At 40.9% G+C, this 121,896-nt stretch overlaps 2 protein-coding genes across 4 annotated transcripts; one reads left to right on the forward strand and one right to left on the reverse strand.

Annotated features, from left to right (window-relative positions):
* Positions 1-6,894: 6,894 nt before the first annotated feature.
* VSIG10L2 (V-set and immunoglobulin domain containing 10 like 2) lies at positions 6,895-16,739 on the forward strand (the record flags this gene model as incomplete). Its single annotated transcript, XM_081037181.1, is given in 11 exon segments — positions 6,895-6,980; positions 8,493-8,514; positions 8,516-8,840; positions 9,093-9,368; positions 10,895-11,170; positions 11,712-11,960; positions 12,641-12,901; positions 14,217-14,507; positions 14,953-15,249; positions 15,916-16,038; positions 16,642-16,739. Coding segments are annotated over 11 exon segments (2,304 nt in total).
* Positions 16,740-17,774: 1,035 nt separating this feature from the next.
* Positions 17,775-112,668, reverse strand: CDON (cell adhesion associated, oncogene regulated). Of its 3 annotated transcripts, none has more exons than XM_081037765.1 (20): positions 112,502-112,668; positions 79,669-79,805; positions 77,891-78,163; positions 76,364-76,510; positions 75,380-75,523; positions 74,443-74,730; positions 72,899-73,168; positions 67,030-67,383; positions 60,281-60,570; positions 58,784-58,958; positions 56,892-57,017; positions 53,641-53,844; positions 51,972-52,153; positions 51,395-51,500; positions 46,323-46,445; positions 42,389-42,610; positions 39,537-39,817; positions 36,796-36,875; positions 22,611-22,786; positions 17,775-21,930 (listed from the first exon to the last, which is right to left on the reverse strand). In XM_081037765.1, the coding sequence occupies exons 2-20, from the start codon at positions 79,742-79,744 to the stop codon at positions 21,767-21,769; spliced, it is 3,681 nt and encodes a 1,226-aa protein (XP_080893891.1). In that variant the 5' UTR covers positions 79,745-79,805; positions 112,502-112,668; the 3' UTR covers positions 17,775-21,766. The 3 variants fall into 3 exon arrangements, with proteins under 3 accessions (XP_080893891.1, XP_080893890.1, XP_080893889.1); XM_081037764.1 differs by having other exon boundaries at positions 22,536-22,786; XM_081037763.1 differs by having other exon boundaries at positions 22,515-22,786.
* Between the last annotated feature and the right edge of the window lie 9,228 nt (positions 112,669-121,896).

The following is a 121,896-nucleotide window of genomic DNA, read 5'->3' on the forward strand; positions in this document are numbered from 1 at the left end:
GCTTTGCTCAGACCTGGGGAATGGTAACTGCTCCTGCAACTGCCACCTCCATGATGTCTACACATGCTCTTGTTACCCTCCATTACTTAATTAACAACTTTATCCCTAGTTATCATTCTTCATATTAAATTCCCTCTTTTCAATTAACTGGTGTGTTTTCTGTCTCCTCACCGGACCCCTACTGACATAGGTAATGAAGAATTGAAGTTTTCTGGGGGCTGAGTGCTGCTTCTCTTGGCTGCCTTGTAGAGAGCTCGCCTCCCTCCTCCATTCCCAGAATTATTTGGCTGCTGGTTGTCAAGGAGACGGCTGACAATTTCCAGTTGCCAAGCCTCCCTCTGGAGCTCTACGGAGACATTCTGGAAACCCTGCTCCTTCCTGCTCCTCAGCCAGGGAACTTGGAGAATCTGGCCAGGTTGCGGGGCAGGGCATTAGTGGGGCGAAGGTGGGGCGGGGGAGAGTGAAGCAGACAAGGCCTGAAGACTCAGGGAGAGGCAAAAGCTTTCCTTGGGCCCTGACTTCCTCCAAAGATCTCAGGTGCCTGCTTGGCTCCTGTCAGCCCTATGCAAACAGACACCACTGGGCCCAGCCAAGGCTGAGTTCTCCGACCAGACCCTCCACCACAGAAAACTGTCCTAACACTGTCACTCTGCACATGGTAGCAGGCCCCGTTGCCAGCTGGAGCAGGGAAGAGCCTGGAACATTTACTGAGGGAGGAACCTCACCCAGCCCCAAGCATTCCTCTCACTGACGCAGCATTCAACACACACTGAAAACTAGTGTGGTGGCTCAGGCTCCAGTCTGTTTCATAATAACAATAGCAGCATCGCTAATGATAACAATTGAGTGAGGTAGGTGTGACTCTTACTCCACAAACTTAGGTGTGTGTATCTGTTCCTTTATTTTCGTTTAAATCAAATTAAGTTTGTCTCCATTACTGGGGCCGCTGCCCTTCCCAGGGTCGCACCAGAATCCGTCCAGGAGGCTTATGAGGCGCCTCATACAGGGAGAAGCTTCTGACCACCGGGTCATCATGGGTGCTGCTGACATTCTCATCATTCCGGCCTTTGGGCGGCTCTCCTCTTCTCTGCCCCAGTGGGTCATGGGCCAGGCCTCTCGAGTTTTATCCTTTCCCAAGGACCCCGTCACCTCCGACGTGTCACCAAACTCAGGGAAATCTCTCCCTCTCCACTCTAACTGCCTCCAAAGGCACTCTCCTTTCTCCTCGCCACTTCCACTGAAAATACCTAACAACTTTTCAATGAATTCAGGCTTTTACAAATATAGGGAAGTGTTAACTTTGGTCAAGCAGGTTTTGCTTCCACCCTATAAAATCCTGAGGCAACGAGTAAGTAAAGACCTGGCTAAAGCTTCATCCATTTTATTTTTGCAGAAGTATTTTAAAGTAAACTAAAGACACCATTATATCTCAGCTCTGAATATTTTAGTGTTCATTTTCTGAAAATAAAAACATTGTCTTACAGAGTCACAAAACTATTATCACACATAAAATTAACAATTTTCTAGTGTTGTCTAATAAACAATTCATTTCAATTTACATGGGAAGAACTGAGACTTGGGTGGTAAGTAACTTGTTTGGTGTCACTCGCGCTGACCTGATCCTAAGGTATACTCTCCCCACAAGTACACTCACTGCTTTATACTTTACACGGTCTTCTCCTGCGCATCCACTCCTCCAGCTCTTACAACAACCCTGAGAAGCAGCTGGGCAGGCATTATCAAAACAATCACATTTTTAACCCATCAGGAAATGGAGGCCCATGGTGGCCTGGGAAGAGCTGGTTGTGAAAAGGCTCCCAGAACGGTAAAGCAGATGGAAGGGGAACAGTTACCAGGCAGAGCTGGTGTGGAAACCAGGCGTCCTCGCCTGCGGCCCCAAGGGAGGCTCTGGCCCCCATTGTCACATTTTGCCTCATCATCCCCCGCTTCCCCTTCCTTCCTCTCCTGATATTTGGTCTCCCTTTCTTCACCCCGCTATCTATGGCCTCCATTTCCTCTCTGGTTTCCAAGGAGCGGTTTACAAAGTGACTGAGCAATGACCCCTGCCAGGCCCTCTGACCCTCTTGCCCTCTTCCCTTCTCCCCTCAGAAAAAGCACAGCGGGAGCCATGTTGGCTGCCCGGCCTCGGGCCCATTTCCTCTCCAGCCCTTGACTCATCTCCTGCTGGGGTTCCCAAGGGCCTATGGTTGGCTTCCGACAGGGCCCACGTGGACACATGTGGAAAAGCCATTTCTTTCCAGGAGCGTCTGCTTCCTCTGCTCCAGCCCAGCTGACCCTATCCGTCCACCTCCAGAAGCCTTGGGTTTCAGAATCAGGACTCAAAATGGTCACAACAGGCTGGAGAGCTGGGTTAAACCCCACAGCAAGAAAGGAGAGCTACAGGTTGGCTCAGGGGAGTGGGAGTGTAAGGCAGGAAGAGGCCAGAGATGAGTCACCTGGCCCGAGCCTGACGACTATCAGTATCTGACCCACTGCTGCCCATAGCCAGGCAGACGGTTCCCAGAAACCTGGGCACTTGTCACAGCCACACCACTACCTGGTGAAAACACTGGAAGCTTCGGGGCCGCCATTTCCTCTCAGAACACTGAGGTCTGCCCAGCCTCCTCATGGGCCCCGCTGAGGGCCCTGGAAAGCAGCAGAGTGCCTATGCCCTGGTACCCAGTGGCCAAGAAATACAGGTTAACCAGTTGGATAAACAAAACTCTAACACAGCATGCAACAGAGCAATTTTGAGCCTTCTTGTCAGAAAGAAGGGACTTAGCCATTCTACAGGCCCCTAGCCAGCCTGGAGTGAACATAGCCTCACGTGGATGGGGAGAAACACGGGCATACGGGAATTTGAACCCGTTTGTAAAATGTGGATAGCAGGACTGTCTCACAGAGGGTTGAACACACCTCGCACACATAGCACATTCCTGGCAATAAATGGTAATGCATTATTATTTAGGCGGAGAATAGAAGGGCTGGACACGCTGCTGGAAATATGGGATGACTTCCGTGTGGAAAAGAGACGTAAATAATTTTGCAAAGCTTCCGTGGAAGAACTCAACCCCAAGAATAGGAGCGTCGGGGAAGCAGATTCCAGTTCAACCTAAACAGAAAGAGGTCAAGCACGCACGTTTGTTGAATGTGTAAATGTGCTAGGTGTCCACAACTTCTTGGTGTGTGTGGTTGCGTCTTATCTACCCAATAACCTGACGAGGGAGCTGTCATTTTAAAGACGAAGGTGATGAGACTCAGAGAGGCAAGCCGGCTTGCCCAGTCCATGCAGCTAGTGCAGTGCCCACCAATATGGGTCAGTGGGAGAGGCTGAAGGGCCATCTCTCCAGAAGGCGAGCAAGGGGCTGCCTGTGCTACAAGGACGCTCCACAGATGCACTCCGAGCCCATCACCTCATTCTCCACAATCTCAGCTCAAACTACTCAAGAGACTAGATCCTCAATTCCATCCTTATAACCCCCTCTTTTCTGAGTTTAGCTGAGAGACCACTCCAGGGTTGACCCTTTACTGTTCCTGACTCTGCACCATCTCTTCTCTCTCTTTCCAGGATCCTCAAAGCAATGAATGCAGGTGCTAATGTGAGCCCTCGGGACCCACGTAGGTGGTGGATGGAGGAGTACGTAGGGCCTGTGCCGGAGGGGAAGATGAGAAGCAGACATCAAAACCTGGGGAGTCTGCAGCTTCTCCTGCCCCAGGGCCTGGGCACTGAGCATGTGCAGAGCAAAGCGCAGCACCAGGTTCCTGATACTCCTTGGGAAAGAGGGGACGGGAGAAAGGGAGATGCCTGCCCTATACAGCACAGTGCCTCGGACTTAGCAGATAGTCAAGAAATGTTTGTTGCATTAAGTTGACATTCCAGGTCAAAGGGTATAAGTAATTTTAAGAGGCAGATTCTATCTATGCAAAACCTCATTTATTCTTCTCAAGAAAGCAATTATATAAATGAAGAAATTGAAGCTCAGAATAACATGCTATGATCACATGGTCACGAGGAGACTAAGCTGTGTTATGACCACTGTACTCTTATCGCTCAAAACTGAAGGAGGCTCTGCTTGTCTCTCCTGGTCCCTGAGCTCCCTCAGCAGCAGAGACAGAAGTCTAGGCCTGCACTCCCATGGCAGCCACACTTCCTCTTCCCTTCCAGACAGGGGCTGCTGCTCTGCCTGACACCCAGGTCTCAGGATCAGGGAAACACTCATCTCTGTGATGGTTAACTGATGTGTCGACTTCACTAGGCCACAGGTGCCCAAATATTTGGTCAAACATGATTCTGGATGTGTCTGTGAGGGTGTTTCTGGATGAGATTAACATCTGAATCAGTAGACTGAGTAAAGCAGATTGCCCCCCTCCATGTAGGGCCTCATCCAATCAGCTGAAGGCCTGCACAGAACAAAAGGGTCAACCTTCCCCCAAATAAGAGGGAATTCCTCCTGCCTGACTGCTCTGAGCTGGGACATTGGTATTCCCTTGCCTTTGGACTAGAATGGAAATATCAGCTCTTCTTGTGTCTTAAGCCTGCCAACAATCAAAATGGAGCCTCCACCATTAGCACTCCTGGGTCCCCAGCTTGCTAACTGCAGATTGTGGGACTTGTCGGACCCCATAATCACGTGAGCAACTCGTCATCGTGCATCTCTTTCTATATAGACACACATTGTGGGGACAAACCCAGGAGCGCAGTTTCCAGGCTCTTGGCCTCACGTGGAAAGGTGCTGGCTCAGGTAGTAAATGGCCATCAACTGTGATTGGATGGCCAGCAGCTGTGGCTAGTTGGCCATCAGCGGTAACCAGTGAGCCATTGGCCACTAATATAACTGTCGTGGCTATGCTAGCAAAAAAAAGGGGAGCTAGCAAGAAGATGGTGGCTGAGCTGGCAAGCAAGACTGGTGCAGGAGGACCCCTTGTTGGGGTGCTGGCAGATGTTTGCTCCCTGTGTCTCCAACCCAGCCACCAGCGAGAATATAGCGGTATGACTCCCCTATCGATGGCTCCGTGGGTGTTCCTTTTCGGCCTCGCCAAGCCCTGCGTTCCTATGTGGGGAGCGGAAGCAGAGGCCCCGCAGGCCGCCCCACAGGACACACATCCTATCCGTTCTGTTTCTCTGGAGCGTCCTGTCCAGTCCGCCTTCTTCCCTGACTCTTCCTTCCAAGGTTCCCCTTGCTAAGAAAAATGACAGTGGGCTGAGGAGCACCTCCCAAGTCTGCTGTGACCCTGGTGGCCCTGGGTAAGAAGAGGCCAGGGGTGCTAACTCCATAAGCAGCATGGATTAAGTTTAAGGCCAGCACAAACGCTCGCTGCACGCCGGAGAGTCCTGAGTCTCCTGATTCACCTGCCTGAATTCTCACAGGACAAGCTCTAGACACCCCGAGGTAGGCAGCAGCGCCAAATCCTCATTATTTTGCTTCCAAAGGAATGTCTAATAGAGTTCAGAAGACATTGCCAGTTTAGGGTCGGGGGATCAAAATGAGTGGGACATATGGACTGGTCAGTAAGTCAGTCAAACATGTATCAGCCCTACTTAGTGGGAGCCTGACTCCCAGGGACCATCTACCATTCTGCTCAAAGCTGAATTAGGAGTGAATGGGGGCTTAAGACCTGAAGGAGGCATGGAGGGGCCCTTGGAGCTTCAATGAGAGTGGACAGAGGTCTGTCCACAGTCTTAGGGCCAGTGAGAGGCCAAGAGTGTCATGATGAGCATCTCTGGGCCATGGAGGAGCATGCTGGCACTCAGCTCTGACATCAGTTGTCCCTGCCAAGCACCCATGGACCTGACACCAGACATCAGATCCCCTGTCTCACTGGGGTCCAGGATTCTCACCCTCCCACCAACCTGCTTCCAGAGGACGAAAAACTCTGACCTCATCTCTAGCTGCCATGCAAAGACAGCTAGGGCAGCAGGACATGTTGAAAGAGAGAGAGAGAGAGAGAGAGAGAGAGAGAGCACGCACTCCAGGATTGAGAGAGCCCTGGTCAGAAGGAAAGAGGAAAGCTGGTCTCCATTCCAGCTCTGAGGTCTCGACTTTGTAGGTCAGCTCTCTCCAGGAGCAGGCAAGATGGTGTTCTGCCTGCCTGCTGGTGGTGGTGGTGTGTGTGTGTGTGTGTGTGTGTGTGTGTGTGTGTGAATTTTATGAAGCATAGGTAAAAGTATATAAAAAAAATGAACGAGCTGCTTGATGAACTGTAATCCCTATTCAAGATATGACATAGGACATTACTAGTACCAAAGAAGCCCCCCCCCATACACTAATTTAAGTTTTTTCATTTAACATTCACAATAATCTTTACAAGAAAGTTGGGTTATTATCCCCACTTGTCTGTGAAGAAACTAAAGCTTGGAGAGGCTCAGAAATTGCACAGTTTCACAGTCTGTCAGTCAGACAGACTGTGTTCCTTCCACGGTTCCGTCAGCTTCTCCTAACAGATCGTTAGGAAAACAGAGGGAACGAAGGCCACTTAGAGGTGTGTTTGAACAAACCTCGGGGACCCTATAGTCTGGAGGGCTGCAGGCAGGGATCCTGCACTGGGGAGGTGTTTGCACATGATGAGGTTGGGGCCTTTTTCACTATATCTCAGTGACTCTCTAATTTTTATATCATAAAATAAAAATGCAGGGAGCTCTCCTAGGTCTGTCCCACCCAGGTCTTGCTCTCCCCAGCTCTGCATTATGGATGGAGTGAATCATCTGGTAAATAATTCATCCATAATCGGGGCAGTGAGGGTAACAGGAGAGCAGGGGGAGAGGTGTCAGAAGGGTTGAGGTTGGCAACCTGAGCCAGACCCCCATCCTTCCAAGGCTGGGCTTTGCTCTGGGGAGAGGGCGCCTGAGCGTCAGGCAGGCACCTCAGACGGGCAGCCACCCAGGGACATGGGGCCATGGTGGGTCAGAGGGCCCTGCACAGACCGCCAGGCCTCCTGCTGCTGACACCATTCTGCCTTCTGCACCTGGGGGCCTCAGGTGAGTGACACCTCAGGTGAGCCACCCCCCACGGTAGCCCATTCCCCACTCACTCCCCGTTGTTCTTCCTCAGGAGACTTCTTTTGCACTTGTGTAGCCACTCGGTGAATGAAGTAGCCACTTCATCTGCTAGACATTAGCCAGCGTGCCCTAAGTGACCACTGACATACCAGATGGGGGAGGCAGGGCCAGAACACAGCACTGTTTATTACCTTAAAAGCAGTGGTTTATCCCGAGGGCCACTGTTGCCTTGCAAGCATGGAAGTGACATGGTCAGATCTGGATTCAGAAAGTTTCCTCCAGGCCAGATGGTCTTCAGGGCCCTGAGAGCTGTTGAGACCGAAAAGCATCAGTTTCTGGGTTAAGTGGTTTTCTTCTCAGTCAATTGAACATCAGAATTTTCCTTTCGATCCCTTCCCTCCAACTCCATGTCTGTCTTCTCTTCTGTCTCTGGAGAAGCTGATAGCAGTGAGGAGAGTCTCAGATTGGGAGTTGGACGGGGCTCCAGCCACAGCTCCACAACCTACTGTGCTTTTGGACAAAATGATTTCATGCTCCAGTGTTTCCAGTGATGTTACTATTGTAACAATTAAGGGCAGTAGCGAGTGATATGTAGAGTCCGAGACTGGCCCTCGCCACAGGGGGCATTCAGCAACCGGAAGCTGGTGTGACCTATCCTGTGGCTTGGCTGTCCTCTGAGGCACTTATTTTCATCCCCATATGCTGAGGCTGTCGGCACTTTACAGTAACCTTGCCACGAGAACAGGAGAGCACGGTGCTTTGTCAGGCGCTGGGTTCTGTGCAAGGCTTTCCGCAGAAAAGAAGGCCTGTTGACAGCTTTACCCCATAATGACTGGGACGTCTGACTTCCTGATAAATCGAAAGCTTCATGAGAGCCACCATGGGGTGGCTCATTTTTCATTGTTACCCTGGAGCTTCGCATTAGGCAGGCACTTTATCATTTAAACAGTTGACAGAATGAATAAATGCTGGATGGGCTGATGGTAGCCTGGTGTCATCTTCCCTTTGCTGATGGGTCTACAATCCCTACACTGAGGTCTTCAGGGCCTAACTTGCCAGCAAATCTCCTGACTCTTGTGGTGTCATCTGGCTGATCATCAGATTAACCTCTGGATGTTTGTTTAAAAAAAACCACAGGTTTCTGGATGCTTGACCCACCTGGGGATTCTGACTCAGTAGTCTGGGATAAGGCCCAGGAATCTCTATTTCCATCAGACTTTCCAGACGGTCTGATGACCCGCGAGGGCGGGAACCTCTGCTCCACTCCACTCCCTGATCTCAGTCAAGGATTCCCCACCCTGCCCGCTCCTACGGCACAGCTGAGCGGGAGACTCTCTGCAGGCTGCCTTACAAACTCTCTCTGCCCCCCAACTCCAAAAGTGCTTATGCTGTGTAATCAAACCCTGCCACACCCTCTCAGACCGCAGAACTAGGTACAGAGGCTCTGGGCAAGGAGGGGGTGCAACATAACCCAGAACAGCTCAGATGTCCTTAGTTGCCACTCTGTCCCCAGGGCAGCCCGGTGAGGAGGCGGCGTCTGTCCAGGGAGTGAGGGGCAGCTCTGTGGAGCTTGCTTGTGGCTCCCAGCCTGCACCCCTGGTGGTCTTCTGGAGCTTCACCCCCCTGGGCTCGCTGATACCCCAGCCTGTGGCTGTCACCAATGGAGCAGAGTCCAAGGTGGAGGCCGGGGCCTCGGCTCTGGGAGGCGTGAGCCTGCGGAACAGCAGCCTGGTGCTGGGGGAGCTACGGGAGGGTGCCCGCGGCCACTTCCTGTGCCAGGCCCTGTACGAGGCTGGAGGCCAGCTGCGTACCACCTACTCCCACTTCAGTCTGACTGTGCTGGGTGAGGGCCCAACCAGGGACTTGGCCTGAGCTGCTTTGCATGCTGCTTTGTACCTATTTGCATGTGCTTCCAGGGATAATGTGCTGGGCCCAGGTTCTACAGGGCCTGCCTCCGGGGGAGAGGAAATACGGGATGTTCGGCAAACCAGTGGGCAGGCCAGCCTCCAGCTAGAAAGGGCTGGGCTGCCGCACACAGACGGGCACGGTCTGGGTCTGCAATAACAAACATTGGGCCTCTCCTTCCTCCGGCCAGTGCCTGTATCGAAGCCTCAGGTGCGGCTGAGTGAGCCGTCCCCAGTGGAGGGGACATTCGTGGTGGCCACATGCGCAGTGCGGGAGGGCACGGAGCCCGTGATCTTTGCTTGGCAGCATCAGGCACCCCGAGGCACTGGGGAGACCCTGGTGGGAGTGACGGAGCGACTATTCCAGCTGGAGCCAGTCACCCGGGTGCACTTGGGCTGGTACGTGTGCAGTGCCCACAACGCGGTCAACCTCCTGAGCAGCGATGAAGCTTTCCTGGACGTCATCTGTGAGTCAGACTGGCGGTAGGGAGAATGGTCAAGACTCCCACCCCCCTACCCACCCACACTCAGCCCCCTGACAAGCCTCAGGGCCCCCAGGAGTAACCCAGCCTCAGGGCACTGCACCCACTGGCGCCAAAGGTGGCTTCAGCACAAAGGGCTTTAAACCTTGTTAAGGTCATGGGCCCCTCTTCCCAGGAAAATGTGCATATACTCACAGTCACGATTTTACCCATAATTCAGGGGTGGCCCACAAAGTCTGCCTGAAGGACTCTCAGGAGTCAACAGAACCCGAGGAAACAGAGACCACTCCCTGGGCACAGTGGGAAGAGAGGGCAGCAAGTTGGTCCCAAGAGGGACGTCGGAGGGCCTGAAGGTAGAAAGCAGAAGCTTGTCTTTAAAACACATATAGTAAACAAAGGACTATTTTCAGAACATACAAAGAATTCCAAAACAGCCAGTGAGGAGGAAGTAGCGAGCTAATACAAAAGTGGACAAAAGACCATAATAGCTAGTTCAGTAAAGGCGAGAACAGAAAGCTAATGAACTTCTGAAAGAAATCAGAAGTTTGTGTGCAAGACGAAGTCTAGGATGGTCTAGAGCAGCACTGCCCAGTATGGAAGCCACTCGTGTGGCTTCGAGCACTCGAGACGTGACTGCACCAAACTGAGATGTGCTCCGAGTGTAAGATGGACGACTTAGTCTAAAGAAAGAATATAAAATAGCTCATCAATAATTTTTATATATATTAGACACTGAAATGACAATATTCTCGAAGTATTTGGTTAAATAAAAAATATCAAAATTATTAAAACCTATTGGTGTTTCTGCTTGGTTGGGTTCGGGTACTTTTACTTTTGAAGATCTGGCTACAGGAAATTTTAAACACCTGTGGTTGTTCCCATGTATCTGTTGGGCAGTGCTGGCCGAGAGGACTTAAGGAGCAGGGCCTAACGGGGCCCTGTCTGTCTGTTGGAGGCAGTTTGTGGGAATTATAAACTGAGGACTGTGCAGGAGAGAGTGAGCAAGTCTTGGGAAAGACATAGAAGCCGAATGGAAGGAGGCAGACAATCCAGTCTTCTCTGGAGTCAGGGAGAAAGGGGGCCCGGGAGAGAAGGGAAGGGAGTGACCCAAAGAAGTGAAAAGGGCTGGCTGCTGGCATCATCCCACCCTGTTCTCTTCTCTCTCCAGCCTAGAGGGACCATTCGTCCCAGTCCCAAGAAACTCCTCCATGCCAGCCTAGGTGGGAGGGTTGGGCACCTGTTCCCCGCCCTCAGCCCAACCCACAGTCTCTCAGGGAAGCGTCCCAGAGTCACAGATGACCTCCAGGGCTCCCAAAGCCTGGTGCCCACCTCTGCAGACACTGATCACCTATATTTGTCTGTGCCAGACTCTGGGTTCCTTGGGGGCCTAGCGTAGTGGTTCACACAGTTAGTGCATAATAATACATGGTTGTCAGATGATGAGCAATGATTACAGGAGTGAATGAAGGAATAAAGCTTGGGTAGGTGTGACAGGCCTTCCTTGCCTCCAGATGGTCCAGATGATCCTGTGATCACGGTGGAGCCACCACACTTCTCTGAGGAGGGGTTTTGGGCCAGTGAAAAGGAAGAAGTGACTCTGAGCTGCCTGGCTGCCTCCAACCCCCCAAGTCACTACGTGTGGCTCCGTGACCACACTCAGGTCCACACTGGGCCTACCTACACCATCACCAGCACCAGCCGTGCCCACACAGGCCTATACACCTGCCTGGCCCACAACAGCCGCCTGGACACCCGCACACAGACCACCGTCCAGCTTACCATCTACTGTGAGTGTATGGGGAGGGGCCCCTCCAGACCCTGCTCTGGGAGACTCCAGGCAACTGTGGAAAGTGGGGCAGAAGGTGGGGGAGGCAGGTCTTGGAACAAATAGGGTTCAGAGGAGGGAGAGAGGCTAAAAAAACATGGGAAGGGGCAGACAGAGGGGCACGCCCTGACCCTATATAGACATGCCCACCCCACGCCCACGCCCAAGTGATTATTCCTGCAGCCCCAGGGAATGAACTGAGGCACAGAGAAGGGTGGAGCGAGGACAGTGAGACAAAGTGCCCGGGATACAGATGGGAGATGGGCTCACTTCCCTGCTGGGGGCTTCCAGAGGGGATTCCCCTGGGACTCTGACCTCCTGTCCAACCCCCCAAGCCACTGCCCCTTGACCTGAGAGCTCAGCCTTTTGCTCACCGGAGGGATTCATCTTTCCCGGCTCACCCACTTCTCCCTACTTCCCCACCTTGACACCTCTGGCCCCCAGGGCCTCCCAGCTGTGCCTGGGGGCTGCTCCAGCCCCATCTGAACCTGCTTCTCTCCCAGACCCCCCTGAGGGGCAGCCCTCCTGTGCAGTGCTCCCCACCTTTGGCGCTGTGACTCTGGTCTGTACCTGGCCTGGGGGCCTTCCCGCTGCCCAGCTGCAGTGGGAAGGGCCCCAGGGAACTGGCCCTGCTGCCCTCAGCAACGTCACCTGGAGTCACGCAGCCACCCAGCTGGCCAACAGCAGTGTCTTCACCTGCACTGGCCAGCACCCAGCCCTGGCACTTCTCGCCCTCTGCAGAATCACCCTGTGTGAGTGGAGACAGGAAAGAGCAAGGCTCTGACCTCCTGGGCAGAGGAGTGGGTAGGGGTCAGGAGAGAGATGGGGGGCCCTGTGATCGGGGTGGAGCCCACACCACAAACTCCGAGACTCGGAGACTCGCGATGTAACAAGGAGATGGGCCGCTCTCAGCCAGACCCCACGTCTCACCTTCTCTCCACCCAGCCCTAGTCTCTCCCTACAACGTGACCTGTCTGCCTCAGTTTGGTCTTGGAGCCCTGTGACACTCCCTTAGCTGTCCCCCAGCCTCCAGGGTCAGCAGGCTCCTCACACTCTACTTCTACTCCTCTATTGCGTGCTGGTCTCCAATGCAGCTTGCTCTCCTCCTTTAAAACTCCAACCCACCTACCAAGACCAAGTTCAAATGTTATCTTGTTTTCAAAGTCCTCCTTCCCGAAGCCCCAGAGAGCTTGTCTTTCTACCTGTACTCCAGCACTCATCAAATTATACTCTAATTGTTTGCTTAGTAGTGTCTGTTCCCACTGTTTCCCTGGTACATGCTCAGCTCTCAATAGATGATGAACAAATAAATGAGTGACTGAGTAAATGGAGGAATGGGGGAGGGAAGCAATAAATGAAGGAGGGATGCGGTAGGCCTGCTGAGCCCCTCCTGCCCCTGCAGGGCCATGCTGAGCCATTTATTCCTGAGCAGGGGAACCCCTCCGGAGGCCCACGTGCCGGACCATGGCCACGACCAGAGACCAGTTCATCATGCTGAGCTGCGAGTGGCCTGGCGGTGAGCCCCCTGCCCTGCTGAGCTGGCTGGATGGCCAGCAGCAGCCCCTGGGCAGCAGCAGCTCCTCGCTGGCAGTCCACGTCCTGCAAGCCCAGGAAGATCTGGCTGGCACAGAGTTCATCTGCAGGGGCACTCACCCACTCAGGGTCCCTGACCCCCACTGCCGGCTGCAGCTGGGTGAGTGGGGGCGAGTGACTGACCGGGTCCTGGGGCTGGGGTGGGGGGAGCAGCCCTTTGGCATCGGAGTGAAGGGCTCTGCGGGGCTGGCTGTGCTGGAATGCAAAGTGAGTCAAGAGACTGAGTCACCTCTCCTCCCAGGGACTCAAGGTTTTTGGATCCATAAAATAAGGGGGTTTGGTCTGTGTTGTCCAATGAAAATATCATGTGAGCCATTTTAAATGTTCCAGTAGCCACGTTTTTCAAAAGCAAAAAGTAAAAGGTGAAACGTTTTGTTCAACTTGCTATGTCCAATATATGATCATTTCAATGTGTACGGGTAATGGGAAATGAATGAGACATTTTACACTGGTTTTCTCCTACTGTCTTCAAAATCTGGTGTGTATATTTACAATTGTAGCGCATCTCAGGGTAGACGAGCCACATTTCAAGTGCTCAGCAGTCCCATGTGTGGGGGACACCCACTAGCCACTGTCTGTCGGCTTCACCTGCATCGACGTGCATAAGAGGCACCTGATTATATTCCTGACTTGAATTAACATTTCAGGTGTCAGAGGTCTGTCTCTACCTCTCTCACTCCCTCTAGTTGTTTTTGGTCTGGTTTCTTTCTTTGTCTTCACCTGGCCCTGTCAGGCCCCTTTAATTGACAATTCAAGAAAATGAATTAGATATTGAAGTAAAAATGTGAGAAAAGTAGAGGAGCCATCACATATAACAATTCTCACCAAATGAGTCATATCTTGGTCTCCAAGGCTTGGTGACCAGCACGTTTTCAGGGGTTCTAAGAAGGTCCTCCACCTGAAACTCTTCCCGTCCTTATTACTCAGCCTCAGAGCTGGAAATCCCACCGCAAGATGTTCAATTGATACCTGAAACTGGGTCTTTAGGAGTCAGTCCATAAAAACCAAGTACCTGCTGTGGGCCCAGCCCTGGGCGGGGAGGGAGGTGGTAGCCACAGGGGAAGGAGGCCCTGTGCCATGTGCTGGGAGGGAGGAGGATAACACTGAGACGAATAAGGCGGGGGCCCCACCGGTGGGGACCCCACCAGCAGGAGCTGAGCCTGGAGTTTTGTGGAGAAGAGCATGGAGGAATACATTATCACTAAGCTTTGGAGCACATTGTGATAGGAATCGGGCATAGAATGGAAACCTGAAAGAGAAGGCAGACTGGCCCAAGACAAACTTCATTGTCAACTCCACAGCCCCCATCTATTCTTTCTCCTTCCCTCCACCGATGCCAGAACCTTGTTCTCGAGCCTCCCCACTAGCCCAGGTGCAGGGGACATCTCCCAACCTTACTGTCTCTGTCTCCACAGAAGCCCCACAGCTGGCAGTGGCTGAGCCCTGGGTGTCAGTGCTGGAGGGGGGAGAGGCCTGGCTGGCGTGTACCCTCCTAGGAGGCATGCCGCCTGCCCAGCTCCTCTGGCTGGGACCCCAGCACTTGCCGGTGGAACCAGGTCCTTCTGGATTCATGCTGCACCATGAGGGCACCCAGCTCCGCCTTGGTATCCAGGCTGCTGACCCAGCTCACCACGGGGGCACCTACCATTGTGTGGCTCACAACACCTTGGGCAGCAGCAGTCAGAGCATCCAGCTGGAGGTCCTGAGTGAGTGGGGTGGGGGCGTGCGTGCATTTGTGTGGCCAGGGGGGAAACCTGCGGACACAGCCCTGTAGGTACAAGGCATTGGAATTTCTGCTCCAGAACTTGGACTTGTGAGTTCCCTCAGGCACAGTCAGGCCCTCGAAGGCATGATTCTAGATTGGCTAGTGAACGGGAATCGCAGGTACTCTTCAATACAGGCAAACAGAACTCCATGGGTCAGAATAATCTTTTCCTCAGTTTATAGATGAGGAAACTGAGGCCTAGAAGTGGAAGTCTAGGGTAACACAGACCCAAACTACACAGAACTGGTCAAGTCCACACACCCCAGTCGAGGGCCTTTTCCCAGCTCTTTCTCAACATAACTGGAACAAACTTGAACGCACAAGCACACACGCACCCGTGGCGCTGGGTGTGCACGTGCTGCATGTGTCCTCACCCTCACCTCCAGGGTATCCAGCTCCTCCCAACGTCACCATCAGCAGCCTGACCTATGGCAGACACCGGAGGGAGGTGCAGCTGCAATGGGCCATCCGAGGCCCCGGGAACTTGACAGGATTCCTGGTGCAGCGGAGGGCCAGTGTCCCAGGCCCAGGAGCTGGGGCTTGGGAGACAGCAGCTGGTGACATCGAGCCAGAGAGCAGGACCCGGCGGCTGGGGGGCTTGGACCCAGGGGTCCTTTACGCCTTCCGAGTCCTGGCTCTGAATCACCACACAACTGGCCATCCCTCTGAGGTGAAGATACCAGGTGCTGGGGCTAGCGCCATGCGATGTTCTCCTCTTTCTCCACAAAACTGAGCCCGGGTTCATCTTCCCCAGACAGGGCATTCTCTACTCCATTCCTTTGCTTCCTTCTTACTGATTCCTCCATTCCTCATCTTGGTCCTCTCCTCCAACTTCTCCTCAGGGACTCTCCACTCCTCTTTCCCATCCTCCCTCGGAGGCCTCAGGTCTAGGTGGAGGAGCCATAGTTGAACTTGAATCAGGAGCCATAGGGAAGGTGGAGATTAAATAAGGATAGAGGCCCAGCTCTGTGCCTCAGTCTCATGCTCCTGGGGCACAGGTGGGCTCTCAGCTTCCTGAGGCGCTATCTCTCCTGGGAATTCCTCATTTTATGGTATCCGTCCCTTCAGCCCTGAGCTGCCCAGAGAACTGGCCTGCTGCCTGTGCCAGAAATAGGGGACTGGCTGGGGACTCAGATCTCAAGAGCACCAGGCACAAAAAGCACCTCTTTCCTTGGGAGAGACCTGGTCTCCAGGTTCTCTGGGTCCAGCCCTGCTCTTGATCCCTCACGTCAGGTGGAGAGGGACTGGAAGAACAGGGCATTGCCTGCTTGCTGCCTTACAAGCCACTGCTGCCAAGTTCGGCTGTGGCTCTAAACCTATCCCATGCAACCAGAGCTCTCCCTTCCTAGCGGATCCCCCCTTCAGCGCTTACCCAGCAGTGCTGGGTGCAGCAGGCACAGGAATGGTGGTGGCAACGGTGGCCTCTTTGCTAGTGTTCCAGTACGCTGCCCGGCACCCGGAGACTTTCCCCTGTGAGTGGGAAACTGAAGGTGGGGTTGCTCGACCCCACAAGGTGGTCACATCACCACCTATCCCAAAGAGGTGCACACACTGACCCCCAGCCCCCAGCCCTGGGCAGGAAATTTGGGCTCTTCTGTGACATATCCCCAATGCAGGACATCGGGTGGGGCTCCAATCCCGACCTCGGGCGTCTGGGGCCATCCCCGTCTGGATTCCTAGTCTCTCGTATGGAGCCGAAGAGGAAGGGCAGGCTCTTCTTTGACCTCGGCTGGGTTGTTCACGTAATGCACCTTTTCCTTTTCTTTCTACAGGCCTTGGTCAACTGCTTGCTCCCATGTGAGTACAGAACCCGTCATTCTGGGGGGGTCACGATTTTCCCCTAACTGGAAGGGAATTGTGGTCACTAACTTTACTCTCCCACTTCGCCCTCGGGGAGCAAAGGCACCCACATAGGGATTCTATGGAAGGCCCTGAGGCACAGGCAGGTAAGCACAATTTTTTCCCAAAGGTTACTCATGGTTCATCCATGATGCTCGCTCTCTTTTGTCCTCTGAGAACAATCTGGTACACCTGCAAAGCATCTCTCTCTCCTTTGTTCATGTCTCTTCTTTTAGGCATCGGAACACCATCCACCATCCCAGGTTCAGACCCCACACAAGAATCCATGGATATACCAGTAAATGTCACCATCACAGTGACTGCAACACCGTGAGGGCGCTGAGGAAGGTGCAAATATGCTCAGGGAGACAGGTGGGGGGGGAAGATCCCCTCTGTCATACTTGGTCTTAAAACCAAGGTAGCTGCACCAGCTAGCCTTCCCCACTCACTACCCAGCCTTTACAGAGCTGCAAGGCTCAGCAGCAGTGCATCGAGACTTGGTTACAAGAAACGTCCAAGCCCAGCTTGTGGGAGATTGAGGTGGAAGGACGAGGAAGACACACATTTGGAGAAAAGACCAGCGGGGAGGCCGCGGGCCAGTGAGAATGATGGTTCTGGGTACAGTCCCTAGTGCTATGTGAGCAAGTTAGCTGCTTCCGAAGTCTGTGAACTGAGTAATTCCTAAATAAATCATACCTGATGCTTTCACTAGTAGGTCTTTTCAATTGCAACTCCCCCAGGGAGAGGCTGATCACAGGTTCAGGTGGGTCCCAGGTTTTCCTACTGCGAGGAAGCAAGATATGTAGGCATGTGTTCCCTTTGTTCCACAGTAGCAAGAGATGTGGTCTGGCAGTTCTTTACTTTCCTCGTCTCAAATTCCTTCCCCAAGGACACAAGCCTCTATCACAGGACCGGCTTAATCAGAGCTGGTAGCAGAGCCAGGTGCCAATCCCAGGCCTTTGTCGCCTACCTTTGGCGTAGGAGTATCCCCGAGTCCGCAGTGGTGACACGGGTGCAGTCGCTAGACTCCAGGAGTCCGTGACAAGAGAGTGCAGAGGAACTGCAGATGCAGCTTGCCACCAGGCCTGGGGGGGCCGGCTGACAGGGGACCTGGGCTGTTCCCAAGTCACAGTCTGTCAGCTGCCAGCATGACTCACTGGCTCCGAGAGTGTGTGTGTGTGTGTCTGAAATTTGGGTGACACACAAACGAATGCTTGTTCGACTGACTAGAAGAGGCAAGTCTCAGAGCTGGCTCCACAGGGGACTCGGAGGAGAAACAGCAAGAGAGCCAAGGGATGGCCTTGCCAGGAATAAGGAAAGTGGCGCCTTGAAAGGAGACAGAAAACTGACAGAAACTGAAGTTGCTTCTTAGGTTCTCACAGATTTAGACTTTATTCGAAAAGGGATTTCGAGTTCCCTCAGAGCTCTCAGGACTGGGGCTAAGCCTTATGGAAGCCTCATTTAAATATGGAGAATAAAATATAACAAGGCTCCACCCCCATGCAAAAGACCCCATTGGCTTTCTAGTCAGAGTAGCCCAGACATTTTTTTATTTTTTCTTGTTTAGAGCAGTGAAACAAAGCTGCTTCTTGAAGAGGCTACATTCTACCCTGGAGCTCATACAGATGTTGCTCTAGGTTGATGGTAAAAATAGGAGACATGGGAGGAGGGACCACACCTCCACATTTTCCTTATGCTCCTTTCCCTCCCTGCTTTATCCTTCCAAAGGATAGGATAATGCCCCCCAGGGGGTTTGCCTGTTGACACAGCTCAGCTCCAGGCTCAGGTATTCTCCCAACATCCCCCTAAAACATTTGTTCTAGATCCTGCTCCTGCAGGGGCTCCATCCCTGCAGTCAGAAGGGATTGACTCGCTTGGCTCTTAGATGCACACGGGGGTCTTCAGGGGTGGAGGTTCCAAAGAATTTCAGAGTGAGATACACACTCACCCAATCACAAGCTATAAGCAGCTTTATACAAACAGCGAGTATCTGAGCACCCCATCTTCACTGCCACTCTACATGACAGCAGCATTCTTTTAATATAAAATCCTATCAACCAAATAAAACCTGTCAAAGCTACAGCACTTAAAATATGTACAATTTCAAACACACTATTACAACTTCAAGGAAAATAAAACACACTTTTCAATATGATACAAGAACATGTGTCTCAAAGTCATTGCTTTAAAGAGAGTGACACAGGTGCAATCCCACATAAAACGAACTTCTCGGCAGGACTGTAGCCGGAATGAGAGTTGCCACATGATTGGCTTAACATGGATGTGTAGGTCTTCAGACTCATTCAACAAAAACGAAACCCGGGAAGAAACGCTTTTTTAAAAGACCACTTCAAAAGGTTTAAAACATTGCAATTTAACTTACATCCTATACGCCACCAGACTATCACCTGTCACCAGACCACCAGTGCATAACCGAAAGAAGGAAAACAGGAGATAGTGAAATGACAGGAGTCGGGGGAGTTTAATGCTAAAACAAAGAATCACAGGGACTTCTACGATAAGAAGGAACAGGAAGAGGCCTGGCCAACTACAGATCACTAAGCCAAGTGAAGATCAGATTCTGGGGTTGGGGGCGCTCACAGGGAGAAATGTGGACTCCAGGAAGACCCCGGAACAAGCCCAGAGCTCTGCCCATGGAGGACAAAGGGCAGCTTCTCGAGCTGTAAAGAGCGTCAGAGAAACCTCACAGCAGGGGTGGACTGGAGCATGGCGAACTGGACTGGTTCCATTAAAAGAGTGACCCACAATGCTTTTGGAAAGCAGCATGGAAAAATGGAAGGAGTTCAGATTCCGGCTCCACATCAGCTGGGTTCAAATGCAGGCTCTGCAGCTGTGAGATGTGGGGGCTTGAACACCTACCCTGCTGGTTTGTTGTGAGGGTTAACGAGACAGCAGTAACAAGCTCCAAGCGGTGCCTGGCCCACAGCAGCTACTCCGCAAATGGTGGTGACATCTCCCGCCCTGTACTATGTCCCCTGGCTTCCTGGTGAAGTGCCATTTAGGCAGAACTGATTTTGGTGACTGTGCAGGGCATCAAAGTTCAGAACAACTCATGGTTAGGGAGAACTCATAACTCCTAAACATAAAGGCAACTATATATATAGTTATATTTATATTTATATATCTCAATATATAAAGGCATTTTTATAAATAAAATACAATAAAAGGGATAACACTTAAAACAGCGTTACTAATAATATAAATAAAGCAGTCCACGATGAGATTGCCCTAAAGGTAAAGCATTTTCTCTTCCTGGTGGACAAATCCCATATTGAAACTCAATCTTTAAAAGCAGTTTATGACCTAAGGCTCATGCTAATACACCTGTTTCCTGAATCAAAATGCCTACAAACATTTACTCCCCAGTTTTCTAAAACTTGCTTTGTGACAGCATTGCTGTAACTTGACTGGCAAGCATGGGGTATGTTTTCATATTCTGTGTATGAGGACTTTGTCCTTTGCTAGTCACAGAAGTCAGGGATGCAGCCATCCCCCTCCAAAACTAATTGCATCTACGCAACGTGAAGAATATATCCAGTATAGGCATGGACACCTGGAATGGAGAACGTGAATTCTATAGCACCCCTCATACCTGACCACGAAATCATTTTCATTACATTCTACTTGCAGGAACCCTTGCATAGTGACTCAGCTTCAACAGCACATTTCACTAACAGTTCTATTTATAACATATATAGACATATGGAAGGGAATATTGATGCACTTATATAGAAGGTTGATTAACATAGTATTCTAGTCTATTTCACTGCAATTTCTGGGAAACTAAATTTTTTTCATTTATGCTGGAACTGCTGGACTCTTTTAAAGAGTACCATTTTCAGGTTCTTTCCCCAAAGGGACGCACAATCTCAAAAGGAGCAGTGATCCACTGAAGCTGGACTCCAGCTGTTAGGCATACTTACAATGTATTTGTGGGGTGTTTTTGGTTTTGTTGTTGTTGTTGTTGTTGTTGTTGTTTTTCAGATGTGGAGAAAGAAAAGCCTTCCAGAGACAGTTGCAAATAAGTGCCTGTCACTCAGAGGCAGCAGAAACTGTGAGTTATGAGCTCTGCTAACCAAAGCTTTAGTTAAATTTAAGACCTAGTGGGACAATCAGCTCTAATGCATCTTTTGGAGCAAAAATTAATATAAGACCGGGTCTTATATATATAATATTATATAAGACCCGGTCTTATATTATAGTGACCTGGTCTTATAGTAAAATAATACCGGGTCTTATATTAATTTTTGCTCCAAAAGATGCATTAGAGCTGATTGTCTGGCTAGGTCTTACTTTCAGGGAAACATGGTATTTACGGTGATGACATTCTGAAAGAATGTCAGGAAATTTCAAACCATAACCCCCTTTCCCTCCTAATTAAGTCTTTCCTGACACTCACATTTTCCAGGTATTGCCCATGTTGGAAGTTAGAAAATGATGATTTTCAGGTGGTGTGGTACCATGAGCAAAACAGTAATGGCAGAGCTTCTGCCACGATGGGCTCCCTTGAAACCCTCCCCTTTCTTTTAAAAACACGAATCTCTTTTCAAGTCACCACTTTAAAGTCTTATTTTGTTCCTACTCTCAGACACAGTCAAAATAGGTCCACCGTGACCCTTTTATATAAACACATGCAATTTTAAAGCAGTTTGACTTGAAGGCCTTCGTCTTCTCCCTGGCCTTGGCTCCCTTTCTGCAGACTGCAATAACCCAACTAGACCTTGATCTCAACCATGTCCAGGACACTGTGTGTGATCAGCGCCGGGAAAACCGAACATAACTCGTACCCATGTGCAGATAGAGAGGAGCGTGAGTCAACAGGTCAGCTATCACTTTTGTGGAAGGCACTAATAAAATTCAGAAGAGATCTGCTATTATGAACAGCAGGTTACAACCGTGGTTGATTTCAAAATGTTCTCAGAAAGTCTGATAATACAATATTGAAGATAGCTTTCCATCTGAAAACCTCAAATGGCCTGCGCAATTCCCTTTTAGCTGAATCAGCCAATAGGCTGGGTCCTTGCAGGAGGAGCTCTTATTGTCACTGAGATTCTTGGAAGACATGGAATGATCCCAACTGTTCTCAGGTGATTGAAAACTATGTAAAACTAGGTTTTCCTACTGGGGGGGGGGGGCAAGGGATAGGGAGGGAAAATTTTAAGGCATAAATAATATAAAAGGGCACACATTTTAAGATACATTCACATGACATAACTACTACAAAAATAAATAATGATTCTTCTCTGATTTGAATTAACGTCTTTCACACAGTCCATCCCCAGGCCTGTTCTGTGCAGTTACTGGCTTGAAGTGGGAATGTGACTAGTCACGTGCACATCCTCAGCTTTCCTGGGGTTGTTGAAGGACCCCTGAAGGGCTGTCTAACGGAATAACGGGAGGAGACCATGTTGTCTTTTCAGTACAGTCCTTTGAAACAGATGGCAAAATAAGAGGATTCCAACTTAAAATTTTGTTCTCTGTTTCTGAATGGACACAGCTGTCTCCTGAAAAACAAAAAGGTTTGGGAGCATTATGAAATGATAAAGGCTGATTTTTTATACAGCAGTCTAAACACATTACTTTGAGCAACAAAGAAAGAATAATGAGTAAAAGTGGAGCCCAGTTATATTTAGTTTGAATCTGAGGGAGACAATAGGTATAAAACGTTTAAAATAAAGTTGAGCTCTCATGAATAGTTATACAATTCATCTGAGGATTAAAGCAAACTCCTTAAAAACCCCAAAATAACCACCTTAAAGAAAGGCTACAACTCCAGGAAACGAGGCCCATGACCACAAAATGCATTCTTTCAGCAAGTGCACTATCCAGGTAGAAACTAAATCAAAGCCTATTTGGATTTATTTTCCAAAATGTAATGGGATTAACAGCCTGAGGTGAAAGAGGTGGATAATAACAAAATTTCAAAGAATCCTTAACTTAGTCGACTTTTATTGAAGTATCCAACACTCTCACCCAGTCTCTGAAGAAATATGTGAATTAATCACAGAAGGAACACATCTGCATCCTCTTCCCTCATCTTTAGCTAACTGAGGACTGTCTGCAACTTAAATTTTATGTCTCCCTGTACCTCTGCTGAATGCTGCAGCACCTGTGGAATCAGAGCTGATCTCATTCCTACTGCCCTGACAGCAAGTATGTTGAGCAGGCCTTGGTGCCACGTGACCTGTGATGCTCTCCTCAGGTAACTGGCCGCAGTCGGGGGTTGTGGAAGCCAGACATACAGGCATCTTCATGTGACTGAGGGGCTTCATTTCCAAACCATCCTGAGGATAAGGTGCTACCACTGGAACCACAGGAAGAGGGCTACTGCTGAAAGTGCCATTAGTTTTGGTGAAACACCTACAAAGTGTAAACCAAAAGAAACAGAATGTTGTCTAGAGGGATCAGTAATACACCTATTTTGAAATATCATTTGGTATTTTGTATTCACAGATTCTTAAGAGAGACTAGTGCTTAAAAATAACTAAATGCTTCACTATGATTTGATATATCAAGAACTAAAAAATTACAATTAAAGTGGAATACAACAAGAGAATACATCAAAAGGCAAGCCACGTAAGAATGGAACCTTATATGATGACCCATTCCACATGCTTCCTTTGCCTTAGTCTACTGTCAAAAGTTGTCTTCTATTTTATAATTACCTGGTTCCTGAATACGGCACACAGAAGGAATAGGCCATTGCCATGGGCAAGAATGAGGGAAAAAAGAGGAAGAAGACGACATAAAACTAAGAAACTGATGTCCACATAAGAGAAATGACCTTACAAAAACCAAGATAAACACACTATGTACTTTGAAATCAAATAATAGGTTCCCTCTCACCCTTGAAGAAACACTGCAAAGATCAGATATTCAAAATCCAGGTTTTGGTGTTTTGTTGTGTTTTTCTTTGCAGAATTAATTGCTAGTATGAGCACTGGGCATTCACTTCAATTCTGTCATACTTTTATTTCCTGCCTTCACCTAAGATATGTGTTATCTTTTAATTGTTTTTCTCTCCGTTCTTCAGATTGGATAATTCCTATTGATCTTCTAGTTCAATGACTTTCTTCTGTTGTCTTCAAATATAACGTTAATCCCCTTCAGTAAATTTTCCAGTCCAGTATTGTACTTTTTCAGCTTTGGAATTTCCATTTGGTCATTTTTTAGTTTCTATCGCTTAGCTGAAATTCCCCATATGTGAATTCATTGTGTGCATATCTTCCTTAAAGTCCTTGAACATATTTTTAACAGATGCTTTAGTCACTGTGCTAATTGTGACATCTGGGTCATCTCAGGGTCTGTTCATATTGACTTTATTTTTCTCCTTGAAGAAGTATGACATTTTCCTATTTCTTCACATGTACAGTAATTTTTTTAACTGGATTTTTCCCTCTAATTTTCTAGTTGTTCTGTTGGCCTTGAACTCCATCCTCTGACACCTTCTGTTTGGGTCCTTGACAAGACTAGAAAATGCACTCAGATAAAATCCATAAACAAATGTCATTCATTGTCTTTCCAGGTTAGGCTTATTCAGTTTCTGCTTACTTTTGGTTATTCTCCAGTACTTTCAAATTGTCCACATTTCATCATTATTGCCTATAGATGATCAAGCTATTCCATCATTAACAGAACCTGGAATCTCAGAAATATATTTTCTATTTCTAAAATTGGGAGTAAGAAAAGTTTGAAGAAGATATTTCATTTGGCTTTGATTTGGGCATGTTAGGTAGGAAACACATAGAACTGAGCAGTAGTATGCTGCAGTTAATGTTAACATAGGCAATGTTAGGGAATAAAGACAATAATTCTTTGGATTTCCATCATTTAAACATGGGGTGGTATAATTCTGGGGCATATGAAAATCAGTAAAGGGAAGTCCATGCAACTATTACTAACAGCTCTTGGTTGGTTCAAGTTATTGGAAATACCAAATGCTAAGCATGAAGAAAGATCTGAACCTGAAAGAGAGTGAGATATCTGTCAGTAAATCAAATTCTTAATTTAAATAAGTCCAACTTTAATTTCAAATAGAGAAATATACTCACTACACGTTTAGTGGAATTCAGATGTCAGTCATCTGGAATGAAAGCAAAGTAGGTCAGGTAGTCATTTGTACGGATAATCTGGTACAGTATTATCTAATATGACTATAATTTTAACTTTTAATAATATAGCAAAAAACATAAACCTGATTCAAACAAAACCTAAGTGTCCTCAGGCATGTCTTAAGCCAATAAAAAGTGAAGGAATCACTGGTATAGAAGGAAGTTGGTTGGAGCCAGAACCAGCGCACGGGGCTGGATGAATCAGGATTCCAGGAGAGTATTGCATTCCTTACTCGTTCTGTTGTACATTTTATACAGCTCTGAACTTAAATTCAGAGATGGATACTGGCAAAGATGAGCACTAATCCCCTGACAGCCATTTAAAAATGTCCATGCTATCCGGTCTCTCCCCATCTTACACTGTATCATTAGTCTCTTCCACTGTCTCAATACCCAGAGAACCCAAAAGTCCCCCTAAGTACATTCAATTTATGGGAATCTGCAGACTTTAAATAGGGTACTCATCTAAAAGGTGGGCAAAATCAGGGCAGAAAAATAATGTTTCTGAATTTAAACTACTGCTAATGAGAATTTAAAGGGTATTATCCATCTACATAAATAACCGTATTAACCTTATCTAGAACCCTTTATTCTGAAAGCATTTGCTGAGTACTTTCTAAATGTTAGATACTGTGGTAGACAATGAAAATATAAAGGTATATACAGCAGAGTTCCAGCCCCCAGTCCAACAGAAGAGATGGAGAAGTAAACAAATAGTTACATTATAATATAGTATTATACAAGAAGATATAAAAAACACTGGAGATGGGTTATAGACATGTGGCTTCCCACATTACCAACTAGAGACTGGTATATATTCTTCTATTTCAGACTCAATTGTCTCATAATCGAGGAAATTACACTGGATAGCAATTGTGGAATTAGAGAATAAGAAGGATTCTGATTTTCAACAACCAGAAATATCTATAGTCAGGAGAATCTATATGAATACCATGATTTCTTGGAAATAATTCTAAAAAATTAAATTCCTGACTGATTAGTTTGTATGGGAACAACTCTCCTGCCAAGAAGAGCTAAAAAAGAAAAATCTTATTTTAAATCTGTTGAAGTCATCAGAGAGCTACCAAAACATTTGAGTGGCTCAGATTCCAGAGAGAAGGTAAATGTGACTCTGAGTTTCAGCATTATTATTCTTTTAGAGGCCTATGCCAATTCAGTGTAGGATGAAACACTGAGATGTCAAGTAGAAAGTGGTAGGGAAGAAGCTGAGGAGAACTTTGGCAGTTCCGTGAGGCTGGCAAGAAAAAAATTTGAATTCAGAGCCCGCCAAAGAGAGAAGGCCCAATAAACACCCAAGGGTTTTAACTGGAACCCCTGAAGGGTTATGTCATAAAGATAATGGTGAAACAGGAATAGAGAGGCTTTTATAAAGACTGAAACTCAGCATTAAATTAACTCAATCCCTGATTTTATTAAAGTGATCTGCCCCTTACCTAAGTACCTACCAAAAGAAAAAGTAAATCCTTTATGGAGGAAGAAAACATCTTCGAGAGCCCCTGTGAGTTTTTCTATACAAAGTCCAGAATTCAATAAAAAATTACCAGGCATATCAGGTTACAGGAAAAAGAGAAAAACTAGTGATATAGATATTGAGTTAGAAGACACAGACTTTTTAAAAAAATAGAAAACAGATGGCAAGAGGGAGAATTTTAACAGAGAACTAGAATCTAATAATAATAATTTAGAATTTCTACACTAAAAAGTAGGATAACTGAAATTAAGAACTTAGTACATGGGGTTAAGAGCAAATTGGGCACAGAAGGACAGAGGTTTGCTGAACATTAAGCATGTCATTACACAGTATTTACACTAAAGCACAGACATAAAAGGATGGAAAATATAGAAAGAAGCTAAGAGGCATATGAAGCATAGTGAAAAGCTCAACACTATGTATACTTGGAGTCTCTCTGAGAAGAGAGAAGAGAATAGGACAGAAGCCATATTGGGAGCGATAAAAGCTAAGAATTTTCTAAAACTGATGAAAACTGAAGCCACAGATTCAAAAAGTTCCATGAACACCAAGTAGAATACAAAGAAAATTACACTTATAAATAAAATTAATCTGCTAGAAACAAAATACAAAGTGAAGATCATAAAAAGCAGCCAGAAGAAAAAGACATTGTTCCTTAAACGGGAATAATAATCATACAGATAATTTGTCAACAGAAATGATGGAAGCAATAAAATAATAGAACAACATTTTTAGAGTACGAAAAGGCAGTAACTGCCAACCGAGGATTCAATAAACAGTAATAAATATCCTTCAAAAAGGAAGATGAATTGAAGACATTTTCAGACCAAAACCTGCAAGAACTTGTCACCCTAAGAGCTACGCTACAAAAAAACACTAACGAGAATTCAGGTTGAAGGAAAATAAGTAGCAGTGGACAGAAGAAAGGAAACACAGAAAGAAATGAGGAGCAACAAAAACCAGTAATGTCAGGAATCCTGAATAAATGCTGACTGCAAAAAACAATCATTGCAATGTCTTAGAGGATTTTACATATCCGTAGAATTAAAACATGTGACGAAAATAACACAAAACACTGGAGTAAAAAAAACAGAGTTAATATGTTCCAAAGTATTTTATTGTCTAGGAAGTAGTAAAAGTACTAACATAGACTCTAATTAAAGGTATAATGTCTAGCACCATGCACACAGTAAACGGCACACAGTAGGACCTCAAAAATGCTTCATAAATATTAGAAAATCTGATATTTTATATCCTTTTTCATAAGCAAGTAAATTTATTATTAGAGAGCAACAATTAAGCTAACTATTCAAAATAACTTGTAACAACAGACCCCAGCCAATACTAAGATAAGACATGTATATTAAAGTGAGAATGAACTAATACACGTACCCTTTTGATTTTTGTATCACAATGGTAGGTATTTCTGTCATTGGTCAATATGGATTCTGGTGTCTGGTTTTTCTTTTATCGATTGACTTCATAGTTGTCTGACTTGAACTTCAATCTCCCTGAGGCAATGACAGTCCTCAGTGTCAGAGAAAACTCTTAAAACAGCAAAGCGTACAGCACAGGCAGGCACTTAGTAAACTCCCCATGGTGACGCTGTACAACAGACTAAGTGAGCTTCTGGCTTCGTGTCCCATTTCTCTGCAGGAACCTGGAAGCCATACAAAGGCATTTGAAACTTCAAAGCAAAATGTATCAGGTCAGAAAAAAAAGTTTTCATTTAAAAGAAGTAAAGTTAATCTGTAGGAAAAAAAATACTTGCCAGAATTTGAAAAACCAGGGCAATTCCCTAAAAACAAAATAGTATAAATTAATAATTTATTTCTATAAAACTCACATGAATGAAATGTCACAATACTGACATAAAATAATGAAGACTCACCAGATAATAAATGCCTTAAGTTCTTCTGTTTCTTCCCCTGTTTTTCCTTTTTTTCTGCTCATTTCTTCAATTTAAAGCAAGGAATGAGATTTTTAAATGAAGTCTAAGGGCAGTCTAACAGTTTGAGTGTAAAACACTTCTTTGAGACTGTAGTGAAGATGGATTATTTGGATGGGGCAGGACTGAAGGAATGGTCGAGATGGAAGGGCCAACCACATGGATAACGAGTGTGCTGATGTCACCTGCTTTTATGTGCTGAGAGTAAACAAGCAGATTAAATACACATATGCTTGAAAAGAATTACAGGTATTTAGCAAGAGAAAAGTACAATTTCCTACTGCCTATTCTTTAGCATTTATTAATATTTTTCTGATAAGTGAAAGGGAAAAAAATCACAGCAGTGTTCATTTAAACATTATTTTAAAACAAATAATGTTTTAAACAAATAAATGTTTAAAAACATCTTGCCACTTTCATTCTCAACTGTGACTCTCAAAGAACAGAGTGATCCTGATGGTAGGATCATAATCTGAATTAATTACAACCCAAATTTCAACATGATAAACCAAAATGATGTACAATTTTCTACTACACCAAATCCTAACTCATAATCATCAGTAATTAACCACTTAGATAAACAAATGTAAATAATAGTCACATTACTTTCAGTTCAATTCCAGATGTCAGCATAAAAATGGCTTTAACTTGAGGGTTATACGCTGAGAAATGAGCATAGAGGACTAGTCTATAGAAAAGGAATATAGAAGGAATATAGAAAAAATATAGAAAAGGAACCTGTTCTGAATTAGGTATACGAGTCTGACAATTAAGTTCACGAACTCATCCTAGAAAAACTGCTACATACCTCATTGCTGACTATCACCACAATCACCTTCGAAGTCCTCCCCTTGGGAAGCTATGCAGCGATGCCAGTGCCTAGTCCATCCTTCAAAGCAATTTTGGAACTCTTTTTCTGGAATGGCCATCAGAGCTGTCGTTGTATTACCCTTGATGTCCTGAATGTCATCAAAATGTCTTCCTTTCAATATTTCCTTTATCTTCAGGTACAGAAAGAAGTCTTTGAGGGCCAGATCAGGTGAGTAAGGAGGGTGTTCCAACACCGTTATTTGTTTACTGGCTAAAAACTCCCTCACAGACAGTGCCATGTGAGCTGGTGCATTGTCGTGATGCAAGAGCCTTGAATTGTTGGTGAAACGTTCAGGTCGTCTAACTTTTTCACGCAGCCTTTTCAGCTCTTCCAAATAGTAAATCTGTTTAACTGTTTGTCCAGTTGGTACAAATTCATAATGAATAATCCCTCTGATATCAAAAAAGGTTAGCAACATCGTTGCAAACGTTCATGAACTTAATTGTCAGGGCTCGTATAGTATGTAAAACCAATTTTATTGATAATGCTTTCATTAAAATTTCTAAAGCAATCAGATAATCACAAAAATAATATCTGTATATATGTAAACTTAAGAGACCCACATCTATGGGTAGTGAAAGAGAGAATAGGACAAATGTCTATGTCTACAAATATATGACATTAAGATGTTCTGACAATGCACATTGTTCAGTTTATTCAATACAAAGGGTTTATAATTTCACTATTTTAGGCTTTCAAACAGTCTTTCGATTACAGTTATTAGTGGCCTAAACTGGAGTGACAGTTTTCACTGAGTTCTCTCTGGCTCAACAAAACTACTCTACTTCAGTTTAAAAACATTGTGTATCTTGCAACAGACAAAAATCTACACTGTTTTGCAAGAATTCAGGCGGTCTGGGACCTGTTAGTTTACGTTTAGTGACTAACTTACTTTTAGTTAGACAGCTTTTAGTGAACAGGTGAGGCTTGTCTGACCAACCTATAAGATAGGAAAATGACTATTACAGTGTCATAAAAATAATAAAATATTCTTTAACCACCAATCTGAATAGCACAGACTGGAAGAGAAGCACCGGACTGAGTTTGGAAGAATATGTTGCTTTTGTATTTGACTAAACGTATTTTTGACATTCCACTGAAACTACACAGCACCTCTGAAATATTTTCTGGAGAAGCATTCAATTTCTGATTACACAGTTGAATATTTGTTAAACATGATTATGTACAGAATTGCTCTGATTAGATGATTATATGAATTTTACATTGTTTCCTCTTTTGATTATCCCTGGAGGGCCAGGACTAACCTTAAGAATCTCTTGGTGTCTGATACTTATTTTCATGAATATGTTGCTGAGATTTCTGAGACAGTCACATCGTGGTAGTAGTTTGATATTCAGCTCACCTCTGACATTTCCTCCTGCCATGGTGCCTCTGTCATTTTGCTGACCTAGCCTGTATTTTGGGGAGATCATCAGTTACTGTGCACCAGAACTCTGATGACATTGCTCTGGGGCCATGGCTGTTCCCCATTCTCACTGTACAATCTTTGTTGGATGCGGCAATGACCCCAGCCTTTGAGTGGGGGTTTCCTTTGGGGAATTAGTTTATTGGTGATTGCCATATATTACGTGATAATAAATGTTAGGTGACAATAAATGATTTAAGTACATTACTGAACATGGCAAACTCAGACAATCTTACAAGTAAAAGACCAAGACTACAATCCCAAGCACCTGACTTCCTGACAACAGGCCCTCCGTCTCCATATTAGAAGTAGGAGGTACTTAACGTCCTCCAAAGGAAGGTACTGATCAATTTTTAAAAGTTAGACACCATGCTTTGAATTTTTGTTCTTAGCGAATTCGGTAGATTACCATAGATAGAAGAGAAAGGAAATCTTGGGTTTTTTGTGTTTTCTTCTTTTGGTTTTATGGCCGGTTGTGGCGTAGCTAAGTGGTTGGGAATAGGAGAAGGACTGACTCATAACAAATTAGAAGCTGGAGAAAAGTGTTCAGGAGCAGTGGACACAGAGTTGTTTTCATACTCAACAAAGTAACCGGAGAGAGCAAACCCAAGTGCTGAGACCACTACCATCATGAAATGTTTTCATATTCATCTCTATACACTCTTTTTATCAGAGTATATCTGACATCAGTGGATGGTTCACCTTCGTGGAAATGCATCCCCAAACCCAACAACACACAGACTTTAAGATCATCATTACACAAAAACCTGGAGATCATTTGTATTATCTGTGTGTTCTAAAGCACAATTCCCAGTAGTTTATTTCTCCTTTGACTAACAGCCATATATAGCTTGTGTGTTTTCCCCAGATGGATTACGTACAGTTTTCCAACCTGATTTTTACTTAGCTACTTCCTGCCCATTTCCAATCTCTCTAGGTCTCTTCAAGTTAATTTCTTGTTCCTTCCTGATGGGACCACTCAGTCTGTTCACCTGTGAATTTCATCAGTGTCATCTCTATTCTTTTACAAATTATCAAGGCTGATGGTAAACAGACCAGATTTAACGTCAATCCCTTCCCATTGAACTAGCCAAGCAACTAAAAAATCCCATTTGATTACATATCCAGAACTGTACTGCTGCCTTTTGAGTTGAGGAGAAGAGGAAAGAAGAAGGATAGAAACATTTTGATTTATTCAATTAAAGTCTGTTTAACTCTTGAAATGCTCAAATTACACAAGGATTTCTCAATTAAGCCTTTCGTGTAAGGAGCTGGACCCCTGAAAAGCTGCATTAAGCATGCTTCTTTCTAGTTGTTCACAGTGAGCTGTTCCATATTAGTCTTAAAACCTGAAAAGGATTCACATTAACTGAACACAGTGAGGCAGTCATTTCTGACATGCCACAAAAGCCCAGGAATCAAAGAAAACTCCACAGATTGCCTCAGTACACATTCCCCTCTTACCTATTCGCAAATTTTCACGTCAATACTCCAGTTCAGACAATAAAGGCAAAGTTTTCTCTTCAGACAGTTTATTACCAAAATAGAGGGATGATAAAGGGGTCTAAAATTGGCAGTGACGTTTCGTAAAAGCCCCCTCCAAGAAATACATTCAAGTTTTAACCTAAGGAGGCAGAGTAAGAAAAATGTGAGGGGCAAGACCCAGTGCAGGTAAGATTCCACATGGAAAAGGACCTTAGCAAACTTCTTCAGCTCTTAGATAGCTGTGGTCTAGGAGAGCGACCCTGGGTAAAGGTGAGTGGAATGAGGAACCACAGGGGTCTAACAGGATGACTCCCAAAGGTATGCTAAGGGGTAAACAGTCTCTCTTCATCTCCTGCAGGTTTCCAATCTCCTGCAGGGTTTCCTAGCTCAGTGACGGCTCCGTTCCCTGAACACCATCCTTCATACCTCCCCGTCAGCCTACCTCCTCGACCAATGACTTGTGTCTTTTTTTTTTAAATCTCTCCAACCCATCTACTTCTCTCCATATCTACTGCGACTATTGTAGTGCACGATTTCTCATCTGGACTACGGCAAAAGCCATCTCACTGGTGCCCTGTATCCTCTCCCTTGGCCCATCCATCTGCTTCTCCAAATTCTACCCAAAGTGTTCTGTCACAGTGTTGTCCTACTTAAAATCTTTCACTGACTCGCTGGGATTCTGTATGATCTGATTTGACTTTTACCTCTAACCCCTTCACTTACTAGGTTCCTGACACATTAACCTTCCTTACGTTCTGTGAGGATTGCATTCTGCTTCAGAGATTTTGCCTAAGTGGTGCCTTACTTTTGCCTGGAAAGCTTTAAGCCTATCCATTGTTCTTTTCTCCAAGTTTTACAAATTCTTCAGAGCTTCAGAGCAAAATGTCATTTGCTTGAGAAAGTCTTTCCTTTCTTAGATATTCTTTACTTTTCCTTTAAAGCATGCAGTTTTAATTACATACTCATTTTATGATTTATTGATGTCCTTTTAAAAAAAGATATGTCTCCCCATCAAATGATAAGTTCAGTGAAGCAGGGACAATGCCTGTTTCACTCACTACTGTATCCACAGGACCTGGCTTCTAGCCTGATGCTTAGCCTTCTCCAGACCTTCAACAAAGGTTTGTTGAATGAATAAATCTATCAATGAATCCTCTTTTTCCTTTTCACTCTTCTTATTTTATCATACCCCTTTCCTCATCTCTGAAGACCTATCAAGGCAGTAAGCAAAAAATAAAAAAAGACAGGCTGTCTTAAGAAAAGAATATCTAATCACTTTAAATACTTAAGCAATAAAGCAAATAAATGCCTTAAACACATAAAAGTAATCAGCCAAACCTATTGTCTCTCCTGGTGATCCCATCCATTTTTAAGTTTTAGCACTTTGATACAAATGACTCTTAAATATATATCGTAGTCCCAATCTACTCCCTGAACCCCAGACCAGTTTCCATCTGTCTCCTTAACTGAGATATCCAACTGGCACTTGAAACTCTAAATGCTCAAACCAAGTTCATCACCTTTCCTCAATATATCACTGTATTAAGTTTCCTATTTCTATGACTATCACCATGGCAATTATCAGGTCATCCATGTTTGAAACTTTCTGTTCATTTTGAACCTTCCTTTTTTTCCACATCCCTATCAGTCAATGGCCAAGTCCCAAAGATTACAGCTCTAGGATCACTCATCCTTCCTTTTTATGTCCATTCCTTGCATGAAGGCTAAGACCTTCATTATAGAAATATTGGTCTCCTCCCACCTCTGCACGGCGATCATTAATCATATCTAAACACATCTCTGAATGGATCGCTCCCCTTCTCGAAAGCCTTCAAAAACATTATGAAGCTCTTAACACAGTGTTTCTCAACATGTAACCCACATCCCCCCTTTAGATTCATGTAAAATTCTCATATCCCTTCTGTACTTTATATTACAGAAACAATAGAGATTATTTCCTTTCCTTAAAGATAAAACTACAAGATTCAATGTGTTTCTTCAAACTCTACTCATTAGATTTCAAGGCTCTGTCTATGAATCACTATTAGACTGAGCTGTCTGGAGTACCTGATAGACACTTAATAAATGTTTATTAAACAAACTACTAAACCCTGACATTTAGGGTCCCCCCTGATAACCGGATATAAACTCAGCAGGTTTTCCATTTTATATCCTGCTACCCGCTACTTGCACTTTAGCAGCCAAATTACTCCAGGAGTCCCAGGACCAGCAGCAGCCAACTGGGAACTCATTAAGATGCAAATATTCAGGCCCCGCCCTAGACCTACTGAATCAGAAACTCTAAGAACAGAGCCTCATAATTTGCATTTTTAAAAGCACTTCAACAGAAGGTAAGGGGGCTGAGGGGTGGAAGATGAGGGTAAGGGGGATCAAATATATGGTGATGGAAGGAGAACTGACTCTGGGTGGTGAACACACAATGGGATTTATAGATGATGTAATACAGAATTGTACACCTGAAATCTATGTAATTTCACTAACAATTGTCACCCCGATAAATTTAAAAAATAAATAAATAAATAAATAAATATAAAAGCACTTCAAGTGATTCTAGTGCACTCTCAAGTTTGAGAACCACGGAATTAGACTATTTACCCTTATGTAAACATTACCCTTCCTCCTTCCATGACTTGCAATTCCTTCTGCCTGGAAACACCTCAGAACCCATTCCAGTATCTAGTGAGTGCTCAGTATTTTTTTTTTTTTACTTAATAGCCAAAAACTCTAAAATGCCCATTTTGACAGACCTTAACTGAAATTATGCCTCTTTTTGTGTTCACACTTTTCAGTTGGCATAAGAAAACACATATGTACTCTTACTAATGATGTCGATATTCTAAAAATGTAAATTGATTAAAATTGAGCACATTTGGAAGTAAATCATATATAATCTACCTCTCAGCATTCGAAATTTATTACAAAACTTTCCATTTTGGGAGATCTTGAGAGGAAATACCTGTTTCAATTTCAAAGTTTAAAGAGTTAGACACTTTGAATTTAATGATTCCAATTTTCCAGAGTTGAATGTAGACATTTATTGATATTTACCTGGCCAGCTATTAAGTGTCAAATCATATAATGGCTCTTGGGAGCCAGGTGAGACACTGGCTAACCTTGGAGGCAATGCAGGTAAGGCAATGCAGGTAAGCAGATGTGCCCTAACCCCTCATGTAGGAAGAAGATACAAACCGGGGAGAAACAGAAGCTAATTTTCCCAGGCTGAAGAGAATTCCAGATAAAAGTAAAATCCCCAAACATGAAATGTAAAAAATTAACTTGAAAATTAATAGAAATATAACTAACCAATGTCTGAAAGGAAAAAAACACGTATAAAACCCTAAGTACTATACACACACACACACACACAAACACACACACACACATAAGTGGCCATGTATGCAAGACGGTAGAGGTCATTTAAATTCTATTAAGGAAACGAGATGTATTGTTGGTACTAGGATGATACCTCAACTTAAAAACATGATTAGCAGCAAATCACCAAAATCCATAAATAGAGTATGTTGCGGGAGATTTTATATTACCTAGGAAAATCTTCCATTTTTCAGAGAAGGAAATGGCCTCCGATCGATTGTGTAACTTTCCCGAGATCACAGATTTAAGCAGTGGCAAAGCCCATGTCTGCTTTTTCCTAGACTAGAGGTCCTCTCATAACATCACTCTAAGGTCTACATTGACTCAAGTTCTGCTAATGGCCACAAGAACCACAAAGGAAAACATGGTATGTATAATATTTAGGCAATACCATTTGTTTTAATTAAATCCATCTGACTACTTACCAGGTGTATGAAACATCTTTACCAATTCTTTCGCATGTTCCTAAGAAACTGTGTTAAAACCTAAGGTAAGCTCAAGACAAAAACGTGGCTTCAAGTGTTACAGCCATCTAAACATTTAGCTAGGGGCACATAGAATTTAAAAAGGTAACAAGCAAATCTTAGTACATAAAAAAAGAAGATGGTTCTTGCTAATATAGAAACCGTAAGATGGGTTAAGTAAATGATAAAGAAATATTTCCATGAAGCTCTATCGCTTTTGTTCTGCAACTCTCAAAACACACGCTGAAACAATATACTTTTAATTCTGTGGTTGACTAGATCCTTCTTCAACTTCTGGTATTAGTAACTCCCAGACGCAACACTTAACCTTATCATTCATTTAAAAAAAATGGGTAAAATCCCATTTCAGTAACAAAATATCCGAATTCCAGTTCATACTCGTTATTTTATGGACTACCTATGAGATAATTTTTAAATTGTAGTTTTAGAGCTTGGAGGCACTTTTGAGCCCATGTAAACCAATACTATCATTACATAAAAGAAAGAACTAAGGTTTCTGACAGACACAACTTGAATACAAAAAAAATTTTTGATGAGCCTTTGCAATTTAAGAGGTAGAATAAAAAGTTTCTGAATATTCTGTCAAAATTTAAAAGCAGGTGTTACATACACTACCTATTTCTATCTGGTTTGAAATACCATGATACGTATTACTTTTAATTTTTTTTAAAATAGAAAATTAAAAGAAAGCAAGATTTTGTTATTTCATTATCTTTTCGGTATTTAAGACTTTTCAAAATAACATTGAATAATGTAACCATGAAAAAACATTACTATATACCCAGGTTTTTTCCCCTAACATTCAAACATGGAATAGAAAACATTCCATAACGTAGAGTAGAAAGTAACAGGTGAGGAAAGATAAAGTCTCTATACAGAGAATGACTACAATTCAAAGATTACAAAAACTCAAACCTTTTAATAATATGTCAGAAACAAAGTCTTTAATACTGTCAATATTACTAAAGAAACCAAAGCACAGAAAGATAAAAATTGTAAAGCAGAGGTAAAAAATTAGTAAAAGTCTTAAATGTAAGGCCCCACGTGCTGAGATTTATATCTTAGGTAAAATCTGAAGAACTTCCTTTGCTGAGGGAAAAAAATGAAAGGAGTCATCCTTCTTATTAACAACAACTGTGCAAATCTGTATCAACATACCTATTGTTGTTCCGACAATTTCGACAGGTAACGCACTCCATTGGGTCAGTCTGAGGTACTGCTGTGTACATTCCACCACCCTAGTCAGGAAGGAAGTGAAGGGAAAAAGAAAAGAAAGTAATGAAGCTGCCATACAGCAGCAACCACATGCTCTCAAACATAAACCCGTGTCAATAATAAATGCATACACAATGTATTTTCACCAACTCCCTAAGCAATATTATGCTTATCATTATTTACCTATATTCACAAACGAGTCCTGCACAATATTAAAACTGTACTCCAAAAACTTACCTGCCATGTTTTCCATGTACTTTTATACTGGAAAGAGGCAAATAAATGGCAAAGTTTATTCACTTCCCTTCAGTGTTTGAAATCTAATGGGCCCAAAACACACTATACATTATAACCTCCTATTCATTTCTACTTTTCTAGTAGTCATGGAAGTTATGTGATGCCAGTTGGAGAAACAGGGTGGAAATCTGTCTGAATGATGTCATAAGATAAACTCATCTTCACTTTCCTGTAATTATTTCGATTAGGTCTGTTCACTTGACTACACTAAGTTTTAAAACATGTGATATTTTTCCAGATGGAGTAGATTCTCAGCCAGCAATGACTTGGAGGGGAGTATTAATATTTTGATGTTGCTTTTGGCGGAAACTGCCCGGCAATTAAGAAAAATGCCCAGATTAACACATACCTCAGTGTAAAATGTACACTGGACATATACAATGGCAAGAATTCTTCAGAACTGAAGTGACAAACTGAACCAGCCTTATGGTCAGAGTCAAAATTCTGCTTTCAGATAAAAAAAAAAACCCACAGCAGAACTGAATTTGATAAAGGTGGGAGAGGTTGTCACACTGCACCCAAACCCAGAGCAAGCCTTCAAGGTTAGGAAAAGTTCAGGCCATTGTTTTTCCCAGAACACTTTCCATTTCCATTCATCTCACACTAACAGCCAGAATCTAAGCAAACCAAACGTACTGAAAATTTCTCTCAACATTCTTGATCCAACTAGCAACAGGAATTTTTAAGAAAACATTGAGAGAAAGAATATTCTAAGGCTATATTCAACCCATGAGGGTAAACTTCAAAGCTTCAGAAAATGAAGCTAACAACCTACAGGGTAATGTACTTAATTTGAGTCACTAACCATATTAAAGTTAATTAATGATTTTATGATGACCACCATTTTTTAAATTTCCCTATTTCCTCCCACCCAGAAGAGAATAAGAAAACTAATGAGTTAACATCACAGGTGATAACCTCTAAAATTGTACACCTAATGGCTCGACTATTAATTAAATAGCAATTCATTGTGCAAAAAAAATCAAAGTACTGTGTTCAAATACTAAAACAAACATCAGACTTATTTTTTCTTCTTATGGAAACAGCATGAGCTATTCAAACTTTAATGCTCTCTGCTTCAGTTTCTTGGACAATGTTAGTAGTTTGGACTAGGAATGGTGACAAAAAAAGTTTAGAAAGTCTGAATATAAGCCATGTCTTTCCACACAAAATAATGAAATCATTATTCTCTTTTGGTAATGAGATGCAGTAAAGCCAATTAAATATTTTTTTTCTACAACATACTAAAGCTAAGTCACACGAAAGCCATTCGATTTCAGGCTTTAAGATACAAATATATATTATAGTTTTGTTCTCTAGGTATAATATTTAATAAACTTTTATTAAAGTTGAAGATGAAAGAAACTTAACTTCTTCCAATTTTAGCACACTGTGGGTTATGGGAAATTTTCTGTAATCACAATGACAAAAAACTCAAATTTGGTCAAGTAAACAAATTACCTATTTGGTTGAAAACTAATGTGGCTGTCTATCCATGCCATGTAATAAATCAAACTTCCTGCTGCAGAGAACCTCTGGAACCAGCATAAACCTACAATACACTAGTCATTCTGTTCCCGTTTCAAAAATTAAACTGTATCAGCTAGTTATCCCCGAATTACAGTGGTTTTAAAGGTTTATCACTACTTGTGGCTGAAGAATAATAATATTATAAAATGCAGAAATCCTACAGGCGACGACAACAACACACTCTGGGCAACACGAACAAAAGGAACTCACAATGCGTTAGAAGTCAGTCTGGCGGCCTGTAGACATGTTCTGCATGGTTTATGAGATTATTTCAAAAACTGGAATGATTTCCAACATAAAAAATCTGGCACTTTCACCTATGCTTTGAAAAAGCAGAAAACCTGGCCACACAGGGCCATCGGTCCTGCACGACAACCTCGGGAACTGAATTACTGCTGTTTCTTTCAGGGAACACATGCGCTCTCTGATTTGCTACGGCCGCCACCGCTTCTCTCATTCCCAAAGCGCTTCTCTCGGTGTCACGATCAGCCTGACTCGTCTAGGCATCTGAGTTTTCAGACTTTGCTCTAAATAAATCCAATGTAAAGTATTTGGTTCAGTCTCCACCCACTGGCATTTCGGTTTCATCTCCAAAATAACTTCCAGCCTGTTTGCTACTAGTGTTCTACTTTCAGTGCTAAACCAATTGAAAATATAAACCAAAGTGATGAATGTAACTATTACCAGATCATCGAAGGCTTACAAAGATTACTCTGGATCAAGGGGTTGCCAAAAATACACACTAATTCCATCCCAGTGAACCAGTGAGGTTTCCATATTGAAAACAGCCACAGTGCCCACCCTGCTCTTGTCCCTTAGCACCGTGGGATGCTTTAATTTATATTTAGGTCTCTTACATTCACTAGATGACGAGGATGTTCAAACTCCACATGTGTCCTGGTTAGAGAGCTTGTGTGCCCAGAGTAAAGCCCTCCATTTAAGCTGCCATTCACGATTCCACTGACTCCATTTGGGACCTTATGGTGAAGATGGGAGCAGCCATTGCTGAAATTTCCATTGCTTATGAAGCTCCCGTGAACGTTTCCATTTATCCGGTTTGTTCCAGGCAGAGTGGTGTATTCCACCATCTGCCCATTAATATCTGAACCTTGGTAGAGATATCCTGGCGGGTCATATTCTGTTAATAGAGAACAAAAAAGAAAGAAAAAGATGCTGAAAAGGACAATCTTGCTTAGGAAGTTTTATTAATAAAAGCCCTAAGAAACTACAAATACACTAAAATAAAACACTCTAAAAGTGTACAGTTAAAGCCTCCTTGTGAGATATACTTTAATAAAGTTATTGCTGTGATTTCCTTTACCTTGTGGAGGCAGCTAGGAACTTTGAGTTCATTATGACTGTTAATGGGAAGAGAACTTAACCAGAGACTAATTACTCAAAAGAGAATTAATAAATTGTGCAAGCTGAAACTATCAACATACTGGCAACACTAAGTGTTGAAACTGCCATATACTTCTAAGTGCTGGCAGCAATTGTATAAAGTAACAACAAAAGGCTGACTATAGGGAGCATATTTCAAATAGCAACAAATATTAGGTTGGTGCAAAAGTAACTGCAGTTTAAAAGGTTAAAAATAATTGCAAAAAACATATTACTTTTGCACCAACCTAATAACACTTCCAAGGAAAAGGAAGGAGTTATGTCTACATTCACTGACTATTCATATAGTTCCTTGGTTATTATAGCCAATTTGGAAGTGTGGGGTACTAAAGGCAAAAGGCTAATTATTCCATTTCCTAATAATAAAAGCACTTAAACAGCTACCTCAAAATTCTGATTTCCAGAGGCACACCTACCAGATAGTATTTAGAAAAAATGAAATACCCTTAAGAAAGCACAGTATCTAAACTGTAGACGATGTGTTGTCAGTTTTGATAAATTCTTCAAATGTATTAGAGCACACTAAGACTGGATTAGGTGTCCTCTTATTGAACTTCTTGCACAGGAGTGTTGTCAGTATACCTGCTTATCTTCTCCACAAAACTACAAACTGGGAAGGCAGAGGCCACGTTTACTTTATTTACCCTTCTAGCTCCATTGTCTACAACAGTGCCAGGCACACCGGAGATAGTCAATGAGCACCTTTTGAATGCATGACTGAAAGAATATTACTACTGTAAATTTCCATCGTTAAACACATTATCAAGTCACCAGAAAAAATGACTTTCACCAGGTTACTCTGCTCTGGCTACCAGATAAATACTTTTAATGATTCAGCAGACATACAATTAAAGTCAATGACATTAAAACCATTTAGGAAAAAACCCAATTAAACGATCTCTAACCCATGCAGCCTGGCACCACCACAACCACCACTACCACCTCTCTCCCTAACTATCTCCTGGAAGGCAGCAAGTCAAAAATAAATCACGTTTTCCTCTCTGAGTTATTAACTACAAAGGGACCATACGTGGGAACTGAATGACAGATGCTGGCAGTGCCTGTCATTGCTGGTGTCTTCCTTTGCTTTTCTTTTGTTCTCTTATTTTGGGGCCAAAGGGGAAACCAAAAAACTTCCTCCCACCAAAGGTGAAAGTCTCTGCTTGATCTGATGATCCTATTTTATAATAGCTGGAGGAACAGGACAGATAGGACTGTGAGCGGGTAGAGAACTTGGGAAACAAGAGGGAAAAAGGTTCTAAATCACATTTTAATAGTGCCATCATTGACTGTCCAAGCACTCCTATTACTAGATACATTTAGGGGCAGGGGATGCCACTCAAGCAGTTTTGGTTCCTCAGGTACTGAGATAGGAGGAGACAGGAGGATAATGTTATCTTTTTTCTTTTTTTAAAGATTTTTATTGGGGAAAGGGAACAGGACTTTATTGGGGAACAGTGTGTACTTCCAGGACGTTTTTCCAAGTCAAATTGTTGTCCTTTCAATCTTAGTTGTGGAGGGTGCCGTTCAGCTTCAAGTTGTTGTCCTTTCAGTCTTAGTTGTGGAGGGTGCAGCTCAGCTCCAGGTCCAGTTGTCACTGCTAGTTGCAGGGGGCACAGCCCACCATCCCTTGCAGGAGTCGAACCGGCAACCTTGTGGTTGAGAGGACGTGCTCCAACCAACTGAGCCATTGGGGAGCTCAGCGGCAGCTCAGCTCAAGGTGCCGTGTTCAATCTTAGTTGCAGGAGGCGGAGCCCACCATCCCTTGAGAGACTCGAGGAATCGAACCGGCAGCCTTCGGAGTTAGGAGCATGGAGCTCTAACCGCCTAAGCAACCGGGCCGGCTCAGGACGATGTTATCTTAATTTGTGTAATTCAGAGACAGTAACTTAAAATAAGTCTTTGCTACCTTCCTTTCCATCATGCCTTTTCTTCGCTGTTGACAAGATTTGTACAGTATGAAGGTGTTCCTGAAGCAACTGCAAGGCTCATGCTTCAAGTACTTAACCTCTTTGGTGGTCGCACAAAGCCAAAGTTTCCCAGCACCAAGTCAGCTATTTACTTAAGAGACCGGCTTAGCATTGGCTTTCTTGTTTGTTTCTCCTGGGCAATTTAATCTGATGCTCCACTTACTTTGGTTGACAAGCTAAAACTGCTGTAAAGTCATCTCCCCTGAATAAATAGTAGCTAATGTGTTTTATGCCATGACACTAATACACAGAAGTGTGAGAAATTAATATTTATTTTGACAATATTTTTCTACGCATCTGTTTGGAAAAAGCGAAGGAAGTATGTAGGAGTGACTTACTCTGTATGGTATTCTGCTGGCGGTTCTTCCATAGGCACATGGCAATGAAAACCATGAGAATGAGGACCATGACGCCCAGCACACAGCCGACGATCAGGTACAACATATCACTGCTCCTGGCAGGACTGGTTGCAGGCCCAACATTTCCTCCCCCTCCTGAAGAATTTGGAGGGGTACTCAGGTCTTTGACAGGATACTCAGAAGCTCCAGGAACACGTTTCACTAGTTGAAATATAAAGGAAAACGTGATGTCGGAGTGAATACAGACTCTGTGAAATGGTTTACTCTCTGAAAGAGGTCTCGTTAAGAACCTAAGCCAGTCTGTTTACACTTATTACTCAGATGATCTGACCACCAATGAGTCACAAAGAGGGCTCAAAAGTTTCAAAATCTGATGTGCCAAAGTTTTAGTGCACAAGTTCTGGAGAAAACGTAAGATCAGCGAAGTACATGCACTTGTTCTAACCCAAACGGCTTTATGGTTATCCTCTCAACTGTGCTTAGAGAAGACTCCCAATGAATTAAAATACAAGTATTTCAAAGTTGAAATAAAAGTATTTCAACTTATGAATGGGACCAAAAATCCTTTCTGTCTTATATACTTTAAGCTGAATAAGACTCAGAATTATATATTTTATGCCTCTACCATGTGCTTAATATGAGAACATACAACTTTGGACTATTAGAACAATTACATACAAGTCCAAATACGTCACACATAAATATTAAGCATGCCAAACCCCGAAAACTTTTGGAGTTCACCTAAATGTAGTCCTTTCCCCTAGTTCACTGGTATAATGATGATAACAAAAGGTAATAACAGATAAGACTCAAACCCCATTTTTTTCTGTCCCCACACAACATTTAAATGTCATAGAAAAGCAGTGGGGCACAGTAATTGAAATCTAGTCTCTGGAAGCAGAATGCCTAGGTTTATATCCTGTTCTGCCACGTATCCTTAGCTGTGTGGCTTTAACCTGCATGAACCAGTTTCTGCATGTGGAAAATGGGGATAATAGGAACAGCTCCATCACAAGATTGTAATGAAGAGTAAACAAGTTAATCCACGTAAAGCACTTGGAATGGAGCCTGGCACCTGGCAGTGTTCAATCAATTTTCTTATGATTATTACTTATTATACTGTATTTCACGTATTATACTATGTAATTATACTATATACTATATACTATATTATGGCACCTAGCAACCCATAGGAGCACAGTGGGCTTTAAAAAAATCTACTTCAACAAACATTATATTGGGTTTCATTTTTCTAGCAACTTTACTCAGAACAGAGCTGGGAATCCGTAAAGGAGAGGCCACCTTTCAAAGGAAAGAGCTCTCCATCACTGAAAGCTGGATTTATACTTGGCAGAGACTCTAAAGGAAATTTCTACTTCGGGTGGTACGTTGGATTAAACAATTCTCAGTTCCCTGCCAACTCTAAAGAAAACAAACAAGTTTCTGAGGCAAAATGGATGTTACACGTCATACATCAAAAATCATGATTACTCACAGGGGAGTCCTTCAGGTTTATTCACTCTTTATTCACTCTTAATTTATTCATCAATCTACCAAGCTTGATGATCTGGTTGCCAACCTCTTACTAACGTTAAAAGCCCTTGAGGTGAAGGGTGAGTGAGACAGACTCATTCTGTCAACGAGAAGAGACAGCTCAGAGTACGAAACAAAAACGGTGACATGAAAACCATTAAGAAGGCAAAGAACTAAGGAAAAATCCTGACAGTCTATGATTTCTGAGGGCAGTGGGAATAGCAGGCCTCAGCACCTCTGTCATTCCTGAAAACCTTCCTGAATTACTAAAGATAAGACAGTCACTGTTCACAAAAACCTTGAGTCATTTCAAAAAATGGTATTTAATACGTTGTATGTACACAGGCAAGGAATCGTATAATACATTTTAGAAGGTCATTCAAGGTGAACAGTTAACATTTTAAAGAAGTTTCTTTGTTTTGCGCTGATCTGAAAGTCTGTAGGTAGAACCTTTTATTCCCCAGCAAAGTCAATGAATGAAGAATACTATTACAGACACAGCTAGACCATAATACTACTTAAACAACACAGTTACAACATTGCTGTTTGTGTTTTAGGTTTTGCTTGGCTAGATTCTTAAATGTCTTGGGGACAGAGAGAATAAATTTCATTTTTATTTAATTTTTCTCTGAGTATCACAGCCTTCTAGAGGCAAGTAAGAAATGCCCATTAATACACCACAGTGTCTGGTACAAAAGACACTTAAATATGTGCTAACCAAATGAAATTCAAGGTAAGTCTACAGGTCTATGTATAAGGTCTGATAGTTAAGTTTGCAAAGTTGTTGCACTGATGTTGCTAACCTTTTTTGGTATCAGAGGGATTGTTCATTATGAATTTGTACCAACTGGACAAACAGTTAACCAAGTTTACTATCTGGAAGTGAACTTTTCGCCAACAATCCATGGCTCTTGCATGACGACAATGCACCAGCTCACAGGGCGCTGTCTATGAGGTTGTTTTTAGCCAGTAAACAAATAACTGTATTGGAACATCCTCCCTATTCACATGTTCTGGCCTCCAATGACTTCTTTCTTTACCAGAAGATAAAGGAAATATTGAAAGGAAGACATTTTAATGACATTCAGGACATCAAAGATAATACGACAACCTTGATGGCTCTGATGGCCATTCCAGAAAAAGAGTTCCAAAATTGCTTTGAAGGATGGACTAGGCACTGGCATCAGTGCATAGCTTCCCATTGGAGTACTTCGAAGGTGACCGTAGTGATATTCAGCAATAAGGTATGTAGCACTTTTTCTAGGATGAGTTTGCAGACTTAATTGTATGACCTTGTATGTGTTTAAATGTTGATTTAATATGTGGATTTTGCAGAAGATAGACACATTATATAGAGTTAAAAGATGGGACTAAGTCTTGGCTTTATAATTCTATCTTCCTGAGTCTCAGTTTCCTCATTTTAAATCGGGATAATAAAATCACCTGTAGCAGAGACCAGTGACAGTGTAGCCCATTCAACAGCCTTCTTCTCTCATGCTAGCAGAGCCACAGTTTTGTTTAGGCATCCACTGAACCACACAGAATGCTGGAGTAGACCCTGGTCCATCACCCCATCCCAGGGAGTGACTACAACACATGTGACCGAGTTCTGGCCAATGAGACATGGGGGTGGGGGAATCTACTAGGACTGGGAAGTTTTCCAGGTTCTTAAAAATAGACACAAGGAAAAAAGTCTCTTTTCTGTCAGATTAACTGAGACTGGACACGAGTGCTTTTGCTTTGTAAATACCCACATTAGCTGTTTCCATTATTCACTTGTGGTATCTTCTGTTTTTAAAGATGGTAATATTAGGTTGGTGCAAAAGTAATTGTGGTTTAAAGGGTTAAAAAAATTGCTAAAACTGCAATTACTTTTGCACCAACCAATATTTCAGTTAATCTATATATGTAGGCAGAATTGAGAACTTCAATTTAGAATTAGCAACTACAAATGCTGAACTTAACTACTATATTTAATTAAACACGTAGTGTTATACATATTTGTCATTCAAGAAACCATTTTAAACATGTTGCACTTGTCCTTAAAATTCTTATACTTGTTTAGTATTTTATTTCTCATGACATTCTCAGAAACTAGTCAGCAAATATTTCTATTCTCTTGATGGAGAAAAAGAGAAGGGGAGTGACACAAAAATGAATGAATATGATTGATGCTTATGTAAATTAGTTTTTAGACAAATGCTCTAATGAACATATTGTACTTTCTGTTGGGACACTCTAAATGTATGCACCTAGAAAATGGTCCAAAGCAGGATACTGACCATTTAAAGGTAAATATACCAATAGTCAGGAGGAATGATCCAGTTTAGAATTCTAGCACTGTTCAGGAAAAAAGCACAAATTCTCACCCCTTTCCTACCTTTCGTTTCACAGATCATCACATTACTAAACTCGCTTTCTCCTCCTTCGTTGAAGCACTGCATTTTAATGTCATAGGAGGTTTCTGGCTGCAGATGCCCAATCATGTGCCACTGCTTTGAACCTAGAAAGGAAAATAAAAGATAAGGTTCACATACCGTACAACCTAAATGGTACTGTCAATATACTTACTTAATAATTCCAAAATAAGGTTTGAGCAGTCTCCATTACCATATAGTTTGCGCAATAAAAATGTACTTAATATTCAGTATGTAATTAATGTTTATCTGCACCACAGATAAATAGCACTTCTATTATATGGCATGAAAAAAATGATAGAGATAAATTGAATTAAAGCTATTCCTGTGTGTTGGTAGTAATACTTTGTTTCATTACAAATAATTAGTGGTGAATCTTACATGTTAATTTTATCCATAGGTTAAAAAAACACAAAAACCCTCAGGTCTTTCGATCCTCTATTTCAGTGCAGCAAGCCAATCCACTCTGTACACCCACCAGAAAGCAATACTGTATGTGAGATTAGCAAATGGTGCCTTTCCCGGAACAAGTGACCGTTTATAAGACAAGCCTCAGTGAAACTCTCAGTTCTGTTGTAATGAACGTGACATGAACGGACATGGAAATAAATGCCTGAATAAATGGTCGAGAATAATCGAAAAGCAAAATCCACTACAGAAAACTCTTGGCTACTTGCTCCCACTATTTCTTTTCTTTTGGTCAGGGTCTCTAAACCACACAAGTATCTCTAATAGAATTATTCTGTTATCCAAGGCACGCAGCCAACATTTCATTTAGAAACACTCCTAAACTGAACACTCAAGTATAAATCACTCTCCATTTTTACTTCCATGGACCTGTGACAAACTTTAATAAACAGGACACTTCTGCCAGATTTAATTAACTCTTCAAGCACCTTTAATCCCTCTTAGAAAATACCTCTTCAAACTGTTTCCACTGTTTCTTAGAAACTCAACTATACCACCAACTGACTTAAGAATTAATTAAAGGTGGAAATAAAACAAAATAAAACTACACATACAAGTCAGATCTATTTGGCTGACGAGACCGATAGCACCAGGTTCTTTTCTAATTCAACACAGACAAAAATATTTCAGTCCGGAAGCACAGCCTCTTTTCCAGGTCACCAATACAAAACCCCTCATTCATAAAGACCCATATTTTATAAGATAGAGATTTTATAAGATAGAGAACCTGATTGTTTTAGGATCAAGGGTCTCTGAAAGGCTCAATAAATGAGGAAATCTATGCCTCATTTATAAATGTAAAGAGAACCTTAAAAGAAACTTCACTCAAAATCTTGTTGAGACTAGAATAGACCTATTTCTAAATTCCAAAATCTTTCTTAAAAACTTCCATTTTTTTGTGTATCCTTAGGTCTTTTCTGGCCCAGACCCACACTTACCTAACTATAAACATTCTCTTGAATAATTACTATACTAGATTTGAAGTTTTCCTTTCATAGCAATAGTAAAAATGGAATTAAACTAAGTTTCTGATATGTTACTAACAAGAGAAAATAGTTAAAATAGTACATATCTTGCTAGATTAATATTCCATTGTTATGGTAATTATTCCAATGGTTAAAATTACAGGAAATATTAGCAGAAATAAAGCGTTACTACTGATCATTGATGAATAAGACAACTAAGTGCATTATTAGGTTAAAAGTCAACCAAAATGTATCCTTTGCTTAACAGACAATCCCTGCCCCCCCACACAAAGGATATTTTAGAGAAGGTAAGAAGCCAAAGCACAAACTTAAACCATCAGATGACTGATTACTGTGATTTATTTGGAATTCAACTAAACTTTACAAGACAAAAATATTCAGCACAAGAGTATTGGTATGCTAGAAACACTTTACAGTTTATCTAAATGTGGAACTTAATTCAGAAATAGGATAAGTTAATATAATTGACCTTCTTTTATTGTATCCTTTAACAATGTAATTAAGTTTCAAATTTTTTTTCAAAAGCTTAAACAATTTTGAGTCAATATACATAAGTAACCTACAACTTTAAGGACAGCTTTACATACAAAAGATAAATACTTTTGTTCGTTGGTTTGGGAGAACAGGCCAATAGTTTCCAACTGCCACAAAAAGAATTTCAACGCATAAACTTGAAAATAAGGAATAAGCAAATTACACAGCACAGTGAAACCCACTTAAACATCTAACTGCTCCATCTATTACGTTTATAAACAAGTTCTCTGTGAACCATCAGGCAAAACTCACATTCACAGACCTTTACTGCTGGATACAAAAGCTCCTTTAAAGTAATTTCCCAGTTCCACACTCAATATTCACATCACACAAGCTCATAAAAGTTCAAAACTTTAACTAGAGAACATAATTTAAAAATGTTTACCAGTGGATATTTCTAGAGAGGAGAACTAGGAAGGGCAGGGGAGAATGAGTGAGTGAGTGAGTGAGGTGGGGGGAAGGGAGAGAGAAAAAGAGAGGGATGCTCGTTTTATTTACATTTGACCTTTTAAAAACTATCTCATCACATATGTTTAACCGTTGTCAAAAGATTTTAAGGGGGCTGGCCTGGTGGCAGTTGGAGCTCCATGCTCCTAACTCTGAAGGCTGCTGGTTCGATTCCCACATGGACCAGTGGGCTCTCAACCACAAGGCTGCCAGTTCGATTCCTCGAGTCCCGCAAGGGATGGTGGGCAGCTCCCCTGCAACTAAGATTGAACAGGGCACCTTGAGCTGAGCTGCTGCTGAGCTCCCAGATGGCTCAGTTGGTTGGAATGTGTCCTCTCAACCACAAGGTTGCCGGTTCGACTCCCGCAAGGGATGGTGGGCTGTGCCCCCTGCAACTAACAACGGCAACTGGACCTGGAGCTGAGCTGCGCCCTCCACAACTAAGACTGAAAGGACAACTTGACTTGGAAAAAAGGCCTGGAAGTACACACTGTTCCCCAATAAAGTCCTGTTCCCATTCCCCAATAAAATCTTTAAAAAAAAAAAAAGATTTTAAAAATAAAAATCTGACAGCCCCACTCTCCTAACCCAGCTAAACTAAAACAAAGGCCTAGATAGAAGTAAAATGTCTAACTGTCACAACAATTCTTTCTATTTCTTTTTTTAAATAGCCTTTTTATGAAGTAAAATATGCAAATGGTAAAGTACCCATAACTGTACCACTCACTGAATGTTCACAAACTGAACGTGGTACCAACACGTTCAAGGTCAAGAAACAGATTATTACTGGGACCCAAAGGTCCCCCTGATGCTTCTTCCAGTGATTTCTTTAAGACAGCTATTATCTGGACTTCAGAGAATCGTTTTGCCATTAATAATTATCTTCCCACATTTCCACAATTCCTATGTTTAAAGAGGATTTTAGGGACTAATTTCTTTTCTACTTTTCCACATTAAGAAAAGAGAAAGAACCATTCTTTCATTCAACAAATATGTACTAAACACCTAACATGTGCCAGGTATTAAAACTCAGATGATACATTTTTCCATTATATTACAAAAGTAATTCCACTGGATAAACATTAAAAGGAATGCTACACTATTTAAAGAAACATGATATGTATAGCATACTTAAAGTACTTCATTGTAGGACCACTTACAACAAAAACTATGTGCAGTATTTGATGTCAAGAAGTCATATGAAAATAACCTTGGCCTAGGGCAATTTTCAGACGTGGTCCATTAGCACATTAATATTTCAAAGACTCAGAACCTTGGAGTGAAAAAAGACCTTGGAAGAAGCCTTCCTCACAAGGCATGAATCCATTCCGAGATATTGCTGACAGCACCTCCAAAACTAGGGAGTTTATTATTTTGTGAGAGAACTTGCTAGAAATGCTGCGTTAGAGGGTTCTTCCTTCACACTATTTCCTTTGAACTGCCTCTTCTCCAACTGACTGAGTTCCTCTTCCACATAACAGTCCTTAAATACCTAAAGACAGCGGTCATGTTGCTTGTTAGTCGTCTTTTTTCCAGCCTGATCATCCGCAGACATTCCATTGGTCTTTTTGGACTTCATTCATTCATTCATCCATTCATTCAATAAATACTAAGCACCTCACCATTGTATGGACTGGGGATATAGCAGTGGGAAAAAAGGCCCCTTGCCCATAGGAGGCTAACATTTAGTGGGAGGACAAACTTTAAGCAAACAATTTCATTCATACACACACATTTAAACTATGATAAATGTCTATGAAATAAACATGAAGGGCACAATTAGAAATCATAACAACGGTTTCTCAGGTAAGTGGGAGGAGGTTATCTAAGGAGAAAACATTTAAGCACACAACAGAGAAAAGTGGAGTACCTAGATAAAGCCTTGGGAGAGGAGCTCAATAGGTAGCAGGTATTGTCATGTGCCAAGATCCTGAGACAAGAAAGCTCTTGGTGTACACATGGAAACTGAAAGAAGGCCAGTGTGTGACACAAGACACAGTGAGAAAGGAAGAGGGGCATGAGACATGGCTGAAGGTATCGGCAGGGGCCAGCCAAATCATGGCGGGGCCTTCAGACCATATGCACAGTTCTGCATTATATTTTAAATGCAGTAGAAAGGGAGTTTCCACACCCTTCACCATCTTGGCTGTTTTTTCTTCTCTATATATTCCAACTTCTCAGCGTCTCTAAAAGTGGATAACATGTTCAAGATATGATCATTCTAGTACACACTTCAGTGGGACTACGGATTGAGTCATTATGTTTAAAAATATAGCTAGAAGTTGCAGTTAATTTTTATACCCAAGTCACTATTCATTTAAACAAAACAGAAAACAAAATTTTCTTTTTTATATGAACTACTGATAAATTCTTTTTCCCCATACTTTTGTAACGGAGATCCTGAGAACCAAAATGTAAGCTACTATATATATATATTAAGTTGAAAAAATTATCTTTCTTTGGGAAAAATTCAAAGTAATAGTAAATATTCCACTTCATTTTTCACTCTATCCTAACCTGGGATGATCTTTTTCATAATATTTATAAACCCTCTCCCTCCAAAATTCCTTTATTGGGACCCACTTGCCAATGGGACTTACCTTCTACAATATCCCTCTTGTAATCACTGTCATTGTCACTATCTGTTGGCCGGTAATAAATATAAAATCCTTGAATGGGAGTGTTATTGTTACTTGATGGAATGTACTAAAAAATAGAAGCAAAGACTTGTCAAAGACAAAAATAAATTTAACCTTCAAATGTATTAAGATTAATTTATCTGTGTGGTAATATTTCTCCAGATTCATTTTGTAAACATCCTTGATGGCCATTTTTAATTTAATTCAAAGGTATTTAAGAACATTTAGCTTACTGCAGGACTAAACAAAAATAAAGCAATATATGTGCAATATATTTTAGTCACAAAGTTCAAAGGCATAAAAGTACATTTAGTACAAAATGAATAAATCCCAAAATGGCAATTAAGTGAACACTTGGATGAGAACTGAGGCGACAGTTATCATGTGTTCTTTTAGACAAATATCTGTGCCCTTCAGTTTCCCCTCACTTAAAAGTTTAAAAATTTGCTATTCATCACATTATATCACGAGAACACATTAAATTGATTAACATGGCCAACCCAGAAAATCTTCTCATTAGAGAAGACGTTTTACTCACCGTCCACTTCAGCATGATCTGAGTATCGCTGACAGCTTCTGTGTATGCAATGTGAGGTCCAGTTATTGGACGGTTAGAAAAACGATTGGGGAACCCAGCCACCTGGTAAGGACGAGATGCTGAACTCCGAAAACTCTCACCGTAATGGTTGATAGCAATGACCCTAAATTTATATGTTGAACCTTTTGAGGAAAGAGAAAAAACCCAGAGTTTTAAAAAAGCTGTCATCAGACAACTGAATGTACAATATTCAAAATATGACAATTGTGCCATAGCAATACATACTCTAAAGCTGATACGGTAAATGGACTTCAGCCCACTTGCCAATTTCTATCAACTAGTAGTAGCTGCTCAATGCACTGTACTCAAGATTCCAAGATCTAAATACCATGAGATATTAATGACATCTCTCACAGAAGGGGGCAGGCAGAGAACAGGAAAAAGCACATCTGCTCTTTTTCCCATCTTGTTCTAACGTCGCACCCACCAAATATAGTATTAGTTGAAGTCTCTGTGCTCAAAACCTGGTTCTTTTCCCTTTGAAAGAAACAACTGAAGTGGTTTAACCTGGTGAATACATTTATGAAGAGGTGCCATGTAGGTGATGTCACTGTGATTCCTCCAGGAAGAGAATACAGAGAGGGAGCAGAAAGTATTTATTTGCATTAGATTTAAGAACTTAATAAAAAATCCAAAACACAAAGAGTTGTGAGTTTCTGAAAATCTGAATCTAAAGAATTAGTCAGACTCCTACAGCAAGTTTTCTAATAGCTCAAAAATAACCACTAGGCTTCTAAAGACAATGTTTTCCGTCTGTAAAATGTCACTTAGCTTCACCCACATTTAAAACTGCCACCTTCTACCAACTACACCTAGCTCACGTTCCTAGACAAACACAGGCATTTGCCACTAATGTACACTTTAGAATTCATAAACAAAACTGGTCATGAAACCTAAACAAGTAAAAGAAAGTGTTATTTGTGGTCACTGCCATTTCTCTCCTATGGTTTAATGTTTCCATATATAGAGGGGTGGGGCCGAGTTCCTCTGCTGAACAAAATTTACAGAACAAAGTGTTAGTGTCGTCCCTGGAAGTCTAAGCACTGAGTATAGTAAGTACGCTGAGATGCATCGTCGGCAAACAACTGTAGTCAAATAACAAGCAATTTTCCTCTTAAAATATTCATTCGTAGCAAATCACATACACACACATACACGCCAAGATGTCACCACGACATTGTTTCTACTCATTTGCTGTTAGAAATAAGCTAAAACCCAGAAATAAAGAGTGGGTTAAGTAAAGTGCGCTATATTTATATGGAAGATACACAGTTATTAAAAGTTGAGTTTTTGAAGAATTTTTAATGATACGGGAAAATGCATGATATAGTCTGAGGAAAACGGGGTCACAAAACAATTTATGGCACGATCCCTGTTTGTATTAAAAAGAGAAAAAAGGTTAGAAAGAGATATACCAAAATGTAAACAACGGTTATCTCTGGATGGGTGGGTTTCAGGTGACTTAATGTCTTCTTTATATTTTCTTTATTTTCAAATTTTTATGCAATAAGCTTGCATTACTTTGACAATTAGAAGACTACACGATTATTAAAAATATGCATCTAAAGTCAGCAAGGATGGTAAAAAAGGGAAGTTCGAATATTACTACCTGGCTCTAAATTACGAACTTCCACAGAAAGTTTGGAAGGAGGGATATCTTCAGCTGCCACAAGCCAATCACTAGTCCTCATCCGTTTATATTCGACCTTGAAGGCAGTGATTGGAGAACCCCCATTGGCCCGAGGGATCCAAGTGACGTAGACGGATGTCTCTGACGCAGTGGAGATGGTAGGCCGATCAGGGGCCTCTGGAACTAAAAACAGAAAAATTCACATCAATAACCCATCGTGTCAGAGACAAGAATAATTCAAACTAAAAGGGATAAGTTCCCAAACATCATTTTATTAAAGGTTCCTCCAACTTTCTCAGAATTGATAATATTATGACTATCTTCCTGTCTGTTAAAAGACAATGAAATGGCCAAATACAGGAAATAAAAGGAAGGAAAGTAAAAATAATCTATAAACTTGACAATTATCTCTGAAAAACTGAAAGTCAGTGAGTACAATAATTGTGATCATGCTATTTTGGATTCATGGCTAAAATGTGTGTAAGTAATTATTATTTGGTGCTTCAAGTCTGACTGCATTTATAATTTATAGTAAATTTTCAAAATTGTGTTCTTATTTAAATGTTTTTCTTTATCAATCCAAGCTACATAAAACACATTCAGCAGACAATCTACAGGTTATTATATTAGCTATTACTATCCTATCTTAACACATCTCAAAGCTTTAGGAATACTACTCCAAAAAAAACAGACTGCAAGTGGTAAATAGAGACAAACTTTGATTAACAAATTCAATACTGATACTAATGGGAAGAGGGGATGCTGCTCAGGAGGAAAGCAGGAAGTCAGTATATGCAGTTCAAGAAAGACATGCGGTCAGGAAGTAGACGGTCCACATGAACACGGAGAAAAAGGGGGTCAGAGAGCTAATGTCTAGCAGTTTTCAGTTCGCACTGAAAGGGGAGGGCACGTCCTAACCCACAGATTAGACGGTCTAGACTCTGTGGCAGGTGGAAACATCAGCCATTGAAACCACGCATCTAACTCTTTTTGCTGACCAAGCAATCGTGTGGTTCTAACTGGCTTCCCATGGGGTTCCTACAGGGACAGAATGCTACAGACTCAACCTGCTCTGTATGACAGTTACATCACAAATTAGCATGCTGCCATTCTGGTTTGACATTAATCAACTTTTTGTAAAAAAAAAACGTAAATTTTGTAAAAGTGAGCTGGCTCTCAAGAGACCAACGACTCTCTTTTGGCATGCTGATCTGATTCAAGTTTCGAGAGCCAAACCAGGGAGGACCCGCTCTGGGCCATGGTTATACTGCTTTGGCGAAGTCACCAAGGGAGCCCTGTCTCTATCTAGCCTGTGCCACACTCCACAAGCAACACCCTCTGGCCCAACACATCTTCAACCTGCAGGAGAAAAAACAAAATGATGCTCCATTTGGTATGGAGAACACTGGCATTTTTCAAAACAAATTGCTTAATGGATAAAAGAGGAATATATTCAAAGCAGGCAACTTTGAGTGGTACTTACTGTATTCCTTTCAAGTTAGAAAGCAGTGGAAACAGAATGAATAAAACTGTTAGTGAATCTCTTTTTTAATACCGGATAACCAAACAATTTCCTTGTGTTGATTCACATGAGGTTAAAACTCATCAAAGAACACCACAGACCAACAGGAAAAGAAAGTTATCAGGGGAAAAAATCTCTACAGAGAAGAATATCTGCAATATCTAAAGGAACCAGCATGTGACAGTTAAGGGATAAAAGAAAGAACGCTACATGTAGAGCTAAAAAGTCTGAATTCGCATAGCAGTCCCTCCACTTTCTGGATGATTTTCATAACCGTCTTGAGTCTCAGTTTCCTAATTTATAAAACAGATAAGCTACCTTCCTCATAAATCACTTCTTACGGTTATCTTTGCTTGGCTAACTCCAAACTCATGATTTCCAGAACTGAATCCATAATCTCCACCTAAAAATTCTTACCACCTAGCTTGAGAGATGGGCCCAGTTGCCCAAGCCCAGGTCACCATTTCTCCCTCTCATTCAATGTATCAGTTCCCTTAATCTGTCCTCCTCCTCCATTCATACCATCACTATCCTCATCATGTCTCTGGCCTCATCTTTTGCCATACCTTCTTTCCTCCTTTTAAAAATCCTTTAGGGTGCTTTCTAGCTTTCAGAGACGGATTAAATGTTTAAGTGCATTATACAAGGCACCCCCCCACCCCGCCACTTTCCTCACTCTTGTGTCATTTCCCACAGCAACCAATCACATTAAATAAAATCTCCAATCTCAGAATCTCTAAATGAAATACAACGTGTCATTCATCTGTCTCTTTGCACAAAAGCTGTCTTTCCCGAAAATCTCTTTTCCTAGTTCTTCCTCCAGCTGTAGCATTCTTGTCTTGGAGACTAAGCTCAGGGAGCCTGTTTTTCTACCACTTGGCCTCCTCTCTATCAAATGGGTGATTCAGATAGTTCTCTTGTGATCTCACAATACCACGGGTAAAATCTCAGGCATAATGAATCAAAATCATTGTTAAAGGTTCACTTGTCCATATTACCCTCTATCTTGTTCATTGTGATGGGTTAATTTGCCCATATTACCCACTAGATTGTTACTGGCTTAGCTGTATCTGTCATCCACTAGACAGTAAACTTCTTGAAGGCAAGATTTATTTTCTCTCTGCTGTGCCAGTGTTTAGTACAGTGTCTATTACTGTAACTACAGAATTGATAAATGTGAAATTTAAATACTAAAAAAAAGTCTTTTGGAGATTTCACTGCTACAGCATCTAAAAACCATAAGACTGATAAGCTATAGCAATGAAACTGAGTATGACTTATAATCATTCAACTAAAGAAAAACAAACAAAAAAAATCTAAATCTTACTATAGGTACCACCATATATGTTGATAAGTCACACAGACAAAATAAGCTAGACTTTCAAGAGTTCGAAATACAAATTTGGTTTCCTTGCCAAAGAAGAAACAGAAAAATCCTTTTTGTGAGTTATAAAAACTTAGCAGCGGAACATTTTGAATCTGAGTGTATTATCTTAAATACCAATCATGATACTGGGTTACCAAGATTTGAACATTACAGGATATTAAAAAAAAAAAAAAAGTTGAAATAGGACCTAAAAGAGCTACATGGTAGGCTATAATTGGAATAAACAAATCCCCATCCCACTCCACTCCCCAAATAATCTGAACCGCGTCAGTTCCATTTGTAAACAAACAAAATGAATAACATGAAGCTTCTTCTCTTTACCTCCACTGTGCCTGGAGTCTGTCAGCACCACTCCAAAGTGGTCTGCAGTCTCTGAAATGACAGGGCGCTTCGGAACACCCACAGGTGGAGAGGATGCCTGGGCGTTTTTCAAGGACGTTGTTTTCTCTAGAAAGGTTAAAAAACATATGCTGTGACATAAACTCCCGTGTAAAGATACTATGAACTCAACTGGCACATAAATATAAACATATGAACTTATCTGCCACAGGGTCTAAATTTAGGACCTACATTGTAAATACTTAGCTACTCTGAGGAACTGACTTGAAAAATTACTTTGTCTAGGACCTTAAAGGGAAAACTAGAATGTGTCTTTTTTTATCAGGTTAACTTTAATTTACATACAGAAAACAACACATGTGAAAAAGTCAAATGACTAGAGTAAAGGTTTTCAAACTATTCGTCCACTTTTCTTTTTACTGTACATTTTAATTCTAAACCACAATTCATAATTAAAGAACTTCTGCTAAGTTTCTTCACTGGAAAACTGTCAAGCTAAGTTTTAAAATTTCAAGAGGCAAAAATTATTTTTAAACTGAAATACATGCTTATTATTCAGTATTTATAGATCAGATTCTATAAACACCTAAGGACTAATTATGAAAATTAACTCAAAACACATTTCAAATAAGAGATACTCATTATTTTGCTGGCCAGTCTCAGTAACTAGATGAAAGGGTATTTTTCAAAAGCCAATTGATAATCTCTTCTGAATCATCACATCTCCTTTGATTATAATGCCATATCTGCTCACTGAAGTGTTCTTGTTCGTTTATAGTCAAGCTGTGATGGCATCTTTTCCATCAAGCCTACCCTCACAAGCCAACCACTGAAAAAATATCTTTTCTCTGTACACCTCTGTCATTTTCTCTGTTAAGTCTTTCCCAGTACTTGTCACATTCTGGTCTCTGCCTACACCCTTGCCCTCCCCACAGCCAAAACTGTCCATTGAAACATACAGCAGGTCATGTCATAGCTCTGCTCAAATTCCTCTAATACTTCCAATTCACTCAGAGTCAAAATCAACATCGATAAGGCGCTGTGTGATTTGGCCACTCTGTCACCTTCCTCCCTGAATATTCTCCTCACTTTTTTGGTCCATCACAGTAACCCCCCTCAGTGTTCCGAGGGTACACCAGCACACTCCACCCCAGGGCCTTTGCCCTTGCTATTCTCTCTCCTGAGATGTTCTTTCCCCAGAAAGCCAGCTGGCTTTCCACTTCGCCTCCTTAATGTTCTGCTCTGCTGTCTATTGCTCACTGAGGACTCCTCCGGCCACTTCCGTAAACTGTGACAACTGCCACCCCATGTACTTCCTGTATCTATCCCCTAATTGATTTCTCTGGTTAACACTCACCACCCTCTAATGTATTTCTAACTTAGGTGTAAGTCTCTCGCAACTGGAATGTCAGCTCCAGGAGGTCAAGGAGTTTTGTCTATTTTGTTTATTGCCCGGAATATAGAAGGCATTCAATAAACATCAGCTGACCTGTACTTTTGCCTTATAGGTGGATTATGTATGTCTTACCTTTCTTAGCAAAGCAGAAGCTCCATTCGGACACATCTTATCTTGATCATCTTTGTTTTCCCTGCGTCACCTATCCTAAGACCTTATGTATCATAAGCTCTCAAAAATATCTATGCAATGTTGGGTGGAACGGAATACTATAACCATCCAAATGTGGCCCCAAAAGGTATTATCATAGGCTGCTTTAATGAATTTATAGTAGAATTAGTAAAATATAGTAGAATTAGTAGACTAGTAGATTAGTAGAATTATAAAATTAAGAATCTCTACTACCCAAAAGGATACTTACTAATGAAGTGACATCAAGACAGCCAATTATTCCTCTTCGGGGGGGAATCACACTCACCTTTGCTAGTTCGGAAAGTGAGCATGGCAGGCTGGCCTTCACCTGCCGCATTTCTCGCTACCATCAAAACTTCATAGAGACTAGATGGCTCTAGTTCCGTTAAGTGGAGCTCGTGTTCACTTCCTGGGACGCGAACTGTGTGCCAGCTTCCCATCAAACCAACACCGTCGTCCAGCTACTCAAGGGAAAACAGGCCATCAAGGAAAGGAGAAAAAGGGCAGAAAAAGCTTCCACTCACATTAGATAAACACTCCAAGTCATTCAATTTCTGGTGAATTTGGGGAAGTGATATACCATTTGAAATAAAAGAGACACAATAAGAAATGTAAGATTTGTAGCAGAAATGTAGGGTTTCTCACTGTAAAGAGTCCTGGATCCGCTACTTCACCACTAACTTATGGCCTCTGGCATTTTATTTGATATCCCAGAGTTTGTTCCCTTCACTTGTAATGGAAACAATACTCTTTTCTTACTGGGCTAATGGGAGACTAAAATAAGTATATAACAGTATGTATTAATGATAATACCTAATATACATAAAATATACATAATATATGATAAATTAGAATATATTTGTATGTATATGGATTATGTAATTATGTATTATATATTTCCAGGATCCTTGCTTCATGTCTTGACACTGTTCACTATGTGTTGGATGAAATAAATTAAAAAGAGATACAACCCATTCTGTCTTCATTAATGAAAACAAAAGACAACATTGCATGGAAGTTTTCATGTGGATAAAGAACTCTAGTGAAACTTTCTTCACCTACAATCATGGGGTTAGAAAAAATGAATAAGCTTTCAAATATTAATTTTTCCAGATATTAAAAATATTACTATTAAATGATGGACACCAAAATGTCTTGAACAGAGAAAATGATTTGAAATATGAATGCATCTCTTCCCATTTCATTCATTCACTAGTCTCATTAAACACAGAGAGGAGATTTTTTTCATTTTGCTTTAACACAAGCCTCTGGAGGGAAAACATCTAAAAATCAAGTGAAAGGACCAAGGTTTACCATAATAAATGATCAAACAATGTAAGATTCTAATACAATTAAGAAGACGATTTGAAATGCAATTGTCAGAGATTATTCCAGAGGACTTTGTTCTAAAAGTTGTTTCTAGTAAGAGACTGCTTTCTTTGGTTTATAAACTGTATACTACTATCTTAGAGAAAGAATGGGGTAACTTTTTAAAAAGTGATTTATAGAGCTTTACACCCAAGAGGTTAAAATGTTTGGTAAAACAAAAATGTTAAGATGTTACTGGGTTCTTAGAATCCCAATTTGGGGGGAAATTATTATACTTCATTTTTTCTGTTTTTATAAGCTGGTCAATCCAGCTGGGATTTCTCTTTCTCAAACTCGTCCTCCTGGAACGTCTTGTTCTGGTTCCTGCCACTCCACAAAAGTAGAAGATAATAAGTGTATCCCATCCACCCGGTGTTAAGGTATGAGAAAAAGATGATAAATGAGGAGACATTACCTTTCGATACTTCACAAAATAGGCATTGATGGGCAGGCCGCCATCCTTCCCTGTCCTCCAGACCAGGCTGTACGTATCTGGTGTGTGGGTCTGTGGAGGGCTCAGAATGATGGGTGCATCAGGGACAAAGGCACCACTAGCATTTTTCTCTGATGGTGATTCCACTGCTCTGAAATGTTCCTTGATTGGAAATGGGCTCAATAATCCAGTTTCTGAACCAGCTCTTATATCTTTCTGAGGGGCATCAGAAGGTGCGACTATTCCTGCTTTTGTATTTGTTTCAAAAGGAACTGCAGAGAAAGGGAGAAAAAGAGAGAGGAGACAGCTTGAAACAATCCATTACTTCAGTGTCTTCTGTAGAGTGATCTAACTGCCCACGCTGGTATTGTTAGCACAATTTGAGCCTTAGAAGTTGAAACAGGTAACATTTCAATTTATAATTCAGGGGAACACATAACCTCCAGTACAGACCTTTGATTCATGAATGATCGAATTCATTGTTTGAAAAATCAATATGATGCAGTAGTTTAGTGGTTTAAAGGATGTTATTTTTTCCTTGTTCTACTTCAGCATTTCCTCTTTTGCAACAACAATTTGTTAGCTTAACCTCAGAAGGTGTTAAGTTAGAGAACATTAAGCTTTAACTCTAGCTGGTAAATGAAACACAAGGGGCAATGCCTTCCCTTGGGAACAAGGTGACATAAATTATAAAGACATGATCAGGAGTTAGCTATGACCTACTAGGTGGCTAGTCTCCAAAGATACCTCTCAGTGTTCACACCCTTATGCAGTCCCCTCCCTCGCTGACTGTGGGCTGGCCCTGTGACAGGCTCTCACCACTGGAGGGGACAAGTGAGGCTGTGATCTTCCAGCCTTAAGCCTTCAGAAGGCCTGGCACATCCAGTTTTGTGCTGCCACATACAGATATCCCAGCCAGCCCATGGAGAGACAGAGAGAGAAGTGGGGCGTGGTTCCGGTCCTCAGAAGGTGGCACATAGGTGAGTGAAGCCACTTTGGATGTTCTAGCCCCAGTGCCATCTGATTACAATGCCACAGGAAACCTCAAAGCCAGAAAAGACCCAGTTACATCTAGTTAGCCCAGAGAATTGTAAGAGATAATAAAGGGGCTGTTGTTCTGAGCCATTAATCTTTTGGGGTAAGTTACCCAGCAACAGATAACTAAAATACGTACCATACATATGAGAAACAATCTATTGTCTGTGTCTATGAGTTTTTGTTTCTCATTTGTTTGTCTTGTTCTTTTGTTGTTTTTGGTTTATATACCACATGCCAGTGAAATGTCATATGGTTCTCTGCTTTTTCTGTCTGACTTATTTCACTTAGCATTATACTCTCAAGATCAATAGTTTAGTGGTTACCAGAGGGTAAAGGGGGTCGGGGCTGGGAGATGAGGGTAAGGGGGATCAAATATATGGTGATGGAAGGAGCACTGACTCTGGGCGGTGAACACACAGTGGGATTTACAGATGATGTAATACAGAATTGTACACCTGAAATCTATGTAATTTCACTAACAATTGTCACCCCAATAAATAAATAAATAAATAAATAAATAAATAAATAAATAAATAAGAAACAATCTATATTCAAGAGAAGGGAAGACATGAAACAAGACTAGCAGCGATAAGGGAAGAATTTACTTATTTGCAAACAAGCCCTGTTATCTGGACAGAACTAAAGGAGGATTAAGAAGCTGCCAATCTAGGGGGCAGCCGGTTAGTTCAGTTGGTTAGAGAGCAGTGCTCTTAACAACAAGGTTGCCGGTTTGATCCCCACATGGGCCACTGTGAGCTGCGCCCTCCACAACTGAACTGAAACAACCACTTGACTTGGAACTGACAGGTCCTGGAAAAACACACTTAAAATAAATAAAAGTTAGAAAAAAACGCTTTCTTCAAAAAAAAAAACAAAACCCAAAACTGCCAATCTAAAGAAAGATAAAATGGCAGACAGCCTTAATACTCAGTACTAGAAACATGCAGAATACACAGAGGAAGGTAAAAATAATTTATTTGCACTGAAATAATAGGTTGCATATATCAAAAAAATTACTGAGCACATATTATGTGCCAAGCATTGCTCTAGCCATTTAATAAACATAATCTCATTTAATTCTCAAAACAACATTCTTAGGCAGTAACACTCCCACTGTACAGATGAAGAAATTAGGGTTCTGGGAGATCCGTGACAACCGCTGGCAGAAGAATGTTAGTGGTGCCGCTGTGGAAAAATGAGAGAGCGATGTATGAACTCAAACATACCGCCAGCATAAAGCCTAGGGATTGACATCCTGGGTTCTCTGAAGTGTTGCTAATACTGGTAACAAAAAAGGCTCCTTTTTTGACTACTTTTGCGGAGGAAAGGAGCACAGGAAACAATGTGAGAGTTTCTTTTCCACAATGAAGTCAGATTTCTGGTAAAAGGTGGGTGTGTTTTTAGGAGAAGACTGCAATTTAGTAGAGAACCAAGAGAAAACAGGACTGACAGTGTAAGGTCAGTTCTTTGTTTGTTTAACAGAGAGAAAAGGTGTCCCAGAAGCATCCTCAATCAAAGAAAACAAGCTAGTGAGAAAATAATATAGAAGAAAACTAATTAAGTTCACTGAGACAACTTCAAAATATTGCTCCTGGAACAGCCATGTTTATCTAGTGAGTCAGAGCGTGGGCTGATGTGAAGGGTGGACCTGGTGCCTGCTAACGCGGAGATGTCCTCTAGCAAGTGGGGGTGATTAGCTGTGGCTTAGGCTAGTGGGAAAGGACCCCCTTTATTAAAATTTACATATTTACTAATTATATTTTATTTACAATTTTATTGTCAAGCACCATGTCTTTTTATCAGCTCCAAGGCAAGTAGTTGTTTCAATCTAGTTGTGGAGGGCGCAGCTCACAGTGGCCCATGTGGGGATTGAACCGGCAACCTTGTTAATTAAGAGCATGGCGCTCTAACCAACTGAGCTGTCCGGCTGCCTCCATAACTATTTTCAAAAGGGGGATTCAATTAATCTTCCTCTGCTATTGCCAATAATATCATTTGAGCACTGACAAGATAGTAGATACAATTTATAAGGCCTTAACAGTGCTTTCAAAAGTTTTTTTTCACATACATTATTTTAATTTAGCTTCAAAAAAGCTCAGGGAAATGGTCAGAACTGACATCTAGCATTTTGTAAGGTAGAATGTTTTTTGAGTTGGAAAAGAGATTGATAAAACTCTGGTTTTCTAAGTCCTATAACTATGGCAGTGAATTTAATGACTCTGAATTGAAACTAATCAAACAGGGGATATAACCGGATCTGTCCAAGTTATTCCCGCTGTGACCACTCATACGAGCAACCTCTGCCTCAAACTATTTAGGAAACCCGGACCAAACTCCCATTATGGTTTCAAAGAGTTAGAACTCACTCTACAAATATTTGTACATCGAGGACCTCCAAACCCAAGGTCTCTGGAAAGGAAAAAATAGGGGTTGGGGGAGGGTCAGTCACCTTTCTTTCTGATTGTGCCTACTCCCCACGTCACAATAAACAAAGTAAGTGGCTGTCAATACGCTGGAATTTAACAAGACTCCGATTCCCGTGAAAAGAAGCGGGTTGTTATGGACTGTTCTGAGCGTTAATAAACCCAGCTGGATCTTAATAATTATTAGCTAGCATGTAAAGGAGGCAACGCAGGACCACTTAGGTAGGATGTAGGTGACGGGGTTACCATGCATAACAATGGTATTTCTCAAGACAGGAAAAATTCTGAAGGGAGCATCTTAAAGATCTAAGATCTAATGTACACAAGGTAGCTTATATATCTTCTAACACAGGGGTGTCCAAACCGCGGCCCGCGGGCCAACTGCGGCCCGCAATCCATTTTTCATTGGCCCGCAGCAAATTCCAAAAATATATTTAGTTTACTTAAATAAACCACGTGAGGCAATACGTACTTCACCTCGAGTGAGTGGCCTGGCTGTTTGTGTATTTTACCGCATTTGGCCCTTGGTGAAAAACGTGGAAAAAAGTTTGGACAGCCCTGTTCTAAAGGCTTCGAATCACATGTAAAGTGAGCGTTTCCTCAGTTATGACTGTGCCCTCCACAGCTCCCTCTACCCTACACTTACATAAAATAATCACTTCAGCTACATGCCACCCAAACGGCACCTGCACTACACCTGTCTTACAGTAAACCATTTGCTGTCGAACAACTCTTACTTTTCCTTGGCAGATATAAACACACACACACAAACACACACACATGCATATTCATATATATGTATAAGTTCATACAACACTCAGTTATCTTCTTTACTTGAGGATTCTTAGGGTTACTAAACTCAGTCACTATTTCTTCCTTCCTTAACCACTACATGGGATAATTACAATTCAATAATAACTAGACAATAATAATTATAACCTAATACTTAGTATTTATTGAAGGGTTTCTGTTGCCAGATACCATTCTAAGCACTTCACATATATCAACTCCTTGAATTCTCACATCAACCCTATGAAAAGGGCACCTACGAAGTGCGATCAAATAATACAGTGAATGTTTAAATAAAACATTTATTACCGTAAAAGACACATTGCCATTAATCCCCCTCAGAATACTTCCCCTTGCTTCAAACACCCTTATCCCATCGTTCTTTACACTTCCTGAGGCAGTTCTGGAAGTCCTCCTTCGTGAGTGTCTTTAGTTGCCCTGTCATGGCTGCCTCCACGTCCTGAATTGATTCAAAACATGTACCTTTCTTGATCATTTTGACTTTGGGGAAGAGCCAGCAGTCGCATGGTACCAGATCCGGTGAATAAAGTGAATGAGGACACACTGTACTGTTTCTATTTGTGAGAAATTGCTGTACCAGAACTGATGTGTGACACAGAGCGTTGCCATGGTGGAGGATGATTTACGGCACACTTTAAAACACACCTTCTCTCAACTGTAGCTCACACCCAACTGACTGCACCGAACAAGTTGAACTTGTCACACACTTACTAAGGTTCAATGCACCACTTCACATATTGAATATCCCTGCCTTTCCATTGGATGGCACCTGGCGTAGCAGTCACCATATTTTTGTGATCACAGTGGAAAGGCTCCGTGTCACACATCGCTTCTGATATATGGCAACTTCTGTCAAGTAACCTTACAGTGTGTCCTCACCCACCTTATTCACCGGATTTGGCACTGTGCAACTGCTGGCTCTTCCCCCAAATCAAATGATCATGAAAGGAAAACATTTTAAATCGGTTCAGGACATCAAGGCAGCCATGACAGCACAACTAAAGACACTCATGAAACAGGACTTCCAGAACTGCTTCAGAAAGAGGCGAGAATGATGGGATAAGTGTGCTCAAAGCAAGGGAGAGTATTTTGAGGGGGATTAATGGCTTTGTGTCTTTTACTGTAATTATTTTTCTTAAGCATTCACTGTATTTTTTGATCACACCATGTACACTACACCTGTTACAGATGAGGAAACATGCACAGACCAAGTACAGTAAGTCGCCCCTGGGTACAAAACTCCTAGGTGGCAGAGCCAGGATTCTAACACAGCCTAGTGTTTAACCTCCACCTCTGGCATTCATGGAGTAGCACAGACTATAAAAAGAGTTCCTGGCCTTCCCGTCTTCTCTTCCCATCTCCAGCCTCATCCAGAGCTAGGGTCCTTGCGTGCATGCAAATGGAAAGACCAGTGCACACATCAACCCTCTCGGTACTTCACCACCACTTCTCTGCAAAGGACCATCCCTTGGCCACTGCTCTGGTTTAAGGGCACCTGCACACTTGGGGGGCCACACTCAGGGAAAAAAGCTGTGTGGAACCAGACTGTAAACTAACTAAAGCAGGGACTTCCGAAGCCCTGGACCTGTTATATAGAAGGAGGCACGTGGGCTCCAGGCTCCAGGTAAACACATAGACCCCATGGACTCTGACCTGTGGTACCTAAACACCCTCACAGAAGAGAGCCCCATGAAGCTCTCCAAAGCAGAGGCCCAGGGCAGGGACCTCAGTTACCAAAACTAAGGGTGGCACGGCTCTGTGACACTGACTCTCACATGACAAATATGGTGACAATCTCCACTCAACTGACTACTTGACGGGAACACTGCTCTAAATGCCCACTGATGTAAGGTTTGAATTTGAATTAAGTCAAAATTGAATTAATTTTAATAATATTGCTATTGTATTGCCAGTACTTCAAAAATTATATAAAGTTTTTGTCATCATCACCGAAAATTAATAAAATGTACAAGATTAATATTATTCATCCCATTAAAAAAATAATTGAGTAAGATGGAGAAATGCACACACAGGTATTGTTCGATGGTACCATGACTCTTACTTCCTCAATGAAAGCCAACCCTGTACCCTGTGGATACTGTACCTATCAAGGGCTCACCTGAAAAATCTCTGCAACAATATTTTCAGTAGCTTAGAAAACCAAACGCATTAACTACAAAAAGGGGCCAGACCTTGCGCTTCCTCCCAAATGAGAGCTTTTTTATGACAAATGCAAGCTTAGCAAATCCATCAGAAACGGAGACCAAGGTTTGTTCCCTTCGTACTAAAGCCAAATACCAAAACCTACAGTTCTACATGTCACTGCATTAGGGAAAAAATATCTTTAGAGATTGCTGGATTCATTAAAATAATACTTCAAAGCACTGTGGCCCCTATTATCAAAGAAAACTAATTCATCTAAAAAAAAAAACCAAACAGAAACAATGAAAGGCAACTCACCAACGGTGAGGACTGCCTCGGACTTCGTGCTACCATGCTCACTAGCAGCTTCGCAGGTGTACTTCCCAGCATGCTCCAGAGTGACAGCCTGGATGTACAGAGAGCTGGAGCCAGCTCGGGACACAACAAAGTAGACAGGCTCCAGGTCAAAGCCCCCAGGTCTTGGTGAGTGTGATTTTCGGGATTTAGATCTAAGGAGTTGGGATGGATGGCTGGTTATCAATCCACGTCTGTCATACCAACGGATGACTGGAACTGGTACTCCAGTGGCATTGCAGGACAAAGTAACAAAGTCTCCTTCTACCACCTTGGTACTTGCTGGCGCTGTAACTATAACTGGCTTGAGTCCACCGTCTGTTAAAAAAGTAATTCACATACAGAAAATTAAGAACATTGGTTTCTACAAGGCAAAATGATTTCATCCCATTGTGTAAATGTTCTCCATGTCATGTGCAAGTAGCAGTCTTAGAAACATCTTTTATACGTGCGTTTCTAAGCAACGCTTTACATGCAGCACTGTGGAGAACACATTCATACACTGAGATAGCAGTGTTGGCAATGTCACATGCAAGTAGTGATACGGTCATGATAGTAACGATTAGAACAAAGACAACTCCCTTCTTGTTAGTGCCCTTCTCACCTCACACCAAGGAAAACTGTCAATAAAAAGTAGAATTGTTCATAGCTGTGGGCTCCTAACCTTTCCTACACAGACTTTCTGTCCTCCAGAAAGGAATGTATATAATCTGTTGAAAGCTCTCCAATAGGTGTCCTATACACATTTGACCACTGTAAATATAGAACATGTGAAGCCAAAATCTCAGACTTTAACATGAAAAAGGTGTAAAGGAGTAAAAAACTAAATAATATTCCTTCATGAAAATAGTAAATTCTAGGGTGGAGGAGGTGGGGGCCGGGGTGGGGGGGAATCTGACTATAAAAATTCCTGGGCGAAAAACCTGTCCTGAACAAAAGTTGATAAACCTATTTCCTACAATATACATGAACAACATTTTTGTTTCTGAACTAACTCTTTGCTTTTGATCCCAGGTATTCTCTGGGGCTATTTTTTTAAGTATGCCCACAATGGAATATTGATGACAAATAACATTTTCTCCAACATATTTTTCTTTCTCCAGTCCTACTTCCTACGTTTGATAAAACAAACCAACACTTGGTGTTATCAGATTTCTGAATTTTGCCAATCTCTTAAGTGTTAAATGCTATTTCACTGGTCATAACCTACATTTATTTCCCTGAGTACTAATAAGGTTGAACATCTTTTCACATGTTTATGTGTCACTCATATTTTTCCTCCTTTGTGAAACGCCTTTTGTCCATTTTTCTATTGGATCATTTATCTTTTTTGTAATGGTTCAGAGTTCTTTGTATACCTGTATACCAGATACTGTTCTTTTGTTACTTATATGTGTTACTAGTATTTCTCCCTGTTTATTGTTTTTCTTTTCATTTTAATGGTATCTTTTAATAATGAGAATGTTTTAATTTCAGTGTAGTCATATCAATCTTTTTTAAAATTAGCCTACACTGTCTTACTAAAAAATGTTACCCAGATCATACAGATATTCTCCTGTATTTCCTTCAAAACTTTGCCATTTTGCTTTTCTGTGTAGGTCTTTAATCCACTAGGAATTTGTCTTTGTATACACTGAGTTAGAGATTTACTTTCTTCTTCTTCTCCACTTGATATCACTTGATATCTCACATTAAACTTGCCATGGATATCCTTCCCTAGGTGATTTGCAATGCCACTTAGTCAAGTCGTTCAGTACAACTGTCCTTTAAGCAGTCTCTGTCTTGTTCCAAGACTCTATTTGTTCTTGCACCAACACAAAACTGCCTTAATGATTACAAATTTTTGTATATGTTCTAATATCTGGTAAAGTATGTCCCTGTTGCGTACCACACGACGAGAGTTGTGGGGAGCGAGGAGGGCAGCACAGGGTTAAGAAAAGACAGTAGCCATGAATAGATTATAAACAGGGCCAAGGGACCCCCCAGTCTCAAGGACTGTAGACCCCAAATCGGGCCTATGCGTTAGCTGTTGTTAGGTGGGGAAGCAAAGGAGATAAAGCTTGTCAATCTCAAGATCTGTGAATCCCACACATCATAATAGGAAACTGATTCAAGCCAGTCACCCTTGCCTGCAGGCAGCAGAACCCTTAGTCTCAGGATGTTTGTACTTCCCCAAGGGACAAAACCTATATGCATATGAACAGATGGAGAGCACATCATTGAATCACTTCCCTTGCAGGTTTTGGGAAGGAATGCAGCCATAAAGGCAGGTTTTCCTTAGCCTGGGGAAGGTGGGGGGCTGTGCCCACCTATAGGAACCCCGAGGATTCTCCTGTTGGTCCCCACTCGACTGCACCTGGCTTGAGTTGTCCCCTCCATAGGGAATCTTACTTGTCATTGGCTGACCAGCCATCTTTTGGGGGCCAAACAGGGAGACACGAGGTGCAAACACAAAGGTGAAGCAAGGTCCCTGAAAGAATCTGCTCACAGACTCTCCTTTCTTTGGGGGCAGGTACAAGGAGACAGACGGGTAGACTGCTGTGTGGCCACATGTCCCCCACATGCTTTTTCTTCTTTTAGAGTGTCTTATCTATTTTCAGGCCTTTGCTCATTCATATGAATTTTAGAATCAGTCTGTCTCATTCATAAAAATTTTAGAATCAGTCTGTCAAGGTCCTCAAAATATTTTTAATAGAATTTTAATCGAAATTACATGAATCTAGAGAAAGATTTTCAAAAGATCTGACAACAGCATATTAACAAATTTTGGTATCCATGAACTAGTATATTTTTCTATGTACGTGGGTTTTTTTAATGTTGCTAATATAAAGGTGACTTTTAAATTCTACTTTGTTGCTGGTTGTAATGGTTAAATTTATGCGTCAACCTGACTAGGTAAAGTGATGCCCAGGTAACTGGGTGTGTCTGTGAGGGTGCTCCTGGAAAAGATTAGCATTTAAATTGGCGAATTGCATATAGCAATGGCCCGCCCCAAAGTGGGTGGGCACCATCCAATCTCTTGAGGGCCCAGTAGAACAAAATAGAGGAGGAAGGGCAAATTTTATCTTTGCTTGAACTGAGCCATCCGTCTTCTCCTGTCCTTGGACATTGAACATTAGCGCTCCTGGTTCTCGGGTTTTTGGACTTAGGTCCAAACTTACACCATTAGCACACCCTTCCCCCAACTGAATTACACCATCGGCTTTCCTCCTCCAGTTTACAGAGGACAGACCATGGAACTTCATGACCACCATAACTGAGCCAATTCCTATACCAAATTTCCCTTATGTATATTTTATATATTCTGTTGGTTTTGTTTCTCTGGAGAAACCTGGCTAATACATAGGTATACAGAAAGGCAACAAATTTTTGGGTTTTGGTCTTCATCCAGCCATTTGCTAAATGCTCTTATTATTTCTGATAATTTGCTAGCAAACGATTGAAGATTATCCATGTCGACAATCATAGTAGCTGTAAATTAATAACAATTTGGTATTTTTTTTTCTTATCCTTACATTATTTTATTTCTTTCTCTTGTTGTTCTGTGCTGGTTTAGAATCTCCAGTATGATGATAAATGAAAAGTTTTAAAGGGAATGCTTCTAACATTTCACCGTTAAAAGTGATGTCTCCTATAAGTTTTTGTTAGACACTCTTTATCAAGTTAAGAAAGTTCCCCTCTATTTCTATTTTTCTAAGTGTCTAACATGGATACTGAATTATGACAAATGTTTTCCTGCTTCTATTGAGATATTTATTGTTTTTCTTCTTTATTCAAGAAATAGAATGAATGACACTTTAAATTTTCTGATTGATTCCTGGGATAACTCCTTAGTCAAGATGTATTTCCTCTTCAATATATTGATTGCTTGTTAATAGTTTACCTAGGATTTTTGCATCTATGTTCATAAAAGAGACTGGTTTTCGATTTTCCTTTCTCATACCATTTTTTGGTGATTTTGGAATCAAAATTATACCAACTAGAGTTTCCATTGTTTTTCTTTTCACTGGAAGAGTCTGTGTCATATTTGGAATGGTCTGTTACTTTTTATTTCTTTAAGTCAGCCTTACTAAGTTACAGTTCTCTAACAATTTGTCCATTTCTGTCTACATATGTAAACTACTGGCATTAAGTTTATCACAGTCTTACTATTTTTAATCTCTACAAGACTTGGACTTTTTACTCCTAATGTTGTTTATTAGTATTTTGCCAAAGATTTTTCCATTTTATTAGACTTGACAAAGAACCAACTTGTATCTTTACAGGCATGCCTCGGAGGTACTGTGGGCTCGGTCACAGATCACCACAATAAAGCAAGTCGTGATCTTTTCCTGGTGGAGGGTCTTACCTTCAATTTGTGGGAAAAACACAACATTTGTTCAGTAAAGCGAAGTGCAATAAAACGAGACACGCCTGTACTGAGCCTCTCTATTTTATCTTCATTTTCTATTTATTTGATCTCTGCCCTGATCTTATTATCTCCTTTCTTCTGCTTTCTTAAAATCTATTCTATTGTTTTACTTAGATCACTAATTTTCAGTCTTATTAATTTTCTTTTATAAGCATTTAGGCTATAAATTGCCTCGTAAGTTCCATTTTTGCTATATTCCACACAATTTGATCTGTGGCAATTTCATTATCATTCAAAGTATTTTAAATTTCCATTATGACATTTTTGATCCAGCTATTGAGAAGCATAATTTTAAATTTCCAAATACATGCTGATTAAAAAATATTTTTGTAATTAACTTCTAAATGAATTGCACCAAGGTCAGAGAACTGATTTGTATCATACTGATTCTTTGAAATTTGAAGTATTTATAACTTGTAGACAAAAGATTACCTTTCCTACTATATAAAGAACTATCAATCAATAAGAAAACAACAAACCTAATTTTTAAAATGGACAAGACAATGAACAATGAATACACAGGAGATCAAGTTCAAATGGCTCCTAGACACATGAAAAGAGTCCCAACTTCACTCATAATAAAATATAGATCAAAAGGTACTTTTTTTTTAACCTATCAGACTAGCAGATATTTAAAAAAAAATTGACAATACTCCGCCTTGGTGAGGATATGAGGAAACGGGCAGTGACACATTGCTGGTGGGAATGTAAACTGGTAACAGTTTTGGAGAGCAACTCAGTGATCAAAATTACCAATGCATATATGCTTTTATTGAGCAAGTTCATTTCTAGGGACTTATTTTACAGATATTCACACACGTGCCAAATAATCTATGTAGAAGGACATCATTGTGGAGCTCCTTATAAAAGCAAAACATTAGAAACAGCCATCACTAAGGTACTGGTCAAATCATTACAACTCTATAATGGAATATTAATAAGCAGCCATTTTTATAAAGGAATGAAAATACTCTTTAATGTGCCATAGGTAAAGGTATCCAAGAGATATGTTAAGTGAAAAATTCAAGGTAAAAAAATGGTACCACTATGTAAAAAAAAAGACATTGTTATTAAACACATACACACATATGTTGTGTGTAACTGTATGTACATACAAGAATATTCAAAACATTGATACAACTCATTAGTTCTAGAGAAATCTGCTGGCTAGGGAACAGAAGTGAGAGCCTTTTACCACGTACCTTTTAAACTATATTGTATTTATTGAAAAATATTTTTCAAAATGATTTAAAGAGCTTGATTAAATAAAGCTGCCTCTTCATGGAAATCCCTACCTGCAACTAGAAAGGACCATGAAACATGAACACAGTTCTGTTATGGTGAGAGGATCATTCCCTTTAAATTTTAACCTCAACAAAAGCCTATCTATTAACTAAAATTTACTATAATTGCATGGCCTACCTTTTTCAATTTCAAGTCTCCCAGTAGACTGCATAAATCCAATCCCATTATCTGCTACACACTGATACAGCCCAGAGTCTTCTATGGTAACACCAGTGATTTTCAATCCAGTTCCTGCAGTTAGATGTCGTGGGGAAGGGTAAACAGGCTGTGCATTATGAAACCAGGTACAGTTGGGGGCTGGGTTCCCATGAACCTCGCAAGTAAATTGTACTGTGGCACCCAGAGACACTGTCTGATCCTGCAGTCCTTTAGAAATTGAAGCATGTTCTGAAAACAAAACATATATTATCACATGAGTCATGTAAAATCTTCTCTCTGCCAGTAACTAGTTAAAACCAAATTGTATTGTTTACTCACATTCTCCCATCTGCTATGGTCAAGAAAAAATTAGAAATGCATTTTAACTTTCCTCTAATAGGGTAAACCATATGTTACTAATATGTTATAATCTCTTTTTAATAGATCTCCCAACCTACTTGACTCCCTCAACGCACACACAAATACATACATGCACACACACACACACACACACACACACACAGAGTTTTTAATCTTGGGCTTCTCTTAGCATTAGTTTCAGGTTACTTGTTTGAAATAAAGTAATAGTTTCCCGGATTTCACACTAAACAAGAGCCAAAACAGAAGAATGCTTATTCAGAAGTTAAATTCTTTTTATGGTCAGTTTTGAGGTTACGTGTATACTGGGCAAACTTCCTTTAATATCCATCAAGTGAGCTTTTCCCAAGACAAAGCACATCATTTATCGACGTTTATAACATATGCCCAAATTAAATGATTATGCATATTAATCTAGTCCTAATGATCATTAAACTTTAAAGCCCACTTGCCATACACTTACATTAATTCTAGTGTAACCTACATCAGGCCCTTATTGCAATTAACATAAGCAGGCTTACAAAAACTGTTAACAATGAAACCACTTACTACCTATTTTTTTCTGGTTTTCATGAAAACCTGGTTTGAGAAAGGAAAACACTTTCTGGCGCTGCACATGATACTGAGATAGGTAGCTGGAAGAAAAGAAAGGAACAGCTTAGAGCTAGAGAGTATACAGAGAAATGTGAAAATAATGCAGATTTTGTGCGCCAGGTATAGTGAAAGCATTCCAAAAGGAAAAAAATAAAATAAAATAGATTTCTTTCTGAGGTGATATTTTCTAGTCAGTACTCTGCCTTAGTTACTACTTACTACTGGATACTACACCTGATACAGCTCGGAATCTTCTATCCTACCGAATTCCAGTCTTTCCTCCGTGTCATTTAAGGAAGAGCAAGCAAGCTCTGCACTACATAACCAGGTTGGGGTGAGGGTCCCAAGAACGTCCAGATGAAATGCTCCGTGACACCTAGAAATACTGCCTAATTCAGCAGTCCTTTAGGAAAATGAAGCTTGCTCTGTCTACTGGTGTAGATATTCCTAGTCTATTTCATTCACACTTCACAAACAGATCTTCCATTCAAACATCAGTTAGACCAGAAAAATAGCCTGACCTTAAAACAATGTGATAAGTGCCATCTTACCAAGTACATTAACCATGTAAGTGACGTGTTTTATGTCTCCAGACTTGCTTCCCACCATACACGAGTAGTTCCCAGAGTCCACTGGCTCGATGCTATCTGTGGCAAGATGAGAATACAGCCTCCTCCAATTGCTTCCCGCCATGGCGTCCTGACCATCCTTCAGCCAGTGCACTTGAGAAGCTGGGACCCCGCTCACTACACACTCCAGGGTTACAGGGCTCTGAGAAAGCACAGCTAATGCCTGTGAAAGGGTGGGGTGGAGAATGTGAAAATCATCTGAAGAAGGGGCTGGGGAAAAAAAGAAAACAAACAATTACCATTAAGTTTTCAAGACCAAGCGCTTCCTTAGCAAATTTGTGAGCTTGTCCACCTTCCCATTTATTCTTCTTTACACTACAAGGTCCTATGGGGCAGCTAAATCATTTTTAGTTGAGAATTAAAATTAAATGAGTTGGTGATCCTTTAGGCTACATCCGAATTAGCAGTTTAGAAATGGAGAATTCTCAACAAGACCAGGAACTACCACTTGATTGAGCTTTGGCGATTGGTGCCACCTCGACTCAACTACCATAATCTAAAACTCAGCTTATAATTTATCAATCTGAAAGAGAACAGATACATGTTTTTTTCATAATTCAGTTAGCCACCCACTTGGTCACCACTGATATAAAGTTCTATTTTCTCTATAATTTCTTTTTATTTGAGCAAAGGGCAATTTTCCATATGTATTCCAATATGTGATCTTAACCAAAATTCTCCGCTAAAGAATCATTACATTTTTAAAACCTGTACAGTACTATTCTATAGTACATGTATTTAATTTTTATAATACTAATTTCTTATGCTAAAAAGGATCTAGAAAAAAACTCAACTCTCAACTTTCTATGAGGAATGCTTGTGAGGACGCCTCGTTACCATTATCCTCCCAAATACTTACGACTCACAAGGAGCTTTCGGCCAATGGGTTCGACTTTTAATTCATGTGTGACAGGATTAAAGGCTGCACATTTATATGACCCCTTGTCCTCTAAGGATACATTCAAAATCTGAAGATTTCCTGATGGAAGGATTAAGTAATTCTCTGAGGAAGGAAGAGAACACAGTTAGGCCTCTCTCTTTATGAAAGACACCCATTAAAACTAATCAAGGTTGATAGTTATGCTTTAAAGTTAGACATAAGACCAGCAGCTAATGAACAATTGGAGAAAATTCATTAAACGAAGGAAAGGGAAAGTCAAGGCAAAAAACGTCAATTGTACTAGATTAACAAAATCAAGCCCTTCAGAAACAATTGACAACAGATACACTGGCTGGGTACACTGAAAGCTGGAGAAGCACATTTAGACGAAGGTACAATAACCAGAGCTTCCACCTGGGACAAACCCACACCTATAGCACTGGTCATCCAGCATTCAGTTATGTCTGTTCATTCATTTTTTTTTTCTTCTCAACAAGAGATAAGCAATGAAGACAGCAGAAAAAAGCCCTGCACTCATGCAGCTGACATTCCAGTGCGGAGAGTAGGGGTGGCAGACAAAGGGGTAAATAACAAACCAAACAAAAATATTTGTAACACAATGCTATAGGGGGAGAAAAGAAAAAACAAGAAACTGAATACAGGGGACAGACAGTAATAGGGCGTATTATTTTAGAAAGGGCCCTAAGGTCAGTCTTCTCAGAAGAAGGTCCATCTGAGTAGAGACCTGAATGAGTCCAGGGGGTGAGCCCCGGGAGTATGAAATATAATCATTTCTACAGTGTAACCATTTGTTCTAGTATTTTCCACTTGACTTCTGTGAGTGGAGACAATGCATCTTATGTATTTTTGTATCCACAGTCCCCAGCACACAGAGCTTAATAGTTGACTGTTTAATGAACATTTGACCTGTGGGTGCCAATGGCTTTTCATAAAAACTCTCACCTGTGGAATGTCTCAGCCACTTTCCTCGGATTTTATAGCGCACCTCAGCTTTAGGGTTACTATCTGGTACCTTGCAGCCAATAAAACCAGTACTTTTTTCTTCTGCTGTAATAACATGCTTTGTTGATGAACCAAAATCACCAAGAACTAAAATAAATAAATAAATAGATAAGTAAATAAATGTAAATTCGAACTCTCTTTCCCAAAGGAAATTTAAAAACTAGAAACAGCATCTGCAACACGGCCCTTTGTGGCAGCCAATCCCAGTTCATAGCGGAGCACGATCTTTTTATCTCAGAAAGGAGTGGGGGTTGAGGTGCATGGTAGAGGGCTGGAGCTAAGTCATGACACCCCTTTCCAGAAGACTACAAAAAAGGAAACTGCTCTTGAAGCATTAGGGAGAACTACCGCGTTTCCCCGAAAATAAGACCTAACTGGAAAATAAGCCCTAGCAAGATTTTTCAGGATGACATCCCCTGAACATAAGTCCTAATGCATCTTTTGGAGCAAAAATTAATATAAGACCCAGTCTTATTTTGGGGGAAACACGGTATAAAGCATAATTGCTCCCATTTTGTGGAGATCAATCCTTTTCAATCCAGCTCCTCATCAAAACTGACTTTCCCTATGTATCATCATTCTGTGTGTAGCTACTCATATTGCAATAAAATGGTTTATAGGCGTGAACCAAAGACATCGAAAAACAAAGCCATATATCGTTTGAATTATCTGAATAGACTAACTTAGTTCCTCTCAGGTTAAGTTTACTACAGATGGAGCCTGCGTGGAAAGGCTCTATTATCTCCAAAGCTGAAAGCATTCAGCCTGCCGCTAGGAATTCAGCCCTCCAGTTGTGTGTTTTGGAGCTGTCCATGGGTCACAGCTGTACAAAAACATTTACTCTTCTCAGTTATGACAAACTCACTACTGCTGGGGAATACAGATTTGTTCTGTAAATAGGGGTGCCCTTGCAAAGACGTTTTCCATTACTGGAAGCCATCACCATTTGAAAGGCAGATGGCTCAAACATACTAAGAACACCACGCATTCCAGATTTTCCCTAAATTCAATACTCCACATTCCTTTCTTTACAGTCAGTTATTATTTTCCTGTTTCTTTAGCCTGGTTTCAATTAAATAAATTAATATCACTCAGTAATCAAGGCAAATAAAACAATTAGACATGAAAGATAAAGAACTGCATAAAATAACTGAGTGTTACAGTAGACAATAGCTTTTTTGTTGCTGCTCATATTAAGGACTTTCAAATACTCACAAAGAAATTCAGAATTCACATTAGAAAACTGTCCTAACTGTGAAAAAAATCACTTCCATACCCTCATTAGAGATGAAGGCACTTGGCTAGGCACACAGAGGTTCAAGTACATTTCCCCAAGTTAAACACATAGCAAGAGTCAAGGCTGGGATGTCTTCCTCCAAAACCCATGCTCTTTCCACTATTCAAAAATGCAAGTACCAACAGTGATTTCAGGGAAAACCATAAACAACAGAACAAAATTAAACTCACCTGCAGTGGATATTGTTGCAGGGCTACTCACAATTGCACCGATGCTATTGTTGGCAATGCATTGGTAGTAACCCGAAAGGGAGGGGGTAAGAGAAAGAATAGTCAAAGTCCCCCGATGAATCTTAATCTGTTCCAAGTTTCTATCCAATCGTTGTCCATTGTGCAGCCATGTGATATGAGCGGTCACGGGTTTAGCAGAACAATGGAGGACTACAGGCCCACCAAGTTTCTGGACAGCAGACAGTGGCTCAGAAATAAAATAAGGTGCCAAGTCTACAAAGGAACATTTCCCATGTACCAAGGGCGGGAAGAATGGGAGAGAAGAGGAAAGACAAAGGAGAGTACATTAAATACATTTCATCTGAATCTATATGACTAAATGCAATCCCTTCATCTATGAATGTTATGGTTCTTACGGCTTGCAAAAGTTCTAGGAGGTCTTATAAGCCCATTTTTGGAAGAAAAAGGCAGCAACATGTTAACCTGGGCCTTGACAATTAGGATAGAATAGATGAGAATCCTTATGATATAACTCAAACAAATGAGAAATGGCAAACTGCTCTTTTAACGAAGCAGCTTTTAAGAAATGGAAGTTAAAAATCTGAAAAAGTAGAGATGACTTTCAAAATAAAAAATATTCTCTCCCATATTACCAACAGGATTTGCCTTTAAGAGCAAGTTATTTTACAAATAAGGCTATGGTATTTCTACTTCCCTTTAATATAAAATAATGTTCAACTTTTAAGAAAGCAGAAGTAGAAAGTTAGAAAGCCACACAGAACTACAAAGTCTGTCCTTTTGTGTATATTAGGCTAAATAGAGTATCACTCTTACTATTTTATTTGGTTTTTGGAATAGTTTCATTTCTTATGTCGAGTCCTCCAGGAACTTGGGAAGGAGGGTTCTTGCACTTAAGTATCAAAACAGAGCCCTCACTTCCATCCAAAAAAGAGGGCGGAGAACAGGAATGCTGTTAATATGCCAGAATAAAATACTTTTTTAGAAAAACCAATAAATTATTAAATCTATTTTTACAGGTATTTTATTAGGAATGAAGATTAAGGGAAATGCTTGACTAAATCTGACAAAAAGAGAAATAAAGCCATTAAATCAATTCTTCCCTTACTGAGTATAATATAGTTATACTGTATTTTCAACAGAGAAAATAAATACATATTACTTAACGAATAAACATCACTGGACTTGTATATACTTATATATAAATTTTTACCCAAATCTAAAATAAAAAGAAATGCATGTGGGCCATGGATTAGGGTCAGGCTTATATACACATTTAACAATAAACACATTTAAGCTTTTCAGTAGCACAAAGAGTTAGATGATAAATTAGGCAAGGTCATGAGAGACCTGGGATTTGAACCAAGTTCTCGCACTCCAAGTTGAGTGCTGTCACATGCTGACTCTAAAATGTCTCTTTGGTGGTATGTAGTCAGCATTTTATTCCTGTTATAATTTCCAAATTCAGAAATTTGAAACACATCATCTTACTGAAAAAAGCACAATCAGAAAATATTTATTTTTAAGGCAACAAAAGGAATACATTACAAGGACAACGATGGGAAAGCCTGCTAATGCACAAGAGGCACTACTAAGATATCCCAAATTAATCAGTTTCAAAATCATTCAGCTGGTCAAACAATCTTACACGTCTTCAGAAACCATAACCACCCGCAAAATATTGAAGTCTAAGTTTGTTTCTTATAAGACTAAGATGAGGGAAAGCTTCAGCGGAAACACTACTATTCTTCGCCTCTTACCTGAACTCACAGAAGAGCACAGAATCCAAAGAGTCACAAACAGCAGTGTCTGTAAGGGTCCAGAATGTGGCTGCATAGCGCCAGATTACAGAAGAGGGCAGGACAGACTTCCAGAGCAAAACCCAGGCCTCGGCTCACTAAAAGATATTCAAAGAAAAGAAAACCTAAATCACAAAAACAGTGGAACTCTTTCATCTGAGTGGCCAGTAGAGCTGTGAGCGTGATGGCTGCCATCTATGCTGAAAACTCTGGACAGAGTGCGTCAAATACAAGGCACTTAATGATCCATATTTTCCCAATTCACAAACTAATCTCTAGACACTAAGTTACAGTTAGAAGTTTTGCTCCTTCTTCCAAGGTATGAGAATGCCTCTTATAACCAAATCCATCATTCCAAATGAATACATTTAACAGACTGTAGTGCATTTGTTTGTACAGCCCACAAGCATCTGCGACACAACACAAAATGCATTCTTTCTCTACATTCCTTAAAACAGAAACAGTAACAAAAACAACAAAATAATAGCTAATTTATAGTGCTTAGTATGTGCCAGACACCATTTCAGCGCTTTTAATATATTAACTTCATCTTCACAACAATCCCATGAGATAGGGACTACTGGTTTTCTTCCCTTTTTTCAGATGGGGGATGCAGGCTCATGGATTGGTCAAACAGCGAGTACCAAATGCAGGCCTGTGTTGGGACGGAGCTTGTGGGCTCCGCATGTGGGCAGAACATCCAAAGACCACTGTGTGGTGAGAGAGGGATGTACCAGAAAAAGAGCACAGAGGAAAGCTGGGCCAGATGCTACCCAGCTTCGAAAGCCATGCTAAAGATTTTGGAATTGGGTGAAAAGGTGAAAGGAAGTACAACTTGCTAGTTATGAAAATAGTCATGGGGATGTAAAGTACAGCACAGACAATATAGTCAATAATAGCGTAATAACTATATATGGTATCAGATGGGTCCTAGACTTAATGGCGTGATCACTTCATAAGGTATATAAATGTCTAATCGCTATGTTATACACCTAATACTGTATGTCCAATACTGTATGTCCACTCTAATTAAAAAAATAAATTTAAAAAAAGATTTTGGAATTTATTCTCAATGTAATAGCAAGTCCTTAGAGGACTTAGAGAAAGCGAGTGATGGAATGTCATTTGTGCTTTAAAAAGATTACTGGCTGGTGGGGACTGTACTGAAGTACAGTGGGAATAGAAGGGGTGGGGTGGGAATGGAAGAGGGAGACCAAGTCGAGGTAGTGTAATCACTCAGGAGACAGAGGAGCACATGCTGGCTTAGACCAGGGAGTCAACAGTGGAGGTGGTGAAAATAAACTGAATTCAGACCATATTCTAAAGTGAGAACCAACAAAATTTGCCGAAGGCTGGAATATAGATTGTGAGATAAAGAGATGTGTTAAGGATAACTTAAGTTTTGGTGGAGCAGGATAAATGATACCTGTGTTTACCGAAACAGGGAAGACTGAAGAGAGGGAGACACTAAAGAGGAGGTAAACTGCTGTTTTGGCCAAGGTAAATCTGAAATACCAATGAGGCATCCAAGTACTACTGCCAAGGCAACAACTGCATGTAGGTGTCTGGAACTGTGGGGAGAAGTCGGAGCTGGAAGTGCAGATGCTAGACTAGTAAAGCCATGGCATTGTATGAGCTCTCTAAGGAAAACGAGAGAGAAGAGAGACCAGGTAGGAACTCTGGACCCTCCAACCTTCAGAGACTGAATAGGGAAGGAGGAAGGAGCAATGGAGACTGACAAGAAGTCATCAACGAAATTGGAAGAAATCCAGGAACATGTTGTATTCCAGGGAGAAAAATGGAAAATATTTCTAGAAGTGTCATTAACTCTCTCGAACACTGCTGAGAAGTAGAGTAAGATGAGACACCATCAGAAAAGCATAATGAAGTTCACTGGTGATATTGAGAAGAGTGGTTTCAATGGAGAAGAAACAGACTGAAGATCGGTGTATGATAGAACCTCCGGAGGGAGGATGCGAAGAAAGCAGCGTGTTGCTATATAAAGGCAGCAGAGAAACAGGGAAAGCTACTAGAGACGGATGGCAGTCAAGGGAAGGTTTGTTTTTGTGGGTTTTTAAAAAATATATAAAGAGAGTATAACAATTTAGCAAAGCTAAAAATATTTCACAAACGTCAGCAGTGGTAAGGATGTGAGTAAAAATCACTATGATACATTGTTGGTCGAAATATAATTGGTAAATGCCTTTTGGAAGGAGACAGACAATATATATTTATTATATAACAGACTATATATATGTATATATATATAAAACAGACAATAAATATTTATTTAATGCTTATTATATGCTAGGTATTATTCTACGAGCTGGGGATATACAGCAATTTAAAAATATATAAATAAAAAATAACAAAAAAATGTATACCTTACATACTAGTGGAAGAGAGGGATGATGAACAAGATGAAAAAGCAAAACTAGCATCCATGCCATCCTCCAGATAAGGTTTCTTCTCTGTGCTCCCTCTAGACCTTGGACACCTATCTACCACTGCACTCATTATTCTGTTCCGCAGTGGATCTGGTTATATAACCATGTCCTCTTTGAAGACAAGAGTGACATATTCAACTTTGTAAATTCTAACATCTAGCGAAAAATAGGTACCTAATAGATGTTTCTTAACATGAAAGGAAGACCTCAGCATAATGAAATTCCCAGAAGTACCTTAAAGAGTAGTATTTAATGAGAACTGTCTGGGGCAGCCTGATGGCTCAGTTGGTTAGAGTGCGAGCTCTGAAACAACAAGGTTGCCGGTTCAATTCCCGCATGTGATGGCGGGCTGTGCCATCTGCAGCAACTGGATTTGGAGCTGAGCTGCGCTCTCCACAACCAGATTGAAGGACGATAACTTGGAGCTGATGGGGCCTAGAGAAACGCACTATTCCCCATTAAAATTTATTTTTAAAAAATGAGAACTGTCATCTCATCTGGATTCAGTATAATCTAGCTATTTTTTTTTATTCATTCATATGTATGATTTTAAGAATCACCAAAAATACAATATAGTAGGTGCCTATTATATGCCAGGCACTATGCTAGGCTCAGGATCTAAAGAGTGGTCATTATGTCTGCAAATTCTCCCCACATTCCTGCTTGGCCAGGGCTGGACACAGAAATCTGTGACTACGGAATACAACAAAATGTAATGACAGAGCCACAGTAATAACATTTCAGAAGTGAGAATTTCATGTGCATATTCATGTATGCAAAGAAAGGTTAATTCTAACCACTGACAGAGGTGGGTAGTAATACAAAGCAAGGCACTATGTATGGCTCTGAATAAATCAAATAATTACCTCCCAGTATCTGCTTACTTCTCTATGCCAAGTACTCCAAAATCTACACAGAGCAAATTCAACTTTATCTCAATCACAGACTTATCAGATCACGGGCTGCCTTTCACACTTTTTCTGCTGATCTCTTTTTAAAAACTGGAGAGGATATTTTGGGACCACTCATTGGAAGAAGGGGCCAGCTGTGTGAAAACTTTTTTTTTGGTTTATTTGAATTCTCACTTGGTTCAAGGGTAAGAACTGACACACCACCGCTAAGCAGTCAAAGCAAAGTAAACATTCAAATAACTTGTTAACAGGAGCCACTTGCCTGAGAGAATGAGGACAAGAAGGAGTTTCTTCCTTTTGCCAAATCTTTCCTCAACTATTTATTTATTGAAAAGCAGTGAAACAAATTCCTGAGTCAACTTTAACCCTAGCACATGATCTACTGACTTACTTTACAGCTGTCCTTTCAATTTTCACAGCTCATTATTGCTACCTAAATATTAGCACACAAGGATATCTCTTCTTAATTCTATCTTTCTATTAGGGTACTCATAACACACTGTCAGTTGATTTTAGAGGTTGGAAAGAACTTAGGACCATAACAGTCACTTACTAAATTCTGTTGACTTGGTTTATATTTATCTACGGCAAGCTTGCTCCGTTTGTTAGAGAACTGTGATAAGGAGAGCAAGGCCCTGGGTTCTATTGCTACATGGGTCAGGTAGTTTGAAATTATATTCAGCAACTACCAAGAGCAATCTAGGTCCAACCTCCCAAATAAACATCACTGACCGCAAGGAAGGTTCACTGATGTATAAATCAGGGTATATCCATTAGCACTACTGGAAAATTGTTCAGTGCTATGTGATTTTTTAAAAAGTACTATCTTTGTCAAAAAAGGAAACAATATTTGACTAAGTTATTGGAAAACATATTTATAAATTTTAACATATGTATTTCTAACACCTTTTGTATAATTATGTATATAAATACATAATTATATAAAATGTATATATGTATATTTATGTGTGTGTGTTTAAGTATATATGTCCTGCATTGCTCTAGCAAATGATCAATTTGTTTAGCCAAGTTTACGACAACTGAACGAGGCTCCTGCCACCTTCTTACACACAGATCAGAGGATTTAACCTGTATGTTGCCTTTCTTACCCTACCTTGGCAAGGGAGACAACAGCCCTAATTTCCTCTGCGTAAAAGTTGTTATTCCATCCTTGTCTTATCCTCTTTTCTGATCTGGCAGTGGTGGCCAGCGGAGAAAAAGGTCCAGTGTAAGAACAAACCAGCCCACTCCACCACTCATCATTTTGGCACATTACTTGGCAAAGGCTGTTTGACCTTCATTCTATCACACATAACATTCAAATATTCTCATGCAAAAATTAAAAACAGAATTCTAATTTAAATCATATCAGGTGGAACAGAATTCTGATTTAAATCACACTGTCATTTTTTAGACGTTAGTGCTTTTCTCACTTAGAATTTTTTTTAAACACCCCATGAGGTTAACATAATGCCAGGTGATATTTTAAACAAAATATTCAAGTTTTTTTCCACATATTCTACAATAAATGTTACTTGCACAACTAGAAAATTGTTAACAGGAGATTTCCACAAATACTTACTGACAAAAAAAACATATTTAGTATAGAAAATGTGGAATACATAAAAATACAGAAAAGAAAGCAAACGTGACAATTCCACCACCTAAATAACACATCCATATTTTGATTCATTTCCTAATCCTTTCCATATATGTTTATATTTTCAGAATTGAAATCATAACATATACAATAGTTTTAAGTCCTGCTTTATTCATTTATCTAATGATCTCTTTATTTACTAAAATTATTCATAAACATAATTGATAACAGCTATTGATACTTTATTGAATGGATGTACTTTAATTCACTTAGCCATTCCCTTTTGGATAGTTAACGCTATATTTTTTTTATAAATGTGCACATATATGTGTACTTTTTTTGCTATTACAGATAATGATGCTATGGATATCTTTGTCCATACATCTTTAACCACTCTGATTATGTCTTTAGGATAGATTTTTTTTAAAGTGGAATTATTGAGTCCAGAAATACAAACATTTTTAAGACTCTCAATATATGTACCGCCCAATTGTTTTCCAGAAAGACGGCAGCTGGTACCACCCTATCTCCAACGACCACCAGCTGCCCTGTGTGTGGGGAATCCCACCCACCAGCAGTGATTTAGGTCCTCACACGGTGCTAAGCAAAGTATGGATATAAAACAGGAATTTGAGCAATTAAAATATTTGATAGGGCATAAAACAACATTCCCTGTCTAATCTACCAAGGATTTTTCTAACAATATGCTAAATTTACGTAAAAGTTAACTGCAAAAAGAACGAAAGAATGGACGCTGTAGGCCACATTTATCAAACCTTGTCCATCTGAACGTTCAACTGCAAAAAATACCACGGACACAAAAACCTCTGCTTTTTATCCAATATTTATTGTAAAGTAGTTAAGGGGTCACTGTTGTACTGTGTGATTTTATTTATTTAATAAATAAATGCTATAAATATTTAATTATAGCATGTATTTCTCTAAAAAAAAATTGTATGCAAAAACTGCTAACAGACACTTCTTGGCAATATTTGCTGGCATTCAAAATAGTCAACTACCATTCATTTCAAAACTTTAATTCCCCTTCTCTAACGTTTTTCTTGTCTATAAAGCACACATACCCCTCTACTTCCCTAAACTACTGGAGGTAGTAAACTAGCACAAAGCACTGGGTTTAAATTGGTTTGATTTTTACTTACTGTTGGACTTTGGCAACAACCCGATCAATGCCCTGTATGAAACACATAACTGTCAAGGCTTATCCAACTCACTGATCTCAGAAGAAATGAACATGACCATGAAGTTCAGATCTTCGGAGGAAGTTAAGAGCCAACATAATTCTTTTATTTTCACTGCAGTTCTGAGGGGCTGATGTATCTGAGAAGATGCTTAGCGGTTACTTTGCTCCCAAGAAAGTAACTGGTAGTACAGTCTCTCCAGGAAAAAGACTAGAGTACAAAAAATTAGAACAGCTAAGTGTAGCACCCCATTAAAGCTACAACTCAAGAGATAACTCTTTCCTCCACACTGTAAAAATCTCTGGATGGCTCCCCGGCTACCCACTTTCGCATGCCCTGAGTGCTGTTCCTTGAATCCTGAAGTTTCTCAAGAATAGCTGGCATTTCCTAAATTATAGGGCTTTCTTTAAGCCTTCCCTTCACATCTACACAGAAGGCAATTTGTCTTGTATAACTGTACTCTTATGCCATCCCAGCCTCAGGAGCATTTCTATTGGCAAAGGGAAGCGAAAGGTAATAAGAAAGGAAATACTTCCCTAACATTTACTTAACTTATTGTTCAGGTGGTGAACTTAATGCTTTTATAACCTCTTTTCAACATGCTGCCAGAATAATCCTTTGGGAAAAGTCTTTTCCTGAATTTCTAGATTTGATTCCTTTGTTTTTGAAGCAAGTCTTTGCTTTCCTAAGGATGATCAAAGCTGTCTCTCTGAATTATCCCCTTCCTAAACCCTATATCAAACTTTAAGAAAGTTTTCTTTCAGGCTTAGGGAATAACTGTGATTAATTTGTGAACAAAAACTTGGCTTTGGGGTCAGTATTGTTCTTCAAAACAGAACATTCTTTAAGTTAGTTTCTTTTTTCTGCACAAAACATTTTCTTCTTTAAAATATTGATCCTAAGTGGCATTAAGTACATTTATATTGTTTTGTAACTATTGCCACTATCCCTAGAAAAATAAAATAAAAAAAAGATCTTTATTTTCAATCTATTTCAAAACACGCTATTTCTCAGCTGTTGAGGGGGGAAAGAAAGAGTTTTCTGTAATAACTAAGGAAAAAATTATGTCTACTTTAAAATTTTGTTATTTTAAGTACTGATTAATTCAGCACAATTTCAATTAGGGAAGTCAAACATACAAAACATTTCCTTTTTAACTCATTGAACTACCTTGACCTTAATCATATTCAACTTTAAATCTCCTCAAAGTTTTCTCCAGTCTGAACATTGGAATACTTTAGCTAAGAAGCTAACCTCATTTCCTGAAGATTTCTCCAAGAAACCTACTTTTTCCAGGAAATATTCATTCAATCAATTCTATACATAGGGGATCAACTTTGGGCAAGATCCTGTGAGGAGTACAAAGATAAGGAAGATGAGGAAGGCATAATTCCTGAATTCAAGGCTATTGCAGCCTAATTGAGAAAAGAGGTGTGAACATAATTTCAGAATAAAGTGTCCTAAGTACAATAAGAGGGTAAAAAGTATTAAGAGTTAAAAGCAAAGGAATTCACCTTTTATTCCACAAACAGTGCTGAGTGCATACCTACTATGTGTCAGGCACCGTGCTATCCTGGGAACTCACCCACCGACAAATCAGATAGTACATCTGCCTTCCTGAGGCTTACAGTCAGTGAGGGAAGGCGACATTCAAGCATAGACTTATCGAACAGGATGACTAAACTTTTCGCCATAAGGGCGCCTGCAAAATGAGTCCACTCTTTGGACAGCTTTTTATTCAGTATAACAACTTCAATCAGAAACTAAAAAGTCGGGCCAGCCTGGTGGCTCAGATGGTTGGAGCTCCATGCTCCTAACTCCGAAGGCTGCCTTTGATTCCCACATGGGCCAGTGGGCTCTCAACCACAAGGCTGCCAGTTCAATTCCTCGACTCCCGCAAGGGATGGTGGGCTGCGCCCCCTGCAACTAGCAACGGCAACTGCACCTAAAGCTAAGCTGCGCCCTCCACAACTGGGAATGAAGGGACAACAACTTGAAGCTGAACGGCACCCTCCACAACTAAGATTGAAGGGACAACTACTTGACTTGGAAAAACGTCCTGGAAGTACACACTGTTCCCCAATAAGGTCCTGTTCCCCTTCCCCAATAAAATAAAAAAATAAAAAAGAAACTGAAAAGTCGTACTTTAATATGACAGCTTCGGGCAAAGGTACACCCACCAGTCTCCATGACACCATGGATTTTAGTCAGAAAATATCAACATGAGGAATTTGAATAGCCTGCCAGATTTGGATGAACCCCAAACATGGTGTTTTGTGTACAGATACCAAGTGAGAGGGAGGACAGTATTTTCTCTAATTTTCTGAGGTGTGTGTGCACTATTTCCACCAGTTGTGGTACACTCCCATGTTTAGCTTTTCTTTGGCCATAAAGGTGTATTTCTATACTGAAAGTTTGCTTTTAAGTGCAATGTGAAGGCAAGGTAACTATGTGCCTTAAAAGGTCTTCCTGTCTGAAGTCTGCTTCCTGCCTCTCCACACCTTCGGAGGACCTCCTCACCAGCCCTCCTTCATCGGCCACCACCTTAGAGCCTTCTTTCTGCTTTGCTGAGCACAATAAATTCACTGCAATATACTTAGGAACAAAGTGCATTTGTTTACTTTCAAAATATTGCTTATCACCTATACAAATTTGTTTTTATTGCTTAGTTGATTTATTTTCTACCAGTGAAACTGTTTAGTGATCCTTGATTGGGACAAAACACATCATGACTTTTTTCCATCACAATCAATGGAAATGGTTTTCACTAAGAGGCAATGCTTTTAGGAAATAAAGATTTTCAGGAATTAAAGTAGCTGAGTGAGGGATAGTTGCACAACAGAATAGGTTAAGCACAGGTGTTCCGGGAAAAACAGACGGGTCACTAACCTAGACTCAGAGGGCTGAAGGCTTCTCAGAGGAAACAATGATTAGGTGAATCAAATGGAAGTGTAGGGGGCAGGGTGCAAGGGAGGGATGAAAGCAAGGGGAGGGGAGAATTTCAAGCAGAAGGAATAGCATGTGTGCAGAATTAGAGGTAGAGGGAGCAAGGAAGTATGGGCTGGAGAGTAGTGTAAAACAGAAAGATAGTAAGTAGTGAGAGGTAAGGCCACAGGGGTGAGTGAAAGTTTGAGCGTAAAGAACAATATCAATCAGGTTACAGGGCTTGGCTTTTATCCTCAGAGGGGAGTATTAATGGCTTTTAAGCAGGCAAGGGACAAGATCAGACTTGTGCTTTTGAAAAATCATTTAAGCTGCAATGTGGAGAATGGCTGGAGAGAGGTAGGTAAGAGAGGTTAGAAGTCTGTGGTGAAAGAAGATGGGGACCTGTACTAGAGAAATAGCAGGGGATACATTAAAATGATTAAAAATGTTTTTTTTTACATGGACATATTTAAGACATTTAAGAGGTAGACTTAAGAGTACTTGGATATTGAATGATTTGCACTGGGAAAGAATACATCTCTTAGACATCTTTGGAATCTATTATCTGTCTGCTTCTCTGTTTCCCCACTGCTTTGGCCATAAATAAAGGAAATAAGGCTGCAGATTTCTGACTTGGACAAGTGAGTAAGTGAATGACGTGCATTTACTAAGATAGAAAATACATGAAAAGCAGCAGGGTTTTCTGTGGTTTGTTGTTGTTTTGAGGGTGGTGTGGAGCTAATGAGTTGGGTTGGACGTGGGTGGAACTCTTAAGAAAAGATATTTGTAGGCAAGCAGAAAGAAGCCTGAATTGCTTAAGAGAGATTTGGGAGGCAACAGCAGACACTCTATTGAGGAGGGGAGCCTCAGGCTGATTCCTAAAAAATCACCACATTTGAAGGGGTAGCAACGCCTCACTCAAAATAATTCCCATAGTCAGCACTACTGAAAAATTTAAAAACTTTTAACACAAAAGGAAAAGACGAAACATATTCCAGGGATGGAATCAAACACTCAGAATTTTTTTAAAAAGAATTTAAAATGTCACTGGATTTCACACTCCTGTATCTTTCAAAGGTACTACAGTTTAGGATAATTAGACACATTCCTTAACTGTTGACTCCTTCGTGATCACTAAAGCCTTTGATCAGTGACAATCTTCATGCTGTCCACATGGGGTCTTGGAAAATGAGAGTAACAGCTGGCATCCATCCTTCAGTGATTTTACTGGAGGAGTGGGCAGGGGCAGGAGGAGGGTGAGAAAAGGAGAGGCAAAGAAAGTGCTATCATAAATCCAGATGCAACAAATATACCATCATATAGTTAGCTGTTTGTGGGGGGATGGAAGGGGGGTATGCCCGGTTCTTTCAGAAACAAGAGAATCCCTTAAAGCAGTCATGTGCAATTGACAGTGATGCATTCTCTGACCTGCCTCATAGCTGGGAGGCAGGAGGAGGAACACATAAATCTTACAGAAGTAGAGCCGCAGGACATCAAACACCCAGGTCCACGTCAATAACCTGTAGTACTCTCTTCTTTTTACCAGAATTCAGACTCCTCAGTATGAAATCCAGCTCTTCACAGTACCCACTTCATGAGCACTTAATGACGGAGCCAGCATTCAGAACAACTTAAAAAACGTTGACACCTACGGACTTCCCACCCCCTCCCCCATCTCTGTGAGTCTCAGTCGGAGCAGCCAAGCATACAAACTGATTCTGCTGCCGGCAAAAGCGCTTCCCTCCGCTGTGGAGCGTCAAACGTAGAGAAGAAAATGGAAGTGACTGGGAGTTATGGCACCAAAAAGGCCAAGTGAGCAGAGACATAATCAACTCCACATGAGCCACTTCAGCTCCAACACAATGAAAAGGGCCTAGGACAAACCCCAGGAAAGGTCACTGAGATCAAAGGTCACAAGCAGAAAAAGGCAACAGTGAGGGTCTGCCAGCTGCAATAGGAGTCAATGTGGTCCTAATTACACACCAGAAGAGAAGGGTCTGGGCAAGCGGAGATAGGTAGGTTCATTTACAGTATTGGTATGTATAAAAAAAAGTCAAGTGTTCCTGTTCCGCTCTCTTTCAAGGAGACTATTTCCTTCTGCTGCTAGAGCACAGGAAATCAAGAATTGTGGAGTAAGATAATTCTGGCATCTACAGTGAGTCCTACAGCAGCATTACGAATATTTAAAAGCATGGCTACACACAAACAGTGAAAGTCTAAAAAGGGATTTGGGGGCAATTAAAAAAAATGCAGCAAGTTTCAAGGGGATTACTTTGCAAGCATCATGGAGTCAACACTTGCCACAAATCTAACACTTAGGAGATTTTCCAGTTTGTCACTGGAATTGGTTTCATGGGAAAAAATAACAGTGTTATGGTAACCACAAAACAAATGCTAAAAGCAAAATTTTTAAGTTTGCTAAGAACTAGCTGAACTTGAACAGAAATATCAAAATCCAGGCACACACTTGGCTAAACTTCTTTGATGGAGAATGAAAAGGAGGAATATGAAAACATATGAAAAAGAGCTCTAGATAAGCGTTAGGTACTAAAATTAATACGGTTGTTAATAAGTCCAGTGCTTTGCTCAGACCTTACCAAATGAAACACATTTTTCCTGGCAATTACAAAACACTCTCACCCTCATGGGGTTTGGTTTAGATTTCATTTTAATAACAAGGAAATAAAACTGCAAGGAGAAACTTGTTTCCATGTAATATAGTCTAATGTATACAGTCAAACATTTAGGAGAAACCAAAATAAGAAAAAATTAGAAATCCAAGAAAAAAATTCTGTGCTGCAAAATAAACTTGAATCAATGCTGGTTGAACACTGGACCACCCCTCCACCCATCACAATGACTTTTATGTTATATATGCTACCCCCTAAGCTGTAAGTTTCCCAGAGACTTGAAATATAGTGATACTAGTTTCCAAGTACTTTATTCCATCTTTCAACTTGGCTGCATAAAATAAGTGAAGGAATCTAGATTGCGTAGGAGCCCCTGCTTTGCTCAAATTGGTGACGGGAATCAGGTCAGACCCAGCTTCCTTGAGGCTGCTAGAGCACCATGGGACAGTGGCTGTGCGTTGATAATGGGACTCTACGCACATTCATAAGTTGACATACAAATCAATCACAGATTACTAGACAGTCAGTACCTAATCACCACAATTGGATTGGTAAGTCTAAAGATAACTAAAACCACACATTGGCCTGTAGGAAGAAAATCTGAACCCCAGAAAACTCTGAGAGGCAGTTCAACTCAAAGAAATGATCAAGGTACGTCCGGATGAACTAGAAAACACGCGTAGAAAAACAAATCAATTAAGATCATGTATATTTGTAAACACAGCACAATATAGCATGAAGTTTTAGTCCAACTGGGAGAAACTGAGAAGCAGTTTTACCTTAGGTCTAGCCTGTCTGCCACAAATGAAGCAAAGCTAACTGGAACAACTCCGCTGGGCAGCATATGTACAAAACAACAGCTGCTGCATTGTGGCATTACATTGGGGCACAGTAAACAGGATAGCCAAAAGAAATAATTCAAGGACATACTGGTCCAGGAGACGCACACGCGCACGCGCACACACACACACACACACACTACATACATACTCTATGGGAAAACCATAGCAGAGATAGACTCAACATAGAGGTTCATTATTCCACTGATGCTTCTCTGTGCAAAACTCTTCTGAAAATCCTTTGTTATTTTCATTGTTGATCTATAAACCAGGCATAAAAATAGTTCTATTATTTTATAATTATACCTGATTTTTAACTCCATGTAGTCCTAACTCCATTATCACCCTATTTATTCATTAATGGCTATTTTGAAAAAAATCAAGAACACCAATTTTTTTTTTAAGAACACCAATTTTTTTAAAGTGCCAAAACCAGTAAAGGCAATCACCAAATAACTCTAAATTTTTTGGCACAATAATAACAGCAATGTGAAATTAACTATACAGCTTCCCAAGGTGACAGACTTCTTGAAAGACACAATTCTCATTTAGATATGTAAGTCCTGATGTATTTCTTAATTTTTTCATATTACACTATACTCATGTTTCCTTTGTACACAACACTAGCCATAGCTTAATGGATTTGCAAAATCCATTTTTATATTCTGATACATCTAGATACCCTCATAGCCAGACTCCTTTTAAGGATCTGTCATCACTGGCTTCTATACACATGTGGGGGTTTCATTATGTTTGTTTGTTTGGTGAGATTTAGAAGACAGTTGTAACTTTATTCTGTATATAATATCATATGATTAATTTGGGTCTTAGAATTATAAGAATACTGTGGATCCTTTGCTTAATTTTTTAACATCTCTTCATTCAACCCATTTTCTGAGACAGATTATGAGTAGAGTTGGAATCTGTAGCCTAACAACACAAAAAGCAGTTTCTCATGCACTTATACAACAAAAACGTATTGAATATTTATATTCAACGTAGCTGTGGGGAAAGAAGATGGTTGGGGAGATAAATCTCATTTTGTAAATCTCTAACATCTTTAACTCCTGGATTACATATACACAATAGAATTTTACATTTTTTTGATGTGTGAAAGTTTCTAAAAGTGACAGAGATCTTAATTTTTTAAATACTATATTTTAAAATACTATATTTAATAAATATTTAAGTATATTTTAAAATATTTTTAAAAATTAATAGTTGGTGGTCTAAATTGATATATTTCTTTTTCCCAGAGACCGTCAAGTAGAACATTTACCAATTTAGTGTGGCTTAGGTAGGTTCTGTCTGCAAGAGGTGAAAAAAAAAAAAACTACAATTTTTTCCAACTTTAGGATTCTATGACAAACATTTTACAAGTGTGTTTAAACGAAAAAAAACATAAACGCTTCTATGCACCTCTTACCGTAGTTTTGCCTCATCTTTGGCATACTCCAAAAATGACTGCACTAATGAAAGAGGAAAGGGGGGAGAAAACCAGCAAAGGTATCCAAAACCAACAAAATTTTAGTTCTAAAAATTAAGTAAAAGCATATAGTTCAGGACTTCAATTTGCAAGCAAAGTAAGTGTTCGCTCAAAACAAAAAAAAAGGCAGGTGGAAAGAAAAGAAAAGTAGGAGACTAGTTTACAATTTCATTGTAAGAACTTGGAGAGGAGGCCCCCTTACTTTTTGTATTATACAGAAAGTAGAGAAATTTCCCTAGCAAACTTTTTGGCTTTGAGAAAGTGTCATCCACTATTTTAGTCAAATTATCTGTAAGATACTAACAGAATTCTGGAAACACCATTAGAAACACATAAAACAATGGAAAAGATAGGTCTTCTCATGAAAACTCAGTATTATTATAAAAAAAGAACCACTGCTGATAAAGAAAACAGCATCACCAATTTGAAAACTAGGTATCAGGCTTTCCAAGAATTTACACTTAAAACATTTCATAACTATACTTAATCATCTCCCTTTTCTGTCTCTAGCTTCCCTGCCAACATAAGTAAGACCACTTTAGAGTAAAGGTCCAGATGGCAGTGTGGGTATTCCAAAACCTCAGGTATTATGTTGTTTATCTGAATTACATTCTTTGCTTGAACAGCCTCGGGGTGCAAATAAAACATACTACTAATTAAAATAACCAACAGCAGCACTAATAAAATATCTAAGAAGCAGCTTTCATATAGAGACTCCTTAGGTGCTCACCTCCTGACCTCAGTACATGGAACAATGGAGATGCACCTAACCTAAGTGAGGTATTTCCATTCCTGCTGGAGAAGGATGGAAAGCCAACTTAAGTCTGTGGCAGAGAGAACCCTGCTTGATATGGATGCACCATAAATCTTACAGACGGACAAACGTCTAGCATGAGAAACAGCACAGAAGCCGTAATACTCCAATACGGATAACTGTATACTGAAAATTTACTAAATCTAATCTATGGCAATGGTTCCCAGACTTTTGGATTTCAATAACCAATAATGTTTTAAAATGAAGCGAAACACCTATGTGGCCCATGTAAGATTGCCAACAATTTGCCAAGTAAGAATATTAACAACAACAACAAAAATAAGAACTGCCATCTACTCTCATTGTTTCATTAGAACAGGACAAAACGGTAGGCAAAAAATAATTTCAGAATAAATTTAGCTTTCGGAAACAATCACTACACATCTTTTGATTGGTTAGTTCTCATTTTACTCTCGACAAATATACAATCTTCATTATAAACCAGGCTATTTGGAAGATGAATGTTGAGAAACAACTGAAGATGTAAGTCTTCACTCTCTTAAATCGGATTATAACAGCTCAATGCCAACACGTGCTTATGAAATGGACTAACTCATGTGTCCCCTAATGGAGAATTGAACACAGATATCTCATGGCCTTTCATCTTGAATGTCAACCAACAAGTCTCCCTAAAGCAGCATTTGCACTCTTCTTCATATCAATGGGTGTCTGTCCCTCAAAAAGACCCAACTGAACCCAGGGTTCCATGCCTACTCCTCTTAGGAACATTCCCCTCCAAAAGAGACCAAACTTTTAGACTTTGCTACGAAACTCAGAATTTGATACTGAAGGCAAATGACTATCAAAGTGATACAGCATTACAGAAAAACCATAGGCAAAGGTGAAAAGTTTAAATAATGGACGTTATCAAAAGGTCCTTTTAAACCTAAGGGGAAAAAGATACTACCAACAACACCAGAAGCACTATTACTTTGCTCACAAACAGAAATGACTCAGTAGTCTGCAAAACATTCATCATGATTTTACCCATTCTATAGGTCTAGGACCGACAGTGGGTAAGTGGAAATCGCTTTTAGGGCTGTTAAAAGGATTTGTAGCTAAAACAAATATAGACTCTTCATACACTTATGACAGAGATCAGCATTACAAGCTAAAATATCAGATTTTTTTATGGTATGTAGTCATGGCTCCTGCAACATGAATTAAACTTTTGTATAGTCAAAAATCATATAATAGCAAGCTATGTCAAAACAAATCCTACCACGTAGTGCTATTATTAAATGGGGAGATAATGCTCTAGGAGGAATTTTAAGTATATTTAAAGACTATTGGCCAAATTAACTGGTAAATTAGTCTATAAATTTCCTTAAAACATCAAGTAAATCTATTCCACCTCTTGCCAACACTTTTTTATTTTTTAAGATTTGAATTTGGTAAATAAATATCTAAGGAAAATCCAATATATTTTGTAACAACCTGCCACAACACTAATTTATTTATACACATGAGGTGGGTCAGTCATGCCCTGTCAGTATAAAGCAATATCAATTGGCTAATTATTTGGATAAATAAGTAAGTTCATCTTTATGAAAATTATAAAATTAAAATCTTAAAATATTGTACAAGTATTTAAATCAAAGCTGCCAGAGAAAAATGCAAATGTTTTGGTCAGTAGATCTGCCATCTTTCTGCCTTGGCACAAGAGAGTAATGACACATCCATAGTGGCAATAGTGGGTCACGTGCACATGATTTGAGGAGGCGGGGCTCTCCATGTAGTATAAAAAACCTTACCAATCATTCTGATACTCTACTCCACCCTTGCCTCTTGCTTCCACTAAGGAGGGAATAGCTTGTGTGGAAATGGATATATATTTACGTATCTTACCAAACACCTGTCTTATGAGATTAATTATTCCAAAGAATAGCTAGCTACCAATTACTAAATTTATGGGTGAAAGATTTCACCTATATTCACATATATTATATGATCCTCACAATCTTAAATTTAGGTATTATTTCCGATTTTAAATTAGAAAACGAAAATGCAGAAAGCTCCGATGGCATCCCCAAGACTCCACAGCTAATAAATGACAGGGGAGAAATTTGAATGGGTAATCCCTATTCTACACACAGCTCCTTAAATAAAAGAAAGGTCATTTTCAGGGTTTTACAGGTGTGTTTTGATGTCCATTTACTTCAGTATGAATCCACAGCCACCTCTTATTCTCTAAGGATTCTCAAACCTACCATGTTTTAGTTCTTTTTCTCTATTGTATTCTGCAGATGGATTTTTGGAAGTAGGAAAATAATTTTTTTAAATTTCATGGTGTTTCTGCACTGCTGAAACTCAAATTATTGTACGCTTACTCCAGATCATCAGTTAGACAATAAAGACATGCCACAAGATTTCAGTGCCCAATTTGCATTTGTGTTTTTGGATCACATCAATGACATGTACAAAGAAAGTTTTGAAACAGGTGAAAAGTAGGAGATGTGAATTACCTTCTAGTTCATGGCAGCACAAGTGTGCCAAACTTGAAAAGTATATGACACAGCAAATAGTGTAACACCGCATTAGGAACACAGGTATTGCAAAGACTGCACATTACTATGATTCATCAACAAAAAGTAAACATTAATACATAAATACATTTCATTGCATGGTTTCAGTTTTTCAGTATTATATATCAGGGTGTACTTATATAGTGATTGACCCACAAAACATTGGACCTATGTTTAAAAATAAGCTCATTATTAAAAACGAGTACATTATTAAAAACAAATTCATTACTAAAAACAAGTTCATTATTAAAAGTAATGTTAATCATGCTTAAAATCAAAAGAATCAAATCAAACAGACAAGTGAAATACAAAATAAGCAAAAGTATCTTCATACTATTAAACTCAACACAACCCAAAATTTTTTTAAAGATTATTTAAAATTTTTGAGTTATATTGGTTTTGTGGTTTTGTCAATATTTACTTTGTAAAATTGTTTTTGTTTTATTAAAAGTTTGCATTTGGTTTATTTTGTACATAATTGAGATTAATAATAAAAATTATTAATCAACATTAGTAGTTTATAAGAATTTTTCCCTTTGAAAAAGTCACACAGTCAAGTTTTGAGTGCAAACTAACTCCCTTTTAGCAAACTACAGGATACTATCATCTCAGGTAAGCCATTACTTTAAACAAACACGGCTATTTCTTTGATCACACACCTTTCAAATCTGGGTTGAGAATGGGTTAGGGTGATAGGACAAGAACTACAGTTCCAAATACAAGATTCACATTCCCCAAAATCAAGTAAGTTAAAAGAATCTCGTAAATGCTACCCAACTCCACAGCCACCAAGACCACCACCCCAAGAAAACTCTACAAAAGCAACACCACCACGCTTTATCCTCTATTTTATAGGCCCCAGATGGAATATCTTACAAATCTGCATTTGTAGAGTTATGATAATTTGTAGAGTTGTAATACAATGTTTTCACCTGCAAACATGTTCAGCATCAGCCACAAAAATTACCATGCTTCCCTGAAAATCTGGATTCCGGTGATAAAAATATACTAACAGGCCAAATTGTGGGATAGAAGGATGGAATTCTCAACACTCACCTAAAAAACAACAACAACAACAACATTTAAAACAACAAGATAAAAATACTAAGCGTGTCCTTCCTGAAGCATTATTACTATTACTGTGAACAACAGAAGGAAACTGTAGGATAAAGAGGCAGCGCTCAGCTGAAAAGGGAAGACTGTAGCCCACCACCTGTCATGTCCAGTTCCATAACTCCCGGCTCCAGGCGTTTGGACCACCATTACACAGATGCAAAAACTGAAGTGCAGAGAAGCTGCAGCACGAGAACGTGACAGAGTCTGACTTTGACTCCAGGCACTGACTCCAAAGCTTAACCTCACCTAAATCCTTAAGATACATAACCTGAAAATTTCCCGGTTAACAAAATCCCATTTACAGAAAACTCATGCTCAATTCAGTCGTTTCATTAATCTAGAAACTCCATATGCTAAATATAGTTCAAATGGGGGGAATGTCTTCTAGTCCTATACCCATTTCTACTAAGCAGCGTATGAATAATAAAAAACAAGAAATGGTCCTCTTTGGTTGAAGTCAGCACTGTATGTGACTAATGATTTAAAATGTTGCCAGGAACATTTGGCACATTTCAGTGACGCACAGTATCAATCTGCTAGTACTGAAAATGAGATAAGGAACGAATAATACAGCAAAGTGGTCAGCAGCAACACTCAATAGCCCAAATTATTACAATTGTCTAAATCATTTTCATGTAGTTATAAAGTGTGGACCATGAAAAAGAGGCTACCTACTAAGAAGGATTCCTGGAGGCTCACTGGGCTCAAATTTAAAAAACGGAGCCTAGCAGCCATTTCTACCCACGTGCCTCTTCATGCAAACCACAATTCAGAGAGACGCCTGCACTGGACTGCCTGCATGCACTTTGTTTCTGCTATCTGAGCCAGCCTGTTTAAAGTTCTCCCATCAGCGTCTTCACTGATCAATCAGAGCAACACCATTCTGACCAATCAGGACAGTACTTTTTGGACCAATCAAACTGCAAGGATTTGGAGTCCTCATTTGCATGAGGACAGGCCATCCAATTGGAGACCAGAAGCAGGGACTTATGTCTATACAAGTCAGCTGCCCTATGACTTAGGGAGCACCCTTGCCCTTTCCACTGAAGACTGCACACTGTATTTCCAGACTGGAGATGTCTTGCTGGAGCAGGTGGAACACCAGAGCACAGCTGAGCAGAGTTGTCTACCCAGAGAAGCGCCTCGCCTTGGGGTCTCCTCACAGTGGAGCTGCTGTATCACGATTGAGCATTTTGTACTGAGGATAGTTTTCTTCTTCACTGACCCCCAAATCGGGAATTCCTGTTGGCATTGAAATGGTGCCAAAGACCATCCAAAGATCATTGGTTGACAAAAGCAAGGGGTTGAAAATGCCTTATAGCCAAGGACTTCCAAATAAGTCAATTTCATTAGAGAATGAAAATGAAATTTCTTTATAGGTTAAAAATTCTACTAGTCTAAACAGAGAACATCAAAGAAAACCAAGAAAGATAATAAAATACGAAACAAGATCTCTAAAATTTCAAGAATTTAATCATGTAAAAGCCAAATTAACCTGCTGACACAAATATTACTTTAAAGCCATTTAATTATAACCTAAAAAGCAGCATACAAATTAATACACATTAACCACTATACCTAAAACTACATTATAGACTTGGTTTATGATTGGCAATTAGAGGTCTGAAGAAGTATTCATTCTTCTTCAGTTTTTCTCCTTTCAAATTAAAAAAAAAAAAAAACTTACAGACAAGGCTCATCAATCATTGAGAGGGCCTGCATCTGATATTATACGAGTTCTGTCAGCCTTAATCAAATTGCTTGCCAGATCATAGATAAGTAATGATTTGCTTAGGTTCAGCAAGGCCAGAGTTTTCCTTCTGTAGTATATACATCTCCACAGTGAAAATAAACAGCCTCACACCTCTCACTGGGAGCTGGACTCTGTTGCTATTACAACTCAGTCTTCACTCCAACCAAAGAGGAGGGGCAAAATTTGCCTTTAAGAATATCTATTTTTCTGTCTTCCCTTCTCATTCTGGTCATCAAACCATTTTTAAACTATTTCATTAAACAGTTAACAATTGTTTTAATAGAGAGTGAAATAACACAAATTAGCTACCATTAAATGCATCAGCATTGGCATTTGTTTTATCCAACATTATACAGTAATATAAGACATAAGAGAAATAGCTAACAATTGACAAAAGCAATACTAAAAGAATCACTTAAAACTGCAAAACTTGTATTCATTTTTTAACATCTCCAATAAATGAAAAACCAAATTATGTTTCACTATCATCTGTCATGTTTTGGATACGGGGTAACATGGAACTGTTAAAGAGCATATCAATGTAGATTTTATATTCATTCCACAACTAAAGGCACAAATGTAAAATGAGATTTACTTCTAAAAATCCCCCTTTGCTAATTTTATTACTTTACATATAATTAGAAAGGGCTTTAAAACTTCATTTTCAGCTGGAATATACTGTTAAAGAATTTCTAAGCATCTAAGTATCTGCTCTAAAGAAACATTAGAAAAGCAAGGGTCCCTGTGGATAGGGGGGAAAAAAAACATCAAATGACCTCTTCAGAGGAGATTAAAAATACAAGACACCAGAAGGTCAATTTTATCTTGGGCAAATTCACTTCAATATTTTCCATTAGGCCAATGAAATCTAGAATGTAGTTTGTGATTCAGAAATGTCCAAGACCAAAAAGGGCGGGGGAGAGGGACTTAGAATTCAACTATTTTATTCTATTCCTAAGCACAAATATGCAATTATAACCTAAATTAAGTTTTAAAAGACTACAGTTTCAAATAGCCTCCTTTTCCAATCTTAGGGAGATTTGAAAGATTACCTACTTTGAACTGTATTAAAACTCTCGTATCTGATACCAATGCTCAATCATTTATTGTCTTCATGATTTCCATTCTCATGAAAATTCCACTCTCACACAGTTAGGGCAAACAGAAAACAAAAAACACCTGTAAAACACTGCAGCGTACAAAGGACTCTATAAAAGTTATTTAAGAAATGATCACCATCAGAAACAGAAAAAGGGAGAAAACTGTATATGGAATGAAAAGAACCACGGGACAGAAGATGTAATTGAACTCATGACTCCTCAGCAAGGAGCTAAGCAAGCTCAGGGAATGTGACGACACCTCCTGTCTGTGCACAGGACAACGCAGGGAGGGCAGAGCACTCTCTTCCCAATGCCCTAGAGGCACCATAAGTCTGCAAGGCACGCAGACAAGGGCCCTGCTCTGCAAAAGCAATACTTCACTTCTTTGCCACCATATTATTTATTTATAAAATTGCCCAAGTATACCTGCTAGTATTTCTCAGAGAATTAGAAAGAACTTTTATAAGCAAACAGGGATTTTGCTTATTAAATGTCAAGTGAAAGGATTTTTTCCCCCCAGAGAACTCACATTTCAACATGAAGGGGGAAAAAACCCTTAATTGCACAAATAAAAAGACTCAATTCCTGGCTGTTGAAGACCTCGGGAGTTTAACTTGATTCCATGATCAGCTAACATCTATAACCACAACTAATAAAATATTCTGTATGCTAATTAGCTAAGAAAACATGAATCTGATCAAGCATTGAAGTCTTTGTTCTACAGGACTAATAATTTCCTTACCTTTTCCCTAGTAATCTACCTATCTGGAAAAGAAATCCCAAAATAAGTAAAACACTGACAATTTTTCTTAAAAAGTTTCTACTGTTATTTTCATGTGGGGTGGGATACAGCCTTAACTTACAAGATTCATATTTAAAAATCCCACTTTGGGAGTTAGCTACAAGACTCCTGTTAACACTAGTAAGATGTATGTAGTCAAATCCCTGAGCTAAAATTTATTTGATGCCACAAAACATTGATATCAAATCTCTGCACAAGCTGTACTGTATGATTAAAAACCCCACTGCGGCTGCTGTCATAGTAACAAATGTGAAATTATTTTAAGACCTAACCACTATGACAATAGCTCTTTAAAAATGCATCCTCAAACACAAAAGAAATAACAAATAATGACAACTGTGTTTGCTAGCCTAATAGGAGACCACAGTTAACAACCCATCTTATAATGACTCAAATTTGGCTTCAGTTAGCCATGAGATTTAAAAAACAACTTTAGCTCTAAAATGGATGCTGAAAACTATATGAGAGACCTATACAGGTCTATAGTCGAAACAAGAGCCCTGCAATTTCTTTTAAAAGAGAAACCCAACTGAAATACAAAATAATTTAAAACATGATGACTAGAGCTTGGAATTGGGAACTCAGGGTGGGAAGTTTGATGTGTTTTTGCTTTAATTTCAAAAAGGATTTAGCCCTGAAAAAGAAAGTATGCCCAATTTTCAATAAATAGGAATCCAAAGAACCAATTAAGAGATCAGAACTTTCTAATCAGATTATGACTTGAAAAAAATGTTAAGTCAAAGTATATATTTAAAATTAGGTTTAAAATATACTTTAACCTATCAGAGCTAGAATCCTCCTTACTGTAGAACAAAACTTCATTTTGGATGAACAGCCAAGACTTAACTAAGAAACGATCAAATGACGCTGTTTAAGAAGGTGATCACAGGAAGATGGAGCCACGACATAAATCATGGGCACAACATTATAGGAAGACTTCAGTGCAGTCCTCCTCAGGAGTTTGTAACCTATGAAGAACTATACAAATATCTTCTCAGTATCCAGTAGTCCCCATATCTGCTGCAACTACCGCTCAGATGACTGGGCACCAAACTGAAATCCTGGCATACGAGCTGCCATTAAATCATCTACCGATCTCATGTCACAAGAGTGAACAATTTAAAACCGGCAAGAGGAGGCACTATATTCAGTCAAATAGATTTGACTGGTAATACGATGTTACTTTACTGGGGTTTATAAAGAGGAATAATAGCAGCTTTCCTACCAAACTGTACTCTCACCTTCATAATTACATTCAGACACCCTCACAGGCCCACCTTAGAAGCCAATCATCAAACTTTCTCAATATATTGCAAGGTAAGTACTGTGTTTCCCCAAAAATAAGACCTAGCCAGACCATCAACTCTAATGCGTCTTTTGGAGCAAAAATTAATATAAGACCTGGTCTTGTTTTAATAAAAGACCGGGTCTGATATAATATAATACAATACCGGGTCTTTATAACATAATATAATATAGTATAATATAATATCAGGTCTAATATAATACCGGTCTTACATTAATTTTTGCTTCAAAAGCACATGAGAGCCGATGGTCCGGCTAGGTCTTATTTTTGGGGAAACAGCAATATCAACCCACAACAATGAAATTTAACTCCATTTTACAGCTAAGCGTTCTTCATACTCACTCTTATACTCTCATAGTCACCAATCTGAGAGGACAGTTTAAATTACTGAAATGGAGGTGAGTGATAAGCAGTATGTCCGCTCTGGCTAAAACTACGTTCACTCTCTAATTCTTACTGCCTATTATTCACTGTGTTGTTATTTTGTTATACACACGCCCTGAGACCAAAACCATGAAAATAAGCCAAAACAAATGGGCAAGAAAAATGTCTTCTTCCTAGCTTATGATGCCATTTTTCTTTTTATTGGAATATAAGAGGCTGCCAAGTTCTGATGTCACTACAGTAACTTTATAGCCTGATAAAAGTATTTTGTCCATTAAACATTCGTCCCCCTTGCCAGTTTTACCTCTAACGAGGCAATGTGTACAATGACTCACTGAACAGATAGCAAATTATAGTAAAATAGAAAATACTAATTACTTTTAGTCTGATACCATAAAAAGCCACTGTCAGAAATTTCCCTGGCAAGAGACAGAAGCCAGAATGTACTTTTTAGTCCCCATATATCCAGAATGCCTGTAATACTGTTTTTGAAAACAAACACATAAAACATGACATCAGCTCTCTAGAGACCTAATAATGTTGCACAGAACAAAAATACACATTTTAAATACATAAAATCATTCAAATATTACCCAAGCATTCCAGTAATATGTGACAACAGACGTCCTAGTATCTTCAACATTTAACTACTTTTTTATCTATAGTTTTCTTTAATCTTCATTATCTGAAGCTGTGGCATACCTAAACTTGACATGAAGAGTCACTGATTTCACTGGATTTTTAAGAGAATTGAATTTTGAAATCATCCTTGGACCTAGAGGAGACAGTGAAGCATTTTGCTACTCAGTGTGGTCCACCCAGAGTCATTAATATTGTCGGAAACCTATTAGAAAGGGAGAATCTCGGGATTCACCCCAGACCTACTGATCAGTATCTGCGTTTTAACATCCCACAAGAAATTCAAATGCACATCAAAATTTGAGAATCACTGCTTTAGCACTGATACCTTCAGGACATTTGGATGTTTCGTACTGTTAGGCACAGTGCAAGGAAAAGGGTGAGAGGAAGGATGGCATCTAGGCGGAAATCAGGTTGTCCTTAAGGACTGAGCTAAGGCTGAGACAGACACGTAAACAGTATCAGCCTCGCCTGCAGGAGAAAAGGCCAGGTGTAGTTAAGGACGGCAGGAGCACCAGGTACCCTGTGTGCCCTATTGAAGACCTGGGCTTTCATCAGTGAGCAATTCAGGGCCTTTGGATAAATCAATTTTAAGAGCAGTTACATGATCAGATTTCTGTTTTAAGAAGATCATGATTCTGGCAAAATGTAGGAAAATGATGATTTGAAAGGGAGAAAATCAAGACTGGAGACAGGGAGATGAGGCAGTAACACTTTAAGCAGGAGCCACAAAGATTGTTTCGTCTCACATTCTGAATCTCCTCTCATCCCTCTCCCAAATTTTGAAAAAGAGGGTAGAAGGGTACGGTAATGGTAACAGAGAAGAGATAAGAGAAACCTTCCTATAGGTTACTGGGAGGGTACAGAGGGTTACATGTGTATAAATAAATAGAAAACTGCTTTGTAAAATAGAGAAAATATTATTTTGGTGATTCAGGATCCTATACTCCCTTTAATCATTCTACATATCAATTAACATAAATTGACATATATTTACAGATACAAGATGTGTATGTACCTTGTTAAATAACGAAGGTCCCCAGAATACCGTTTCACTGCTTGGATAAGTCACTGATAGTAGGCTTTTTCCCCCCATGAGTTATTTCTCGCTCTTGAAATTCAAGTGTAGAAAAGCTTGGATGAGGAGAGAAGGTAAAGAGACAAGAGGTGCATTTATTAATTTGTACTTCACTATATAATTTGTTGTGGGGTGAATGAATAACTGGGTCAACAGATGGCTGCAAGTAAATTCTCAGATGTGTACCTATATAGAAAGGGAACAAATACTATACTTGTAAAGTGTTACCATTTCTGGTACCGATACACTTAGAACATTGGAAAAACAAAGAAAGAATCTTTTACATTTACTTGTCAGTGATGAACTAAGAATTACATTTGAAGTGAAAGAGCCGGCAAGTAGAATCAGTCAACTTTATACTAGGGTTGGTTTGAGAAAATTTATTTATCCAATGGCTGTTTGGAACTTTTTAACACATTTTCTCCCTCCAAAATCACGTATGTGGTAGTTACGTAGCATAGCTACCCCACAAAACTTATTTCAGGGAGTCTTAGTACTGCAAAGGCCCAAGGAAGAGAGAGATCCTTTCCACAAAATCTTTTGCAAATGCCACTAGAACATGTCTAGTAATAAGGAGCTCATACCCCTTCAAAAGAACATTTTCTATCACGAGGCAGCTCTATTTGTCAGACAGTTCTTCCTTGGTTTAAACAAAATCTGCATCTTGTGAGTGCCCCTATGGAACAAAAGATGCATCACATACCACTATTACAAGTTTCCCTCCCCCATTGAAATCTTGGCGACCGGTGGTCTGATTTAAAAAGAAAAGGGGTTAACTTGGCCCTCTGGAGTGCAGGGGAATCCACCCCTGCACGTGGCCATATGTGATGAATGAGCTTGTGTCAAGGAGCTATGAATAATAGATTTAATAAAATTACAAATGCTGAAAATACAATGTCTCTGGAGAGACAAGTGACTTGTGTTCAAGCAGAACATCCAGAAAATTCTTCATCAACATTTCCAACAACAGAAATATCGTTAACCTCAACCACGGCCCCCTCCAAAATTTAAACAAAAACTTCTGATCAACATCATCTTGTGTTCTTGTTTCACTCTTTGGGGAAATAAATTTTATTTAGCATATTAGGAAATTTCAGTAATACAAATAAACATATAGGCATGGCCTGACAGCAACTGTTAAGGTTAGTAGCCTATATAAGTGTGTGGTCCAGTTCTTTAAAATTTTCTTGTAATATAACAACATCCTAGCTCCATTTTCTTCCATTTGGGGTGGATTTTTTTTCCAAAATAACACTGTGGTTTTCTTCTTTTTCTAAAAGAAAATTACACTAACGCTGTAATATTCTAACACTAACACATACACTAACGCTGTAATGGTCACTTCCGTATTAATTACAAGGATTGATTATTGCGTTAAATCCTAGAAATGAAGGACACCTTAGATGGTCCTTCTCTATTTTAAGGCTCCCTCCCTTCCTCTCTAAAAACAAAAAAATAAAATGAATGTAGTTATGAAAGGATTTGGTTTATGGATTTGTAACTGAATGTAATTATATTACCTTTAACCCATTCTTTATGTATAAAAATAAGGTCAAGGTTATTTTTCTAAGCTAGCCATTGGGATATGATTTTCTTTTACTTTTTTTTTTTTTTAAGGAGGGCGCAGTTTACAGTGGCCCATGTGGGGATTGAACTGGCACTGGCAACCTTAGTGTTATCAGCACCACGCTCTAATCAACGGAGCTAACCCGCCACCCCAGGTTCTGATTTTCTAATAATTTAGGAAGAAGTAGTGTTATTTCTTCCCCAATGACCATGTACCGAATGTGCCAATAAAATGAACTACTACGAATTTCAAAACACACACTCACAAAAGATGCCACAACAATTTAAAATACATGAATTAGTATAACACACGATAACATAGATGATGAATCTCACAGGTATAATGAGCCAGATATAAAAAGAGTACACATTATATGAGTCCATTTTTGTAAAGTTCAAAACCAGGCAAAACTAATCTATGGTGAAAAGCAGTCTATAGTCAGAGTAGTTGTTGCTTGTTGGACATAGTGGGGCTGTCTGGGAAGGGGCACCAGGGAGCCTTCTGAGGTGAAGGAAACGTTCTAGATCTTGTTCGGGGTCATGGTGACCACACGTATGTGCATATGTGAAACTTCATCTGGTTGTCCACTTAGTGTACATTCAATGTACCCTTGTGTACATTTTTATATTATACCTCAACTGAAAAAAAATGCAACACATTGTTTCCAAGTGCCTTTTAAGTTTCAATCGCAAAATTAAGAAAACTGTAACACATTACAACTACAGTCACATATGCCCACAGTACTACTAACTTCTGAGAATTCCTCATTATTTAATAATTCAAAGAAATCACTTCTGGATCAAAGTAATATACTAATGTATAAGAGAAGTTACCAAAAATGCCAGCAGCTAACATTGACAGAGGTCTTACCATATGCCAAGCGCTTTACTTCCATTATCTCTTGTAATCCCCCCCCCCACAATAGTGGTAAGAGATACTACCATGTTTCCCCGAAAATAAGACCTAATCGGAAAATAAGCCCTGGCATGATTTTTCAGGATGACATCCCCTGAACATAAGCCCTAATGCGTCTTTTGGAGCAAAAATTAATATAAGACCCAGTCTTATTTTCAGGGAAATACAGTGTTGCTATTATCCCCATTTTGCAGAGGTGAAAACCAAGGCTTAGGTCAAGATCACTGCCCAAGCTCACATAAATAAAAAGAGGTGAGCCAGTCTGTAACACCAATGGCTGAGGAACAAGCTAAAGGTCAACTTCTTAATTCTATTTGTATTAGAGCAATATAAAAATAAAACCAACCACACAATTCCAAACAACAGAACAGAAGCAGAATAATATATAACGTAAGTTCAACACTATAACCTGGTTGTTGTTTTTTTTTCTCCTAAGTAAGATGTAAGGAAGTTCACTGTTCCTTAATTCTATGATTAAAAGATGCATCACTGGCGCTCTCAAGAACTGAAGTACCAACTCACATTTCAACTGATTCATAGAACAAAATGTTCTTTGGGGTAGTTTTTTATTATCTGTGGCCATCAAAATACATCACACAGCAAAGCAACTGAACAACTGGGAACCAAGACAGGCACAATGGTAACTTTAGTGTTTACTCCAATTCATTCGCAAGTCCTTTCAATTTGGCCATACTAGTAGAAGGCATGCCCGGGATTAAGGTGGAAAGAAATTAAACATACTCTCCAAAAGGCTTCTTTATTTTCTAAACACACTGTATTGTGAGAAGAATTTGGTAGAGGACTACATGATTATAGGAAAGAACTGTGATACACAATATGATTTTAATCAGGAACAAAATATCAATCAAATTAACCATCAAATAAACTACTGCATTCTGCATTGGTTGAAAACTACAAGCACTGGAATTCAGATTCATGTTTAACAGAAGATGAAAATCAATTAACTACACCATCCGATTCAGAACTGCTCTTCCTTGAAAAGTACACAAGAAACAAACCGGGCTAATATTCTGAAAAACGCATCCAAAAATTATTTGGGGCAGGGGAGGTGCGGTAGGGGAAGGAAGATACACTATTGTTTCTCAAAAATTTTGCTCCGAAGATTTTTACAGAATATTTTTGGTAGATATATTTTCATCTACTTGTGCCTGCTGGCAAGACTGCAAAGCAATGCCTTAAAAAAATACTAAAAATAGAAAGAATTCTTTAAAAAGACAAGAGAAAAGAGACCCTAAATGAATTTAAATTCTACAATAACATAACAAAAACACAATGAAATCATACAAAAGCCAAAGCGTAAACTAAAATATGCCTCTTCAAACAAGCGTTTCACCTCTGCCAAAACGATTTGCTTCACATGAAAGTCAGATTTTGCTCTCCGTTTAAAAAGTTACTGAAACAATACATCAGCCCTTCCAGGCAGGACCAAACTGTAACACCGTTTTACATATTTATCAAAAGATCATTCAGAGAACACTTACCAAGTCTGTAACGTGTATATGCTTGTGCTTCGGACGGAAAGCAAGCAGTGACTTTCTGTACTTAAGAGCGGCGTACCCTTCGGTACTAAACACACACCACCACAGTCCTGCCTGTAAGAAAGTCCTGACTAACAATCTGCCTTTGGGTTGGGCGCTTCTTTTACAAGATAAGCTGTTAAGTCATGCCTTGATTTTTAGATCTGCTAACATATGGAGTCTTCTAACGTAGCCTCTCTCCGCCCGCCTCCCACGACTCCCCCCTCACCACTCTGCTCCACTCCCTCTGCACACATACACAGACACACACACACAAAAGGCACTGCAGGGCAGAAATTCCTCAGGTGCTCGCTAATGGAATTCCCAGGGTCCTGGAGCCGCTTCGGGGATCAAGAGATCTCGTAGCCCCTGCTGGGGTAAGGGGCAGCGAGGCTGTTCCATTTAATCAAATACAGAATGAATTTTCAGCTCTATTCACTAGCTTGTCTCCAGGGCTCTCAAAAGGCACCAGGCAGCTAGAATCACACACATGTGGCTCTTTTAGGCAAGTATAATTAGTTTGATTTTAAAAAGCCACATTAATAATATCACCTCAGGACCATTATTCAGGAGACAGATGACAATGATACTGTATGTTTTAAGCCTGACAATGAGGGAAAGAGCACAAACCATGAGGGAAAACTTGAAGGATTAAAAAAAGAAAACCAACAAACCAGTTTTTCCTTTAATTGTAATCTAATATTTTGAAAGCAACATTAAGTATATTCCATGTACCTAATTTTAATTGGAAAGAATCAAGTAAAGCCCTCCTCTCCATTCTCTTGACAGTGAATTAGTATACCACATACACAACAAATATTTATAAATGAACTGTTTATAAATAAATGGAATGTGTAAACACCATGTAAAATTTTAAATAAAAATAAAACATTCTCGAATTCAATCCAAGTGCACAAAATTTCTTGGACAAAAATCACCAATCAAAAATTGCAAAATCAAGTCCTTCAAAGCCATCTACTTAGCAACCAGACTCCAAATTCTCTTTCTCATCTAGTTAGTTGCTAGTAACGGGTAAGATCATCACCTATCTAAAGACTACCTGGTGGACAGCTCATCTACTCCCCTGATGTGTTGTCTCATCTACACTTTTACTTAGTACAAACTGCTAATAACAAGGCAACAGCTACTGTAATTACATGTTATAAATAACAAATTTGTCAACTAGTTATTTTTAATTTCCTATCCCCAGGATGATTTCACTATGATAATGTTGAATTCCTGAAATTGTTCCTCCCCCCCCCCCCCCGGGGGATTTTACTTACAACCCATCACCAAATGTTAGTCTACATGTTTGCAAAAGAAACATTTCTAGAGAAGAAAAATGTTACTTCAACTTTTATTTGGACAAAACCATAGATAAAGTCATCTAGGAAGTCATGAAAGCAGAAGGGCTAAGTGGAAAAATAAGAGGAAAGCACCAGAACTAGTCAACAAATTTTACCTGAGCTCTTTAGAGCGAAGCCCTAGGACAGAAATCCCTTCTCCTACACAAAGCCTTCACCTAGACATACACCTTGCTGAACTTGGGATGGGGGTGGGGGGAGTCCTATCGTCAAGTGCGCTTAAGTCCTTCCATGCACCGTCAACACCACCTGCAAAGGAGGCGAGGAGTAAGAGTGATGCAGGAGCCCAACTACACGGCCTAGATCAGTGTGTTCCCAGTCCTGAGGGCTCTGTGCACCTCCCCGCCTGAGAGCAGAGCTGTTGAAGTCCTTTCCACAGAAGAGGAGCTTGATGAGAAACACAGCCATCAATCAAAGCATCCCAAGCGAGTTACTACACAAACAATAGCGCAGTTATCTCTAGTAACTGATGTTCCTGGTGGACTACACTATTCAAACAAAGGCAGATTTCCCAAATATGATATCCGAGTTTTTGCATGAAAGGTAAACAGTATGCAGTGGCGTGTTTCGTACAGACATGTAAACGTTTCTGCTCTACACACTGCCAAACGCACACCCAGGGCTCGTCTTTACAAAAGGAAACAGGTTTTCTCCATCCTTCCCCTATAACTGAAGTATGAGGCACTTTTATTTCGAGATGTGCCTAACAGAAACTAGGGTATTCGGGGCCTCGCTGGGTGCTTAAAAGAATGCTTTCTAGGTGAGCACTGATTTACAGTTTCCACAAAGTTTCTTCCAGTTTCCTTTCCTCTTGTCCAAAAGTTGAACTACGCCCCCCCTCCATTTTCAGCTAAAATCGACTACTCAAAAAAAAAAAAAACAACGTATGAGCTCTAAATAAACAGAATGAGCTGTAAGATGAAGTCGAATGTTTAGAATCACACTGAGAATAAACCCACTGCGGTCCCAGCCCCCGCCCGCCTGCTCCCAGACACTGCCCATCGGGGATGCTGCGTCGGTCAGTGGGGGGTCTGAGCGCGAGGGCACCCGTGACGCAGGGGATCCAACGTGGGCCTCGTCCCCCCTGCTGCCCACGGACCGGAGAATAAACGTCCTGTTGCCTTTCAGTGCAGCCTTCTCTCTCCCAAGGGATCTGAGTCGGGGCACGGAGGCTGCCTTTCCGTCAATGACGTTTCCCCAAATTCCAGCTCTCAGCTGGAACGCAGCCTGCCCTTGCAGCACCTGCCACCCTCTGAAGTCCCGGCCGGGCGAGGCAAGCCTTCCGCAGAAGGGCGCCTTTGGGGGGGCCTTCCACCTGCCCGGATGGGGCTCGGGGCCACGAGGAAGGGCAGGCGCGGCTCCCTCTCCCTCCTTCGATGACTTATGACTGAAGTTCCCATATGTGAAGAAAACACAACAAAGGTCTGGAGGCTGCAGGCTGAAAGAAACGGCGCGCTGCACCGTGTTTAGGGACGACCATGCAAGCCACAGGAGGCTTCCAGGAGGAAAACGCACTCCCCGCGGCTGGGCAGTCAGGGCGTCCGCGACGGCAGAGAGGTACATAGTGCAGGGCGTTCCTCCGGCTCTGCCCACAGAAATCACCGTCCCGCGGGCGCCCTGCGGCTGGACGCCCAGGGGCGGGGACCCCACTCCCCGGGGACGTGCGGGCGCCCCCGCGCCCCGCCAGGCGCGTCCCACCTGCCCCGCGCGTCCCTGACACTGACGCTCCATCCGCCCCCGCGGGGCGGCCCACAGTCTCCGGACCTCGCCTGCACCCCGCACCCCGCGAGCCCCGGCCCGCCGGCCGCCCGCCCCGCCCGCCCGTACCCCGACCCCGAGGCGGGGCCGCCCCGCACCTCTCGGCGGGCCGGCGCAGCCCCCAGACCTCCTGCGGCAGCCGGCTCCCACAGCCGCCCCAGGTCATCCCGCGCGGGCGGCTACCGCGGCGGCTGGGATCCGAGGGGCCTCCACGCGCCGGGCGGGGGCGGGGCGGGGGCGCGGGTCCCCGCTCTCCTCGCGCCGAGCCGCGTAGCCGGGACTCCGGGGAGGGGGCGGGGCGGAGTCGCGGGGCGCGCCCCCGCGGGCTGTCTCCCCGCCCAGGCCCAGGCGCGCGGGCGCGGGCGCGTCCCCCGGCGGCGCGGGGACGCGGAGCAGCAGGGAGCTGAGGGGAGCGCGCCACGAGGCCGCCCCGCCCCGCCGGAGGGTGCGCGCGCAGCCGCCAGATCAGCGGCGGGGACGGGTCGTACCAATCTGCGAGGGGGCGCCCTGTGCAGAGCCGCCTCCAGTGCCCGTGCTGTTGTCTACAGGAACGGCATTCCAGAAAAGCAGCGTGCAGGCCTTGCGTTGGGTGAGGGTCGGGGAGGGGGAGCTGCCTCAGCAACTCACGGAGGTTGCCACAAGGCCTGCACTCTCTCTCTCCTCCCCTTCACCTCCCCGGAGAGGCTGCGAGTCTAGCCGCCCACGACGGCCCGCAGGTCCCCAGGTGCCCCGCCCAGGCCCCGCCCAGGCCCCGCCCCTAAGTCCTCGGAGGACTCCACGGTCCGTCCGTTCCAGGAGCCCTTACCTGCTGTCTACCTCACGGTTTTCCCTTCCTGCCGCTGTGCGTCCTTTACTTTTTAACCGCTGTCGGTGTTTCGTTTCCTGCGCAGTTTCACCTGATTGCCCAACCCACTCCCGTGCATTCCGAGTCCCGCCAGCTGGGAGGGAGGCTCCGTCCTGGTGACACCACTGTGGCCTTTGGCCCCAGAGTCTGACCAACTTGTCTTTGGGCTGGCCCCAAGTTATTTGATCTCACTGAACTTCAGTTTAAACAAAAAAAAGAAAAAATAGTTTCTGTTTAAAAGGTTGTCGTGAAGCATATACATGATACTGTGGGGGCGCAAAAAAACAAACAAAACAAAAAAAACCAGCTTTGCTCCCACCTTCTAAATTCTTCTCTCTGGGCTAATCATCAAGTTTAACAGAGACAGACTAACAGAAGGAAATGTCCAAAGTTTAGTAGGGATGTGCACGCAGGGGTGCCATAAGATAGGAGACCAGAAACACAGTGGGCAATTGAGGTTGAGATGCCATTCTGGACCAAGGAAAAGGGGGGCGGGGGCCCGCGATTTCCAAGGGAAAGCAGGTAATTCACAGGTGGACACCATGTGGTAAATAAACAAGGTCTTGCTGGACAACCCAGAACAATAGGACACAAAAGGAAGTTCAACACACAAGTGTCGCTAGATTTCTTCCTATCTGCCACATTTAATTCATGTGTGCCAAGGTGAACCTGCTGTGGTGACCATGCTGAGGTTCCTTTCCTGAACGGGGGGGGTTTTTCTATGTGGATTTCTTTAGGCAAGAAGGGGGAGCGTCAAAGATTCTGAGTCTTTTCTTTCTTTTCTTTTTTCCTTAATAACCAGCTTAAAATCAACATCCCGAAAGATATATTTTGGGGTGGCAAAACTTTGGTGTCCCTCAATACTTGGTGTAAAGCACCTGCCACTCACTAAGTGGGCATTCGAGGACTGTGACTGTAACAATAATTACTGCTATTAGCAGTCCTTTTTTTTTTTAGGAGGGCGTAGCTCACAGTGGCCCATGTGGGGACTGAACTGGCAACGTTGGTGTTATTAGCACCACGCTCTAACTAACTGAACTAACCAGCCACCACCAGCAGTTCATTTTTTTAATCATCATTATTTACTATTAGTTTAACTGCCAAAGGGGCCCTTCTGACACCTGAAGTTCAAAAACACTCAGTACTGAACTTCAGGAGAAAATGTCCTCTGCCTTTTTACTTGATTTTCACAAAGAAATGCTTTGACAGTGTGGTAGTGTTCTGTTCAACAGTTTAACTTTCTGCTTTAGGTAGATCCAGGGTCTTTGTGAAAGCATTAGGTCCTAAGGAAGAGTATAGGAGGGGAAAAAAGAACTCTAACTCTAGCTTGTTCTCCATTGTTCTACTTTTCAGTTATCCAGACTGAGAATCTGTTGGTTCTTAACAAAGTATAGAAGATGGTTTTTCATTCAGCAAATAAGACATCCTATAAACATCGAAATTTTTGCTGAAATGAGAGTTGTGTGTCAATAGAAGGGAAGCCTGCAGGTTTCTTTTGGCACTCTGGAGGCATCCTAACGGTCCCCTACCACAGCAGCGCCGCTGCAGGCACTTCCAGTTCCTCTCTTAGGGCCCCATTGACGCTGGGCACCCCCAAAGCTCACTATACCGTTTGAGTGTCACTATACCTATTGTTATTCATAAGCAAAGCTGAGAAATAATCACAATGTTTGTTGATATTTATTATTCCCTTTCTGCCTTGTTTTTCCCAGGTACAACATAATTTTTATTAATCGTTTTATTTGTTTAACATTTACTCGAAAAGTATTTGTTGAGCACCTGCTCTATCCCACTGCCAGGCAAAAGGTACAAAGAGAAATACGACACAGTCCCGAGCTTCCAAGGGCCCACACGCTAATTGTGACACAGGCACATCAATGGGTAAGTGCACTGAGACATCTGTGCAAAGAATGGGGAGCCGCGGGAGCACGAGAGTAGTGTTTCTAACCCTGCCTGGAGTTTGAGGGTTGGGGAGAGCAGTTTATCAAGAAAGCCTTCCCAAAGGAAATGGCCCATAAACAAAGCCTTAAAGGACAGTAGGAGTTGGCCAGATAAAGGTAAAGGAGTGAAAGGATGGTCTAGGCAGAGGGAACATTATGAACAAAGACCTACAGGCAAGAAATAAGCAAGTTTTTCTTTCTGATTGAGGTGTAAGGGGCCAGGTAGGGGTTGGTAAGTGAAAGCAGTGCAGAAAGAAGCTGAGGTGAGATCACAGATGGTCATGCGTATTAGAAGCTGTGACTTTTTCCTGTAGGCAATGGAGAGCCAATGCAGAGTTTTAAGTGGGAGTATGGTATGGTCAGATTTGTGTTTAGAAAGATCACCTAGCAGCAGTGTTGAGGATAGATTTAAGGAAGCCAAGCCTGAAGTCAAAAAATTTGGAAGCTTCTGAAACAGTCCTTGAAGTCCAGTTGGATCAAGAGACTTAACTAGGACAATAGCAGTAAGGACAGAAATGAGAGGGGAAATTCCAGGAAAAAAAGGAAGTTGAACTTGGAAACTGATTGTATGTGAAGGTAAAGAAAAGACAGGACGTAAGGATGACATCAGCCTTCTAGCTTGAGTGGGTGGTGATCACACTTTTTACCCTCATAGTACCTGGGAAGAGAGTAATGCCTTGCAGGAGATACAGGCTTTACAGGAACAATTTAGAGGAACAATTCAATTTTAAACCTTTTGAATTTGAGGTACCTGTGAAACCTACAAGTACAGGTGTCCACTAGATAAATAAGTCCATGCCAGAGATACAGATTTGAAAATCAGCAACATAGAGTAATACTTATACCAAGAAAGCAGAAGTGATCCTTCAGGAAAAATATGGAACCCTAGAAAGTTATAGCCAAGGATGGCTCTCTAAAACTCCAAAAATAAAACCCTCAGTTATCCTGATAAACTTAGAGGGGAGATTGTTTACTGAACTCAAGATATAGAATTTGAAAAGGATGCTTGGGCAAGATGGTGAGGATTTGGAATGGTCATTAGGAAAAAGTAAGAGTTGAAAGTTGAAAATCAGTCTCAGGATTGATGAGAGATCATGAGGACATGGCTGAGGTTAAAGGTCATGAAATTGTAATAATGGGGTCAGCATGATTATGTCATTTTTCTTCATCAAAATTTAACCACTCAAGTGTAAGAAAAAAAGCATAACGCGGATCCAAATTTGGAGTGTTGAGGGAGGGGATGCAAGAGGGAGAATAATACATAGTGTTGTTAACAAAATAATTTCAATCATCAGTTATAGATTTCAGGCTGTGAATTGGAAAGTAAAGATCAGTTGTTACAGATCGAGGAGTGAAAAAGCCCAGAAGTCTTTGGTTGTGATCATTTCCAAAGTGGAATAGTCCCAGGTAACGAATAGGTCTAGCATGCCAGTGGATGCTGGCGGGTGAAGGAGGGTAGAGATTTAAGGTCATCAGAATTTATGGAATTAGGGGCGACTGGAGCTTGAGAGATGGGTAGGCTTTGAAGGAACTGAGAGAATGTTCAGAGAAAAACCATGAGCCATGTGCCCAAGGCCACAGTGACCAGGTGGGACACTAAGTGACAAAGGGTGTATGTTCAATGAATTTTAGGACTGATTTGGTGTTTTTATAATACCAAACATACATTAAAACGGGTCCTCCAGGAATAACATGATAGACTGAGTTTGTCAAACGGACCTGTATCAAATTGATTTCACCTCGTGTGACTGTCAAATTACTTCAACTCCTGGAGTCTTGATTTCATCCTTTGTAAAATAGGGATGACGCTAATACTTTACATAGGAATGGTAATATGACCTACTTTAATTGGGTTGCTGTGAGGATTCACTGAGATGATACAGATCCAGCACTCAATCTAGGACTTGGCTCATAGCAAACACTGAATAAAAGTTAGAAATAATAATAATAATAATAACAATAATGCTTATGCAGTACTTGCTATATGCCAAGTATTGTATTTATGGTAGAAACTCAAATCTTATTGCCTGGATTTGATACCAATGTTATGGACATCTAAAATATTATTGGGCTACAAATGATCTAAAAGACAAATATCAATCAAATAGTGTCCCTTTTAGCAACGATGTTGGTCAAAGTGGAACATCAAGCTGGCTCATTATGTGAAGGTTTTCCACTAAACTGTGATTTCACATGTTTTATTTTTGGTCATGGCTTTGGATTTTATTATCTTACCTACTAAGAAAAAACATTAATCAATGTAAACTGAAAAAGGGAAGGGAAAATTGCCATCTAAAAGTCAATTGGTTTAGGGTCTTACATTTTTTACGTTCTGCTAAAGGTTCCAAAGTTCAAAACAAGAACTAAACCCCTACAATCCATTGGACCCAGAGGGCTAAACAATCGCAGAAGTCATTTGTCTCCATTTGGATGATTTCCAAATTTATACAACAAAGTTCCCGTCAAATATGCAGGAAGTTCTGATTATTTATGATGTAATTTAATATTGACATGTTATTAAATGACCTGACCCTCCCCCAAGCCTTTGGAATTTTACATCTAACGACTGCAGCGTAACTGTCCTCCCAAAGCTGGAAGGTTGGTAATCAACGGCTTTCCTCTTGCAAGATTTATTTTCTTCAAATAGAAATTCCAATAGGTTGACTGTATCCCCACTGTCTTGTCCATTTCCTGAATGTGTGCAAGAGGATTTCATGGTGAGGGAGATTTCTATGGCCTTTTTTATGCTGAACAGGCTAAGCTCCAGAGACTCACTGCCTAAACCCATTACACACAGCTCATCTAATTCTGTGACTGGGTTAATTTACCCACACACCAGTTCAGGAGAAAATGACTTTACACATCTTCTTTACACTAACAAAGAAGGTGGAGATCATTTTACAGGAAAGAGAAAGACAGGTCTGTAATGGAGGCCAGCACCAAACTGACACGGATACCACCTTCCCTGTCATTCAGGAGCCCATATCTGAGACATGAAAGAAAGCAAAGGGACTGAAGGAGAATGATGAGGAGTTGGAAATATTTGCGAAGGGTAGCAGCTAATAAATGAGCAATTTGAGGCTGAATGGTCTCATAGAGAAAGCACTGAAGTGAGAATTGGGAAACCTGTCCAGTATAATTTATTCCCACATCCCTCATTCTCCTCCTGTCTGTTGTGCGAATGTAGGCCCATCTCCTTGTTTACGGTAGAATTTCTCTTCTTCCTCTGAAAGGAAAAATGAACAACAGTATGTGAGGTTTCTATGGGGCTAGCATTGTTAGAGCAAATTCTGGCAACATTCACAGCTCTAGCGTAGGTTAGAACAACAACAACAATAGGTTGACATAATGTCTTAGCTGTGGCTTCAAGGATTTGGCTTTATGTCCCCTGAGGACATCTAACCCCTAAGGCAACTCTGACTGGGTGAGCCTCTGGAGGTGCTGGAGGTCTTCTGTTTCCTCCTGTTGTCCATAAGCTGTATGAACTTGGGTGAGTTTCCTTACAAGCAGAACAGGTATAAATATCCCATAGGATGCCAGGTTGCTTCCAGGATTCAAGGTGTATAAGGTCCCTTATGTAGTGGCCGACACAGAGTAGGCATACCATACACAATTGCTCTGATTATTCATCAAGTAGTTTAGACAACCGCTGTTCCTAAATCAATTGTGAATAATTCTTATCTAAGCAGTAAAGAATGTTACAGGAACTAACTTGCATCTTGGACACATTTCTTAACATGCTTTGTGCATCCGTTTTCTCACCTGTGACACAGTAATAGCTACCTGTTTTCTATGACTGTTGTAGGATTAAGTGAAATCATGCATATAAAGAACTTAGCCCAGAGATAAGGGTATAATCAATAATAAAAAATTAACTACTATTATCATTTTTATCATCATCATGGTAAACATCATTGTGAATTCTCTGACAGACCAAAGTTTTCTGTTTTAGTTATAACTATCATGCTAGGTGTATGAGCAATGGAAGACTGAGGGCACATGAATTATTAGTTTGTGTTCTAATCTTTCACACATTAGCAATAAGGATAATACGTGCTCTACATATTGACATTTATCCATAAATGTCATAAATTTAGAAGACTTTTATGAGGACTAGATAAGGTTGGCATGTGGTAAGCATTATATCATACTTATTAACACATCCCTATATAAAAAGACAAGGAAATCTAATGAATCATTATGGTTAGTCTTGCTGTTACATTACCTAACCAAATGCTTTCCCTTCTCTTGGTTAGTTAAAAGTACTTACAAAAGACATCAACGCTGACACCCGTTATGACAATGGTTCTGAACTGGGCCCTCTAAAAGTCCTTGTGTCTTTCTCCCAATCTCATGCCCTGTGCTACCTACCATACTTCCCAGTTTTGCCTCTTTTGTGCCCCATGCTATCCCCTGATCATATCCTTCACCAGGTCATCCACCACCATCCAGGCCTGGGGGTTGTGGGTACCAACTTTCCTGGGAGAAATGGACACTCTTTGTTACTGACTCTGCATTGACCTCTCAGCCTTATCACATCCCTGGGGTGAGAGAGACCCAGGAGCAGGGCAGGGGCAGGGAGAGGATGCCATGAGAAGAGACCCTGGAACTCTGGCATCTTGGGGCAGAGGTAGGAGACTAGAGAAGCTAGTGGCTCGTGTCTTGGGTTACTCTCCTCATAGCTGTTTTGGATGCAGCTTTTTCATTCATATTTATGTCAGCAAAGTTGGGGAAGCAAGTAGGGAGAAAGCACCTGGGAGCTAGATACCTGAATGACGGATGTTTATACGAGGGTGGAGGGGAGGGAAGGCAATTTAAATTGGGGGCCATGGCGTTCTGATGAGCCACTGCACCATTACAAAGTCGTTTCTCGGTGTTCGTGCCTCCTTGCAAGAACAGAGACTGCTTTAGTTGATGACGGGTGCACAGAACAGAAAGGGACAGATTTTCTCCAAGTTGGAGATGTAAACAAGCTATGGGCTTTTAAGCATGTTTTCAGGCTAAAAAGGCTTGAGTAAACTAATTCAAGCTAAGGTGTCAATCGCTGATGATAGCTTTCTAACTAGTTGTCCCGGGATCTGAGGAGGTCAATCTCCAGGAGCAGACTTTCAGATTGGATTTGGGGACCTTCTATCTCCTCCACCTTTCAGATCACAGCACACACTTGGCTCTTTGTCCTGTCTACATTGACGGCTGAAGGAGAACAGAGTCTACCACCCCAAAATATGCCACTTTAGGATACTGATTATTTTAAGCTGGTTAATTGTAAGAAACAGCAACTTGGGAGAAGCTCTGAAAACCACATAGAAGTTATCCTTTGTAAAGGATATTTCCATTTCCAAATATCCTTATATTTGTAAGGATATTTCCATTTGTAAGAAGTTATCCTTTGTAAAGGATATTTCCATTTGTAAGGGCACGCTATACCACACTGCCTTCACTGTCATGGCGAAGGCAGGGACTTAAATCTGTGCAACACTCTTACCCTTGTGTGTTGTGCCTTTCCTGGTCGCTCCTCATAACAGACTCCCCAGCGCCCAACATCTTCTTTTGTTTTTAGCTGAGGTGGTTTTCAAGGTGGTGGCTTTCGCCATTTTGGCAAGTTACTCAGTGTTCCTGGGTCTCTCCCATGTATACAACAGGTATGCATGGTATTAAGCTTTAATTTGTTTTTCTGCTAATTTGTCTCGTATTAATTGGGTTATTAGTCCAGTCAGAAGAGTATTGGATAATTTTTGCCTCCTGGACAAGGCCCCATGCACTTTCTCTGCTTGCCCCAAAGCCAGCAATCTCCCTGGTGGTAGCAATGCTTTAGGGACTGAGATTAGCCACCCCCTCCATCTGTGTGAATGGTCCCAGACTGGGAGGGGGCTTGAGAAGACCTGTAGAAACCCCCATTTACATGCCCCCCATCCTTCTCACCCCCCCATCTGCATTCAGGAACATCTCTTTCCCACTCCTCTGTTGTATTCATTTCACAGATTTGTCCAAAGCTCAATACTGAGCCAATTAGCCCCTCCTTAAGCCCGGTGTCTCTTGGGCCCCTTCCCGAAGGGCTTCTACCTTGATTAAAACACTGTGCCTGAGGAGATACTGTTTGGAACACTTTTTACAACTGCCCAAGGACAGGACAGTGGGGCCTTTCCATAGATGAAATGACTTAAGACCAAATTAAGCAAACAGACACAAAATGTTGAGACTCAGGCTCTTTTTTCCAGAGTGACATATTTTTCTTTTTACCAACCATCAGGAGCCCTGATTTTGGACATTCTACGAGTGTGTGCCCTCTTAAGCTCATAGGTCCAGTCCCTTACCTCTATGCATGCGAATGGCTCAGAGACAGGTTGCTTCTCTCTGCAAGATGCTTATTGACCCTCCTCTCTCACGCATTAGTGTCTTACGCCCCTGGCCACGAGGAATGTAATCTGGACCACCCCTTCTAGACTGAGAAGGTTGGCTTTATTGCCCTCTAACATTGGAAACATTTCAGGACCTCTTTGAGATGTTCAACCCGTCTGGATTCCATGAGCCCTGTGGTCTGTCTGTAGCAGGAAGTCACCAGTAAGATGGCTATTCTCTGGCTTCGCTTTCTAGCAAAATTAGCAGCCACAGTTTGGAGTTGTAGCCCCATGTTTTTCTCTAGTGCCTGGATCTATGGATACTTCCACCCTAAGGCTGTCATAAAGATGGCTCAGAGGTGCTGCACCTA

Source organism: Rhinolophus hipposideros (assembly GCF_964194185.1).
Source record: "Rhinolophus hipposideros genome assembly, chromosome: 24".
Lineage (NCBI taxonomy): Eukaryota > Metazoa > Chordata > Mammalia > Chiroptera > Rhinolophidae > Rhinolophus > Rhinolophus hipposideros.

Coding starts and splice junctions, on each gene's coding strand:
- CDON (XM_081037763.1), bottom strand. CDS start 79,744: ATGCAGCCACATTCTGGACCCTTACAGACACTGCTGTTTGTGACTCTT. Junction 76,511..77,890: donor TGCAACAATATCCACTGCAG/GTGAGTTTAATT, acceptor TATTTATTTTAG/TTCTTGGTGATTTTGGTTCA. Junction 60,571..67,029: donor CGAGGCAGTCCTCACCGTTG/GTGAGTTGCCTT, acceptor CTTTCTCTGCAG/TTCCTTTTGAAACAAATACA.